This window comes from Rhyacophila brunnea, unplaced genomic scaffold, assembly GCF_057557595.1.
Source record: "Rhyacophila brunnea isolate RB1 unplaced genomic scaffold, BYU_Rbru_1.0 scaffold_10, whole genome shotgun sequence".
Taxonomy (NCBI): Eukaryota; Metazoa; Arthropoda; class Insecta; order Trichoptera; family Rhyacophilidae; genus Rhyacophila; species Rhyacophila brunnea.
The window spans coordinates 11222175-11366353 of record NW_028232752.1 but is presented as its reverse complement, the minus strand read 5'-3'; the positions used below and the strand labels follow the sequence as shown (position 1 = coordinate 11366353).

Below are 144179 nucleotides of genomic sequence, written 5' to 3'. Positions count from 1 at the left end.
GAGCTTTTATTACTCGAGAATTCGAGATCGGTTTGTTGATTTCTCGAGAGGTATCTTTATACGCATCCAGTCTTAATTTTCTGCTAGGCGAATTTGTTTGATATCAAGCTTTTTTAAGCTTATTGAAAGAGATTTTTAGGCTTTTTATCAAAAAAAATACTGAAAAATTTCATGGAGTAGAGCATCTAAAAAAAAGAGATACCTAATAAATAAATCCAGGCGAATAAGATATTCCATTCTGATTGAAATACTAGTGTTTTTTTCTCCCGGGAATTTCAGAGTTTCCATTTCAGATAAATATGGACAGTTTTCGTTTTCGGTTTGCTGTTTTTTTTTTTAGTAATATTTCTTGAATTCTCATTGAGGATTTCTTGAGACATGAGTAATCTTGAAATTTTGAAAAAAAAATCATGATTCACATTTTCTTATTGATTATTATTATTTATTGACAATTCTCGAGATGAGATTGCATGATCACAATCTCTGGTCTAGTTAGTAATCGGCTAAAACTTATTTAATTTCTAAATCTTATGTAAATATATCAATGTGTTTTGAATCAATTAGAATTATTCACAGAATTTTAGACGTCTTCTAAACTCCGAACTGGAAAATAAAAGATCAATAATTATTTAATACTTTGATTTAATATAAATATCACACATAATTTTGAAAACACGTTTGAGAAAATATACTATAACATTGGTTATAAGAAGTAAGACACCCCGTAGGAATCGAACTTGCATCTCTTGTGTTTCGCGCTCATGTACTATAGGCGCCATACTTAATTGCGACAAATTTTAACTAATGGCTTTTAATACTCTCTGAAGAGCTTTCCAAATTGAATTACTATTGGCGATCGGCTTTTATACTTTAAATCAAAGTAAGTTTTTCCTTTAATTACTAACCGACGTCATGGATCACTCCAAGATTTTTTGTTGTAACTTGCTTGAACTTGCTAATTATTTTTAATTAACTATTTTTTTTATTCAACGAATGAGTTACAAGATTTAAGAATGAAACATTCTAATTATTTGTTATTATTAATTGTTTTCAAAATTATCTATTTTCAATCATTAAATCTTGTGAATTATTTGTTAAATAAAAAAATATTTAAATAATATAAAGATGGTTTCCATTATTCAATGACATTTAAAATGTAGTCAGTATTTAAAAATGTCTACAAAGAAGAATATACTTCAGTGAGTAGCTTATTAGTAATGCTTATTATTTATACAGTTGAACTAATTAGTAATGTATGTTCAATGAAAAACATATTATATATTATTAAGTAGTTCATATCGATTTAGTCAATTAGCTTAAGGCTATTATAACTCAGCTGAGGCATGGTCTAAAATGATCGTAACTAGGCGATGCGCGGATTGTGCAAATGACGCGAGCCGAACGAAATATAATTTGTCGTAAAAATCCAACATGCGTCCATTTAATGTTATGTTTATTGTTATATTACTAATAATAATAGTAAATTCATTGAAATGTTTTCTTTTTCAAGTACATGCGGAACGTTTTTTAATCATCTTTACACGATTTAAGAATATATTCCTCCGACGCCTTAACAAAACAAATTGACGTGCTCACAAGTCTACTGTCGCTCTCCGAATGGCAACGCGGCCGAAATTACGTCCCACATAGTTCTCTCTCTCTCTTACTCTTAATAAAGATTTCTCGTGAAATAAATAATTAGAGAGAGAAATAAGCTTCGGGATGTATTTAAGATCCATGTCGGATTGTTGAACTAATAATGACTATACATAGCACGGTCATAAATATTTACCATATAAACCTGTTAATCCAAGAATAAACCTACTTTAACTTAGGTTTCTAGAACTAATTCCTACGAATAGAATACTTCAATAACACGTCGCCAGAGCAAACTCTCGAATTGCAATCATCCAAGCTTAGGTATTATTTGCACCGGAGAGTGTCATGCTGTGTTGCATCACTTTACCAAGTAAAAGCACGTACATAGAATTGATAGTGATTCAGCAAACCATTATTTAGATACTTTCTTGGTTGTCGGAACAGCGTTTCTATAAATTCTACTCGGTAATTTCTCTGACATCTCGCGTGCTAGCTGAGAGAATATAATGCACATAAATATTTATTTAATTATAAGGGATGCTGTCTGGCATAGGGGGTAAAACAAAAAGTAACCTAAAAATAGTGAAAACATGAATTCTCATACTTGTGTAGATAGTAATATAAAGGTATTACGTATTTATGAACAAATAATAATGACAATATACATAATTTTGAAAACACTTCTGAGAAAATATATTATAACCAATAGAAAAAATCTTTTTGAAAAAAGTAAGACACTTTGCAGGAATCGAACCGGCATCTTTCGGGTATCACGCACACGCACATAGTCCACTATGCTAAAGAAGTCATATTTTATTACCACAAATTTTAACTATTGGTCTTTTTAAAACTCACTGAAGCGCTTCCCAAATTGAGCTACTATTTCGCGATCGGCTTTTGTATTTTAAATCAAAGTAGGTATTACTTTTATTACTAACCGACGTCACGGATAACTCCAAGATTTTTTGTTGGTAACTTACTTGAACTTGCTAATAATTTTTAATTAACTATTTTTTTTTATTCAACGAATAATTCACAAAATTTAAGAATGTAGCATTCTAATTTATTGAACATACATAATTTTGAAGACACTTCTGAGAAAATATATTCTCACCAACCAGGTTTGATTCCTGCGAGGAACTTACTTTTTTCAAAAAGATTTTTTCTATTGGTTATAATATATTTTCTCTGAAGTGTTTTCAAAATTATGTAAGTGCAATAATTAGAATGTAACATTCCTAAATCTTCTGAATTATTCGTTGAATAAAAAAAAATAGTTAATTACAAAATAATGACAATATATTTGACTGACAATATGAAATTGTGTATTTTAAATATTAAAATCTAAACACGTACACGTAATGTGTAATTTGAGACAATATCTAATGGAATTATATAACTTCCAGAACGCGCTAAAAGTATACGAAAGAAATGCAATGACTTATAGGAACCGCTTAATTAAACTGAGATAAATGAATGCCGTAATGTCCAATTTTATTGTAATGAAAGATTTATTGGGTAATAAAAATGGTAACACTGTTATAATTTGAAAATACAATGCGATGAAAAAAGTACCCTTAAAACCAACCACTTTAAATACAGAAACGTCGCTTACCATAAAATATAATAATTGTTAACATTATGGAATTGTCGATATTTGAAAATAGATTATTTAATATTAATATATCTCGTATTTCATTGTAGTAATTTTTTATAGCATATCACTCACCAAAACGAATTTTCTATCATTCGTTCACGATGAGAGCAACTATGAATAACAAACGATGTAATACTTATTCAATTTTTGACGTCCACAAATATAATGTCGAATATTCCTTGGAGAGAAAACAACAATGATATTCGTGTTCGCGGAGTGACAAGCTATGCTGTGGGTACTTTAATAATGGCGATTTACTTTGACGCGGATGATGCAATTGATTCATCAGAATTTTTAAAATGGGGCCTCGAAACCGTTGACACTAGTCATACAATAAAATTTAATAAATTATATCAATATCTTAAAATGATAAGTAATTCTCATAAATTGAACAGGTATAAAATATTACTCAAAGAATAACGTACAACTAACATCAAAAGAGCCCATAATATAACTACCCTAGTCAAATAGATATGCACTTATACAGAAAAAAACTAAGCCATTATTATTATTATTATAAGTCCATCATTGGCATTTTTTATTACAACGTTTTTATTATCTCGTATTCTTATTTGTCCGGTGGTTGTTTGTCCAGTACAAATCTTGCAATCGATTTTTAACTAACTTCCCGACTAGCAAGACATTCGAAACTTTTAAAATATATCAGAACACGATGCCAATGCATTCTTTTAATACGTTTAGCCATCTTTAAGTAGAATTGATGTCATTTCCCGTTAATTCTGTTTTGTATGACAAGTTATTTCGGAAGAAATCCGTTATCCAATCCACTATAATTGGTTGCTAGGGGGTAGTCCTAGCAACTAAATTATTAATATATGCATGCGTTACTATGGAAATCAAAATGACAGTATTCTATATTTGTTTGTTTGTTGCAAAATAGCAAAAAAAATATTTGTTGACAATTGCCTTTTTTGTCCTAAATTATTAATACATAGAATTGTAAAGTTTATATTATGATTCAACAGAAAATTTAAAAACGTGGTATGCAAATAGTTATTTTAATCTTGTAATTATTATTATTTTATTTAAATAGTGTGGTTCCAGGAAAGGGACGTATTGATAGTTTATTAGGTGTGTACCTGTATAAACGGGTTTGTAGCTATGTACATTGTTTTTGAACGCATTAAGACAAATCATATAAGATAGTTTATGGTTGATACTTCATTTTTTTATAATAAGTGGGCCTCATAGTTTGTCGGTGCTTCTCCGTGTCACCTCGTCCGAAAACCCGCCACTATATTGAATATTTGATTTAGCTTATTTATGGCAATTAGATAACATTTTTGTTTTCTCGGTTATTACTACATCACTAAAAACACGGTCTTCGTGAGAACTTCCAATTCCGTTACCGATCGACAATCGCGGACGCATAATTATTTTGCAATGCGAGGTTTTTCATCCTATACAGTAAATAATTATTTAGTAAAGAATAAACAACATTGCATTCCTTTTGGTTTATAATATGTATAAAATATATATAATCTCACAGATGTTTATCTGTTACTAATATTTTTGGTAACTTATACAGAACTGGAATAGAAAAGAATAAATTTTATCCAAACTAAGCCGCAAGTAGTTATTAAAGTTTGAGAAACTGTGCACTTGAGAGTATTGGAAATAAAATAGATTTCCTCCTAGCTTTGTCTCTGATTTCACAGTTGGGCGGTATGCTAAACTTCCACAGTGCTGTGGATGTAATAACTGTATTTCTATAAGTATACATATTGTTGTTTATGCGGGTATACTACAAGTGATTTTGGACTGCTTTATTTTATATTTATGAGTATTACGATTCAAGAATATTTCCGCGACAATTTTCTGCAATAATATACCCTGAACTATTTTCAAAGTTTTATCGAAAATCTTATTCAGTTTTCTTCTGCATATTTAAGAAAAATCGTAAATAAATAATATTTTCAGACCGTAGAAGACTGATAGAATGGCAACACTTTTTGAAAGTTTTATTATTATCTTTCTCCAATTTATTGAATATTTAATTGAAAAACGTTTTTGAAAAATTAATCACTTAGTTTCTTTATTCGTATTTCTACCGAAAGTTTCTTCAAAAACTAATATCCGTTACATAATAACAGTTCTTTGAAACAAATAAAAAAATGTAAACAGAAATACTCATTTTAAAAGCAATGTTAAGTATAACTTAGTCAAGGTAGGTACAGAAAATATTAAAAACAAAAATATTTGAAAAATTGACGGGCATATTACTTTATACATTATAGTCATTTAAAATTACAACGTAATGAGATTCTGTAAATATGACGTTAATAAAAAAAATATTAAGATCTTTGCAGCGTGGCATTAAGCAGATAATTAAGATAAAGAAACAAATACTCACATGAAAAAATGAAAACTGATAGACATTGAATCTGACATAACCGTTCCATGTATGTGAGATGAATCTAAGTGGACGTTGTTTCATAAATTCTCATTCTATCCAAACATAAGTACCTAAATTATGGACTTATGTTTGGATATGCAATTATGGATTTTTTTTTATAAATAACGGGTGAATGACAGTTTGAATAAAAAAATACTTGAAATTTGTACTGAAAATAATATATTTATTTTTAAATTTTCAAGTTAATCCAAATATATAATATCGGAAAATTTATGCGCGTTACTTTGCGTTATTATATAATATATATATATGTATATATGTATATTATAATATATTTCTCTTAATCCAAGTATATATTGATTATTCTTTCATTTTGTTATAATTCATCGCTTTTCTCTCAGCTATACAATATTATTTATACTGAAAAGTTGACGTACGATAGGTACTAGAATCTGGGATCCCGTTGAAACAGGTAAAATTAGCAGTAGTAGATTGTACTCATATATTTTTATTTTTCAGGCGTTGGAATGACTGAGACATCTCTCCATCGCGTGAACACCAACACCACATACATCAGCTTCAAGCATCGAGAAGCGAGGTGTTCCTGCTCCGCTACTAACCGTTGCGCCAATTCAGCATCATGCTCCCCGTCAAGGAGTACCTGCTCACCGTCAAGAAGTACCAGATCCCCAGCCATGAGCACCTGCTCATCAGCTCTAGGAATGTCTCCAATCAAGGCAAACATCTACTCGGCCGAACAGCCATGTTCTCATTCACCGGTTAGCTTCAGAAATCGAATCAATAAAAACGGTTTGTTGCAAGTTCAAGATGCCTATGTAAACGAGGACGGTCATCACCATGGAAGAGGATTTACTCAGGGTAGTATTAGATGTAGAGGAAGTATAGGAAGTCCAGCGAGGGCTGCTAGTTTACTGACGTCACAAGGGACTATTACTGCTAGCGACAGGCGGCATGTTTCTTACATGGAAGATCAAATTTAAGTCTATTATAAAAAAACTTATTTATTTTATTATGTACTTATATTTTTGCTATAATAGCATTGCTAAGGTTTGTTAATTTGTCAATCTATATTGTTAACTACATATTATTATAATGTTAAAAAAATTGTTATTTTGAATATTAATCAATTATTTAAAGACATTTTTTGTCACAGGAGCGTAGAACTATCTTTAATCACAGTAGGTACGTATTATTCTGTAAATATTTATACAGGTACATAATAAATAATTGAATTTATCTTCTAGTAAAATATGTGTCGCTACATTTCAAAATCAGCCAAGTCCACCTTTATGGATTTTGACTTATTTGTGAATTGCTGAAGAACTACTGCTTTCTTAACATTTCTGCATTATCAAAATGTGGAATTTATTAATTTTAAATATTCTATACTCGAAATAATATATACTTTCACCCTTGTGACTGTGTATTTGAGAAAACAAAAAAATGTTTTTCTCTTATTCATCTATTATGGACTTGGCTGATTTTGAAATCTAGCGACACATTATCATATTAATACTATCGGCCGAAGGTACTTGGTGGAATTTGAATTTAAATTCTAGTGGATTCATGCTCTGTACTATACCATTTAAGTCGTTTTTTGCAACCCGGGTTTCGCCTTTCGGCATTTTCAGGCGTCGTGTACACTCACCAAAGGTAAACACACACTGGCGACGAACACTATTAACTCTACCTTATAAAGTAAATCAATACAATAAAGTAGGTAAAAACTCCATTACCTACCTATCTAGTCAGAGGTCACAAAAAATGCAATAAAAAAATGGTGGTTATGTAACTGGACCGTATTTTTTTGAAAACGAAAATGGCGATGCAGTTACTGTCAATATGATTACTGATTTTTTCTGCCATAAATAAGATGATTTTTATCTGGACAACAGCTCGCAACACAATCAACACTCCTTTTTTTGAATTATTAATAACCATGTCCTTGTTTTTTCGTACAAGGTGGTTGTTAGTAATTTTGAACAATCACAAACACCCAGGCTTTAAGAAAAACACATAAATATTGTGTCCTGACCGGGAATCGAATCCAAAACTCTCGGGTGGAAGGAAAGCACCTTCGCACTGCACCACGAGAGCCTCCAATCAATTAACACTTATTGAGATATATCTCTAAAATATATATCTCTTATTTGATAATCGTTTAGTTATTTATAAGACCATAATACCTCCAATTTACTTAGTTTGCATATTTAAACTATTATAATAATTAAACAACGATAACAAATCTCTACTCCCTGTTATTTAAATAAATAAAGTTATTCATTGACTTAAAAATAATAGAAAGTCTACGTCTTTCATTTATGGTAAAATTTCATTTTTGTCACATCGGTCGTTTTAACAGCTCAACGACGATAATACTACGTAATGCTATGTAATCTAAGATAGTTCTGCAATGATTACTTCTTTTAATTGATATTATTTGACATAATGCTTTGATAAATTTGATTATGTAATGATAAAAACATTATTTACTTCTATCAGCTTCCACCATCTTTCCATCGTCAGGGATACATACTTACTGACATTTAACTATGTAGGTATTGAAAAATAAATCTTATTATTGATTGATATATTATGAAAATACTTACATCCAGGGACGTCATATCAAAAAAAAATATTGATGTCGAAATGTCGGAGTATTGGTCAAAAATAAAATCAAGTTATGCTTGTCCGGGAGGGATTTATTTAACATACATAATTTAAAACATCTCATGCATATACCCACAAGAGAAAAAACCATTTAAGAAAAAATATGACACCCGACATTTTCATGTCAGAACTACTAGTTAAAATTGTCGTAATTAAGTAGGATTCCCGTAGCTTAATTGGAAAAAGCAAACTGCTGCGAATCTATCGGTTCTTAAATGGATCTTTACTAGTGAATATATCCATGAGATATTTTCAAATTATGTATGTTCAATATATAGAATGTTACATTCTCACATTTTGTGTCTCAGTTGTTGAATTTTTTGAAAGGGTTTTTTTTCTCAAAATCAGAATTGCTACCGAAAGAAAGTATCAATACTTTTTTAACATATTCTCTATTTTAATCTTGTTGACCGTTTCTCAAAAGATTCCGCAAGGGTTGCTTTTTTATTTTTCTTTTTCTTTAACAGATTAAAAAAAAAATTCGACTATGTCCGATCATATGGGCTTCCACAAAGTAGAGGTTTGTATTAACAGATTTTGTTTTTTACGAGAAATGGATGTCAGCCACTTGCTCAACCTATAAGCTCCATACCCTGACTCACACACAAATTGAAAAACGATATGTGTACTTGCCAGAGCCAGGATTAGAACCTGGGACCCACGGAGTTATAGTCCAACCATTGATATACTACTAGATGAGCAGTTCCCATACAAGTGTCATTTTAAAAATGTACCACAAACGAATATCGTCTTATAATATTTCCTTGTAGGTATAATGCGTTAAGACCGTTAACATGGATTCCCGAATTTTACCCGTATTGCCCTGGCTGTAAAACTAAATTTGCGTTCTTGGAATAGTGAACCTAAGGGTAGCTGCAACGCAAAACAGACAGAGCAAGTCGTCATGCGCTGACTATTAGTTAGAGTAAGATGCAAGCTAGACCGGGCTTACTCAGTAAGTTTTAACAAAGGCCGACTCGCTGAAAATCGGGCGTCATTTTAAGAAGCATATGATTGATCCAGTAGTATATCAATAAGTCCCACGCTTAAACCACGCGGTCACCGTGGGCGTTACATTAATAGCTAAACATATTTCCATGATAACAATAATATGTACTTAAAATTATTGTCGGTTCAGATTATCATTTTATAAATATTATGTAAAATCACGATAATTTTAAACTATATGTAGAATAGTGTCAAATTCTTGTGGTAGTGAAAGCAACTCATTTTGGTTTATCGTTACTTTCAAATGACACTAACACCTTTCCAAAGTGATTTCATCGTGGCCGCAATACCACAAGAATCTATCTTTCTTCTACCTATGTAAATTGTGAAGATATGGGTAACCACCACTGAGCCGTTATTATACATTACATTAAATATTTAGGTTCATACTTAATTAAATGAAGTATATTTATCAATATCAGAAAAAACGTAAACTTAATATTTATTACAAGAAATAAAACTTTTTCACCGTCTAATAAGTTTCAATTGTGGATTTCTGTGGACACTTTCTTACACTTTTTTTTCTTGAATTATAAAAATATAAACAATCGACTGCGGCGCATTTTTTATGTCTTAGTGACGAAGCCCACCAGAAGCGGCGCTCGGGGTGCTCACTGCGCAGTAGGCCCCCTCCCACCCGCGTTCTAGTAGTTCAAGTAATTCATATTCACGATGACATAATTCTACCAGCAAAATATCGGACACCCAGCAACTAAACAATGAGTTCACTGTTATTAAATAATGCCTACTCGCTCGTCTATCAACAACTCGTCCAAAAGCGGATAAAATAAAACAGCGCGCGCCCTTTTTGCTTGCCGTGTTCAATGGGCTTTGACATATTTGACAACGTAGTATTTTCGTTAATTCGTCCCGCTGAGAAGCCAAACAACGCGTGAATCATGGGGCGGGCGGGCACAGTGCTTCGTCAAAACCAGTGTGCTCTTCCATATTTGATCACGTTGTATTTGTCTGGCGCCTTACCCTAAAATAATTAAGAGATCTTGTTATATTGATTAAAAAATGAAAGGTTCCCTGTTTACATTATTTTAATTATGAAACGTATTCCTTGCTCTAAAAGATAGTAACTGAGTATTCAAGGTTTTTGGTTAGCATTTAACGTGTATAATGATTTTCTTTATAATTCAAAATATAAAAAAAAAACATTAAAACAATTTATAGTCTGTGTACAGTATCAAAAATTCTTTACTAAACTACTGGATTGGTTTGAGTTTTTTTTTTTCATTTTTACTTTCAAATTCATCTGCTATCGCATCTGAGAACATTTTTTTGGTTGTCCCCATATTAAACTAGGCCTCAGTTAATCGACTATTCTTCTATAATTATACTACAAATAAATAAAATAAATACGGCTGGTATATAACTATTTAATTTAAACTATATACTATTATCGTAAATACCTGTAGATAGATACAATCATTTGCGAAGACTAAATATAATTTTAATAGTAAATGAAATCTTACGAATTTCAGACAGTATTAATTTTATTTTATTGACAGATGTGATGTTGATTTTAATAAAACGTTTGTTCGTCATTTCACATTTTTGTATTGAATATCGAAAAAACTTTACTTTACTCAATTTATGAAATTTAATTTCCTGTCGTATTTTGTTTAATTTCACATTGATCATAGATACCATTAAGTAATTGTCAAATCAATTGAAAATTTCAAAAAGAACTTAAATTAAGCTCTTCGTTTCCGGTCGGAGCTTTCATTTAGGACGGAAAAGTCGACAGTACTGAGAATTTTTTGATGGAACGGGTAAAAAATATCAAGCTCGATTCAGGGCTGAAAGATTACGGTTATAAACATGTGTATATAGCCGCGATATTTCAGTGAGCTTACGCACAAAATAATATATGTTATAGGCAACAATTCAATTTCACTGAAACGTTTAGTAATAACCATCAGATAATTATTGTTGTTTTTATTTGATAAAACGCAATTTTTTATAGTACTTATTCCACTTTAATATTAAAGTGGAATAAGTACTATAAAAAATTGCGTTTTATTAAATAAAAACAACAATACAATGCAGTTTCACCATGAATTGACAGTTAATAAAATAAAAGAAATCAGATAATTACTAAGAATATCTACCAAGACTAAAGCTACACATTTTTTGTGGAAAATACTTGCATGTTTATATACATACTTAAATGTCTTAGTTTTTTTGTTGTAAGTATATTATTAAAACTGTATTTTTACATAGGAAAATAGAAGGTGCTGTCTACACATTTTCGGCCTATATATAGCCGATATATGTGTCAGATTAGTGGATATTAAAAAAAAAGACAGATAATGCTGTAATTTTTGGGGTCGTAAACGAGGAAAATGGCACGTGGCGAAGAAGGTAAAACCTCAAACTATACGCATTAAATATAATTATGATGATCCTACCAATGTCTTATGCGTGAAAATATGTGACTTCATTCAACAGCCTATATTGTTTCTCTGACCTGGTTGCCATAAAGACATTCTTTTTTGCATTTAAAAAATTGCAACTTCATACTGTCAACGCGAAGATCTTTTCACTTATTTTTTTCATCAGTTTTATGTTACTTATTACAAATGTTATGCTACTCGCTCCTGTAGGCACAGTTAAAACACACTTGAACATGGTGATCAGTTTTGAGCAACTGTTCTTGAGACGTGTCCAGTTATTTAAAATAAAAACTAAAAAAGGCTTCACACGATCGAAGGGTCCCGTGATACACCCGATTGAGTGCGGATGTATATTGGTGGACCCATTAACTTTACTGTAATTGGCCATGATTTAAGGATAGAAGACAATCAACTACCCAAAAAGGTTTACGATATATACGTATACCGTATACCAGAAGGGCAAAAGAAGGTCGAGAGATCTAGACATATCTAGGTACAGCATGAGGATATGGGAATGGGACGACTGGACTCCGGACAATTGGATGCTGCACTGTCGTAGACACGTATACGGAACGTAGACGAGGTATTTTAATCAGGTTCTATCTACTACTTAGTAGTTTTATTTCATTTTACTCTTAACATAATGTATTCTTTATTACGGATTGAGAATTACCATGCCTAAGGCTTTATGTAAAATAAAAAACTCTTTTTTCGTTGGAACTTCAACATATGCACGATTAAATCATTAATTACGTCTGCATATTTACATTCCCACCAACAATTAAATCATAATATAATCATGTAAATATAAATAATAATATCAAATATTTTTTAAGTACATATAAGTACCTAACGTCTATTTATTTTTGAATTCCGTGGCGTCCAGTTGTCCGGTGCCAAATCGTCCTAGACCCTATTCATAAAACAAAAGCACTTCGCAAATTAATTTAATATTAGAAATCAGCTTTTGAAGTTTGAATTATTATGCTACCAATAATAAATTATTGCCTTGCGTACTTGCACTTGCTGATAATTTAATTAACTATTTTTTTTTAATCTCAATCTTAAATAGTTTATTGTTTGTCTAGTATTATTTCTTACGTTTTACTTTTAATGAATGACGTCAATGGAATGAAAATACAACTCGGAAAACTCCCCCATAATACCGCATACGACCTTGTCGTCAGACGTAGGTAATTGGCAGCGTTATTGGTTTTCCTTTTTTATCGCTATTACTCTTTTATTATTTCGCATCGATGATGCAGATACATAGATAAGACAAGGAAGAACAAAAATTTGCCATGTTAAATTACGACCATGCTTATTTATAAAAAAAAAAAACATCCTACATATTTTATATAGCAGACACGGTTTTTACAGACTCTGTCGTGAAAATAATGTCGGGTAACAGATCAAGCGATAAGTGGGTCGAAAATACAACTGTATACGAATGCAAAACCTTAACTTTGTCGATGTTATTTTGTTGACATTTACAAAACAAAGCAGATATAATTTAATATATGTATTATTATGTTTGGAGGAAGGTAGCAAATCCAATAATAAATTATTTAAAGTGTGGAGTTATTTTTTTTAAAAATAAAAATAACAACGTAGTAAATTAATTATAAATGCAGCCAGAAAACCGTTTTCCAACTGACACGTTACCTGCGAGTCTCATGTAAGAATATTCATCGCTCTCTCCGTTGCCTTTTCTTTTACTTGAAGCCGTCGCTGGCTGAGGTTCCATGTGATCTAAAAATTTTGGTAAGCTAACATTCGACTGAACGAGGAATATTTGTTTTTACAATGCTTAAAGCTAATTAAATTTGTACATTGGCTTTTAGGTAATTTTTGTCGATAAAATTAAAAGTTATACCCACTTGCTTGTCGGTTATTTAGACAACTTACTTATTTAAAGGACCCGCACCGGAGCATAATAGCGCCTCTACACGCGTATGGATTTACTTGCAGCAATAATGTGTATTTTAATCTATCGCGTAATAACTGTTTACACATAAAAGTGCTGACTGTCTCGCCAATCTCATTCTTCAAGAATCAACGAGACGCAATATTGTAATTTTGCAATACTACATATTTGATAGTTTGTGAAAATCAGTTAACCTCAAAATGACTATCGTTCTACTATACAGGCGTAGATATCGAACAATCCCAACTGTCGCGTGAAAATTCAGAAGCTTCCGAACTTTTTTCATTCATGCATGCAATCTTTCAACTTGCATGATAATACATGTTTACACGTACATTTTCTTGTTATGGTCACTATAATACGTATTGTCAGCAGTAAATCCACGGATACAAGACTAACGCAAGATCGCGCCACTTCTTTCGGTCCATCACCATGTCTTTGAGAAATTTCGTGAATTTGACATCGAACGGTAAAATTTCTTTTGAATATTAATTAAATATTTCAATGATACTGTACTAATTTTCAATATTTGTAATTTGTAATTTCAGGTTCGGAAAAAAACTTTCACTTCCATTTATTAAATTCATTTTTTTGACCATATTCGATCCCAACAAGATCATATGGGCATCCACGGAGTGGAGGTTTGAATTAACAGATTTTTGTTTTTACGATAAATAGATGTTAGCCACTCGCTTAATCTATTTGGTTCATACTCTGACTCTAAACACAAATTGAAAAATGTTTGCAAACCCAGGATTTATACTTCAGACCCACCAAATTGTAAGCCGCTCGGTCATCGTGGGCGCAATTAAACTACTATTTTATTATTTAATACAAGTATTTATAAGAATTAAAAATATTAAATTATTCTTATTAAAAATTCATGATAAGTACACAATAAAAAATATCGCAGAGTGACTGATTGCTTAAGGGTCAGAGAAGTCACCAAAACAATGAAAATATGTGAGGTTCGAATCCCACTTGGTTTAACCTTTTTTCCATGATTTTTTTCTAATAACAATGCTTTCCAAGGTATTTCAAAATTCAATAAGTTATTTTCCGGGATTTCATAATCACTTGTTGTAACGTTCTGATAACATAAGTAACTTATGTTGTGTTGAATGTTATGTCTTATCTTGGTATAATATAACAACGTTACACGTCGATAAACATGGAACAAAACACAGTCAGTATCTACTATATTCATTGGCACATTGTAAACAGCTTTATTCCAGCCAATAAATTATTCTTTATTCTGTTTTCATTGTTTCCTTATAATCATTTTATTGGCTTACGTTTTGGCTTGGAATTGCCCACAAAAACAATCTTCATTGTAATATAAAATAACGACTTTAATCCTTTGACTATTAAGCAACATATATACCTAATTTAATTACCTACAATTATTTAATGAATCCCAGAGTAACTATCTGAGCTAGGAAACTACATTAAAATATTATACAAATCCGTAGACGGGTTTTATATATAATTTATTTTACTATCATGGTGTATGTTTTTGGGAATATTTTAAATGTTGATGACGTCAAAAGCATTCTTTTTATAATAATTTCGGCAGTCTTTTTAATATTTCACTATTAAAATCACCGTAAAATCATCAGCGAAAAAATAATCTTTGATGAAAAGTAACGTTATATTTTAAGTAGAGAAGTATTTTTTATTTTATGGTTTCTATAACGATTTAGGAATAACGTGGAGTTACTGTCAAAAGTTGGTAAGTCTCGAAACTAAGTCATGGAGTAATTTTATTGCAATTTGAAAGTTTTACATTCACTCTAATTTCGTTGTGCTTTATGTGCATGTTCTATATATCGGAAGACTTTCAATTTTTTTCTAACATACATATTTATATATACCTATACACATAATCCGTAGTTAACTCTATATACTCTAATACATAAATTCGAGTGCCTAAAGTCAGACAACGTTATCTACAAAAAAGTGTTTTTTTTTTTTTTTGAGATAACGTTATTTTACATTTACGGCTACATAATAGTCAAACAACGTTATGTCAATCTTTTCTAATTTCTTATTAAATTGTCAGTAAAGTTTAACGCTGACTACATAAGTTACCCTTGTTTTCATATTTTTTTTAAAACTATCCCTATACATTTTAACATCATCATAAGCAAGATAAATGTACAATACACAATAAATTATAAAATATTAACATTAAGTTTTAAATAAACATTTCTCTTGTTGAGTTACAAGAATCTAAAATAACGATTTTTGGCTCTCCTGTAAAGTTTCACTTTTGTAGATAGTGTTGTTTGACACTAAGCCCTCGAATTATAGACTTACTAACTAACTAAAAATAAAAATATACATTTAATTGACTGTGAACTCTAATTGAATAGTTGGAAGTCTATAGGGTCTAAGTGCCAAACAATTTAAATTGAGATATAACAAAAAGAAGAATAAAACCATACATATATGAAAACTTACATTTTTATTTTTACAAATTTACAGAAGAACATCAGTACAATAATATGATAAGTTTACATAATTCTAAAGATAAAATAAACAAAGGAAGAGTAAAATATTTAAACATGGACAATGTTGAAACGTTCTATGAAGAGGGGTATCTAGGGGCACATAGACCCCGCCCATATTTCAATATATTTGTGTGACAAAGGTTGTAGAGTTAAGAACTTAGACCATACAGACTATCATTAAGCGTGGCATATACTCGTAGATTGTATTGAAGTAAAAAACTTATTATAGAATTTTTGGCACTTAGACCCTATAGACTTTCAACCCTTCAATTATTGAAACTTATAAAGTATTTTAATATAATATCCATTATTAATTTTCTTCAATATTGCAGTCAAATTGAGGTGATAGCTATTTGAATAATCCAGCCAGCCAGAAGTCAAAAGCCAGCAATTATCCAGGTACGGTAAAATACGATATCAAGTTGTACAGAATTCGATACGACAGATGCTTAATTGCGTAAATATTATATATTAATAGTCTCTATACATTCTATAACAGCGAAGACAAACTTTTTATACTTTATTGCCAACTGAGAATATTTAAGAAAAAATATAAATTATGAACAACATTTTGTATTTACGTGCCAACAGTATTCATGTATTATTATGAATCAAGTTAGTATAAAAGAGATCAACTTCACTGCACTAGAGTAAAACTTGCTCGCATAGTGGGAGGTAATCAATTACAGTGACTAGTCACCTCGAAATGTGTTGACGTTTTTATTGGGAATAAAGCCTCCCTACATGATAAGTAAATACGTCTCAAATATCAGAGACGCATTTCAACAGAGGCAGCAAGGATATATTATGAGATTTTTTACACTGTTTTTACAGTTTCCGCTCGTGAAATATCTCACTGTTGTATTTTTAATTTTTCTTGTCTGCTTTACTAAATAAAACTAAATCTTTTGGCTAATTTTTTAAATAGAAAAGAAATAAACACGAAATACCGTACCGTTTTTTTTACTGTTACACTTATTCGTTTGCAATGGTTATTTGTGATTACTATTCTGGGATCCCATTCAATTTCTCAAAAATACATTGGTGGCGCTTTTTGCAGTGGACTGTCATTTGATGTTTTGTAGGTTACGGATCATGGAGGGATTAATAGGATGCCAGACACTGACATTTTATGTTGGAGGGCTAGCATGCGCTGGAGCCGGTTCGGTTTTCATGCATTCTCGCACTGGTAAACAGATGGTTCGGAATGTTACTCTCACGGTTTCTTGTTTGGTTTTGGGATGAATGATGATGACAAGTTCAGGATGGATGATAGACGCAACGTTCACTCAAAGCGTATCGGATTTAGCACAACGAAGGTCAAATAAATGTATTTTGTCTGAGTCACTGTGTGGTTAACGACGGTGTCTTGATGTAACTAAATTTATCTTGCAATCACGGTCCACTTATGACCCGCAACTGCTGGTCGCCCTAGTCTTGCGATAATAATAAATACGGATTTGAGGTAGGTGGAGAAATAAGGAATGATGGCCACCATAATTGGCTCAAACAGGTATGTCTAGGTTGGCTAAAAAAATCGGTACTGTTCGGTTATACGGAATACAGCGGAAAACACATTTTGAAAATAGCCGATAAACTGGAACAGTACCAAAAATTCTTATTCGAAAAAAGTGGCTGATTTATAAACACGTCATCATATTCAACTGACAGAAAAAAATGATTTATAGAAACCCTTACACTGCATTATAGAATCGGTAATAAACAGAAAATATTCAGAATTAATAAACATCGTATAACCCACGTAACATGTTGACTTCTAATATTGTGGTTACAGGGTTTGAATTCCGGGTCTGGCAAATGAACATTTTGTTTTTCAATGTGTATTTAAACCCAGAATATAAACCTTATTGGTTAGGGAATTAGTAAACATTTATTTCTCATTAAAAAAAATCTGGTAATTCAATCTCCACTCTGTGGAGTGGATCGAACAAAGTGATGTAACGTAATGTAATTATATAATGCTGTCATTCGGATAGCAGGATAGATAGACTAATACTATGTTTACACGTGCATGGATTTACTACTGACAGTACGTATTATCGCGGCCATGACAAGAAAATGCACGTGTAAACGCGTATTATCGTGCAAGTTGCAAGATTTCATGCATGTATTAAAAAAATTTAGAAGCTTCTGAAGTTTCACGCAATATTTAGTACTTACATTGCGGTGCGCATGCGCAGTAGAACGATAGTGGCGGACCTGCCAGAAGAAATACGAACTACACCGCACAGAATATTTTGACATCTACCAATTAGCTATGAACTTGTCCGAACCTGTCAGAACCTGTCAAATAACACCATACGATGAGGTTGGGGAAACAGTCAATACTTTTACGTGTAAGCAGTTATTGGTACAAGTAAATCCATGTACGTATACAGGCGCTATAATATTATACTTGTTGAAAATTTAATCTTTTCGATATTATAAGAAAATACGACAATAATAATTTTCAAAATTAAATCTATAATTTTTTAATGATTTCTACAAAATTTAATTAAAATTAGTTTTTGAATCCGTTAAATAATTTGCTTCTAAGCTCACCTAAATGGCTTAAACATTTTCAAAATGGCTAATTTTCTTTAGGAATTGTTGAATAAATGTTTTTATTTTATAATTGTTCGGTAAAAGCCAAAGGCAAACCACTAATAATTAATTAGAAGTCGTAATTTTCTTTTGTAGCAGTTAACTTTAAATAAATTAAATTTCTGATTAATTATAATAACTCATACTTAATGCTATAGGCTTTTAAAGATTAAACGATACATTTCATGCGGGACAATTATTATTTTAAAGCTTGTGTTATTATAAACCGTGTTATGATCGCTAATGATATAGTCTTTAATAAATAAAATATCTAATAAATTTAAATAATACATCAGTATAATACTGAAAAAGTTATAATTTGTTCTTATTGCACGCTCTGTAGGAGGTCTCTAATGTAATTATGCAATACTCAGATAATGGGTTAACACATAACAGCTATCAACAAAACATTAAAATAAACAAATGAGTTTGTTTCCTAATTCAAAATACTCTGTATATATTAAGTTTATATTTACTATATAGAGATGTCCAAAAACAACAAAATTTAATTAGCCACTATATATAAAGTTTTAATGTGTGTGCGGAGTGACCAATGATCAATTTATAAATTTATAACTCACTTTGAATTTTCAACAACTTTATGCATGCAAATTTTATATTAGAATTTATTTATTGAAAGGAACATAATTTTCATTCACTTAAATTTCCGGGAAACATTTTTTATAATATTTTCTATTGTAGTTACTCTTAAAATGATATAATGATTCTTATTATAATAAACTTGTCTGTACATATTCTTTGTATTGTAAGTGGTTTTTATTATTATTATTATTATATACTGAAAAGTACACATATATTAACCGTAAATATAGACTTCTGGTGTTAATTTTATCAATTTCAAGATAATATACTTAATTAATATTTCATAAACAAAAAAAAACTAAAAAGGATATTAACACATTGACTGCTGACTAGATAATTACTTTTTAATTACCATATTTAAATAGCATTCTAATTACATCGAATGGCCACATGATCGTTACGCGCTATGCGTCTTTAGCGTCCAATGTAATCTTATAGTTGTTTATCGTATCACTTTCCGTCAGGATCACCATTTGTAGTTGTTTGATATTTTAATTTTGGTATGATGTCCAACTAGTTGGACGAAAGTTGAAGTTTATATGGATACATATTTTATTAATAAAATAATACAGAACTATTTTAATATATGTTTATTGTCTCTTTTAATATTATATGGGACAAACACACTAGTATGCGAGAAACGATTATTCAATTGAGAAATTATTTGTGAACTGCTTGATTGAAAGGTGTGATATCGACTAATCATTATATTATTTAATACAATTTAATATGATGTTGATACGTTTGAGTGACGACTACTTAATTATCGTCTGAGATCTTTAGTTCTATTTTATGTTGATAGATGTAACTAGAAACGTAGATATTTAATTCAAGGTTTTTTAATAAACTTTTCTTTGACAGTAAAAATAATATTTCAAAATAAATCAGTAAAATTAATTTTCAATAAAGATTGTTTCTAGGAAATTCCAAAAACTTCTGCAAAGTTTTTCGACAAATCTGTCACAATAGAAAATTTTAAAATACGTGTAGGGACTTGAATCATTTAAAAAATGAACAAAATTAGAGAAGTTACGAGGGTGGGTCAATAATTCCTTAGAAAAAAGCATTAAAACAGTTTTTATTTTTGTATTTTTTTTTATTTCTCAACATAATCTCCTTGGAGCTCAATAAACTTGGTTGGACGTTTATCAATATTTTTTAAACCGTCAGAAAAATTAGTTTTCGGAAGGTCCTCAAAATAAGCATTTGTCCGATCGATGACTTCTTCATTTGAAAAAAAACGTTGTCCACTTAGCCATTTTCTTAAGTTTGGGAAAAGGAAAAAGTCACTGGGGGCTAAAGCTGGCGAATACGGTGGGTGGTCGACCAATTCGAACTTCAATTCTTCAATTTTAGCCATTGATCGTAAACATGTGTGAACACGGGCATTGTCCTGATGAAAGAGGATTTTTTTCCTGTTTAAATGAGGCCGTTTTTCTTCAATTTTGTTTTTTAGCTGGTCCAATAAAGATGCATAATAATCCCCTGTTATTGTTTTTCCTTTTTCAAAATAGTCAACGAAAATATTTTCACGTGCATCCCAAAATACAGTAGCCATAACCTTACCAGCTGATTTTACTGTTTTCGCCTTCTTTGGACATGGTTTGCCTTCGCAATTCACTGCTTTGACTGTTCTTTCGTCTCGGGAGTATAGTGGTGTATCCATGTTTCATCTACAGTCACAAAGCGACGAAAAAATTCATCCGGATTGCGTTGCATGAGTGACAACAGGGCTTTAGAGGCCACCACCCTATTGCGTTTATTGTCGACTGTGAGCAAACGCGGCACCCATCTTGCAGAAATATTTTTCATGCCCAATTTGTCATGTAAAATAGAAATGACGCTACCTTTTGAGATCCCTGTAACCTCAATTATCTCACTCAACCTTAATCTTCGGTCACTTAACACCATATCGTGGATTTTATTGATCATTTCTGGTGTAGTCACCTCTACAGGACGTCCTGAGCGTGGTTCATCCTTTGTTGATGTACGACCACGTTTAAATTCATTTAACCAGTTATAAATAGTTGCAAGTGAAGGAGCAGATATGCCGTGAACTAAATCCAACTCATTTTTTATTTCCTTTGCTGTTAACCCTTTTATATTAAAATGTTTAATAACAGTTTTTCTCCATTTTCCATTTTCCACAAGCAAATTTTTTTTTTAATGTACGAGAAACACACAACAACCCGACCAATCTGATTGAAACTTCGCAGCATACTGAATCGGTAGTGCCGCTGCATGAAAACAAACCGCTTACAGTACTAGTAGCGCCACCTGTCGGCTTTTCTAAGGACTTATTGACCCACCCTCGTATTAAAGACTGGTTTTCATATAAATATTACTAAACAAAAACATTTTGTGATCAAAACAAAATTGGGGAAGGTTAACAAAGTTGTTTGTTAAAAAAAAGCGTTTACTTTATGGTGGTTTAATACAACCAGTTCCTAATAAATTTATTTGCGGTTTGCTCAAATGGGTATTTCCGGTCAAATTATTTTATATATAAAAACTCTATATATTAAACTTGGAACTTAGTAAGCAATAAAACTGTGTACGTATTTATATACTTATCAAAATCTATGTATTACTTTTGGGTATCAAAGTACAAGGTTGCGCCACTTTCCTAGGCTTGTCGCCAATTTTCACGATTCCCATCATGCGAGACATTCACCGCGTAGATCGCTTTTGTAGCACTACTGCAAGATGAAGAAGAGGCCACCACGGTAATGGAGCTCTTGAGGTTATACCACAAGGGTAATCATAGTATATATTGATATCCAAAGAAGTAAACACATTCAATATAATGTATAGCGTACCTACTGCATTATTATACTTTCGCATAAACAATACTTCTTTTAATGTTTTCGTGTATATTACATAATTTTACTTGTTTACTGAGTAATTTGAGAAATAAAATATACATTCAGGTACGTTTTCTTTTTCCAACATTATCGCAAATTAAATTTCACACCAGAGCATAAGAGTTAAATCATTTTCTCTGAATATTGCAGTAAAATTCAAACTGTGGACCGAAACTAACAAGTATAAAAAGCTTTCGACTTAAACAAACCGAAAAATACGAAAGATTTTTTGGGAGCAAAACAATTTCGTTTACAATATAATCTTTTTTAACGCAGACTTGATCCAACGTCTGTTTCTATCAAACTACAAAACAGTCATGGTCATTTCTTTAAATTTTCAAAAAGAATGGTTAAATTGTGAAATTGCACGTTGCACTATTAGAAGATAACTTTTTTTTGTCCAGTTTTTCTTACTAACTCACTTTTCATCCATATATACGATAGATAAGATAACAGGTTTTCTAAGTAATCAATTATAATCATTCCTTGGGAACTCCAAAAAGTGATTATTATATTTTTAGCTAATAAACGATGTTTGAAATCGGGTTTATAATTATAGTGCTATAATTATATATTTATATATATATATATTTTATCAACAGTCACGAATTGGCTTAAAGAATTTTTCAGATACCGATTAAATACCACCAAACAGTGGCGAAAGGTAGAGGTAGGCTGTTAACACATTGACTGTTGACTAGATAATTACTAATACATACTACAATCACTGCTAACATTTTAATTACCTTTTAATTAACACATTTAAATATCACGTTAATTATATCTAATGGCCAACGACTCCAAACGCGCCAGTCACGCTGTTAGCACTAAATGAGTTCAACCCTATCTAAACCAAACCATAATATATATATGTATAAATTGGGCGATGCGATTAAATTTGCATACTTTTTCATTCATGCTTATTTATTTTCATTGGATTAAGAATACATATTGCACATATTGTTGGTTCATTTTTTTTTTAAATTCATTTAACCCTGCCTAAACCAAACCATAATAGATAAAAAATATTATTCCATTCATAAAATATCCAAAATTATCTATAATTTAATTCCATAATTTTAAATACATGTTTTATAGATAGACGAGTATTATTTGACTATTATTATATGGGATGGTTTTGCAGATTTGAATTTAATTTTAAAAATTAACCAACACCGTCTGTACAGTGTACTCTTATTTCAATGAAAACAAATACGTATTACTGATAAAGTTTAGTGTGCACTATTTATGGCGGATCTTAACAACCTACCTCCACCCTTCGACACAGCTACCAAATACTCCGATATACAGAAATTCCCTTTTTATTCTGTTTTTGATTGATTGTCAACAATAGCACCACCCATCACGCAGACAGATTTTTTTATGCATAATATCTCGTGTTTTTAATCTCACAATCTTGTGCACTCGACGGTCATTCATTACAATACTATAGATTTTTCAATAATTTTTTCCGTGGTGCAAAGACCTCAATCCAACTTGGCTTTGATTTACTCGATCATTAAATAAATGAAATAAAAATATTTTATGATGGCATGGATTTCGTTTTTTTTTCAATTATTATTGCTGCAAATGCAAAAGTGTACGATTCAAATGACGTTTGAAGAATAATATTTTTATTTTATGAATTGTGGCACTATCTCATAAATTTAACAACGTTTTCAAACCACACTAATATTGTGGAGTTTTTGGGAATTTGGGGCGCCGTGAAAGAATTGTTACACACTAAAGGCGCCGTGAACTGAAAAAGTTTAAATACCGTTGGGATAGTACGAAACCATAATATTTCTTTATTTTCAGATAAGTTTCGTTCTTTCATGTAAGTAATGGGTTCTTTAAATAACGTTTGTTTTCTAAATCTCACCGGAATACTATAAAACCTGTATACATTTAAATGCCTACCAAGTACTGTAAAGTATTTAAATTAATAATTCTGATCATTTACTTTACAAGGTACACCTATGAGGATTCTGTATATAAAATAAATTTACGTTACAGTGTTCATGATCCTTTGTATTTTAAATATTTTATTACTTATTTCGTTTTGAAAAAAAATAACAAAAGGTTTCAAAAATAGTTTTGTTAAATGTATTACCATTAAACATACATAATTTTGAAAATACTTCTGAGAAAATAATAATATATGATAACCAATAGAAAAAATCTTTTTAAAAAAAGTAAGACACCTAACAGGAATCAGACCTGTATCTCTAGAGTTTCGCGCCCAAGCACATAGACCACTATGCTATAGGCGTCATACTTAATTGTGACAAATTTTATCTGATGGCTCTTAATACTCTATGAAGCGCTTTCCAAATTGAGACCCGAGAGATGCAAACTCTATTTCTGCTGGGTGTCTTACTTTTTTCAAAAAGTTTTTTCAATCAATATTTATTTTTAGATATTTTAAAACTTAATGATAATATTTAATTGACTATTTTTTTATTCAACGAATAATTTACAAGGTTTAAGAATGTGACATTCTAATTATTAAACATACATAATTTTGAAAACACTTCTGAAAAAATATATTATAACCAATAGAAAAAATCTTTTTTATATATTTTCTTAAAGTGTTTTCAAAATTATGTATTTTCAACAATTAAATGGATGCATCTTTAAATCTTGTGAATTATTCGTTGAATAAAAAAATGGTTAATTAAATATTATCATTAAGTTTTAAAATATTTATAATAAATATTGCTTGAAATTTTCACAGTTTTTTATTTATATATCGGGTGTAATAAACTCTGCATCGTGTATTTTATGGTCTTCTTATATATGACTTTTCCAAATGTTTTAGCTCGAGAATGTTATTTCTGCATCTCAGAGGTAGTGTCATATTTAACCAACATTTTCAGTATAGACGAAAAATAACAAACACTATACTGTTGTTTTCTTTTATCAATCTTCTTTTATTTTTAAATGAATATCAGTCCAAAATAATGATATACTCACTTCCAATAATAGTCTTTTCATTTTGAATTCTTCATGGTAAAATCTATTGTTTTTGTTTGTTCTTAATATTTTTTAAATATCTGCTATGGAAAATCGTCAATTCCTTTGTGTTTTTGTGTAAACAAAAAATATTCGACAAACTACCCTTATTTTATACAAATCTATTTTGTTTAAGATTTATTTGTTTATTTATTAAACACGGTAACGAGTCAGAAAACTCAACTACAGTAATTAAACTAATCACACAAACATCCAGACTTTAGAAATTCATATTATAATATATGATATAATATGTATAGTATACATGTATAACCGCGATGGCCGATGTCCCAGGTTCGAATCTTGGATCTGGAAAATAAACATATTATTTTTCCATTTGTTTTTGGTGTAATGAGTATGGAACTGAAAGGTTGAGCAAGTATCTCACGTCTATTTCTCGTAAAAACAAAAATTTGCTATAAAAAAAACCTCCACCTCGTGGGGGGCCATATTATCCTATTCGGATCGGTCATGGTCAAAAGAAAATACTATGAAAATACTATGGTATACAAAATCTTATCAGTCGTTCGAATAATAATTATGTACAGACCTACAAACTTATCTGAAGAATGGGGTGGGGGAGCTACTATCGAAAACTACCCAATCAAGACTCGTAACTGGACAAAATCTGACATTTGAATGAAATTTTGAAAATGGCGTCCAATTAATAGTAGTAGTTCGTAGTAGAGGTGAGTTGGAAACACTGTCACCAGATTGTGTACTCATGTTTCAGATGAAACTACCCATACTAAGTATTTGTGGCCCAATAAACTTATTCCAAAAAACTTGTGATGATACCATCGCGAGTCGCTTTATGTGCACTCACCAGTTGGTAGACTTTCAACACTATTGACATTAAATGCGCACGAACGAAATAGCACTTAAATATAGGTATATTTTAATTTATTAGTCTATTGCGTTCGAATGTATGAATAATAGGTCATAAACTTTGTGTCGCAGCACAGTGGTGAGATGACGCACAGGCTTGTTATATACCGCTCAAAACATGTTTAAAATTTTTAAAATATCACTGTTATTCATTTTTGTTAACAATAATATTGTAACCTAACAGAAAAACAACTCGTAAATTAAAAAATTTATAATAAATGGGACTTTTCGACAAGCGAAGCTCAGCATATTTTTAGAGATTATATTGAAGCCAATACACAGTCTGAGTTCCCTGAGCCGATACGTATTTCAAAATACTAATAATATGGAGTTGGTTTTAGTTTCAGTTGAGTATGAATCTTTTGTCGCATACGCACGCCAAACGATCTATATAGTATTCGAAATACTAGTAAGTATTTTGGTACAAGTTTATATACTAAGTATTTTTTTATACTGGTAGTAAGTATACTTAGTCTTCAAAATCGACCAGTTTTCCCATCTCTAGTTCGTATTTCCATTTTGTTAATTTATTTTGATAATTTTGTAGGTCTGTACGTAATACGTATGTATGAAGACCAATGACCATAAACAAGTACTCTGTTTAGTCTCAGAACCTAAGCTTTGTACGAGTATGTTATTTATTATAAATATGTTTAGGTATTGATAATATTTTAATATTATATATAATTAAGAAACCCTGATGATAAAATAAATAAAACTTAAAAATCCAAATTTGTCTTAGACGACACTTTACCTTTGACATTCAGATATTATATATTATATACATACCTCTGTATCAGGCTTGTTTTTAACTACCTAACTCTAAGCTTAGGTTACGTTTCACTTATTATAATTTTAATGGCTTAGTATGTATACTTTGTAAATATGATCTAACATTTTAATGACTGATTTAAAATGTTAAGTATACATTTACGAAATGTAATATTGCATCACTGTATTAAAATAAATGCGAAATATAATACAATAATTATTATAATATATGGTAATTCTTTAGATACTTTTAGGTTAATGCATAAATTCTTGCCATTTTTTTAACAATAAAAGACGTCTTTATTTTTTTTAAGAAACAACGTTTATTCATTCCAATAAAATATAATGCCATTTGTTAAATGTTAATATAAATACTATCTACCATTTATATTAATCAATTTATTTATTCCATCTTTATAAAAAAAATGGATGTTAGGGCAAAAAAACTCATCAAGGGATGTTTCGACCTCTTCTTTTGAACTATTTTTTTACTAAACTATTCATTTTATTCAATGAATATTGAACATACATAATTTGAAAACATTTCTTGCATATAGGTACACACTAAAAAAATCTTTTTGTAGAAAAAATTACGACACTTGACGGGATTTGAACCTTTATGCTGTGATTATATTATGACGCACGTCGCGCACTATCACGTGAAGTAACAATAAGCTGCCGCTACGAGAAAAAGTGTGTAAAGCCGTTTTTCTTATGTTATCAGACTAATGCTCTCATCCAGTAGCATGCTTTGAACCTTTAAATGAACATTGCCAGCAAAATCTGCCGAAATCACCAGAACAGTGAGGTCACCGTACCGCACTGCATCGACACCCGCATGACTCAATGAACGTTTTTTTATCATTTTCAACATACCTACACATTGTCGACTCATGTCAAAATCGCTTGTTTTATATTTATAGCGGTGGGCACTATGCATTTTCTATAAGAATGTCTATTATTTATGCTCTGCAGATTGGGTTCTGTTCAAAATATTATCTATGGATATAACATCACTAATAATTTTAACGTATGCACACGTAGATACTGTTAAAATGAATTGAAGTTAGCATGAATAATGAAAAATAATTCAAAACACTAATACATTAGAGTTCGTACTCTCCATCATTGAATTTATAGAGATAGCTATCGTTCAAAATATTCTATGGGATGATGTAGCCATAGACTAAATTTATCGCCGTGACAGCATGCGTGAAATGGTAATAACTTATGAATTAATCTGAAAAAATAAAAATCGTCAGTCGAACTATTATTTAAAAAATATTCTTCAATATTGTTTTTCTAATATTAATATTATTTTATTTTACCATTGGTATACAATATGCAACGACTTTCAAATTCTTTAATACATAATTCACTTACTCACAATGAGTAATTGCCACTATTTTTTAACTTGCATTAATTACATTCAAAGGTATTATTATTATGATGAAAAAGTATGTTAATTTTAAATTATAAATTATCTATATAATTGTGGTATGTAAATATCTACCTAAATGTAATGTAACTCGTAAGTAGGTTTATGAAATTGAATTATTAACATTATCGACTGATGGTGCTTAATGTAAATATTTATATTTATTACATAACAAAAAAAATCTAAAGTCATATATTCTTATAAAATTGCTTTTAGCTATCCAACATTTCATACGCAGCGAATATTATCGCGCGGCGTAAGAGTAAAATAAATACCTTTGTATTCTTCTTGTTATAAACCATAACTCCAAGTTATTACGCAGCAGATATACCAGCTCTCGTGGTGCAGTGGATAAGGCGCTGGCCTTCCACCCGAGAGTTCCGGGATCGATTCCCGGTCATGACAAAAACATTTATGTGTTTTTCTCAAAGCCTGGGTGTTTGTGATTGTTCAAAATTACTAACAAACCACCTTGTACGAAAAAGCAAGGACATGGTTTTAATTATTTCAAAAAAAAAAAAAAATGTGTAAAAGCTTTCATACTATGTACACTTTTTACGACGCGGAAATCGGTTGTCGGTAGCAACCCGCCGCGTGTACGTTGTGAATATACTGAGATGCACGTCTGGTACTGTCACAGTAAGCTACGGAAAAAAGTGTGTATTGTCGTTTTTTTTGTGTTTAAAATGTTAACAGACTGATGCTCCCATCCCGTAGCACATTTTATACCTTTAAATAAACATTGTCAGTTAGTTAAATCTGCCGAAATCACCAGAACAACAATGAGGTCACCTCACGTTGTACCGCACTGAATCGACACCTTCATGATTCAATGAACGTTTTTTATCATTTTCAACATGCCTACACATTTTCGGTTCATGTCAAAATCGCGTGTTTTTTTGTTTTAGCGGTTGACACTATGTATTTTCTATAAGAATGTTGTCTATTATCTATGGTCTGCAGATTGAATTCTGTTCAAAATTTTATAATCTATGGATATAGTATCACAAGTAATTTTAACGTACGCACACGTATAAACTGTTTTGAAATTAGCATGAATGATCCATAATGAATAATAATTCAAAATATTAAAACATTAGAGTTGGCGCTCTCCATCATTGAATTTATAGAGGTTTTGATCATTCATGCAAAATGACGAAACCATCGACTAAATTTGTCGCCGTAACAGCGTGACAGTACGCAACGTGCATCTCAATATAATCACAACTTTTGTAGCCAAGTGTTCACTGTCGAGGTCTCGGTATCTGTGACCTAACTTTCAGTCATAGCTAATATTACTTCAGTTCCCATATAACTAAGTTCTGATTCGTTTACGATTGTATATTATATATTGTTTATTTCATTTACAAGTTTTTATTTTTTACCCTGACAATACTAATTATATTCGCTTAAAGTGAAACCGTTTAATCCACATAAGTTGACGAACAATAATTGCACGTTAATATTAGATGCGTATGAAATGGGGAGGGCTAATTGTAATTCAGATTTTTGAAAATATGACTGCCGTCTTTTGAAAAGTAGCCAAGGGTGGGGGAGAAGCAGATCTTTTTTATTTTATAATAAAAATAAAATTGTGTCTATTCTTTTTATTCTGTGGCTTCTGTGTCACAATGTAAGGGATTCTAGTTCGCAGATTTCTTGACTGTTTGACTTACTTGACTTACTCTGACTTGACTTCATTTTTCATGCTTTCTAAAGGGTTTATCTTTGATACATTTGAATGACCTTGCAACATATAAAATTAAATTTTAACCTTGTTCTATCTCCGATAACATCTTATGTCATAATCTTTTGATATATTGGTGCAATGCTCTAAATTCTTGAATCTTTCTATTTTCAAACAATATTGTGTATATATATATATATATATATATAGGGATGACTGCAGCAGCTATATACAAATGTAAACCACATAATTTTAATTATATATATAATATTCGTTTTATTAAATGAAAAAAGAAAACTGTATATTCTGTTACTATTATAAAGTTTAAATTGTATTAATTAACATTTCGACGTAGGAATTTTTTTATTGATCACTGTATTTTAACAAAATATTATTATATTGATAATTTCTTATCAATTTAATTAAAAACATATTTATTTTTTATAATAAATTAACTCTTTAATATTTTTACTATTAAAAGCAAGACTTCGCTTTGAGGATATAACGTCTCTGTTCTGGTAGAACACACTAACTGGAGAATACTAGTTTTGAGTAATTTGACTTTGAAGTTGTTAAAATGTTTGAATAATAATGGTCTATCATGTGAGTTTATTAAGTAATCGTAAAAAGGAAGACTTTAAAATAAAGACTGTTTATTTATTAAGAAGGTTTCCAGACGGTAAAGTTTGAAATAAGGAACATTTTGGTACTAACTCAATATGTCATTTTTTCGAATTAGTGTTTTCTGCCAGAACAGTGACATTAATAATATGTATAAAGGTATATATTATTATTACTTATGTAAATACTTTTATAATAAATTTAATATATGTAAATAATAATCTTATAAACACAATACTATATATAAAATTATGATTCAATAAATGTGATGTTTATTAATTAATCTGTGTTTTTCTGCATTTTATTAAAAAAAAAAACTTCATTCATATTCATTAAGTATTATCCATTGGATATCCAGATATTTCGATCCTGAGAACCCTCTTCTTTAAGGACGGTGGCGGAGATTTCTCACCGGTTACCTAACAAAACAGGTGAGTGCCGTTCAAGTAAGACAATGAATAAGCATAAAAATCTGTATAGGTAATTCGGTCACTGCTTTAGGTACGTTATATATAAGGACATGAGTTTACCCATTATTCGACATTTCAACATATTGTCACAAAATAAAAATATAATTATGTTTATTAACATTTAAATTAAACAATATTAATATTATTATATTTCATGATGTATTCTTCTTCTTATTGTGCCATCCCCTAGCGGAGGTCGGCCACCATCAAGGCGATCTTATCTTTGACGTTTGCTACCCGGAACAGTTCGGTGGAGCTGCACTCGTACTAATCACGGAGGTTTTTAAGCATTTTTAGGTTTATCATGATGTATAACATTTTTAAAAGATTGAATATGTGTCTCTACACATTAAAAATCAACCAAGTCCACCTTTAGGTATTTTTTAATTATTTGTGAATTGCTGAAGAACTACTGCTTTCTAATATTTCTGCATTATCAAAATGTGGAATTTATTCATTTTAAATATTCTATACTCGGAATAATTTATACTTTCACCCTTGTGACTGTGTATTTGAGAAAACAAAAAACTGTTTTTCTCCTATTCATCTATTATGGACTTGCCTGATTTTGAAATCTAGCGACACATATATCCTTATTCTGAGCCAGTCATATAAGACCACTAACGTTTTAAAAGTTCTGTAGCTTGTCGATTCTCTTTTTACCCACGCTCCCTCATTATAAGTAAATCGTATATCTCATTGCGGAAAGGATAGTCAAAGTATGCAACTTTTCTACATTTAATGGTAGCTATGAGTCCGTATGGCTTGTTGGTCTGTTACTTGAAGATGAATGCTCAGCCGACCAGTGAGTGGCATCTAGTGGTAGAATAGCAATCAATCAATTTAATACATTTATTGATATTTTATATTTTTAAGTAGATTAATTAATTAACATGTATTTTAAAGTATTTAAAATGCACCTATACGTTTATATGGTGTGTTCTTAAAAGTGATTTTTGAATAATTCTCAAAAATATAATATATTTTTTAGATGCGTATAGCTTCATATTATTTTTATTTATATTAAACTGAGCTACAATATGGGTGATATAATTGACTCAAACAATTTCCATTTTCTACCAATAAAACTCTAAAATATATATTTAAAATTCATCTGGTTGTTCATAAAGTCTACATGAGTCAAAACCTCTACGGAAAGGCTACGGCGTAGACCAAAACAGAGTATAATTATATTTTATTTATTTATTATTACATATATAATCCTAATAGGATCATAATATGAGCCTCCACAGAGTGGAGGTTTGTATTAACAGATTTTATTTTTACGAAAAATGGATGTCAGCCACTTGCTCAACCTATTAGGTCCATACTCTGACTCATACATAAATTGAAAAACAATATGTGTACTTTCCAAACCCAGGATTCGAACCTGGAACCCTCGACACTACAGACCGGCGCTTAAGCCACGTGGCCATCGTGGGTGTAATTTAATAGTATAATTATATTCAAGTAGGTACTCGTACTATATTGAGTCGTATAATGAGAAATTTCTAATGAAAAAACGTAATACCAAGATAATTTAAAAAGGAAAACGTTTTAGTAATATATGTCATACACAATTTAGCATAACGAACAAATTAAGTTAAATTACGTATATTATATCCTAATATACGTATTCGTTTCGATAGATTATAATTATGAAAGTATGGCATAAATTATCTCATTTCATTAAATTTATTTCAATTAAAAATGGAGAAATGTATTTTAATTTGAAACTTTAGTCAGGAAGATTTTTTTATTCTGACAGCAGCTCAAAGTCGTGTCGCTCTCGCAAAACTTTTTTTTTTTTATTTCACACCAATAAAAAAGTTTTCTTCGCTAAAATGTTTTTTTCTGTAACAAAACATACGATCTTTTTATAGCTGTCATTGGGTTTCTAAGAAATTTTGTAAATTGTTTTGGGGGAAGATTTTATGTATTTAGACTACATTAAAATATTTTTTATATCTCTTGTCTCCACTTTCTCAAATATATATACTTCCATTGCAGTTAATTAATGTTATAAATCTTCATTGATTCTATAATACAATTTTATCCATTCAACTATAAAATTTAAATTAAATTAATTTAACAATAATTGAAGGCACCCCCGAACAAAGATAAGCGACACATATTTCGCATATTGAGTTAAGTATAGAACAATCATAAGTAGATCTTTGTGAACGTTTTAATGTATCGAAAAGGTTTATCCTTCATTTCTAGATAGTACTGTATGGTTTCGAAAACTGTTTTATCCAAGAACAATGAAAAGTAGAACAAAGATGCTGTGTGAGCTTGTCATCTAATGGGATAAATCAATTATTAAATAAAGGCTGAAAAGGTAAGATTATCATCGAGAAATTGGAGCGATGTCAAGGAAAAAACTGAAAGATGCCGTTTAACCACGTTTTTTTTCAAAAGGGGAGCCTCAATTTTAGGGAAACAAGAGCTGAAGTGAATAGAACAATGATAAAGGTATTTTGACAAAATGTTGGATTAAATTTTTTTTTCATTCCTCAAATTTATTGAAAAGTGCCTCTTAAGGTTCAAATACATTATTATGCACAGCGCGTACTATCACATACTGTTACGGCGACAAATTTAGTCTATGGTTTCGTCATTCCGCGCAATATTTTTAACGATCACTATCTCTATAAATTCAATGATGGAGAGTGCCAACTTTAATGTATTAGTATTTTGAATCATTGTTCATTATTTATGATAATTTCAATTAATTTAACAGTTTCTACGCGTGCGTACGTTAAAAATACTTACGATACCGCATTTATAGATAATATATTGAACAGAACCCAACCTGCAGACTATAGATAAGCGACAACATTTTTATATAAAATACGTAGTGAAAACCACTAAGAACAAAAATCACGTAATTTTGAGTCGAAATGTGTAGGCATGTAGAAAATGATAAAAAAACGTTAATTGAGTCATTTGGGTGTCGATGCACCGCGGTACGCGTCAGGTGACCTCATTGTTGTCCTGGTGATTTCGGCAGATTTTGCTAACTGGCAGTGTCCGTTTAAAGGTTAAAAATGTGCTACGGGATGGGAGCATCAGTCTGGTAACATTTAAAATACCAATGAAAACGACATTACGCACTTTTCCCATAGCAGCAGCTTACTATGACAGCACGTGACAGAAGTGTAACAGAAGTGAAAGTTTTTGTGTTTTTCTCTTTTTTAATAATTATCAACATCCCTGTCATCAATTTATGGCCACTGCATATAATTCTCATCATCACTGGAGTTCACCCCAAATTTTTAATTTTTTTTAATATTCTCCGTATACTTATTAAGTTTCTAAATATTATTTTTAATATCCTGTAGAGGAAAATCTTAACTCAATTTATGAGATTCAGTGTCATCAACAAAGTGTAAAAAATATTATCGGGCCAAGATGTATCCTTGAAGAACACCTAAAAGAGTTTGAATAACGTCAGTTATATACTATTAGCATACATACTCTATAACAGACATGTCCAACGCGTCGATTGCGGAATGGAATTCATTCGTGAAAAATGTAAATTCAGTTGTAATATATATAATTTCACTGAGATTTTTAAGGGGGACTGTTGACGATCCTTTTTGTCATTTCATTGACTTTAAAATTAATCATGACGAAACCTGCGCAAATTTGTCATATTACTTGATTCATATTGCACCACTCATGACCTGCCGCAAGAGTGAGATGAGATTTCCTGCTATTTAAATTGATGTATAATTTCCCGTACAGTGTAAGTTCTTTATATATTACTAGAAAGGTTTGTCGGTGATTGCAATGAGTTCCCTAAATAAGACTAAAACTTATCATCATTTCATGATGAATGGTAAATTGAGTATTTCTTTGTGACGTTGAAAGAAAAATGTTATCCTCAGTCAAATAATAATCGTATCCGGAAATTTTTACGTAAACAGTTCACCGCAGGACACGTCTTATTCGTGCGCCGCAGTACATGAAACGACGTGACGAGTTCTTTGTTGAACATTTCACCGTGGAATATATTTGTACGTATGCTACAACATGTGAAGATGTATTTTCTAGGTTAGGTTAGGTTCTTCTTTTTCCACCCTGTCACGTCCCAACATTGGGGTATAGGGCAAGCACAAGTTGCCGCCACTTCCCTCGGTCCATCGCCAACTCTTGCGTCTCCCGCCAAGTCAAACTTGCAGCACGTAGATCGCTCTTGTAGCACCGCTGTAGAGTAAGGGAGGGCCGGCCACGGCGACGGAACCTTTGAGGCTGTGCCACAAGGGTACGAAGTGCCGCACTCTTTGGCGGCATCCGTAATACGTATCCCAGCTACGTAAAGCGTCTCTTCGTGATAACTTCAATCACCGAAGGCTGTTGTGTCTGCTTACAAACTTGGGTGTTTGTAACGCAGTCGTATCAATGTACCCATAAGATTCGGCGGTTAGATTAGTTATTCTTAGGTTAGGTTAGGGTTAATCTAATTGGAAGAGTACTATTTGCAAACTATCGCCGCATTTTGTAAGATACGTACAAATGTATTCCACTGTGAAATGTTCAACGAAGAACTCGTCATTTGATAAAATGTTATACGAACTCATGTTTCACGTACTGCGGCGCATGAATAAGTGTCCCATGATGAACTGCATACGTACAACTTACATGTAACCAAATATAATACGTTTGTTCAAATTGAAGGATAACAATTAGAAAGTGCGGTGATTACTTTCAATATTTTTACTGGATAGTCGATCAACGCCTACTTGAATTTGGGCATGCCTTTTCAGTTTTCTATAATATTATATTGACAGTGACGCGATGAATAAGATTTGAAACAATGAAAAAAATAATGAATCGGTTTACTGCACTAATTCATTTGGGAGAATATCGTGATTTACCCGATCAAAAAATCCTTTTGACGTATCCGTATAAATAGTGCCCACTTGACAGCCTCCATCTAATGAACGCGATATAGTACTCAGTATAATATCCTATAAGGGAGGGGGGCAAACTACAGCCCGCGGGCCGCATGTGGCCCGCCGGGTATTTTTTTGCGGCCCGCCATCATTAATTGTACTACTGATTACGAATAACTTCCTTCGTACGTCTTCCTTGCGTCTCGTCTCATACTATGTAACCACTATTTTCTACGTTGAACATCGTGACACATTTAAATACTTTTAACTCCGCGTTGCAAGGAAAAAAATATATGCCCATGATATGGTAAAAAGATTGAATGGATTTCAATTAAAACTCAAGTTATTCCTTCGACAAATGTCGAATAACAACGCGGACCACTTTCCAACTTTGAAGTTGCTGAATATATCAGAATATAAATTTGAAGAATATGGTAAAATTATTAAAGCTCTGAATGACGATTTTTCACAAAGATTTAGTGACTTCCGAAAATTTGAGACTAGTTTAGCAATAGTACGCGATCTATTTTCAATAGATTGATAGTGTACCGATAGAGCTACAACTTGAGATTATTGATCTGAAGTGTGACACTGATTTAAGAAAATTGCATCGTCGTGAAGAAATCTCCAAATTTTACAATGCCCTTAATTCAGACAAATTCGACCAACTTAAAGATTATGCAAGAAAAATGTTCGTTATTTTTGGATCAACCTATATATTTTATGTGAACAAACATTTTCGATCATGAACCTCAATAAAAATTCTTTACGATCAAATATCTCCGATGCCCATGTACAAGCAGTTTTGAAAATATCAACTACAAAATTAACACCTGAATTTAAAAAAATGTTAAAAACAGTTTCATTCTTCTCATTTTTTTGTAATGTTTGTTTTTCGTGATAAAAAATAGTGTATGTCTGAAAATGGTATTTTACTTGCGGCCCACCACTCATTTTGAATTCTTGAATTTGTCCCTCCATCCAAAAAGTTTGCCCCCCCCTGCATAAGGCTTGCAACTTACCAATGGCTGAGTATGTATATGGTATATTACGTTGCCTGTTAAAATGCTTCGAAACTTAATGACAACGAGATATAAACGATATTTAATAATCTATTTAATTTAATATAATTTAAGCTTTGTCGTAATTAATAACAAATTTAATTACATAATATTATTTAAACTTCCCGTTGGGTATTATATAGGTAATTATTGGAAGACCTACATAGAAATTGCAATCATGTAGTCACGTTGCCATGCTGGTGCACTCTGATTCAAAGCAATTAAAATCGTCCTTGTAATGTTAATGTAAAACATTGAATTCTATGTATATCATATCCATGTGTTATATATCATGTAATCAATTTTAAAAAACATATAATCATATTTTTATATACATAGTATTGTTATTACGATAAACATTTTTATCAAACGTATAATTCATATCTTTTCAATTCCTTTTTTTTCATTCAGCGACAATTCATTACACCTTAGCTCATATTCTTATTTGTCTGGTAGTTCTTTGTCCGGTATAAATCTTGCAATCGATTTTTAACTAACTTCCCGACTAGCTAGACATTTGAAACTTTTAGAATATATCAGAACACGATGCCAATGCATTTTGTTAATACTTTTAGCAATCTTTAAGTAGAATTGAATTCATTTTCAGTTAATTCTTTTTTGTATGAAAAGTTATTTCGGCAGAAATCCGTAATCCAATCCACTATTATTGGTTGCTAAGTGGGTGGTCCTGGCAACTAAATTATTAATATAAACGTGCGTTACTATGAAAATCAAAATGACATTTCAGTATTTTATATGTGACAGTTAATTCTGTTTAGTATAAAAAGTTATTTCGACACCATTATTGATTGCTAGAGGTCTGTGGTCCTAGCAACTAAATTATTAATATATACGTGCGTTCTTATGGAAATCAATATGACATGTCAAAATGACATTTCAGTATTATTTCTATCAAGTACAATTTTTTTTGATAGTTTAAGTTAGTCAAGTCAAGTTTATATGATTCAACAGAAAATTTAAATACGTTGTATTTAAAAAGTTCTTTTTATCTTGTAATTATTTACACATTAACTCAAAAAAATAACATTAATAAAAAAACCACAACTTACTTTATTTAGTCGACACAGAACGAAACAATAAACAAATTTATCATCTAATGACGAATTCGCATTTTTTCTATTACATGATGTTTCTCAATCTTGATTTCACTTAAACACTGTAATCGTATCTGTAAATTCAACGATCAAAAAAAAATATTATATCTTTTATTTCTTTCTACGCGTGAAATTTATTATATAATTTAATCATATCCTATTGTTTCTAAGTCTAATATTTAAAACATGTTTTATTACAGATATTAAAAAATATTGGACTAAATATGATTTTATCGAGATATTAATAATATTATTAACGTGTAGGTATGTAATATCCCATAACATATTACATGGCTGAATTTTTGCCATTACCTCACTGCGTTTGCAAAAAATAAATTTGCTTTAGGAGGAGCGATCTCATGGTCTTATACATTACGTATTTAAGAATGTATTCATTCGTTTAACGGTAGGGTGATAACGACAGTGCACTTACAAAAAATCATATTCTCAAGAAATAGTTTTCGCAATAGAAACGCCGTAAAATCCATATTATATTTGGTGGACTGAGGTCTCAAATATATGCTCAATAGTTTTGACTTATCCGTACTCACACACAAGGGAGGAAGGTTTAACTCTAATTATACAATGTATATACACATCTATAGTGTCAGTAGTATATGCGACATTTGATATATTTGTGGGTCACTTGGATACCTATAATCCATTACCGATGATTATATTAATTTGGCTACGTACATTTTATTAACTGTCTAAGAAACCGATATCATCAATTGTTTGTTCTTCTTATGTGTATCTTACCATTGGAGATACCAATTGGGAGAAAAATACTATACTACAAATTTTCAAATAGTGTTGGTTAGTTTTTAAAATTAAATTAAACTCTGCCAAATCTTACTTAGCTTGAAGAGAAAGGTTATTGTCCGGATATACAAAGCTGTTTTCCCTCAATTATATTATTATAACTTACCTATAAAAAAACTTATTGCTTCTCAGTAAAGGCTACCAAATTTAAACATAATACAATTAACCATATCGTCACTGTTCTGGCAGAAGACACTAATTCGAAAAAATGACATATTGAGTTATTTATACCAAAATGTTCCTTATTTCAAACTTTACCGTCTGAAAACCTTTTTAATAAATAAACAGTCTTTATTTTAAAGTCATTATTTTTACGATTACTTAATAACTCACACGATAGACCATTTCAAACATTTTAACAACTTGAAAGTCAAATTACCCAAAACTAGTATTCTCCAGTTAGTGTGTTGTGTCAGAACAGAGACGATATTTTCTACTAAATTAACTAAAAATATTGACGACTATTTTTATATTTGCATAAAAAAATACATATTTCAATAACACCTACTCCCGGTTTTGCCCTAAGCACATAAGTTAAACCAATATTTACCGGCTTCACTTCTAGCTTCACAAAGTTGATTATTCATTCATATGTCTAATATTATCTAACTTTAACGCATATTGGAAAGATTATACGCGTTCCGAATATTTTCTCACTCGTACTTGTGGTAATTTTTGTAAATGCCTTATTTTAAGTAATATACTATTTCCCAAGACGTCAGACTTCTCCAGGTCTCATATTCCTTTAAATTAATTTCTCCCTCCCCTACCACCAAGACTTTCTTGATATTAACTGGCTAGTCAAAAAAATATTATTAGCTTTTACTATGTTTGCTATTAACTATCGCTCAAATGAGAGGAGTGCTGTAATACTAATTAACGTACGAGTTAATACGAGTTAAACTAAGTGAACCGTATGGCGTTTGGTTTTCATTTCACTGCATAAGGAATCAATCCAATTGGCCAGCGCCAGTGCATCGAAAGCCTAAACCATGGATATGTAGCCAATTATTAGGCGATAATATAAGCACTCGAAAATATTTGCGAATTCAATATTAATTCTAGTGCTGATTTTCAAATTTCGATTAAATTTGACTTCATACCGGTTTGACTCGTGCGGTGATAAGCCGTGATAATAGACTGGTCAGGAACTACGTCACTATAGTTAACTGTACAATCTTGTATAAATCTAGGCTGCCTCTAGAATATTGCCCACGCCTGCCTATTCTAAGATATCATTCTCCAGTTTCAATTTCAAATTTATTGATTTAACATATTATTATAATGAACAAGAGAAATTTAAAATTTAAAGCGTTCACGACATGATATAAAATCAATATGTACTTAAATAAAAATTAGAGTAAAACAAAATAAAAATAATTACAAGATAAAAAGAACTTTTTATATAAACATTTTTAAATTTTCTGTTGAATTATATAAACTTGACTTGACTAGCTTAAACGATCAAAAAAATTTGTACTCGATAGAAATAATACTGAAATGTCATTTTGACATGTCATATTGATTTACATAGTAACGCACGTATATATTAATAATTTAGTTGCTAGAACCCCAGACTCCTAGCAACCAATAATGGTGTCGAAATAACTTTTCATACAAAACAGAAATAACTGAAAATTAATTCAATTCTACTTAAATATGGCTAAAAGCATTAAAAAATGCATTGGCATCGTGTTCTTCGTCTTTCAAATGTCTAGCTAGTCGGGAAGTTAGTTAAACATCGATTGCAAGATTTGTACTGCATAAAGAACCACCGGACAAACAAGAATACGAGCTAAAAAAACGTGGTAATAAAACTACATGTAAGCATGCCGAGTGAACTAAGTGGACCTTATCTTAAAAGCTTGTTAAACAGCATCTACCTGAACTCACCTAACGTAAATGGAATAATATTAATACTATCGACCGAAGGTACTTGATGAAATTTGAATTTAAATTCTAATGGATTTTAGTTTTCGTAAATAGAATATATTAATATATAAATCGATTTTATTGAATAGTTTTGCCCTCCCCATCGGCATTACCAATGGCAGAATAGTTCTGCACCATGAGAGAACAAACAACAGATGCTCCCGATTTCTAAGATAATTATCGTACACACTAATAACTTGCGGCACTTTTTATAGTAGACTGTAATTTGGAATGATTGTAGGCGTGGATGCTGGGGGAGGGCGGTTTAAACGGGAGTCGATCCATGCACTAACCTTGATGCTTTTCGGCTGTCTGGCTGGAGCAGGTCCCGGGTCATGCACTCACCCATTATAACATATTCAAATAGTTATGTGTATCACTCGCACAGTATACTGGGATTTACGGTTAATGATGATACTCGAAAGGACACTCGTTTGATGAGTCACCCTGTATGCGTTTACGGTTGCTAAATTACAAGATCCGGTTCATAATTATTGCTTGGACGACGGTCACACTGTATCGATTTGATCCGGTCGTGGTCTATGAATAACTAACTGTTTATCAATCACGGTCGACTGATGACCCATAACTGCTGGACGTGCGACAATAATTTTATTTATATGTAGGGTGGAAATATTGATATGAGGACGACCATAATAATTGCCCCAACAATGTATAATTTAATTATTCTCTTAGAATCAAGTGCAGCTTTTTTTTATCTCACGAGGGATAGAAATAATGTTTGGCAAACACTAACATCGTATTTTTCTCAATTACTTCAAATTATTAACATCGCGTGTTTATAGTCTGACTTCGTTACACTCGTGAAGCGAATCAATCAAAGTTAATCCAGTTAGTCCGAAAGTTTTCAAGGCTCCCACTTAGCAAGACATTCGACATAATTGTTTTTTTCGTATACAACCCTAAGGCTATTAAGTTTTTGGTATTGAAAAAACATATATGTAAGTATTTCATTGTCTATCATTAGATACTGGTATTATAAAGATAATAATATATTCGTAACCGTACCAAAAAGTTTAATTTACTTAAGAGGATAGTTACGTGAGTGACGTGGTACTTTATCTTAATAATGTAAGTTTTCATCCCTTTGAACATTTAGGTACTTCAATATTCACATTATAATATACGAACTAATGAATTTTATTATATAATATATTAAAATGACTTATTTAAAATATGTAACATACTTTACTATCTACGATTAGTTATCTAATACACCATGAAATAAGCATATTTAATTAGATGGTTCCTTATGAAACTCTTTATAATAATTCTTTAACAGTTTATATTAATTTATTAACAGAATCATTTAATTATGAAAAAATATTAACCGTAAAATGTAATTAATAGTAAATAAAAAATGTATGCTCATTTAATTATGCAGTGATATCTGTTTAACTATATTTTAATTCTTAACAAATACATCGGTGGCGTCATAAATATAATTCCGATTTGCTATGATGAAAACAGGCTATAAACGAAAAGCTTACCGCATACAAGAAAAATAAAACTGTACGTTTTTTTTTAATTATATTTTTACGGCAGTAATAGTCTGATACTGAGTCCAGCGGAGGTTTTATTTTTCTGTTGTAAACGTTTTCCTTTCTGCAGTTAATAAAACATAATTAATTTAGTATATTATTATATTATTATTAGTAAATGAAAAATGCTGTATTATTATTTATTGCAACATTATACTGGTACAATATTACATTGGTACATCATTACATTACAACTGTGCATTGGTGTTTATTTATTTATTAATCAATAAAATGGTGATGAAGCGAAATTCATCTATATTCCGTATGACTGTGTGAATGGGAATTTTTATAGATTACCAACCAACAGGCACTTTTTGCCACTGGTATGAGTATATCCCTCTCTTTTTGCACATTTTTTAGTAGGTAAAGATCATTTACGTAGTCATGACTAAAACCTTCATAGTCCTCTACTTCTCTTAGGTCAGAATGAAGATAGCCTCTATTAAAATCCTCTATTTCTTATTTCCCAATACACTGACACTCGTTTTCTACTTTGTTTTCCATGAAGGGTACCAAAAATCACAAACCTTTCCAAAGTATCCAGTCCACGATAAATAATATGACTGAAAAAATTTACAATACATTTTCAACGTAGTATTATTTATAACAGTTCCATTATTTTGAATGTCTAGATGACTGCTTAGAATTATTTAAATCATACTATCCTCTTTCCAAGCCATTAAAAGCATTTGGCGCCAAAATCACATTTATAAAAACATCGTATTGCCTTGCAACATATTACTTTGAAAATACACGACTAATCATTCTTCAAAAGCATAGCTATAATTTTCGTGGTAATAAAAATTTCTTAATGTTGTCATATAGTTGTAAGACGGTTCATCATTTTTTTCAAATATATCTAATAAATCGCACCCCCGAACTAAACTGCCACAATCCAAAAAACGTCAAACAGAGAAAATCAACTTTGAAGTTTTTACCTCTCGCATTTTTGTACTGTGTTTTTTAAATATATATAGATATTGAATGATTTTTTGACTTCAATTTGATGACTTAGAGATAGTATTTTGGTACATATACTATGAAAGATAGCCAATGAAACGTAGTAATTAACTCAAAACACGTAAATTTGGACGTATGGCGGTTTAGTTTCGGGCATACGAAATATCCATAAAATAAACTGTGCAATATAAATATTTAAATCTTCAAAAACACATGTCGATTTTTAAACAAGGCCTATATAATCTTGATTACCTTTCTTTATTAATTACAATGAAACTTTTTTTTGGTTTAAACAATTTATTTTCCCTGTAATTTTGGCAGTAAAGTAGGAAACGTAAAAAGCGATTTGGTATAATTCGTCTTCTCAAAGGTATGGCATACCAGGCCGACATTTATATATTACCATACAATTTATTAACCACTTGTGCCGTGAAATAATCTGTATATAATATTATGTTGTTTACATAATTGTTGTTTTTATTTAATAAAAACAACAATACAATGCAGTTCCACCATGAATTGACAGTTAACAAAATAAAAGAAATTGTTTACATAAGATATTTCTAAGTTCTAAAATACCCCGTGTATACTTGCAATATAATACAGTGGTTTTAGTTACCGTAAAATGGTGTTTGATTGGTCATACAGACTTACTGTATTTATTAAAATTAAGAAATACCAGTGAATTCATATTAAAATAATATGTAAGTGGAATAACATTTATTAAAATACAAAAATGTATTATTTTCAGCAGTGGTGAAGAGCGGAGGTAGGCTGTTAAGATCCGCCAAAAATAGTGCACACTAAACTTTGTCAGTCAAACTTAATTGTTATCATTGAACTAAGACTACAATTTTCCAGTGATAGTGTTGATTAGTTTTAAAAATTCAATTAAAACCTGCGAAATCCAAACCATAATAGATATTAGACAAAAAATATCTATCTATAAAATATCTAAAATATTCCATTAAATTATACATAATTTTGGATATTTTAGAGGTAGAATAATAATTTTATATTTATTATAGTTTGGTTTAGACAGGGTTTAATGAATTTAAAAAAATAACTAACATATTGTGGAATGTGTATTTCTAATTCCACGAAAACAAAATAATTATGAATGAAAAAGTGTGCACAATTTTTTCGGAGCGCTCAAAATACACCAAAACTATTATGGTTTGGTTTCATTCATTCCGACCATGTCCGATCCTAATAGGATCATATGGGCCTCCACAGAGTAGAGGTTTGTATTAACAAATTTTGTTTTTTACGAGAAATGGATGTCAGCCACTTGCTCAACCTATTAGGTCCATACCCTGACTCACACACAAATTTAAAAACAATATGTGTACTTGCCAGACCCAGAATTCGAACCTGGGACCCACGGCGTGATAGTCCAACGCTTAAGCCGTGCGGCCAACGTGTGTGTATAGTTTGGCTTAAGAATGGTTTAATTGATTTTTTAAAACTAACTAACACCATCTGTAAATCGTAGTCTTAGTTCAATAAAAACATATAGAAATACTAACAAAGTTTAATGCGCACTATTTATTTAAGATCTTAATAGCCTACCTCCATCTTTCACCGCTGGGTTATAGTGACGATGATGTGAATTTTTCTTCTATTCTATTATACTCAGGATAGCTTATAAAATGAGTTTATCACTTAGCATTCACCACATACAAAAATTATTACTTTACGACACGTGTTTCGTTGACGTGGAAATAACGATTATTTTTGAGTTTATGATCAGTGGAACATCATTACTTACAAACAAAATGACGCAGGTATGTCAAATGAATGCTGCGTATTTTTAAAAATCGAACAAAAATTATTACTGATTCGAAAAAGTGCTAATCGTTTAAAAAAATCTATTCCACTTGAATACTTTTCTACCATTTTAAAATCTCCTTGATGGTTTTTGCCAATCTTAATTATACAAACGATGTGTATGGACAAAAACTACCTGTATTTATTTTATAAAATTTGAACACAGCAGAGTAAATATTTATATTCTAAGTATAATATATTATTGTAATAAAATTATTTTTCATAAAAATATTCATGCCGAAAAGACTTTGGAAAAGGATTACGATGCCTTTTAAATATACATCAAACAGAATGATCTCAGTTCATTTAAAACTTACTTCTACCGAAGTTAATATCACCATTCAAATCTTTGAAAAGGTCACCCCGCTTTAATATCGAAAAGGAAATTAAAAAAACAAAGTATACGTAGTATAGGTTTTGCCTCCACAAAAAGTACTTACACAAAAAAAAATTAGAAGTTTACACTTACTCCATTAGTAATTTTTCCGAAGTCATGTTGAAGCATTTTTATTATTTATTCGACCATGTCCGATCCTAATATGATCATATGGGCCTCCACAGAGTAGAGGTTTGTATTAACAGATTTTGTTTTTTACGAGAAATGGATGTCAGCCACTTGCTCAACATATTATGTTGAGCAAGTGGCTGACATCCATTTCTCGTTATTAGGTCCACACCCTGACTTGCACACAAATTGAAAAACAATATGTGTACTTGCCAGACCCAGGATTTGAACCTGGGACCAACGCATGTAAGCATTTTACTGAGTTTAAAGGTTCAAATATACTACGAGTATTATGATTCACTTCGCGCACTGTCACGTTTCAGCTACATGAAAAAAGTGTGTAATGTCGTTTTTTTTGGTGTTTAAAATGTTATCAGACTGATGCTCCCATCCCGTAGCATATTTTAAAGCTTTAAACGAACATTGCCAGTTAGCTAAATCTGTCGTAATCACCAGAACAACAAAGAGGTCACCTCACGCGTACCGCACTGCATCGACACCAGCATGGCTCAATGAACCTTATTTATCATTTTCTACATACCTACATATTTTTGACACATGTAAAATCGCGTGGTTTTTTATTTTTAGTGGTTGGTGCGTACATTAAAATTACTTGCGATATTGCATCCATAGCTGATAATATTTTGAACAAAACCCATCCTGCAGACCAAAGACAATAGACAACATTCTAATAGAAAATACATATTACCAACAACAAAAAACAAAAATCACACGATTTTGACATGAGTCAAAAATGTGTAGGCATGTATAAAATGATAAAAACATACATTGAGTCATGCGGGTGTAGATGCAGTGTAGTACGCGTGAGGTGACATCATTGTTTTTCTGGTGATTTCGGCAGATTTTGCTAACTGAAAAATATTCGTTTAAAGATTCAAAATGTGCTACGGGATGGGAGCATCAGTCTGATAACTTTTTAAACAACAATAAAAACGACATTACACCCTTTTTCCCGTAGATGCAGCTTACTGTGACGTCATGTGATAGTACGCGACTTGCATCTTATTAATATAATCACAACTTTAATGTTCATATCGGAATGTTTATTCATTTCCATGGTTACTGAGTCAAAGTGGTGTATTTTACAACGTTTTTATTAGCTCGTATTCTTATTTGTCCGGTGGTTGTTTATACAGTACAAATCTTGCAATCGATTTTTAACTAACTTCCCGTCTAGTTAGACATTTGAAACTTTTAGAATATATCAGAACACAATGCCAATGCATTATTTTAATACTTTTAGCCATCTTTAATTATAATTGAATACATTTTCAGTTAATTCTGTTTTGTATGAAGAGTTATTTTGGAAGAAATCCGTAATCCAATCCACTATTATTGGTTGCTAAGTGTGTGGTCCTAGCAACTAAATTATTAATATATACGTGCGTTACTATGGAAATCAAAATGACATTTCAGTATTCTATATTTTGTTTGTTTTTTATTTACTTCATATCAAGTACAAGTTTGAGCATATTGAGCATAATAATTCAACAGAAAATTTAAAAACGTATATAAAAAGTTCTTTTTATCTTGTAATTATTTGACATTACTTCTGAGTACGGACTCGTACGTACTCGGACTTCTTTGAATGATAAATATCATTTCGGTTCCTAGTGTTATTTCCCCGACATAAACTTTTACATGAAAATGGAAATGGACAGGAAATCGAAGGACTGCTATAAAAAAACTATTTACTTCAAAAGAAAATTATACCAAACTTACAGATGTACATATTTGTAGGGTCTAGGACGATTTGGCACCGCGAACTGGCCTCCGCCGATTGGCCTCCGGTAATTGGCCGCCGGTACAATCGGACGCCGGCCCAATTGGACGCCGACCCAATTCGACACCGACCCAATTGGCCTCCGGGAGGATTGGACGCCGCACAGTTGAATTAAATGCGCAAAGGAATAGACGTACGTTACGATTTGTTGGAGTAAGTAAGCAAGTCAGTTTAATATGCTTCTATCTTCTCAGTAGTTGTACCTTATACATTTCGCACTTGACACATTTTTAATAGGCCGAAATCCCGAATGCTGAAATCCCGAATGGCCGAAATCCCGAAAGCCTAAATCTCGAAAGCCGAAATCCCGAATACCGAAATCCCGAACGCTGAAATCCCAAATGGCCGGAATCCCGAAGGCCGAAATCCCGAAAAATAAAAATAATACAAACATCAATAATTGCGCAATTTTTGCAAGAGACACAAACACCCATTTTTTGTGGAAATATAAAAAAAAATGTAAAATACAAACATCAATAATTGCGCAATCGCAAATTGCGCAATTTTTCCAAGAGACACAAAATCTATTCGTTCTATAAAATGATCTCTCCTGAAAAAAAATTGCGCAATCGGAAAACCCATTTTCCGCAAAAATGAGATTTGTCTCTCTTACAAAAATTGCGCGCGCGATTGCGCAATTATTGATGTGTGTGTATTTTACATTTTTTTTTATATTTCCACAAAAAATGGGTTTTTGTCTTTCTTGCAAAAATTGCGCAATTATTGATGTTTGTATTTTTTTATTTTTCGGGATTTCGGCCATTCGGGATTTCAGCATTCGGGATTTCGGCCTTCGGGATTTCGTCCAGCACCCAGTACCTAAGTAGTTTATCAATCAAACTACTGAAACATTTATACTTAGCAGATAACTTACTTAATATTTTGTTTTTAATTTCATACTATCTTAAAATACGCATTTATGCATAATAATATACATGTTTAAGCTTTATTATAATATTAAGTCGATAAAACGCTGAAATATAATGTAATTTTCATTCTAACATCTAACATTATTTTTAATATTTGTTGTAAATATAAATAAGTACCCGTGTATAGACAATAAATTAATTGATTATGCACATCTTTAAGTTTTAGCGAGGGAAGACTTATTTTCTTTTAATAAACATCATAAGGCATAATAATTATTCTCAATCTATATTAAAAATGTGTCAAGCGCAAAATGTATAAGGTACAACTACTGAGAAGATAGAAGCATATTAAACTGACTTGCTTACTTACTCCAACAAATCGTAACGTACGTCTATTCCTTTGCGCATTTAATTCAACTATGCGGCGTCCAATCCTCCCGGAGGCCAATTGGGTCGGCGTCGAATTGGGTCGGCGTCGAATTGGGTCGGCGTCCAATTGGGCCGGCGTCCGATTGTACCGGCGGCCAATTACCGGAGGCCAATCGGCGGAGGCCAGTTCGCGGTGTCAAATCGTCCCATTCCCATATTTGTATGACTATGGCTTTCGGCGACTACCTAACCTACAAATAATATTGGGCTTAGTCTTGCGTACTTCCGGGGACTTTTCGGATACCACGATAATAAAAATCCTTTATAACTCTTTGGTTAGAAGCCAGCTTGAGAGTGGGTCGATTGTCTAGGCCTTGCATCAGTTAGAATACGACCTTACGGTGGAGTGAGTTCAAAAGATTTTTTGAGACTCCTATAATTGAGGTTGTATGGATACTATCCGTATTTTATCCAACTTAATTTCTCTTAGATATGTTTAGTATAAACACTATACGATATTTATATTTAGCCGTATTTAAGTAAGTAAGTATTTTTGTCCGACTTATACGCGACGTAAATGAGAATTATGTCATTATGACTTATACGCGACGTAAATGAGAATTATGTCATTATGACTTATACGCGACGTAAATGAGAATTATGTCATTATGACTTATACGCGACGTAAATGAGAATTATGTCATTATGACTTATACGCGACGTAAATGAGAATTATGTCATTATTGGTGGTATTGACCTGTGTGTCCCTGATAATTATTTAATTGGGAGCACCAGATGTCTGTTCTCCCAAGGTGTAGAACTAACATGCTATTGTAATGCCAATTGGGAGGGCAATAACTCTGTTCAACCAAATCACATCAGATTTTGACATAATATATCACGTACGTGAGTAAGAGGGTGGGCATTGTTTTATAAATTCTTAAAATAGGGTCTACTTAGCTCATTCGGTGTACTTCCTTGTATATAATTTTTGCATTTACTATTTTTACTGTTTCTTTGTGATTATTTCAAAGATTATTGCTCTGAATGTGGAAGCTTTGACGATACAAAGTTGTCAATTTTAGTTAGACATTTTTTTTATTATTTGAGCGCTGTTAAGGCAAATATATCTAACATACATAATTTTTGAAAAACACTTTTTGAGAAAATATATTATAACCAATAGAAAAAATCCTTTTGAAAAAAGTAAGCCACCCCGGCAGGGCAAGTTTTTCAAAATTATGTATGTTCAATAATCAGAATGGTACATTCTTAAATCTTGTGAATTATTCGTTGAAAAAAATAAATAGTTAATCATAAATTATCAGCAAGTTCAAGTAAGTCACATCATAAATAATATTGGAGAAATCCACGACGCTGGTTAGTAATAGGTATCTACTTTGAATAAATAAAATAAAAACCGTTTGCCAAGGTAGCTTGGTTTAGAAGAACGCTGATGAGTAGGTATTAAAAAGGCCAATAGTTAAAATTTGTCGCAATTAGTATGTCACTGCGTAGCATAGAGGTAAATGTGACGGACGGGGCGTAATCCCAAGAGATGCAGGATTCGATTCCCTGCCGGGGTGGCTTACTTTTTTCAAAGGGATTTTTTCTTTTGGTTTTAATATATTTTCTCAGAAAGTGTTTTTCAAAATTATGTATGTTCAATAATCAGAATGGTATATTCTTAAATCTTGTGAATTGTTCGTTGAATAAAAGAAATAGTTAATTGGAAATATATCTGTTAAGCTTCCTTTTGCCACTTAATTGAGTACATCCAACAGCAAGCTTTTTCCATAAACATGAGGCATACTGTCGTTACATCCATAAGCTTTATTGGGTTTTGTTCAGGCGCGCACACAAAAAAACGGTATGGCGCCCTAATAATTTATAATTATTTTTTTAACACGACGAGAGGTGTTAACAAAATCACACAGGTGCCACTGACTTCCGCATTTACCTCGGACACTTAACCTGCAGTTATAACGATGGGTGCTAAATTACGAGTTATCGCTACCTGTCTCATCCACAAGTGGTTATCGAATGCGAGTAGCCTAACGGTCATAATTATTAGGATCATTAGTGTCCATTTGTGTCATCTGCGCCGTCTTGTTTTTAGACATACCGCATCGGAATGTTGAAGAAAACATTAAATTCCCCAAAAAGTTGCAACAATTCATGAGTGTCATAGGTCTTCAACTGACAAAGGGGGCTTGCATGTCATAAAATATGGAATATAAAGGAGAGCGGCCAATTATTTGAGGAGGCTTTAAAAATCATAATCCTCAATAATATTTGTATTGTTTTATTTTTGGGGTGGTTCAGGACCTGAAACCTTCCATTGTGTATTCGCTTGGTTTTGTTTAAACATTGTCTTTGTTAAATCATGACGATGAGTATTTTGTACCTTAAAACTTACAACCAAGTTTTGTTAAATTGTTTGACAATTTCCCACTAGAAATGAGTCGTAAAAGTTGATTAAAACTCACCACCGATCATATGAAAGTAATCACATCACGTCAATTAGTTAATATGTACTTACTTTGGTTACTTTCACACTTAATTCCACTATTTTTAAAATAAAATCAACCATTCAACATGATAGACTCATTCGCATTACAAATTATACAGTAATATAGGTAGGTACCTACACATTTTTTAAATTAAAAAAATGTTCAATGAAAGCATAATATAATAGTGTTCGAAAATTAAAATACTTCTGACAGAAATAATATCAAACAAAAGAAAACGTATTTCAAATCAAAACCAAAATATGCAAACATTATCTTAATCTGTTGTAAATATTAGAATTTGGAGAAACGGACAAGCAAACTCATTGCTTTATACGCTTTTCATAGATAATATATTTAAATTATTAAATTCCTCCCTTTATCAAGACTATATGAGTAAACTATTGTATATTTAAAAATATAATATGAAGTGTCCCATTTATTCAAAATAATACTGAAACAACATGTTAAACATAATAATATATTAAACTTACAAACAGTAATTATTGAAAATATAATAGTAGTAGGTATTCTGTAAACCGTTTTATATAATTAACTCTAAAATGCATTAATATTATTTGACAAGAATTTGTGGAATTTCGATCCTTCACTAAATATTCCTTATTTGTAAAATTACTCAAATAAACTTATAATCAAAATTAGCAAGCTGGATTTGCTTTGTTATAATTATTGTGAATTCCATAATAACTTTATTATAATTTTATTAAATTGTTAGTTTTTATTCAACACTGAATATACACAAGCTTAGATTCGTATTATTAAAAGTACGTATTTTTAATTAAGAAGACAATATTTCTCTTTCCTTGGTAGAATTTAAAATATATCAAATAACGTAATTATTGGAATTAATAAGCCTGAGTTATAGATAGATCTATATTATCTAAAATTATAAAATCTTAAAGATTAAAGTTCCACAGATACGACTATGTTAACATATTCTCAGATAGCCAATTCAGACTGGTAGCTCTCCAAAATCCATCATCCACACACCCACTAGTAAAAGACGTTTTAACACTATCAACACAGCTTCGAATGATAGGAACAAACCCTAGATTCTTCTGGATAAAAAGTCACACAGGGATAGCCGGAAACGAGGAAGCTGATAAATACGCTAAATAAGCCACAACAGATAAAATACCTTTAACCTACACACACTTCCCTCTAAGTTACGCAAAACAAAAACTAAACGAAGACACAATAAAGGTATGGAACCACAGATACACAACATCCGCCACAGGATCAATAACGCAGAAATTTATTCCAAACATAAACTTTGCCATCACTCTTGCCAGGAACTTAAAAATATCACATGAACTCACATAGATACTAACAGGCCACGGAGCGGTGCGAGCTTATCTAAAAAGATTTAAATTGAGGGATGATGACTTCTGTCTATGTGACAGCAACACATCTCAAACTGTGTGGTATGTCATCAACGACTGCCCTATACTAGAAAGGGAGCGATGGACTTTCAGGACTCGATGTAGATAGCATAATCATAAAATTGACCTCCAAAAGCCTCACGAAGAACTAAGCAATAGAACAACACAAGAACACTACACGAAATATTTAATCCTGGCCATAAAGAAAATTAAAGATATAAATGGAGGAACCTAATTAGCCCCACATCAATGCAACTAACCCACTCAACCACCTTGTACGAAAAAGCAAGAATCACTCAAATGAACAGTGAAAAGTGTAAATTCAAATTAGTTCACTTACCTTTTTCGCTAGGTATGTCACAAAAGTTTATCAATAATATGTATTTGATAATTGTGATATATACGTTACGTCATGAACGTTTTATATTTTATCTTTCATAATCTTAAGTTAGGTATACAAATAAGAGATCTTTTGAAACTCGATAAGATTTCATCCCTCACTGGCATATACGAATACAGGTAACATGCACTCGTTGAACAGACGGCATTTGGTCCTCACAGCTTTGAAAGTTTCTAAAGTCACGACTTTTAAACTTTAAGAATTGAATTCTCTGTTCTTGTTCTAACACTCGAGTTTGTGAGTGGACACGGCAGCACTTGGTGACTGAAATAATCACAAACGAGACGATTCACGTGGCAAGGACATTATATATAATTTTATTCATCAACAGTTAAATTATGATGTATACATTTATTTATATAAATAATAAATAATTGAAGCAGGTTGTTTCTAAGAATCCCCTTCTCAAAAAATTCTAATTTGAGTTAGAATAGTTCTGCATTCAGCTGACGATGTGTTCTGGATACCGCCAGAGAGTGCGACACTCCTTACCCTTGTGACACAACCCTCCCTCAACCTAGAGCAATGCTACAAAAGCTATATAAGTTCTGATCAAATTAAGGTGCATGTCACGTCACTGCCATGCTGTCACGGCAACAAATTTAGTCTATGGTTTCATCATTTTGTAGAATATTTTGAACGATCACCATCTCTGTAAATTCACTGAAGAATGCCAACTATAATGTATTAGTAATTTGAATTATTATTAATTATTCATGCCAATTTCAAATAATTTTCACAGTTTCTACGTGTGCGTACATTAAAATTACTTGCAACATGACATCCATAGATAATATTAACAGAACCCAACCTGCAGACCATAGATAATAGACAACATTCTTATAGAAAATACATAGTGTCAACTGCTAAAAACAAAAAAAAACGTGATTTTGACATGACAGTGTAGGCATGTAGAAGATGATAAAAACGTTCATTGAGTCATGCAGGTGTTGATGCAGTGCATTACAACGTGAGGTGATCTCATTGTTGTTCTGGTGATTTCGGCAGATTTTGCCAACTGACAATGTTAGTTTAAAGGTTCAAAATGTGCTACGGGATGGGAGCATCAGTATGATCATTTTAAACGCCAAGAAAAACGACATTACATACTTTTTTCCCGTAGCGGCAGCTTACTGTGACGTCACGTGATAGTAGGCGACATGCAACTCAATTTGATCAGAACTATATGCGCTGCAGGTCTCACATGGCGAGGGAAGTGACGTGACCTTGTGCTTGTTATATGCAACATCACTGCGGCGTTACAGGGTGAAGTTAGTAAGTATGTATTTAAATTAATTCAATTTATTGTCTTTCCGCCGGTTTTCTTTTATATTTTAGGAACTGTTGACAGTTCATTTACATGTTTCATCCAATGTGAAATTATTACTCAAAATAAGTTCATGGCACGTCTAGATAATATTATATATGACGCATATTATAATATAATAAAGTATATTTTGGTGAAATTCTGTTAAGAATAATGCTATTATAATATATTTGGTTCATTATTGCGCGCGATCAGTAAGTTGTTGACACCATTAACGTTGACAAGGGCCTCGAGGGTTTATTGTGAGAAATCGGTATATTATGTAAATGTGTATACCTAATTATTATGTCAAGACGAGGCGAAAAGCAAAAGTTTGATCGCAGCGGAAATCATTTCCTTCAGATTAAACTTGAATGGCTTTCGTGTTTCAGACTGTAAACGTCATGATTTTTTTTTACACAATAAAAATACATTGGGCAATTCATAAGAAAATTTATATAAAACCATATAATGGCCCATCCACAAATAGATGTCACACATTTTGGATAATTTTGTAACACAAATTATATTTTGTAACAAAATAGAGCTTATTTGAGTCGTCGAGTTGTTATCGTGGGCGCAAAGGCAGAAGTCACTAACTCCAGTTTTGGCGAAATTGAGATTTTAATGTCATTATATAGAAAAAGTAATGCTGTTTGACTAGCAGAAGTCACGATTTAAGATTATTGAACATAAAAAAAAGAAAAGTAATGAATAACTCAAAAAATAAAGATTTTCCAACCATTTTAAGAATACTAAAAACACAAAACATTGATTATCTCAGAACTGTGTACTAGGAGTTAGTGACTTTTTCCTGTACGCCTACATTATGTCCCTCAGGAATTAAGGTAAAGGAATCATGTGGCTTGGGCTGACAGGAACCTGGCGTGGTATGATGATGTTATCCTTCCTTCGTCTCCTTACCAAAGACTGGACTTCTGTGCAACTCCTGAGTAGTATTCACAGCTGTTACGTTTAAAGAATGTTGTTTTGAAGGTAATCGTCAGGTAATTTACCTTCAAATATATGTTTAGACTAGACGGCGAGAAGATTATCGGGAAACAATAAGCGCTTTTTACGAAAGTTAAAACATTAAATTTCATTCAACAGAAATGTAAGTCAATATACAGTAGACAAGATATACCCGTTACAAAGAGTTAAATATAATAGACGAAGAGCGCGAGGTGCATGTCCCTTTTTATATATTTTGATGATATCATTTTAATTAGTTTATTATGTATGATGTCCGGCACGGGTCCATAGTGCTACGACCGTCTGATGCCCCACACTTGTATTTATCATGTTCGAATAAAATTAATCTGTAGGCATTGCATCGTATTACATGGTTATTGTTTATTAAGCCTTATTAACTTGTTATGTTTGGTAGGTATAACATACTCTGAAATTTGGGAGGTTGTATGACAGAGTCACAAATCCGCTCTGGTGACTTTTTCTACTTAATAAAAATCACAAAAAAAATGTTTTCACTTCATACCTACTACGTCAATACAAATAATCATATTACTGACATAAAACGGTGATGACAAATATACTAAATCGCAAAGAAATGTGTTATTTATAATTAAAATGTTCAGAGAGGATTTGCAAACTGTCCAGAATGGGTTTTGCGACACGACAAATCATATTATATTATGTTGTAAGTGATGGAAAACTACAGAATGCAGACCACATCCTGTAGAAATGTCCAAGAATATCCGTCGAAGGGGAAGAGATGCTAAAGGAATGCGTATTTTAATTATTTTATCTTGTCATCTTACAGAAGAACTTAAATTTACTCAACGTAACGCTTCATAATTGCAATCATACCCTTAAAAATTATAAATACTCAAATATTATGTTTGAACCTAGCTTACTCAAAACTAACCAGAATGGACTTGGTTCACTTGGTTTATGAACCACTCAATTGTACTCTAACACTAACGATTATAATGTCGATTATTCTTAATGTTAGTAAAGATTTGCAATACTGATAAATATTATCTACCACATCTAACCTTGAAAGTTAAGCCAAAGTAGGTGTGAAAATGATGGCTTCAAAATAAAACTTGAAAAGCCAACAACCGGTCTACAAACCATTTTGGCGCCAAGTTTTTCACATCGGCGTACAATTTCAACATTTCAATCCGGCCAGAAATAAAAATAATATTTCAAAAACTCTTTTTATAAAATTATTTTTTATTTAATTAATACAATTAAAATAAAGTTTCAATAATATACTCATCATATTTATAACGCTATTATGTTTTTTAGTACTATACTTCTTCTTAAGTTCTATACTATTTATAATACGTAAATATTTTTAAAATATTGCAGAGCTATCACTCTACAATACCAGACACATTTTATTTCATCGGCATTCCGCAAATATTTAATTAAGAAGTTACAAAAACTTGAGTGGATAGATAGTACAATCATAGTAAATAGTGGGTATATAAGTTTGTATTTTTTCAACACCATCCCTATGATCAAAATTCACCGCACGCCACTACTCTACAGCATAAGAATTACTTTGAATTTTAATTATTAATTTGTTTTTCACTGAATAAGTGTCATTAGAGAAGGTAATTAAATACCTACTGGTTGGGCCATTTATGTTCCCATTCTACTACCTATCTGCTCACCCACCTCCTAATCCCCAGTGTTATTGTCACCAGACAATCAATAAGCAATTACGGGTCATGAGAGACGGTGTTACAAAGAACATTCAGTTGAATCTCGATAGCGGGCGTGAGCGGGCTTCTAATAGCTTTCCGTCGCTTAAGTGATTGACTCAATAGGTACAGACTTATTCAGAGTCTATCATCATCATCCATACACCCTCATATATAATCCAGAAAACTGTGTCACATAGTGCGTGAGTGTACGAACCGGGTGACCCAAAACAACATTACCGCGCGAGCGAAAGTTGAAACCAGACCACGGAGCCATCATACATCATCACAAAGGTCGGTGTCTGGCATTCTGTTCCATCGCCCCCACCCCTAGATCAGACCTCCTCATCTTCCCTTAAAATAAGTACAGTCCACTTAAAAAGCTCAACCACCTACTATTATTAATAATAATAATTATCGATATACCTAGATATAATGGATTTGAATTTGATTCTTTTGAGAATCTGTCTTCCGAATTTCTGTTAGTGATAATAATTAGTTGTTTAGAGCATCAGTTGTTTATTCTCCCAAGGTGCAGAAGCAACCTGCCACTGGTAATGCAAATTTGTTAGGGCAATAACTATGTTCAACCAAATTCCTTCGGGTGTTGATATATTCCACTTCCGAGAGGGTGAGTTTAGGTGGACACTATTTTATAAATTCTTAAAATAGGACCTCCTTATAGAAACTTGGTCTACTTCTTTGAACTTCTATAGATGTATAATTGTATTATCAGTATATTATCACTGCTTTTGTATGTTTATATTATGTTCTCTTTTTATATTTTCATTTTTATCGCTTTTGTTTTGTCTTAAACTTATAATTTGTAATGTCCACAATATGCTTAAAATAAATTAATTAAATAGAATTGAATTGATGTAAAATAAAATTAAAGACAAATTTAAATTTTCTACACCACTGACATTATTCTTGCAAAATCTTTTATTAAAAGCTTCTTTGAGCCTAAAGCACAAAAATGAGAGGCACCACCTTGAAAATTACTTTTCGTCTCGATCTACGGCTTTTATTTTCCCATTACGATAATATTTACATATCTATTTTTTACTAGTTTCTTTGACTTGCGTGTGTGTTTTTCTTCCATGTAAGTATTTTATATTGATGTTTAAAAAAAGATATTATGAAATTGAAAGCTTCAGTCACATCACATATTTTTTTACATTCTAGACCAGGGATGACACTTCTTTTTGCTTGGATACCAAAAAACCAAAAAATATTTGTAAAAACAAGTGGCGTGTCAAAGAAGCTTTTTGGGTAGGTACCTATATTTACTAAAAAAATCTATCCTAAAAGTCGAGGTCTTTTTTAGTTTTATTTTCGCAAAAAAATACGCACGAAAAACTCTTCTTGGCCATCCCGGAAGCCGAAAGCGTTTTTTGTCAGCTTTTCTTCCCAAAAACTTTCATTCAGAACCAAAAGCTTACTTTCCGAAAAGTTTTTACGCATCTCATCAGCTTTTTCACCGAAAATAATACCCAATCTAAATTATAGTCAATTTCCCATACAGACATAGACCCTTCCAAGCCAATCCGCTCCGCATCATGCCCGGTCTTAATCGGGCATATAACGAGGCCTTACCTCGGGATGTGAAGAATCACCAGTTGTTTATGCTTGGTAGTATGCGTGGCGTGGCCGGCCTTCCCTCACTCTGCAGCGGTGCTACAAAAGTGATCTACGCGCTGCAGGTTTGGAATGGCGGGAGACGCAAGAGTTGGCGATAGATCGAGGGAAAGTGGCGCGAACTTGTGCTTGCCCTATGCCTCAATGCTGGGTCGTAACAGGGTGAAAGACGAAGAAGTATCTCAGGATCAGTTACCCAATTATTTGGTATTGCCACGTACTCGAGTGTGCTTTAACTAAGTTTAAATGACTTCAGGTGAAGAGTACTAATAGGAGATATTAACACGGACAAAAGACGAAAATTAATAATAAAATATAAATCAAACACTAATATAACTGCCAAATCATCTAAGTGAAAAAACCTTCACGTTTGCAGTATGACGCCGCATTTTTTAAAGCAATAAAATTGGCCTTTGTAGCGACCAGCTCGGATGGGCTGATGGGCCCAACAGCTGGTTGAACCAACTTAAACATCTCTTCTCTCTTGAAACACATTCTCTGATATTACCAAAAGATGTGGTTTGCATAATGTGTTAATTCTCCGTCACATGGATATGTCGGTCGTGTGATAAGTCCAAACTTAAAGAGCTTAGCAGAAAATCCACCGTGACCAGTCAAAAATTTACTGATGCAGTGATCAGCAGTTAATGTAGTTATCTCTATTCGCCATTTAATATTAGGAAAAAAATATATAAGTGTGTGCCCGCTTTTGGTGGAGGCATTTTTCCGTCAAGTCTTCATAGACAAAGAGTCCATTTCTGCATGAATAGTTTCAAACTGTCAAGGCGGAAGGCGGTGTAACATGAAAATCAGTTACATCCGCCTCCTCTCCATTCAGAAGCATCGTAGATGCACCGCATACCTGTATATCCAGATCAATAAAGATGACCCAACTAGACAGGGAGCGCGTCTGTTGAAGTTGTACGATAGGCCTTTGTGATGCTTAAGGGCAGAAAACAGTCCAGACATACTCCGGATTAAATAAATATTAAATTTGCGTAGAAACAAGTCGTAGCCAATAACAAAGAACTGAAGTATAGTGAGAGCTTGAGAAGGCCTTTATCTAAAAGTCTATTGAAATAGACTGATGATAATGATTTAAATATAAGATACTCGTAGATCTAAAGTTCTAACCATTCGCTTAATTAAAAATATACTACATGATTTAGTTAGACTGCATTATTCACAAGTTAGTCAAGAATTTTCATTATGATAATTGGGAACAGACTTTTTAGAGATAATAATATATAATAGCTATCTAAAAATACTGAGTATTCCAAAAGTTTTTTTATAATTTTATTTTAACCTAATATAACAAAGCAAAATTTACCAAAGTTGCAAGCAATGAAAAGTAAGTTGATCTTTATAAACCTTGTTAAAATGGTATCCACCTTTTCAGTCTACTGCACATCAAGTTTTTATACTTTTTTGTATTTCACACGGCGTAACGATCAATCAAAATAATTGTGCATATTATGGGTTTCCCGGATGAGTTTTATTGTGAATTACATGAAATATAGAGTAAGATTTTTTTGTTACAGTTAAGCCTATATCAGAGAAGTCTTCTTTATCCCTTTTTCTTGTACTTCTATAGATGTATAATTGTATTTTTACTGCTTTTGTATGTTTATTTAAGTTTCTCTTTTTATATTTTCATTTTTATCGCTTTTCTTATTTTTTTTTCTTCTTTATAATAATGTTTTATGTCATGGTGTGAACGTTTTAAACTTATAATTCCATAATGTCCACAATATGTTTAAAAAAAAATTTAATTGAAATTGAAATTCTTATTTGTAAAAAAAAACTATTTAGATCTGTACTACTTGTAAAGATACTGAAACTGCATAAAATCAGAATTAATTCCAATTTTTAATATATATTATTGATGATGTGATATTGTGAACTTCCAGTACAGAATATTTAATTTTCTTTGTCCTGATTTGGAATTCTGATCATGATTATCAAGAAACTTTAGCCAATCCTCCGAAGTCTTCAAAACTGCTGTGGAATTTTATATGTTAATGTTTTTGAAACTTAAAGCAGCATTTTAGTTACTAAAGATAACTCGAAACTTTATTTAATCTTTGAATACATTCCAATATACATTATTTTATTAGTGAATGTTAAAAAAAAGTTTATAGATAAATTGCTAAGGCAGTTTTTGTTCCAGTGAAACAATACGAACTGCAAGTCAAATATTTTCCAATAGCAAATCTCTTAAGATAACATTTTTTTATCATACATAATTTGAAAATATGTCATGCCTACCTAGCTAACCCACTAGAAAAAAATCCATTTTACCCGTCGGGTATCGTCTTTTTTTCTAAAATGATTTTTTTCTAGTGGGTATTATGCATGAGATGTTTTCAAATTATTGTATAATATGTCCAATATAATAAAGAATATTACATTCTCCATTGTTGTGTCTTATTTGTTGAATACGAGGAATGGATTTTTATTCTACGTATTTTTAAGAGGTACATTTTTGAGGCTAGTAAAAATTATTTAGCTGTAACTAAGTTAGAGCTATTTTTTGTATACGTATTTGATAAAACAAATTCATATGATGACACTAAAATCTGGTTCAGACTACGTTGGTAGTTAGTCGAGTGGCGAGTGATTTACTTACCACTAAATGTTTTAGTAACTGAACCGTGTCCGAACGCAGAACATTAGTGAGTACCATGTCAATTAAGACGGTACATCAGTGAAACGGCAAATAATTTTTAACTATAGGTGCGACGAAATTTTGGACTCGCTGGCAATCGGAGAGCGAACGTCGAGCTGTGAACACTTCAATTTGTTTCGTGATGGCGACGGAGGTATTATTTCTTAAATCGTATAAAGATGACTAAAAAACGTTACCCATTTACTCGAAAAAGAAAACATGTCAATTAATATATTGTTATTTTTACTAATAGAACAATAAACAGAACATTAACTGGACGCAAGTTGGATTTATATGACAAATTATATTTCGTTCGGCACGCGTCATTTGCACAATCCACGCATCGCCTAGCCACGATCTTTTTAGACAATGCCTCAACTGAGGTATAGCATTAACAGAGTTCAACGTAAAGTAAAAATTAATGGCTTTATTAAAAGAAGTGCAGGTAGACAAGATAAAATAAAAGTTAATGTGTTGAAGAAAATAGATGAATAAGAAAGATGCACTAGTAGTTACAATAATTAATATTCTTCTCACTGAATTAGAATTATGTATCTAGTCTAGATGTATCTATAGTCTAAGATTCAACATTAACAATGACAGAGAGTTATTTTAATTAGCTGATAACAAAAATGCATATAAGTATTATTAATTGTTTAACTAATATAATTTTTTCTTCTTTTAAAGCCTGACATTTTTACCAATTATAGATTATTAATATCCATTGTTATTTCTAATTAGTAAACTCCATTAAATTTCCAATACGTTACCCATCGCTATTGTTTTCTCAGTAATAGACTATTTGTACGCCTCATTGAATGTAGGTATTATTAGTGATTAGTTACCTAATGATCTATTATGATGAAAGGTTTTGACGATGTATACGCCCATTGAATGTGTTATTGCTATTAGTGATTACTGTCTAATTATCTATTAATTAGAGTTTTTTTACAAACACTTCAACTATTAATATTTTTTTTGTATATTTTGTATATTATATATTATTCGTATATTTTTCTTAGGGTCATAAAGTTTTTACTTACATTATTGTGTTCATTAATTATCTAAGTTAGAATTAACTATATTCGTTGTCAGTGTGTATTTATCATTAGTGAGTGCATATGTGCATTAAGATGCCAAAAGACGAAATCCGAGTTGAAAAATACTACTCAAAAGGAATAGAATAAAATTAAAATCCATTAGTATTCAAATTCCACCAAGTACTCTTGATCCCGATAAATTCCCGATAAATAACTCTATAACCGACAGAATTAGGAAGAAACATAATATATCTAACTAACCTAACCGGAAAAATCATTTTTTTTAAAACGGTACATGTTTAAACACGCGCGTTAATATGATCTTATTTCCTGCTGCATTTATCGTTTGTCAATTTATGGATACGGCCGTATGTTGTAGCTTAACCACTGAGAAATGCTAATAGAAATGGCGTATTTCAAAAAATACTACCTTCTTCTTAGGTCAATAATTATTATAAAACAATCATTATTCGTAAGATGTTAAACACATTTTTGAATGGTCAAAAACATAGCTTATACTCAATATCTTTAGAATTATTTTCAAATGTGTTAATCGTGCCCATTTTTGAATAATAAAATGCCTAATTCTTGTCAAATTTGGGATCAAAAAGATTATAAAATATAATTTTGTATCGTAAATATTTCATGTTAAGATTAATTTTACTAATGGTTTTATAAATGCGTTTAAAAATTAATAAACCCAAAATTTAAAATTTAAAAGAATACTATTTTATGTAATAAAAATATTTTATGCAGTCATCAAATGTTTAAAATAAATATAAAGGATAATAAGGTTTCAAAATTATATAAATAAAGTATCTACAACGTTTAAGGAATGTCCAGGATTATATTCTGAAAATACCATAAAAGCTCCATTTTGACCTACGTGGCGCACGTGGGCCGTTAAGTATTTATATCACCATCTTTGTCATCATGAAATATGGTCGGTTCAAAACTTACTTTTTTAATAGAATTTAATACCTACGGTAGGTCTTCCGGGGATGAAATCTACATTTTTCTTGAATGGAAATTTTCACGGCATCCTACATAAAGTCGAGATAGGGACTTTTTTATGAGCATCGGCAAAAACTTGCGTTTTAAATTTATGCGAAAACGCTTGGTCAGTGAAAAAAATAGTTATTTTTACTTTAACGTGAGCTAGTCGCGATATTAAAAACCTAGATTTAATGTCACTTTCCAGTTTCGATTTTTTCAACCTTGATGATTACTGAAAAATGATAAATCCGGCAAGAAAAGTGCCAAGTTGTCAACATAGAAAATACAACATTTCAATGTCACATTTTCAAAATGCCATATTCGATCTTTAGCTTGAGCATATCGAGACCATGCGGCACTTCAAGAATCCCTGTCAGTAGCCAGTCTTCATGCGTCATTTCAAGTCACGTAGGACAGAACAGCATCGAGTAGTTCTGCCGTAATAAATAGTATTTAGCGGCTTTCTAGGACGCCGGAATCCGATTGGCTTGAATAACAGGCAACCAGGTTGAGATTCTCTTTTCGTATCCACAGCACATGGCCCTTTACAGGACAACTTTTTTTTAAAGATATGTGCTTAATTATTTTTTTTATGTATTCTATATTCATTTTGATGAACAGAAAAAATATTTTTTTTTTTAAATGTATATAGTTTTTTCGTAATTATCGATTTCCTAGCGGTCAGTTTTCTGACCGGTGTCCATTTAGGTAAAAAAAATATTTGTTCACAAAATTTTTTTTAATATTTTTTTTTAGGAAAAAATTATAATTTCATTTATTTCTGTAACAATAATAATTACTTTATCAATTTTATAGAAATTTCTCAAAATAATAAACATTTCTAAGGCCTTGTTGGCTTTTTCTTTTGTTCAGATAATTGATACGGCATAAAACACGGTATGCAAAGGGATACTTTGCAATTTGTTACTGAGCTTCGTATCACTTTCAGCATAGTGCTGCAATAACCACATCTACGTAGTGTACATTTATCTGGATAATGATTTGAATTGATATCGTCAGGAAATGGAGGTCGACCAACCCTTTTTCGTGAAGTAAAAGATCCTATCAGCTGATCAGCCAACTTGTTTCTAAAGTGAAGATGTGTAATAGGTTTTTTTTTCATTATCCAACACACATTGGCATTCTGTTTTTCCTTCAAATAATCTCAGGGATGCGTCTTTACCCATGTCTTCAAGGTCTTTCGCACTAAAACCTCCGCTTCTCCCAAAATCCATCCTCAGACAATAAAAACAAATTTTTGTTCGGCAATATAGGCTTCTACTTATACATATAACATTCCATAACTATTTTATTTCATTCTGAGATATGTATTTCAAAAAATTATTACAGTTTGAATGAAAACAAAAACAATTATTTTTACCCGCGATTTTTATGGAAAACATTTTTTCAAAGAATGACACATATCATCAAATAACTCAATAGCGACTAATTATCCACAAAAACTAACTAGTAATTGTAAAAGTTCACTATATTGTTATATGAAATTAGATGTATTGTGGTTTAGAAATTATTTTTAGTGTTTATATTATGTAAATCAAAAAGGATCCAAATTATACAATTTGAGGTTAGATTTTCGACATGCCACTCAATAATTTGATATTATTTTACTATAACACATACAATTTATAGGTGAAATACAAAAAACTATATATTTGTATGTATAGTATAAATGTGCATACTTTGTTTTCAGTAAACAAGTCACAATTTTCAAAAAACAAGAACTTAAATTGATAATTCTATAAAAACTTACGAATTAACGAAAATATTGTTTTAAAACAATTATAATTAAGTTCTACCATATTATCGCAAGATCAATTATAATAATCGATTCTTTTTATTATTTTTTTATTTAAATAAATACCTATATATATAAAAAAAAGTATTAGTAGTTTTCATAACCATGTTAATTATATAGTGGAAACCTTTTTACTAAAACGGGCACTCCAAATGCCTTGCTTGCGAATAAAAAATGGTATTATGTTTTAATCTTATTTTATTCTAGATGAGAGAATTGTGAGCTTGAGGTAAAATAAAAAGACATTTATTTAATCGGAAACATATTGTACTTACGTATTTATATTTTTAAACATAAATGTGACAGTTTAGTGGTTTTAATGTGAATCAATTAGCCATAATTGTTACGTGGATTTTAAATGAAAAAACGTGTTCAAATGCATGTATATTAATGCACAGTAAAGGAATTGAGCCCATTTTCTCAATGAAACTACTCGTAACAATTTTTGATATATTTTAGTATTGACCGGAGTGCTGATATGATATTATGATAACTTGTCTTTTCCCATTTAGAAATGAGCTTCAAAAACAGATCCTTGCCAAGAATTTGAGGACTTCAAAAGAATCGAATACCAGTAGCCTCTTTTTACATATTATAGAGACAACGTTAAAACTGACTCGGCTAAATGCTTCGGATGGCTCAGGAGAGTTTCAGCCTGGTGTGCATATTGGTCAACTGTATACGGCATCTAGGAATATCACCCACAGAAGATATACGACGTAACTACGGGATACTGGCATGATCTCGGAAGACTGGTGAGTAACAAGGGATTTTTGGATGCGCCACGTGATAACCATTTGCTTTTGTTAACGAGTGGAGATAGATAAACAAAAAAGTAGTTTTTTACAAATGCTAAAAATTAAAAAACCGAAAATAGAAACAGACAACTAATACAATGTCTTACATTGTTCAAATTTTTGACTGATTTATCAATCGACAGTGAATAAATTTCGCTCTATCTCCAAAGAAACATTATTCTGTGTTGTGTTCCATTGTGTTTTAAAGCCAGCTTAACTACTTACATACTTACAGAAAACATTTATGCTTAGAAATTCAATTTTATTCTCTCACGTGAGAATACAGTAAATAAGCATACAACGGATTGTATTTATAGTACTCAAAGGAGCTTTGAATTTCGAACTAAAACACGAATTTTGCATTTCTAAAATGACTACTAAAAACATAATGTTTTTTAGCTTTTAACTTATACCATTAATACCTAATTACTTTAGTTTTTTTTCAGTAAACATAAAAAAATATATATAAAACATTATTGCTACACATGTGTATGTTGTCTGCCTTTGTGTAAAATATAAAACGAAATATCAAAAATCTAATTCCAATTTTTTCAGTGTAATTATATTTAAAGCATGTCACTGATTTTAAAATTATACAAAAAAATGATCGTAACTACGCAAAAATGCACGTATAATCTCAGCATTGTTAGTTTTTTTTATTAATTGTATTCAGGTAGACAAATACATTATTAATAATACCTAATAATTATTAAAGTATGAAAATATTAGACGAAGGTCTTAACATTATTTAAATACCATATCCAATTACGAGTATTATAATAATGTATACATCGCATTTTTAAATGAGTTACCTAATCTAATTGTGTCGGTATAATCACAATATTTAGGTTCGATTGTATATAAATAAAAAGGATTTTAAGTAATACACATTGTTTTAAATTTAAATCGATGTTTTTTTTCTAACATAATATTTTTATATAACCCTAATAAACAAAATTTTAATGATAAACATATCATAAAATAATGGTTTTAGGACGATTAGGCGCCGGGACAACTTGGCGCCATGAAATTTAATGAAATTCAAAAATAAATAGACCAAAATGAATTATAGGTACCTACTTTTAAAATGTATATTTAATATTATTATTTATATTTAAACTATTATATTATTATTTAATTTTGGTGATAATTTATTTAAGAAAAACACGTAAATAATGATTTAATTGTGCATATGTTTAAGTTCCAACAAGAAGAGAGTTATTTTATTTTTATATAAAGCCTCAGGCATGATATTGTGTAATGTTAAGAGCAAAATGAATTAAAACTACTAAGCAGAAGATAGAAACTGATGAAAATTCCTTGTCTAATTTCTGTGTAAAACCATAACGAACGTCTATTTATTTTATTTGACAGTGCGTCGCCCAGTTGTCCCATTCCTAAAATAATATATAATAAATCGATATGATCCTACTGAATTCACGTGTTATAACTTTTTTTATTGTAAGTAAATCTTTTAAAATGTTTTTTATAAACCCACGCATTTACAGATTAAAACACTTTAAAATGTAAATATCAATAAATTGTATAAAATTTCAAGTTTTATAACAATTGTCCGAGATGTGCCTCTAGCAGGCAGAGCATTCACCTTAATTGAAAACAATAACGTTTTTCTTATGGAATATAAGTACATGGATAACCTGGGTAACTATTAACAAATATTTAATATGAATTAATGCTCAATTTATTCCAAGTGGGATATTAAAATTGTATATGAATGCTTGATAGTTGACGGAATTTTAATTCTAAATTACTTAAGTATTGTTCCATTCAATCTGAGTCATTATTAATATTTTATCGACATGCCTTATTACCTAATTTCATTGCTTATATAAATAATGGCATTTTAATAGGCTTCCTAAATATACAACTATGTATAAGATGTTTTTTTAGAGGCATAGAACCTTAAAATTAAATAAAACATCTACAAATCGTAGTAATGGCCATAGTATTGGCAAGATAATTTTATGCCATCAGTGCTTAAATATGATTTCGGGCATATGGGCTGGCTCGAAGAAAACGCAATCTGGAAGTCAAATTTTCTACCATTTTTTGGAGCAGCTGGGCCCATATATCGGCAATAACGCGGCGAATGTTGGCTTCCAAGTCGTCTATCGGCACAGACTAGTGACTTTACATATTCCCACAGAATAACCCAAAGGTGTTAAATCACACGATCTTGGAGGCCAGTTTACAGGTCCATAACGCGGAATTATGCGCTAATCGAATGTTTATTTCAATGAACTGAACTGAACCACGATATTCGAAATAATTTTGTACCATTCTCAAGCGTTATTCTGGTGTAAGTCTATTCATGGTGAACTGGCAAACCAAACTGAGCACAAATCAGCTGTCAGCTCGCGACCCGAGAACTACAGGGTTCTTAGTGAACAACTGCAGCAAAAAAGTTATGGGCTGTTGAAGTTTTGAACGCTTTTATTTTGTTAATTGTGAATGTTTTCAATTATTTTTTTGATTAAATATATCAATGATGGTACTGCTATGTTGTAACTATCAATAAAACTACGTTAAAACTAGTTTTTAATGGTTAATTTTATATATCATAAATTCAGTTAGAATTTTGTTCACCTGAAACTCAAACAACTCGCCTTTACATCCTGGTGATTCAGGACACATGGTTTCGCTTTTCATGTTAAAATAAATAAAATTCTTGAAATTTATCTAATATAATATTTTTTCCGGAGAAAATGTATGAAAATTGTTGGGGAAATGGGAAATTCGGTAAAACTTAAATATTTTTTTGTAAATTTTGTTTTCTTTTGTAAATGTCGCGAGCTGTGAAAATAGCTGTCGGTGGAAAAAGTGTTACCGATTCTAAAAAAACAACCTTAATATAAACTACAACCACTTAAAATGTCTTTTAATCATCAATTAACCACTTAAACACTTCAAGTTTCCTACTCATTTATTTACTTAACAATAATGTTTTCATGATAGTTAATTTAATTAATTAATTTTGGTATATGAACGAGTACTAACAACATTCTATACCAGTATACATTTTTCAATGGAACCTGAAGATGCCGAAAGCCGAAAACCTATTTAAACTTAGGTACCTATTATTCAAATTCGTACAAATTACCGTGTTGTCTTGAATTATTTTCTGCTTTTCGTGAATCGGTTAAATTTTGTTCGTATAAGTAATTCGTAGATACAAATTACGCCTATTCGATACATACTACATCGTAACTATATATTAGTGCGACAAACACTAAAAAATATGGCGTATCAATAAAAGAATTGAAATTGGGCGATATAAAATAATATTACAATAATATTTAACACTAAAAAGTTCTGTTTCGCCCTATCCTTGTATCTAACGAAAACACTCGATATTTTATCTCTCAGATAAAATCATTACCACGTCATTGTTGCATACCGCTAAGTATTAAACTTTGCAGTTAACTTTTATTTTTATTTAACATTTCCGCGTACTTCAGCGAAAGCTTTATTCGCCGTAAACTTTTATGAACTATAAAGAAGAAAACCTACAAAGGAAATAGATGTGAGATTTTATAGGCGGAAATATAAAACCAATCAATTTATATCTAACAGATTGCAAATTACAGTGAATTGCAGTTTCTGAGTATTCGTGTCATTAAAATAATGCTTCAAATAGGATTTTAACTTATTACGCTATTCGTTTTAAACTATGTCATAAGATTGTAAATTATTACACATTCAGTAAAAGATAATAAATTTAGATTTACATTTACATTAAGGCTATACTTAAAGCTGAGGCATGGTCTAAAAAGATCGTGACTAGGCGATGCGCGGATTGTGCAAATGACGCGAACCGAACGACATATAATTTGTCATAAAAATTTAACATGCGTCCTTTTAATATTATATATATTATTATATTCGTAATAATAATAGTATATTCATTGACATGTTTACTTTTTCAAGTACATGCGGAACGTTTTTTAGTCATCTTTACACGATTTAAGAATATATTCCTCCGACGCCATCATAAAATAAATTGACGTGCTCACACCTCGACTGTCAGTCTCCAATTGGCGACGACTGCGAAATTTCGTTCCACATACTGTTGAAAATTATTTGCCGTTTCACTTATGTACGCTCTTAATTACAATATAAAAATAATGTATATTAATATATTCTTTTTAACATTACAACAGGACTAGAGGCCCAATGACAGTAGTGTATTTAGTAGTTTATTTATGTATTTATTTAATTTATTTAGAAAAAGAGTATTACGGCATTACAGCGATTGGCCAATGCGCCATAATACATAATAAATACAAATTTGTAAAAATATCTGAATTACAAATAACAACTAATATAACATGAAAGTAGAAAAGACAGCATGTGTTTATGTAAATATTAAAGAAACATGATAATATATACAATTATAAATTTAACCTATTTAACACGTCCACAAACATTATATAATTATTAAAAAATAAATCAACCTTTATGGTGCCATCAAATAAGTTAATCGCACGATACACAGCATCATGAAACATAACATCTGTCCTGCGACGAGGTATCTTGAAGACCGTAGAAGTAAAACAATCACAAATACCCAGGCTTTGAGAAAATCACGTAAATATATTGTGTCCTCTCGGTCGTGATAATTCTCAATCCGCAATAAAAAAAACATCATGTTAAGAGCAAAATGAATTAAAACTACCAAGTAGTAGATAGAAACTGATTAAAATTCCTCGTTTACTTTCTGTATAAAATCGTAACGAACGTAGGTATACTTATTTCATTCAACAGAGCGCCGTCCAATTGCTCTGGCGCCCAGTTGTCCCATTTCTTTGAAAATACACCCCTCATACACACTTAAATTTTATTATTAGAATACACTATTATAAAGAAAAATTTTGTACCAAAGAACTATTAAATATTGTCAAAATATCCATTACACCTTACAGCTCATATAATAAATCATAACATGATATATCTGACCCTGTATATTTATTTTAAAGCTTAGATAGGCTCCAAATATTTGCATAAACACTTTTTTGGGTAGCATCTATTATATTTTGGAGACCGTTCTTTTGTCTGCTTATCTTAAAAAATGAACAGGTCTGTAATAAAAACTTGTTTTCTTCTTGTTATTATTGCTTATATATTACCATATTATATAAATATCACCTGTTTCAACATCGATAAATATTCTAATGGATTTAGGTTTTGTACTATTCTACTTGAGTCGTTTTTTTCGACCCAGGTTTCGCCTATCGGCATCTTCAGGCACTAACCAAAAGGCAAATATACACTGACAACGAATACAGTTATCTCTAACTTATATAACAAATTAATGCAATAAACTAGGTAATAACTTTATCACATACCTATTAAGTCAAGGATCACAATAAAAAGTATAACAAACAAATTATGAATAGTTGAAGTGTTTTTAAATTATCAATAATAATATACTCGATAAGTAAATAAATCGTCAAAACCTAATAATAGATCATTTTTTTCGACCATGTCCGATCCTAATAGGATCATATGGACCTCCACAGAGTAGAGGTTTGTATTAACAGATTTTGTTTTTTACGAGAAATGGATGTCAGCCACTTGCTCAACCTATTAGGTCCATACCCTGACTCACACGCAAATTGAAAAACAATATCTGTACGTGCCAGACTCAGGATTCTAACTTGAGACCCACGGCGTGATAGTCCAACGCTTAAGCTGCGCGGCCACCGTGGGTGTTAGATCATTAGTAATTATAAACAATACAAATACAACACTCAAGACGTCTAAAATCGTCCATTCTTGGAACAATGGTAACGTATTGGGAATTGAATGGAGTTAATTCTAATCTTTAATATTGGAGGAAGACGAAACCGGGGTCGCAAAAAAACTTCTCAAATGGAATAGTACAAAACTTAAATCCGTTAGAAATTAAATTCAAATTCCATCAAATACCTTCGGTTTGTAGTATTAATATCGGTAGATATTATAGGTATTATAATAGAGGTATTACCATAAAAACTGACTTTCTTCAATAATAAGTAAAGTAAAGTAAAGAAATTTGATATGAATTGTGTTTTTTATCTATTGTAACACTGATGTATGAGAATTATGTACAGTATAATATAACATTGTTCAAATAACCGTCTCGGTTAATATGATCATTATTTTGTTTATATTTTCCATGACTTTTTCCCATTAATCTGGCTTTATTTCGTCGATGACACGTCAGATATTATGTTTGAGATCTGGACTCATTTCTGGCTTATTAGTGATGACTTTAATTTAAAATGAAAACTTGAAATGAAGAAATGAAGAAATCTGTCAATACCTGTCGAAACCATCCTGTTGAAACCATATATTTTTGAATTGGTCCATTCCGTCAAATTCATACAAACCAAACTATTGTAATCATGTTACAGTAATGCTTACGAGCCACCATCAGCGCAATTCCAATCGCATTTTCTTAAAATAAGTACGGCCCGATGACACCTTCTGCCAAAAAATCACACCAAGCCGTATTTTACAGGTATTACAGGTAAAAGAAATCTGCCGGATATCTATCAAATTGTATTTTGAACATAATTATATTTTAATTATATGAAATATTGATGATAATAGGAATAGCTGAAATATTATGAAGATGACGTAATACATATTAAATACATATTATCTGAAATATTTGTTATTTAATGAGCTGGCTAACTTAAGGCAGCGATTTCCAAACTGGGGGGCGCGCCTCGGACTGTTGCAAATGGAGGCGCGAAAAGTTTAACACAATAATGAAGCCACAGGTTTGCAGTTTGCAAGTGCATAGTTCATAAAACGGCAGCTAGTTATAAACTACATAAAAAAACAGTCCTATATAAGTTAGGTTGTTTGCAAACCTGTATGAAGATATGGAGACTAAATTTATTATACCTAGGTACTTCATTTCTATACTAATGTGCATGGCCCTCACAAGAGGGGGGATAGGGCTCCAGCCTGGAGGCCCAGCGTCGCGGGATCGACCAGTTAAGTTAAATAAAAACACACCATAAATTCGTTATATTTGTAAAAAAAAGTCTAATTATTAATATTCTATAATATATGTGCCTGTGTGATACAATTTGTTGTGATTGTATGATGTGTGAGGTTGAAGATAATTCGCAAGTAGAATTTTATTTTATAATTATTTGTAGTGTATTTCTTGACTAAGAAAAGTCGCTATATGGAAACGAAAACCTCTGTTCAATTGTGGTTGAATCGAACTGAAGAATAATATAATACTTTGTATAAGAAAAGCAATACAAGTAAGTACTGTTACCATTCGTAATATCATATTTATGCGAAACTGAATTTTCTGCATTAAATGCAATGAAATACATAATAATATATCAAGCCCGTTTAGTAGAAAAAATCACTTTGTGTAAAAATGTATTTGAAATAAAGGGGGGAAGCACCAAGACTAGATGTTTTTTAAAGGGAGGCGTAGTAACGTAAAGTTTGGAAGCCACTGACCTAAGTTAACATTACCATTACAGTAATAATAAAATAACAAAAAAAACGAAAATGAAAATGAAAACGTCAAATCAATCACAATGTTAAGCAACAACGTAAAAAAAAATTAATCATATTAGTATAGAAATCGCGTTTCATGAGTGTTTTAATTATTGTAATCCAACGAATAAATTATAAGAATTTAGGCACGCGATTCGTATGGTTTATTATTTCAACGCTCGTCATCATCATTATTTTTAGAACTTTTAAAATATTTTCGACTACAATAATTTATTTTTTTCCCAGACAGAACAGACCCTAAAACAATTTATGGAATATTTGTAACGTAGTATATAATATTGTCGATTCAGTGGCGCATTTAGTGACTTTAAGGCCCGATTCGCTGACTGATTTTGAGGCCCCCTACACTTTTTTTTTAAGAATTATTAATAACCATGTCCTTGCTTTTTCGTACAAGGTGGTTGTTAGTAATTTTGAACAATCACAAACACCCAGGCTTTGAGAAAACACATAAATATTTTTGTCATGACCGGGAATCGAACCCAGAACTCTCGGGTGGAAGGCCAGCGCCTTACCCACTGCACCACGAGAGCCACCTACATTAAATAATAAAATTAATATCATAAATTCCAAATACCAAAGTACCAAGTAAAACTATCAAATTATTATTATAATCTTAGTGGTTTATCCGAGTAGTTATGTTATGGCCCTTTTGATGTTAGTTGCAGGGATTTTGTTATGCTTTAGGTAATATTATTTATACCTACTCAGTTTGTGAGAAATATGCATTTTTTAGTATTTTGGTATATTTTGTATGACTGGTTTGAACTGTTTCGTGGCCTCCTTTTAAATCTTCTGGGGAATCGATTGCGTCATAATATGCAGTAAAGAAAATAGCCGATGAGTAGGTTAATATATTTAATTATATTTTAAGCCGACACTTTTCGATATTCGGCAGTGTTCGCGTCAATCTCGTCAGGTAACCAGATTGACTCCAGACCATTGGACTTTTCAGTCATTAACCGAACACGGTGGTTTTGCCTCCAAGCTCTGTCAGCTTGGCCTAATAGAATCCGACCTGCTTATGTGGCGAATTGCTGGATGCCGATCACATCCTCTGGGAGTGTCCCCGTATGTCGGTTGAAAGGGAAGAGCTTCTCAAGTCGGTCCGACCCTCAGTTGGAGCGGTCGGCCATTGCGACTAGCTATCTACGAGGGAAAATTTCTCAGCCATTAAAAATTTTGCGACATTTTACGGCGAGAGAGAAGGTCTTTTCTCAACGAGAATTGACCGTAATACATTAAATCGAAGTAGGTATCACACATTCACACACACTCTAGTGCACGCCAACCAAGGTCTTGGGAAGTTGCTCCTGGGAATTTGAAGATTGCCTAACGTTCGTTACGCCACTATATATACCTGGATAACGAGTGTGGAGACGTGGCGCGTTCGAACGGAAGTGCTCGCGTCAAAGGCTACTGCGATGTACTGATTTCTGCGATGTACTGATTGAAGTAGGGTTTGTAGCTGTAGTCGGCATAGGTGACGTTGAAATGCGATCGCCAAATCCTAAATCATTCTAGGCGCAAAAATTACCTCAGCCTTTGTCTCTTATAAGTAGAGTATACGCTTCATAATTTTGCACTCCAGCTCCATGATAAAAATGATGTAATATAAACTAAAAATATTTTTTTACATATATTATCTATATATTAATACACGTGAATATCATTCGATCTAATTTTATCTGAGGTAATCAGGCAAAGAGGTATACTCTAGGGCAGGGATGGCAAATAGGATTTGATCAGCATTCCAAAATAAGCCGATTTTTTTAATTCTTGGCGCGTGCCACTCCTTTTTAGGTGTAGGTACACATGATATAATCTAAATCATAATTATTGAATATAAAAAAAAACAATTAGGTACATTGGTAACTTTATTGTTTATTAAATAGACTTAACGCGCGTGTTTGAACATGTACCGTTAAAAAAAAAAACGATTAGGTACACGTTCAAACACGCGCGTTAACATCATTTTACTCCCCACTTCAATTATAGTTTGTAAATTTATGGCTACGGCCGTATGTTGTATTTTAACCACTGGGGAATGCCAAAACAAATGGCGTATTTCAATAAAACACTACCTTATTCTTAGGTCAATGATTATTATAAAGCAATCATTATTCGTAGGATGCTTATCAAAATTGAATGGTCAAAGACATAGCTTATAATTAGTATCTTTAGAATTATCTTCAAATGTGTTAATTTTGCCCATTTTTTAAATAATAAAATGCCTAATTCTTGTCAAATTTGGGATCACAGAGATTATGAATATATTTTTTTCTCGTAAATATTTCACTATAATAATGTCGATATAAATTATACTGATGGTTTTATAAATGCGTTTAAAAATTAATAAATGTAAAAAATCTTAACACCACTGCACATTTATGTACTGAAATATGACTATATTCTAAAACATCAGAGCGAGAGGTTTAAAAGAATACTATTTTATGTAATAAAAATACTTTATGCAGTCATCAAATGTTTAAAATAAATATAACGGATAATAAGGCTTCAAAATTATGTAAATAGATTATCTACAACATTTAAGGTATGTCCAGTATCATGCTTTGAAAATAGAAAAAAAGCTCCATTTTGACCCACGCTAAGCACGTCCGCCCTTAATAACACACTAAGTTGGTTTGAGAGAGACTTTTTTATACCAGGTTGGTATGTCATTGATTGCAAATTAATACATGTTGTTGAATCTTCCTTTGTCAACCGATTGAATGTCCATGATTCAAAATAGAAAAAAATACTTTCAAATGAGTAGGTACGTGGAAGAAAAATGGTCAACAAACATATTACTAGTTTTTTAACAGATATAAAAGTATCAGGCATACTTTTCCATGTGTTGCCACAATATACATATACCTACATCAACATGATTTTGCTTTGATTTTATATTTTTCCGCTATAAACGTTTTGAATATTAAAAAATAAAAGGAATTATTTTTTTGGCGTGCGTCGAAAACTTTTAGCGTGCCAAGTTGAGAACGAGTCCCACGTATTTGCCATCGCTGCTCTAGGGCTTGGCAATCGACCCAGAGCCAGCAGATAAGAAACGAGTGCCTTACGCATTTGACTACGAGAACCGCATTATATATTATATATTCCACGTGAAGCTTTGCATACTTTTAGTACTACGAGTACTAAAATATCTATTTAAGTCTATCAAACCGACGAATAAATTTTATTTTTCACAATGTATTTTTGGGAATGTGACAACGACATAGATAAAGGAAATGCGATATTTCCCCTAGAGAGAGATTTTATATGTACAGTCTGAGAGCTTGAGTGTAAAATTGGATAGGTTTCTAGCGTAGCCGCGTAATATAATATTTCACTTGGCAGTCTCTGTGGATAAAATGATTCACGCGACTAATAATAACATTGTCGCAATTTGAGGGAGAGGAAAAATCGGAAAATCCGGAAAATAATACCCACAGGCGCCGGCTTAAACAAACATCGATTATCGAAAACACTGCATAAAAATATCGATTGTCTAGTCACAGTGGTATTCAAAATATGCGCCGCGAACAATATACAGACTCTATTACAGGGTCCAGAATAGGGATTCGAATCCCGGGATTCCGAGCTATTTTCGATACTTATGAATCCCGGGATTGGTAAACATAAACCCGAAAATTTCGGGATTGATTTTTTATCAATTTTTATGGAAAATAAAGTAGAAACGAAAATATAACAAAAATGCTTTTAATAACAAATAACTACATTATAAATAAAGTGAGTTTGAATAAAGTTTGATTTATTACCCATGTGTAAGTTGCCGATTCATTTTATTTTTTCACATAAATTGATAAAAATGAGAATGATTGGGGAAAAACAATGCTTCGCACTTTTAACAAAGTAATTCCACATGATCTCATGCGTTTTACGGCAGTTTCATATTTGGCAGACTAATTAGATTTATGAAGCGAAAAGGCCAGGCCATACGCCACGATTTGCTTTACTATTTTAAATCTCGCTAACCCATTCATTAGGTTTTTACTATCAGAAACAGCAATTTCATATTAAATTCACATTATTATTTATATTACAATATTATTTACTCCATTAAACTTATGTATTTTCAAGATTGAACGTACACAATATTAACAATAAAAATGTTTTAAATAGTATAAATTATACTAGATTTATTTTTGACCGATTTTATCAATGTTATTTGTAAATATAAAAAAATTATATTAACTATGAAAAAAATGCCAATCCCGGGACCAGTCCCGGGATCCCGGAATTGTCAAATTGTAATCCCGAAATCTCGGGATCAGAATTTTGGCTTGGGATTGGATTCCCTAGTCCAGAGGGTTAGTAGCACAGAACAGGAGGGCTCTGGTTTCATAACTCACAATCTCCGTCAATGCTTGTTTTTGGCAAATTGAAAAAAAAAACAATTTTCTCCATATAATTTAAAATAAACAGCATTATCGATAAAGAAATGGGCTGTAATAAAAAAATGTTAACTTTTGCTAGAAATACAAAATTTCAATTATTTAAACATGAATGTTAATTTTGCTATGAGTCTATGGAGATTGTAATTTTAGAACCGTGGAACAGACGTTTACACCATCAGAGATAAACAGTTCAATGTTGCACTCTTATTAGCTGGAATGGAGGTTGTTAGTTTAGAAAATAACAAGTATTTGGAGAATGGAAGTTTTGAATATTTTCACATTTGTTTTAAATAGGAGTTTGTATGTTTAGAATGTTACGGCATACTTTCAATGGAACGTATTAATATAAAGAACATTGCTGCATCCATAGCTTATTTATGTATGGTCACAATATTGAAGCTCGATTTGATATTAATAAAACGAATTTCAAGTTATACACATTTATATTTTTATAAATTAAAATTAACATAAAAAAAATTAAAACTATGAATTAGTCAAAAATCTCTACAAAGAAAATTGAAAACTTAATAAACTAAATTTTAATAATAAATATCACCATAAAATATATGTTATAATATTATGATGGGGACGTAAACAAAATTCACATTTTATAACATTTTTTTAAATTGTAGGTTTATCTTTGACTTAAAATAAAAAAAAATCTTTTTAATGTTTTCAGATACATATGTATTAATTAATACAGTTAAAATTGTAAATTATCAAAAAAATGTCTCAAATTGCAAGCTTCGTATTTTTCCGCTAGGTGCCTCTTTAAAAAGGGCTCAGTAAAGGCTTCACCTTAATAATGATTTTTATACATATACCTACCCATGTATATAATATACACATCATAATATTGTGTGTACGTCATTTAAACCAATTTACCGAAAACTAGTATTAACGTGATTATCCTCTTTTTCTAGAGAAGGGCTAAATTACAGTATTTGTATTCAAATTTTGGTCCACATTCTATTTACGATAGTACGTCGAAAGTACTAGGCATTTGTTTTGTTGTACCTACTAGTATACTAATTGGTGGAAATAGGTAATCAAAAAGTAAAATGATTAAAATTATATTGCCCATAGAATTGCTATATTTTTAGCGGTAACCAGACAAAACAGAACAGTGACAAAACAGAACATGGCAAAACAGAAAACGACAAAACAGAACAATCAGGGGAAAAATGAAACATTAATTTTCGTGGAATCTATTTAGGTTAGGTTAGGTTTGGTCATTATTTCGTTGTACCTAGTCACCCAATCATTTTGAACATATTATATTCATTACGATGAGATATCCTAAACTTGCCGGCAAAGTCCCATTTATTTGAGGCTTTCTAACGATTTGGAATGCAGAAATTAGGTAAATAATTTGATTTATTATGGCATATTGAAAATCTGTGCTATTAAAAATCTATCAACATTATTTCAATATTAAATTTATATTTTTTCTGAAAGGTCATAGTTATATTTATCGTTGTTCAGTTTTGTCACTGTTCTGTTTTGTCATGGAACCATTTTTAGCAAAAGTATTATTATGTAGGGCGCCACGAACAAAATCATAGATTGAAGGACGCCATGAAATGAAAAGTTTCAAAACCACTGGCTAGATAAGAATGTGCTCTGTCAAATGTGTAATTAATTAATAAGTATCGACATAAGCCTACTAACTCTTCAATTCGAAATAATTGTGTCCAGTTTCCTGCCATTCCCTACAAAGTTATCACACTACATAATATAATGGAAAAGTGCTTAGATAACCAGAATCAAGAAAAATATCAAAATAAAATATAGAAATAACCGACTTTGAAACCAATAGCTTCAAATATTAATTATATATATAGGTACCTACCAACTTACTTAAAATCTAATTAAAAAAAAAACTTAATAATAATTATTGTAAAATAAATCGGTGGCTAGTGTTAGCCAGTACCTAGATAATTATTTATTATATTAATCTCTGGTTGGACTGCTATGATTATTATTTGTATAACAATGTAATATTAAAATTTTGAATAAAGTATTGTAGCTTCAAAACATATTCCTGCCATCTATTGGCGAAGAACCGCAACTCTTTACGTTTTTTTATCTAATAAACTTACCTAATCAGTAATAACAGGAAACTGTAAATCTCGATTCTCAAATACCAGGAACTGTGAACGAGAAAAATCCAGAATGCTGAAGTATGTATTACATTTATGGAAAATATGAAAATGAATATGAAAACATCGAATGTTTGAGATTTTCACAGTTGTTTATTTTCGTAGGTACTTTATAGATTTAGATATCACTGTGTGCTCTTTCTCCCTTTCTCCTCGATGTTTTGGGCTAGTTGCAGAGGCCATTCTCAAGAGAAAATGTATTGAAAACTGCTTGTTACAATAAAAACAGCTAATTACACAGTAATTAATCAGTCACACTTGCAATGTCAGTCAGTCGAGAGAATAGCTTATGACTGTATTGGGAAAATTGTGGACCAATGACCCACCAGTTATTTGCTCAGGTTTGAATGAGGCTGATGCGTCGTTTAAACATAATAAATATATAATAATATAATATATGATACGGATGTGATATTTCATGATGCTGTGTATCATGCGATTAACCTGTTTGATGATAAAGACCATAAAAATTGTATTTTTTTGAGCTTAGTATATACATCTATATATATATATATATATAAATTAATGTTTGTTTGTATGTATTATGGCGCATTGGCCAATAATGCCATAATACTATTCTTTCTCAATAAATAAATATCTACCACAAAATCTGGGACTACGATTGATACAGTATTTGCTGGATATTTATAACACCCAAAAGCTGGTAAGTCTCAAAATCATGTTATGGAGTAATTATTGCAATCTGAAATTTGATACCTATGCTCCTTAAAATCAGGCATACCATTTTCTTTGTATTTCATGTGGTGGTATATCATATATTATATCAGATGACCTTGAATTTTTTTCTACCATACATATTTATATGATATAGACACATAATCCGTTGTTAACTCTGAATACCTAAATTATCGACTTACCTACTTTTGGCAGCAATCTTACGATATTTTGGTTGTTGGTGTGATAATTTCATTAGCAATGGATGCTTCTTAATATAATTTAATTTTCGAATAGATATTCAAACTATTCTTTATGGCATGATGCCCTACACCACAGAATGAGTGCAGTTCCACCGTATTGTTTCTGGTATCAGACGGCACAGTAAAGATCACTATGATCATGGCAGATCTACGATAGTGGATGACACAATAAGAAGAATATGATTAAAAAAAATAATAAAAAGGAATCTCTTACTATATGTTTCTTTATTTGTAATGTGTAAAAAGAATATTCATGTCGATGCTTCAAGCATCAAAAAATATAGTAACAGTACGTGTGGTTGACATTAGGAATAGTCTTATTATTATAGTCGTAAAATGATCACAAATAATACCTCTTAAAAATATATTAAAAAAACATATCTATACACGTAAAACTTTGGCACATTTTAATATTACGAAACATACTCCATAAACTTTTTATCTTCCACAGTTATCATTCTTAAATAATTATCGAGCCACTTCTCAATGACGGGCAGATTATCATCACTCCACTTTGTTTCTTCTCGTATGTTCTTGAGAGACTTCTCTATGATGTGTTCGGCGCTGCCGAATTCGCCTTGTCGTTCTACGTACAGCTTGGTCACCATATCAAGACCTTCTTGTGTTGTAAACACACTGGTCGATGAGGAAATCAAACTGTCCCAGAGATTCGTCTTGTTTTCAAATCTGTAAGAACAAAATAAAAGAAGAAATGGTAAGTGTAAATATTTAAAGAATTCTATAAGAAGTAGAAATAACAATAATTTATATACACACATGTCATGAATTTATAGGTAAAATTCACTAAGTAGGTACCATACGACATCACTGTTCAGGTAAAAGTCACTATCGGCAAAAATGAGAGTTTCACAAATCAAAGTGAAAATTAATTTTTTACACACCTTTAAACATGCCTATCTATCTGCTGATAGTGATATTTGCCTGAATAGTGACAATACTGATGTATTATTTAATATCACAGTTCAGACAAAAATCAATATATTATCTGCAGATATTGACTTTTGCCTGATTGGTTTAAATATACTAGTAAATTCAGAAATTGATCCTGACCTATCAGTGAACAAACATAAACTTCACTTATAAACTTTCAAAGAAAAAAAACCTACACTTTACTATCAAAACTATGTTTCCGTATGTAGTAACTTTTGCCAGAATGACAATAAAATTATGAAGTCCAGACCAAGAATATTGTGAGCAATGTTTTCGATCCACAACAGAATACAAAAATCCACGGTGAATTGTAACAGAACGTATTAAATATTTGTAAATGTACATAAATATACTGATTAAAACATTCATCAACATTTTTTATAGAAGTAACTTTCAAACAGTTTATATTCAATGTTTATTTGTTCATGAACCGATGCATCTCTTAGTCTGGACTAAAATCCAACAAATTTTGCACTTTTATATGAAAGCGTGAACTTCGGCATGATATAAGGATAATTTTTAAGATATTGAGCTATTAGATATTGGGATATTTAGCTAGAAGTCTTTAAATTTCAAAATATCGGATAAAAATTCAATTTTCTATAATTACTATCGAATTCTATTGATAGTATTTCACAAGTTTGCCATCTAATGATATTTCATGGGTTTCTAATTGCAAAACATCAAGTTTAACTTTCAATTATTATTGAGCACTATAAAATACATATTTAAAATGAAAAACAATCAATTCAGACGGTAAAAAGTATATGGTACAGTTACCCAAGTATATTTTCACCTTATTTTAATAGTATCCCAGTTCTCCTGCAGGAAATCAAACAGAGTCGTGTATCCCCGAGATCCGCCAGTCAACATGATAAATATCAAATAGATATCATTGTCAGTGAAGTTGCGGTTCTCTTCCAGGATACTGATGTTGAGAAGCTTCTGGATCTTAAATGCGGTAATCGGACAGCCGGCAAGGGTCTTCAACAGGTATGTCCGTTCGCTGGCCTTCCTTGTCTTCGGGAAGTTGATGATCCTTTGAAGGCCAAAGTCCCACTCCTCTTGTGAGCCCCATTTAAAAACTGGACAGATGTATTGATTCGGAACACTGAAGGAATTGAAAAGTACATTCAATTATCTATCTCCAAGAAATTATGATAAATGATAATCTTATTTTATCGAATGTAGATAATAGTAGATTTTTTTTTTAATTTATTTTTTATACCAATTTCTTATTTTTTTATTAACTACGAGGGTGGGTCAATAATTCCTTAGAAAAAAGCATTAAAACAGTTTTTATTTTTGTATTTTTTTTTTATTTCTCAACATAATCTCCTTGGAGCTCAATACACTTGGTTAGACGTTTCTCAATTTTTTTTAAACCGTTAGAAAAATAAGTTTTCGGAAGGTCCTCAAAATAAGCATTTGTCCGATCGATGACTTCTTCATTTGAAAAAAAACGTTGTCCACTTAGCCATTTTTTTAAGTTTGGGAAAAGGAAAAAGTCAGGCTAAGTCTGGCGAATACAATTCGAACTTCAATTCTTCAATTTTAGCCATTGATCGTAAACATGTGTGAACACGGGCATTGTCCTGATGAAAGAGGATTTTTTTCCTGTTTAAATGAGGCCGTTTTTCTTCAATTTTGTTTTTTAGCTGATCCAATAAAGATGCATAATAATCTCCTGTTATTGTTTTTCCTTTTTCCAAATAGTCAACGAAAATAATTCCACGTGCATCCCAAAATACAGTAGCCATAACCTTACCAGCTGATTTTACGGTTTTCGCCTTCTTTGGACATGGTTCATCCTTTGTTGATGTACGACCACGTTTAAATTCATTTAACCAGTTATAAATAGTTGCAAGTGAAGGAGCAGATATGCCGTGAACTAAATCCAACTCATTTTTTATTTCCTTTGCTGTTGACCCTTTTATATTAAAATGTTTAATAACAGCTCTAAACTCAATTTTCTCCATTTTCCATTTTTCCATTTTCCACAAGCATTTTTTTTTTTTAATGTACAAGAAACACACAACAACCCGACCAATCTGATTGAAACTTCGCAGCATACTGAATCGGTAGTGCCGCTGCATGAAAACAAGCCGCTTACAGTACTAGTTGCGCCACCTGTCGGCTTTTCTAAGGACTTATTGACCCACCCTCGTATTATATTTCTCAGCAAATTTTATTATCTTAAATTGCATGCCACTTAATTTTATCCATAGATATCAGTAGTCAGTATTATGCTAAAAATTATTGCTAACCAATGTTATTAGTCTAAAAATCTCTTTTAATTTAGAAGGATTGCTAGATCAGAGAAATAGATTATGTAAATAAAAATATATTAAATATGTGAAAATTCCTACGGGTTTCCATCATCAGGGTTCTCAGCATCCATCCACTTCTTGAAGGCGTGCTGTGCCTCTTCAATGCATGGTCTGTAGCCTGCTCTGCACAGGAACGTCTTGGATAGACTTCTCAGGTTCACCTTCCAGCTCTCATCGTCTTCACTGACTGCTCCCAACTCTTCATAAAGTGGGGTTAGAAGCATTCGAACGTAGGTCTGAAATATATGCAAATGTAAACAATAGTTATTATTTAAACAATATTAGATAAGTTTCTTCAAGATATTTATATAAATATCTTTGGATAAAAACATACCATAGTCTGAAAATACCTTCATTGACCGAATTATAAATTTTACAAAAAGCTTCGAGGTGATTCTTCACAGATGGCATTCTCAACTAAATTTTAATAAAAAAGAAGGTTGATACTATTTTATTTCAGGCCTTTATTTAACGACATTTATTTGCTTCATGACTTTTCTCTCCTTATGATTAATTTAGCATTATATTCCACTATTTTTTTAGACTTACAACCCTTTTCCTATGACACACCAAATGTTGTTGCAAATAATAACTACATTTCCATTTTAGCAATAAGTCTAAATTTTGTAATCCGTCTTGGAGCGAGCATATTGCGTATCAAAATAATACCAACCTCAAATTTCTTGTGAACATCTGATGAATCAATATGGCGGCCGATGTGGTCAATCATTGTGAAGACGGGATCCCATACGAGGTGTCCCCTTTCATCTCTCAGGAACAGAGTCATGTTAAGCGCAGTCGCAAAGCTCAAGTCTCCAGCATACGCCAGATTCCAGGCGTCATGAAGAAGTTTAGCTCTCGTATTGACAGGAATGTTTTCACGACCCGGCGACATCAAGTATTTGGCCAGCATGTTCCAGTTTGCGATATCGTAGTTGACTGGGAATGGACCTAGTAAGATGCGAATATATATATGTCAATTTACAATTTACAAATTTACAAATATCTCTGCCATAGATTAAGTCACATAAACAGATGTAGTACTTATATACAAAAATACTACACAGTATTTTTCAAGAGAATTTCAACCAAAGATATTTGGCATTGTCTGCAATAATAATATCTGACGGCGTTGCTACAGTTATGAATCATTCGCATGACATTGTCAAAATGATATGAATGATCATGCACCGGCAAAGTGAATCAAATTTGGTGGACCAGAAAGAAAATGTAGTGCGAAGAGACCACGACATTGGCGACTGTGGCGACTAACGAGTGCAAGTAGTCATCAGCTTGAGAAGGAAAGCATGAGATCGAACTCCACCCCGGGCTACAAAAGCATGTGTCATAAGTTAATAGATTGTGGTGTTTGTACGCACATCATATCACAGCCCGTGGTGGAGTAGGGGCTCATGGATTCAAAGCTAACATTTAGCAAAATTCACTTTTCAATATATCGCACCATGAGTGTAAAACCAAGGCATCTGCAAAAGACATATTTTGGATATATTAGGGTTTGAAGTCTTCGTTTTGTTAGGAGAAATAGAGTTTCTAAAAAAAAACCTAATATTTGGTTTATATCTACATTATATTGCATGTTCTTTGAGTTACTTCACTTCTACATTATCAAGTTCACAATTTTTGCAGTTGTTTTGCATTTAATATCGAAATTTAAAAATTTGCAGATGCCTTGGTCTTACACTCATGGTGCGATATATTTGATCTACAGCAGTGTTCCGCAACCTTTTCGGTAACTTGGACCCCTTCCAATGTGTATGAAGTTTGACGGATCCATTCCCTATGATAAAAATGGGTTATTAAGGGTGATGCTTCTACCTACTAGAGGCACCTAGCAGAAAAATACTAAGCTTGCAATTTGAGACATTTTTTTGATAATTTACAATTTCAACTGTAGTAATTAATAAATATGTATCTGAAAACATTAAAAAATATATTTTATGTTTTAAGTCAAAAATTGTAAAAAAATGTGTATTTGTCACAGGACCGCATCTTATTATTACATTATATTGTATGATTATATTTATTATTAAAATTTAGTTTATTAAGTAATTAATTTTTCCTCGTTAAGATTTTTAACTAATTCATAGGTTTAATATTTTTTATATTTATTTTAAAAAACATCGATTTTTATAAAAATATAAATGTTTATAACTTCTTTTTTATATAATCTTTTTTATTTATATAGAATCTTATTTAGGTATGGTCCCAATATTTAAGCTCGATCACACTACACATCTTGGTTACATAGCTCCGGTAGTTAGGATCTGTACAACTATTAAGCACATGAGAAAATAATAAAACTCCAAAGGGCGAATAGTAATTAAATTACCTATTTCCTCGGGATTTACAATGATAAACTGATCGTTGGCCGGCATGTCGGTAATTTCCAGCTCCCTAACGTTCCTCATCCACTTATTGGGCAAAGTGTTGGAGAAATTGAGGTTTCCTTCTTTGACAATCACTAGGGGAATCCACCAAAGCAGCTTCTCTTGTCCGGGGACATCATGAGGACGTTCGCGGAGATACACCCTCTGAAAACGATAAAAAGTATTTAAATGATTTGCTAAATGTGACACTGTGTGATTCGGGATAGAATTGGTAAATATGTATGGGTTTATGATACTAAGAGATCAGGATAGGTAAGGTAACTGCGTCATATTTAAACATGGCTGAACTGGACAACAAAATAACAAATACTCATTGAAGAGTGAAATTTTAAAGATCTGAGCCCATTTGCGAAAGTCTAAGGCCGCATTTAGACCAAGCGAGTGAATGTTTATTCTTCCCCCACTCCAGCATAATTGAAAACACATTGAAAAACAATATGTGTATTTGTCAGACCCAGGATTCGAACCTGGGACAAACGAGATTATAATCCGATACGTTAGCTGCTCGGCCATCGTGTAACTATACATATATATCGTGGGCCAATACAGTAAAACCCCGATTCTACGGTTTTCAAGGGGTAAATGCGGGATTCATTTTTCTCCTGGATTTTTTTCGACGTCTTGAATTATTTTCAGTTTCTCAGCTAGTATTCTAGTTTACTTCATGGGGGGCATTTTAGTTGCAACTTATAAAAATTCGTGATACGAGATGCGAGGCAAGCCTGAACGCCGACCATCCTGTGTAAACAAAGCGACGTGACTGAAAGGTCTGTATGTATCATAAACAATTCTACGAAAGCGAAATGAAAATATTCAACAAGAACGGTCAATCGGGATAATATTTGTGACGGGACCATAATATTTAGACGATAGATCGAGGAAAACGATAAATCGGGGAACGGTTAATACTGGATTATTTAACATTGTTCTTATGGGTGTTTGGCGGGACTTTCAAAAATGGACGATCCGTGTGGGAAAACGATTTAAGCGAGAACGGTAGATCGGGATTCCACTGTACACAAATAAACCACAAATATTATTATGTATCATCACTGTCATTCTTTATAGTAATTAATTTTGAAATTTAAATTAAAACACTGAAATGTCAAAGAATGTCTAGCTGTCATTGCAGCGACTCTATCATCGACCTTATTTATAAGCCCGGTAGGCTCATTTTGTTTTTTTTCTTCTTCGCAGTAGGTTATAACACAACTTATAATCCTCCTGCTACCACTTTTCAACACTGTTTGCATTATTATTTTATACGAACATGCAACATCCCCAAATAGTGAACGTCAAATGATTGCACGGCGAGGGGAATGAAGAGGAAAGGAATAGGGAGGATTGGAGTTTTCGGAACGGCCACGCTTCACGATATACATTCTGCAGTCTAAGGTTATATTAATATAATAACTATCTACCTGTTTAGCAAGTGCAGTTTTGGATTTATAATTCCTGTCAAAATTGATGACAGGTAGACGATCTTTTGTAATCCACGATGACGCAATATCTGTAACGCACATATCTTTCGAGATTGAGTTTTCTTCAAGAGCAATGTTGTTCAGCGCTTTCCAAATGTCATCACCGGTGAATGTCTCATATTTCCTGAAACATAAAAATTAAAATCAAAATTCCATGAAATAGGAATGTTATCTATTTTTCCTCAGACCAAATTTAATATTAAATTAGACTCTAGTTAAAGTTATAAAAATACAGATGTATTTGTGTAAGTAGGAATGGGTCCATCTATGCCAGTTGTAGTCAATTGACATGAGTACAAGTTGATTTAAGGCAATACACTTACTAGCCGAAAATTAATTCAAAATCAACCGGCGCCCAAAACATGTATGAGTACGATACAACAACAGTCGCGAATGAAGGGTGGAAGTGCATACCGCCAAACTTGTAAAAGGTAACAAGCACCATCTGTAATGTGTATTCATAATTCAACGAAAACAAATAAGTATGACTGAAAAAGTGTCCAGTATTTTTATCCGATGTCCACAGCATACCTAAACTATTATGGTAGGGCTTAAGAAGGTTTAATTTAATTTTAAAAACTGTCCAACACCATCTACAATATTTTGTATTATTAGTTCAATATAAACAAAAAAGGATGTCTGACAAAGTTTAGTGTGCACTATTTATGTTGAATCTCCACAGCCTACCTCCACCCTTCGTTACTGCAATATAGTATAATCCTTAAGTACTGAATTTAAAGTAAGCAATGTTTTTTTCATTATTTTTGAACCGGAACAAATATTCATTAGAATGCTTTCTTTTTCGAGTGTAAGCATAGAGTTTTTAAGCCATGTTTTGTAAATGGTCTATTCCAATTCAAATCAAATGCATGAAAAATGGTTGAAGCAAATTGACGTTCGGTGTCCCTACTGCTACCGAAAATGGGCGGAGCTTTGTGACTAAATACCCTATAGTAAATAGTTCCTGAATATTACAATAATACAATCCAATCAAAAAATAGTATAACTATATAAATATCAATAGTTATAATATTATTATGGTATATTTATTAGGTAAAAAAAGATGACTTTAGTGCTTTGATAATTCACTGTAACTTTTTAATATTTTGTTCACGATGGGCTATAAAATAACCTCTGACGATTGTGTATATAAACAAATTTAATATCGGATTTAGTCGGATATCTTACTTTTCGCTGATGAACTTCTGCAGTCCTTTCATGAAGGTCTTTTCTCCAAGAGTATAGTTCAACATCCTGAACAGCAGCTCAATCTTGCTGCAAGTTGTTTCCTGCTTCATGCCTGTAATTCTGGAATGAGGATACCTTTTGCTGAACTCGTAGTAGAGTGAGTACAAAATTGTCATTGGCCATTTGCCGTCCATTTCAGAACCGTTGTCAATCTAAAACACAATGGATAAGATTAATTATCTGGAATATAAGAAATAATCATGGTGATATGAGAGACTAGTGAGCTATGAAGAGAATGTTTTAGATGAATATTAAGGGGGGACGTGCGCCGCGCAGGTCATTCCTTAAACGTTGTAGATAATCTATTTATATAATTTTGAAGCCTTATTATCCTTTATATTTATTTTAAACATTTGATGACTGCATAAAGTATTTTTATTACATAAAATAGTATTCTTTTAAACCTCTCACTCTAATTTTTTAGAATATAGTCATATTTCAGTACATGAATGTGCAGCGGTGTTAAGATTTTTTACATTTATTAATTTTTAAACGCATTTATAAAACCATTAGTAAAATTTATGTTGACATTATTATAGTGAAATATTTACGATAAAAAATTATATTCATATTTTCTGTGATCCCAAATTTGACAGGAATTAGGCATTTTATTATTCAAAAAATGGGCAAGATTAACACATTTGAAGATAATTCTAAAGACACTGATTATAATGGTCTTTGGCCATTCAAGTATGATAAACATCCGACGAATGATGATTGTTTTATAATAATTATTAAACTAAGAATAAGGTAGTATTTTTTTGAACGCTATTTCTTTTGGCATTTCCCAGTGGTTAAGCTACAACATACGGCCGTAGCCATAAATTGACAAACTATAACTGAAGTAAGGAGTAAAATCATGTTAACGTGCGTGTTTGAACATGTACCTAACCGAAAAAAAATCTTTTTTTTTAAACGGTCGGCCGTTAAAGCAGGACCCTTTATAGGACAGTAATGTGACTATGGTTTGAATCAATCTAAAACATCCGGAGACATGGCGAATTTACTGGAGGCATCTTAGGACAAAATACGAAAGTTTGTTGTAATTAAGACAATACTGTATTTTCAATTTTAAAAAACTGTGTAAGGTATATGACCTTCATCTTATTATAGTATTATTTTTTTTTTTTAACAGTTACATATTTAGATAGATATAGATTCCTGAATAATTCTTAGTTTTTATGTATTTTTGTTTTTTTCAATACTGGTTCTTACCTTGATGGCGGTGGCTGCTGATAAATAGCCTACCAGGGCTTTGTTAATGTGCGCATCACTCCACCATGCTGGAGTTACGAGACCTCCTAACCATTGATAAGTCAATTCCTGGGATAGTTGGTAATATCCGCGAGCTGCCAGTTCACTTTCTCTATAAACAAGGAATGATTATTATTTATGTGTTGTAATGAAATTGTCAAGAAAAAACAGGCATAGTAATATTAAAGACAATTTATTATTATTCCTGATAGTATGACTAGACAACCGTTTCAATTAATAAACCATTCAAAAGTTATCTGATGAAGGAATATAAGTTCTGGTTGTGAATGGACAACCATCCATTGATGCCATCTGATAAGATAAAAAAAATGCCAGCATCAAAACTTGTGGAATGCAAAAATTTTCAGGTTCTAAAGAAAATTCTGGAGTCAATAATGGAGAATTCTTTTAAGAAATGCTGCATCACTTTGATACCAGATAAAGGTCTTCCACAGGAGACCACCTCAAAGGGCGGACCGAACCATCAACTTTCACAAAACACCATAGCCTACGTCCACTCTTCGCAGCTCTCGTGACTCTCAAGTAGTGGAGCCTACCTCCACTGAAATTTCATAACTTTAAATTCGTCTGCGCCTCCGTCAAACAGACTTGACACAAAGAGACACGAAACAAAGAAATCCATCGGAAAAACAGAGAGGTTCGCGACCGAGACCAACGACGCCGCGGATCCCAGACTTTTGATGCGCGCGGAATGTGTCTTCTGGCCTCGGACGTCCTACAGCCAACATCTCTCTCGCGTACCACAGTACAAAGCTCCATACCGCTACGTCCGCGATTTTTGATGATTCGCGCATCACCCTCGAGCCAGCGGCGTACCTACAATCTGGCCAAGCCATACACCTACTACCGTGGCCACCAGCATCATTGACTTCCTTAATTGCTTGACTTAGAACTTATAATAAACCAGCATCAACAGCCTACACCGTGCGTTTCTATCCCCCACACCCGCTTTTTGGCCATGACATTATCACGGTCTGCCATCTCCGCCTAAGCGCGAAGAAGGCCGGTGATAAATTACACCCTCGGTGGCACAGAAGATGATATTTTATTGGAAAAAGCAGAAATTAATGACAAAATCTGATTTAGAATAATCAGTAACTGATTTTTAAGGTACCTAAATAGTACATGATGACATCCATCCTGAGAGAAATAAGTCTGTGAAGAATGCGTAAACAATTTGTGTCAGTCATTGTTTAGTCTATGTAGGGATATCGCATTCTACATTCAACAAAATCTCATGAGTGTCAAAATGTATCTTTCTCCCATGATTTCACCAAATTGATTCTTTCATATCTAAACTTTGTTATAATTAATGTCAACTTTTCCTCATGTCTTTCAGTGTAAATTGCAAAGATCAGTAAAAATATAGTTAAACTAATACAAAATTAACGTATATTATGTCCTTAGAAATACAGGAACCCCCAAGAGTTATATCGTGGGAAATACGTTTTAAACACGGTCATGATAAGTGAAATTTAGTGATCATCAGACGATTTGAAATACAAAACAATTTCAAATATTATGAAAACACTTTCTTAATAAACTAAACTAAATTAATAACAAAACAAACAATATTATATAAAATAAAAGTAATAATTTATAACTTTGCAATAAACTGAAAAAACCTGTTGCAAAAAAGAATTTACATAGTCTACCCTGCTTTATTTTATATGTCTGTACCTATTCAATAGGTACAGACATATAAAATTTATCGATAACTGTCAAATAATCTGATTCCACTCATTATGACAATTTCTGTCACATGCACATGTAGAATTAAAAAAATAGAATTCACACTCGCTGGAGTCAAAATGAACTTGTTCATAATGTTCATAATGATACCTGTAGTTTAAAATAATGAATACATACTTGAACACAATCAGACCCCAGTTGTCAGCAGGTTTCACTCCTTGGTAGTTAGGTAAAGCAACTAAATCAAGCTTCTTCAGTGGCAGAGATAGTTTCCAGAACTCGGTAATTTCTTTAAATGTCTTTTCTACTTTATCAATGACTCCTTCCAAAGCTGGTGCAAAGTCAGGGCGGCACCAGATAGTGATCTCTGCAAATGATAACATACGCTTACTATTAAATTTGACATTTAAAACACAATATTATAATATTATGTAATGGGATATGGGCATTTTCGCCAAAGTTTGTACATGTTTGAAATTTGGGTAATATTATTTTTTCACTCAAATTAACCATTTTTATATAGCTAGCAGATTCCTTGTTCTATTGCTGAATTGGTGATAGCAATTTTTCAGCAAAATATTGATTAATACAATATTTATATCATTTTTATTATGAAATTGGGCATAATAAGTTTCCGTTCCGTGACTACGAAACTAAGCTTTTAAAACATGAATGAGACACTTTTTATCACTTAAAAGAGCTCTATTAGATTAAAAAAACCATACACTTCAAAATAAAACTACAAATAGTCAAAAAATATTATTGAATTTTAATTCTTGGGCACATTTCGTTCCCATCCGTTACCCTATGTCTATAATGGCAGAGCATTTTTCCTTTAGTATTTGAAAAAACCAATCAATGTTCGTTCTGCTATTTTTTTAAAGACAATAATCACTTTTACTAAATTTTATTGGAAAAATAAATAAGTTTCGTTATTTAATAATCAAATGAAAAATAGTTAACGTTCAACTTTTTTGGGGACATTTTCGGAATGGAACGAAATGGTAACGGAGTGTAATTTGTAAAGCTAAAGTTACATGTTACCATAAAAACAAATTTTTGTTTTATGAAATTTATTTGAATTTTTTGATAGACAGATATATATTCAACGTGCGTCAAAATAACAAAACAAATCAAACTTAATCACTAAAATAGACATATTTTATAATAAATTTCACAATACTTGTAAAATAAGGTAGGTAATAATTTTGACACACTATACATTACCATAACTTTTATTTGGCATTTATATTATTTGTAACTCAGATAAAAAATATTTTTAAGCAAATTAACAATATATGAAAAAAAAAATCAGCAAGGGATTCAGTGGGTCTATTCTATGCTTATCGACCGCTAAAGTGATAAAGTGATAAATATTATCAAACTTAGGGTAGGTTTGTATCAACATATTACACTTATTGTAACAATTACACGAAGTTGGTTTTTATTGTTGCAATAAGTGCTATATTTTAACAGCACCTATCTTGCTGCTGTTAAAATATCGCACTTATTGCAACAATAAAAACCAGCTTCGTGTAATTGTTACAATAAGTGCTAATATTTTGATACAAACCTACCCTAAGTTTGATACTATTTATCAATTTAGTGTTCGATAAGTTTAGTATAGAATAGACCCACAGACGCGAGTTCCTAGCGCGGCACGGAGTATATAACTTTTACGAAAATAATTACAGTCGAACTCGGTTATTACGATCTCGGACATAGCGAGATCTCGGATGTAATAACGAAACATTTGTTGACATTTGGTTTATGATTATCGCCATACATTTAATTTTTTCACTGTTATAACGAGCAACTTATCGGATATACCGAGCTAAAATACTGTTAATGTGTCGATCGTTTTAAAACATTTCGACCCTAAGCAATAAAATCCGATTGGACAGGATGCCGCCGGGGTCGGATTACGTTTATGACACTAGTAAAGTGTCTAAGTACCTACCTTATTGGTGTTTCGCCGACAATAATAAAAAAGTATCCACGCATATGGTTGAAAAATCCAAGGTTTGTGAAGTCCGTAGGTACCTACCAGCGTTAATTACAGTAAACAACTTCTTTTGTAGTTTATGAATGCCATGCTCGTTTCGGGGATTTTTACGATGGTTTCCAATTTTTTTATTTTCGACTTTTTGTGTAATGTGACATGCTCATTTAAAAATACCTATTCTCTGATATAACGAGTAACGCTTATAACAAGCAAATTCAGTCGGTCCCATCTTCCTCGTAATAACCAAGTTCGACTGTATGTTGTCTTGAAATTTAATTGTATTCATCAACATAAAATGTAGCTATACAGGTTGATTGTAATCAAGACGTACTTTTCTGACATTTCGTGAATACCTACAGTTCTAGGTATTAAATCTAATCGAGTACACATTTCTGTTAAACGTGACAAAAAAATACTTTTTCATACATTTTTATAAATTTCAATGCCTAAAATGTATGGAGAAGTTTTAAAATTTTGGTGGCGTATAACAGAAAGAGTATGACAGAGCCATTGCCTGTCTCGCAATTATTTCAGTCTGGTGTTTTTTCTTTTCCTTCTGTTGTTTTTTTTTATCTCCATACTTTTATGTGCGCCATTTTTGGGTATTCAGACATATCACATACTTTTTTAATCTTTATTATATTATTATATTATAGTCAGGTTATTTTCTATATTTTTTAATGAAAATATTTTTGTTTTTCATACGAACAGATAAAATAAAACTTTTTATAATCTATGAAGAACTAAACACACACTGTAAACCCAACTTTATGCATGCCATTTCGTTACTTTTACATTCCACATATACGTTACCACCAATATAGTTTCGGAATGGAAGTAACGGATTCTGTTTCAGAAGTGTTTGAAGCCAAAATTTAGCTTAGTTTTATTGTTAAACCTGCGATATGTTTTAGTATATCTGTAGTATGAAAGATAAGCTCCATATGTATAGTATGTGAAATAGAAATATGTGATTTCTTACCTTATAAATCGTGGTAACAGTAGTGGAACTTCTTAAATGACCAACCCAGAAAGCAACCTGTTCCGATAGCGATACCGACACACACCAACAATTTAAATTGTACATGGCGATCAGTGTTATACAAAAATGTTGCTACATTAAAAAAAAACATATTTATTGTGAAAATTTTTCGCCTTCATGCTAAAATCGTGGTAACGGAATGTGGAGTTCCACTTTTTCAAATATCCTGGGACACACTTTAAACGTGATTTTTTTCAATATTGGTACAAATTTACGAAAAAACTATATATTTTCCAAAAATATATAATGTAAGCTGTTGAAAACACTACGAAATTAATTTTACACACTCAAAATTAATGACGAAATCAGACTTTGTTTATTTGAATTTAGGGGTGGGACATGGTAAAAACACACTACCTTTCGATCTAAATAATCAATTAAAAATATATACAGGTCAGATAGTTGTATTTAACTGACTGAATAGAGTAAATTAATAAATTTGCATGTTAAAAATACATAACTTTCCAATATTTTATAATATAATAACTATGAAAAAATCAATCAAAGTCATGGGACATGCCAAAAACGCAATGTACAAACTTTGGCGAAAATGCCCATATACCTTTATTATTTCTAATCTGATTTGAACAGAAGAATACAGAAGATCTCGTAGAGATCTTGGCTAGGTCATTATTTGCACCATATAAAATGACAATGGACCTACAAAGAGAGTAATTTCGAGCAATCTAATAGAATGCAGAAAAAGAGGCAGGCCAATAAATCGCTAGTTAGATGGCGCAGTCAAAGGGTACAGCTGTGCGAAAAATAATTTCATCCTAAGTAAAAAATTAATTGTCTACTAACAAAAATATCTTATTCATTTATCAATGGCACATGGGAGCTTAAAGCCAGATTTACACACTCAGAAACATTAGTATATCAAACCTCAGTCATAGTCAAATATCTGAAGTTTAAGATCAATCTAAGTAGTTCATCATTCATTGAAATGATTCATTAGTAATGATCGTAAATTACCAATTAATATATCTTCGCACACTTCAATAGTTAAAATTTTGTTTATATTTAGACTAGGTACCTATATATTATATACATACCTCACAGGTGAAGGGTGAAGGTAGACTAGATATCCGACAAAAGTAATGCAGACTAAACTTTGTCAGTCTTTCATTGAGCTGAAACTACAAATTGCAGATGGTGCTGATTAATTTTTTTAATTCAACAAAACCCTGCCTAAACCAATTCATAATAGATATTAGATAAAAAATGTTCTTCTTTCTATCTATTATGATTTGGTTTAGGCAGGGTTACATAGAATTTAAAAAACTATTCAACACCATCTGCAGTTTGTTGTTTTAGTTCAATAAAAACAAACAAGTATGACTGACAATGTTTTATGTGCTCTATTTTTGTCAGATATCCCCAGCCTACCTCCACCTTTCACCGCTGAATATTATGGAGGCGGATTCGCAAAAGGTAAAAGATTATCTTAAAAATATAACATTATTTTAAGACTTCATATTCACTTTTGAACACATAATTGTTGATAGGAACTTATCTGAAATTATTGAGCCTTTGTAGTGTACTGAATTGGAAAGTAGCCGCTTTAGATAGGGACAGGTAGAGATAGTTATTGGAGGTAGATAGAATGATTGTACTATAATAAGTAACTTGAGGAATTATTACCAATAGTATGTCCGTAGATGGTAACCTTTCTCGTGTTCTTGACAGCCAAGCTGGAGATGACAATTCCCAGTGTGAATGTTGACATGGGAGGAGTGGTTTCAAAATGGTCCCATACCATTGCTTTATCTCCTTGCCTAAAAAGTGTGTAAACACATATACTTAATTAAATAATTTTACAAAATAAATCATTAATTATGTCTATGAAAGAACTCCCACTTCTTAATATTATATTCATTACTAATTAAAATATTAGAGCCATGTAAAATTCACATTGTGTTCATAAATGAAGTGTTTGATATAAGACAAGATACAGTTTTTACAGACTGACTTATTTCATTCCATGTAACGTAACATGGTACAATTCAAGTCAGTGCTGCGAGGTGAGCGTCGCATGTTCTATTAGCTGTCAGTTTTTTCGCAAATCCCTTTATGTCTTACATTAGAAGTCATTACAGGTCCATGCTTTCGACTGAAAATGGACCACGATCAAACAGAGTACTCAAAGTGAGCATTCGCCGAGTCGCAGAAAGCTTGCCGCAAATGACACATTACAGGAAAATGATGCACATCAGTCGCCAGCTTTTGTATCTAATCTTTGTCATATGACTTAATAATAATACAAAAGATCTCATTACACAACAAATCTATTACAACAATTCTTAATAACAATTTAGTAACATCCTAACGTTTGACAGCTTATTTTGTGGTTTATCTGAATAATTGTGATTTTAGTACCAAGTTCGACCAACAGATGGCACTATTTTTCAACAGTTTATAAAAATGATATTATTAGAAAGTACCTACACTAAATTACATAGGCAATACTTACACATCTTCTGAGCATAAAACTGGCATGTTTGACAAAGCTGTCATATTTTTTGGTCTGAGGATGCTAATTGCAAATGGCGTCTTGTAAGCTGGTTCATCAAAGCATGGGAACACTCTTCTGGCGTTGTTTGGCCTCAGTTGAGTTGCTATCACGTGACTAGAAAAACAAATAAACATTCATTTTATTATAAGTACTGACAACACCTCCTAGCGGGATCGAGTGTGAGGATGCTCAGGGAGTCCTTCATCTACGATTAGACTGAAGGGGGGCTTTTGTAGGGGTTTGAATCATACAGTTATTCACCAGTGAAGAAAACATAGGACTTGATATCCGATACCTCTGCGCAGAGTTGGTTTTATTATTATTAACACAATAACATGAGTGATAGATAGATCTATTTCATTCTCGCTCTGCTCCATATGTGCGTCTCTGTTTAACCTCATCCCTAGCAACAATAAAAACATTTGTGACAGCCGATTCGACAATAAATTGTTATAATATTTCACCGTGTCACTATTAATATTATTATGGTGATATTACTAATCGTCAATTCACACTACGTACAAATGAATAAATGGACAAACGACAGGGTATTGGAGCTTATTAATGTGGTTTATTTACGTCCGGAGCTATGGAACATCGAATCCAAACTATAATGATCCTAATATGAAAAGGCCAACTACAAAGCTGCACAAACATCAAATTTCACTGAATGTCAAATTTTGACATTCTTTTAAAGCTTTTAAATACATAATTATCAATAACTAATTCCTGGTTTATATTACTTATTGTTTCACTTTGTTTAAAAATAGGACACGATCCAAATCCTTCTTTCATTTTGGATTAATTTATTTAGGTAAGTGATTATTTTTTATATGGTGCAGAAACTTCATTGCCGGCCGTTGTTGTCACGTGTACGCACAAAATACATCAGCCTCACTTGCCCGACACTGATGACGGGTCATACATTATCCCAGGGCTCGAAATGGACCGGAACTCACCGGAGCGCCGTTCCGATTAATAAAATCTCGTAGGAAAATAAATTGACCGTCTGAGCTAGATCGGCCATAAAACAAAAAAACCTAACACTTATTTTTATAAAATACTCAAAATACTAAAATACTAAATAATTTAGATAACTATGTTAATATTTTCGTAAAATCATCGAGCGCTCCGGTTCGTAAAATTTTCCATTTCGAGCGCTCCATTACCCAGCAACTGGGAAATAGTTGCATAATTTTTTTTGTCAATTGTATCGGCAATCTGCTTTTTTTGATGCACATTGTCTAGGTATTGATTTTTTTAACTGACCGGCACTTCAGACAACTGAAATCGAAGGGACACAATAGTTCATTTGTTATACTGGACCTATAAAGGTCTAAAAATTTATGAATAAAAACTATGTTATTCATATTTCATGTGTAAACATTTTAACCATAAATAAATTGTTTTGCAGTAACCTCTCCATGGAATAATTGCATAAAAACAGTGACAACACTGAATAACCTATGTCATACGTGTACTCGAGTAAAGGTACCATTTCATACTGTCACTGCATTAATTTTAATAGACGTCATAATTATTAACTTTGTTGTTGTTCTACATTGAGCTATCATGAGCAATATAATAACTTTACATATTCTACATAATCATAACATACATGTCGTTATGTTTACACATAACCATAGAGTGCTAATAATCGAACATACAATGTTTCTTTTAAGTTATTCACCATACCTACATATAAAAAAAAATATTTTAAACTATATGCCACGTCTTTATCTAAAGATCAGATATTATCAATAATATGAGTGCACTGCGGCTCTCGTGGTGCAGTGGTTAAAGCGCTGGCCTTCCACCCGAGAGTTCTGGGTTCGATTCCCGGTCATGACTAAAACATTTATGTGTTTTTCTCAAAGCCTGGGTGTTCAAAATTACTAACAACCACCTTGTAAGAAAAAACAAGGACATGGCTATTAATAATTCTAAAAAAAAATATGAGTGCACTAAATATGTGTTTAAGGTTAAAAATTTAAGGTTGCATGATAAAAAATCTTAAATCGATATAAAAAAATAAGTTATATTTTTTGTCAATTATTACCTGGCCCCTTCGGTGGTGTCATATTTCGTTCTGAAGAGTGCTTCCGTTGATTCCACTTCCAATTTCCCTTCAAATGTCATAACAATTTCACCTGTGGTTCCTACTGGAATCTCCTTCGCCAGGTGAATTACATAAATTGGCTTCTTAGGATTCCTATCGGCCCTCTCAACTGTTATGGTGGTTAACTCGTCGCTGCTGGAAAATATATTATTTATAATAAATTTGAATGTGATATTTTTCATTAAAATTGACATTGCTATAAGTACTATTATTATTGAATTTTACCAGATCGAGTCAGGATATCTCTGAATTTTAATTTTGAAATCTTTGCACATTTTTATAAACATTTTTTTTTCGACCATGTCAGATCAGATCCTGATAAGATCATATATTTTTACGAAAAACGGATGTCAGCCACCTGCTCAACCTATTAGATGCATACTCTGACTCATACACAAATTGAAAAACAATATGTGTACTTGCCAGACCCATGATTCGAGCCTGGGACGCACGACGCTATAGTCAGACACTGACGCCGCGCGACCATCGTGGATAGTATAAAAAAAATATAGTATATATATTTACCAACTTTGATTCAAAGATGGCGTCAGGACTTTTTCGTATTTAATTTTTGACGTTCTAGCACTTCTTATGATTTACTATTGTCAATAAACATTACTATATTGTTTGATTCATAGATGGCGTTAAAATCTCTCATGAATAAAAAAATTCAATTAAAAACTTATTTTCCTTTGCATTAAATTTAGACGGAAATTTATTAGGATTATACATACTTAGATTAAATATGAATTTCCGATTTCCCGAAAAAAAGTCTTGAATCAACGTGTCAGACGTGTTAGTGTCATTTGAAAGCAGTGACGTCCCGTGGGGGTAGGCAGATTGAGTGTCGCTTGGGGGCGGCAGTTACCCAAAGGGCGACAAATCGATGAGAATCATTTGGTATATATAAAAATATCTACGTAGTAATAACGGTAGTAATAAATTTTGTATCATGTCTTCATCGACTTCAAACAAGCTTTTGACAGTATCAACAGAGAAAAAATGTTGCATGCACTAAAATTACTAGGAATCCCCTCAAAGCTTGGAAGACTGATACATGTCTTCCTAACTAAATCAAAGGCCGTCATAAACATACAAAATGAGCTAACGGACCATAATGTGATTGAGTCTGGTGTAAGGCAGGGTGACGCACTCTCCACCATGATGTTCAACCTGGTTCTCGAGGCCATAGCCCGTAAGGTTGACATAAGGGGTTGTGTTAGCTCTAACACATAGTCATAGACATAGTCATAACTAGCCGATCCAAACAAAGACTGATCGACCATGCCACAACATTGAAAAAGGAAGCGGAAAAGCTTGGATTAGAAATCAATGCCTGCAAAACAAAATACATGGTATCCACGCGAGAGCAGGGTCCACCTCGAAATATCTGTGTGGAGCAGCAGGTATGGAAAGAGGTTCAGAGCTTCACGTACCTGGGCTCTAACCTATACACACTCAATAAAATAACAGAAGAGGTGAACATACGACTCATAGCTGCTAATAAGTGCTTCTACGCCTGTAAGGGTCTACTGAGTTCGAAAATCCTAAGCAAGAATAGCAAACTGCTTATCTATAAAACAGTTATTCGACCAGTAGCTACCTATGGCTGTGAGATATGGTGCCTCATTCAAAGGGAAGAACATAAACTGGCCATATTCGAAAGAAAGATCCTCAGGAGAATTTTCGGGTCCAAATTGGAAAATGGAAGTTACAGGATAAAAATGAACCACGAGTTAGAAGAGTTAATAAAACATGAAACGGTGGTGAAATTTTGTCGATCTCAAAGACTAAGGTGGGTTGGACACGTTGAGAGAATGCCTGAGCACAGGACGCCAAAATTCATGACGAAGTGGATCCCACAGTGGAAACGGTCTAGGGGCAGACCAAAGAAGAGGTGGGCTGACTGTATCGAAGAGGACTGGAGAAAGATGGGGAGGGCTGGAGACTGGAGAGGAGCAGCCAGGGAAAGGAGCGTGTGGAGGACAATTGTAGAGGAGGCCAAGTCCCGCCCCGGGATGTAGTGCCGAGAAAGAAGAAGAAGAAGAAGAATAACGGAAATATCTTTCCATTAAAAATTTAACCTCACTGGTTGGAAACAAAAAGTGTAGGTACTATAAAAGTTTTAACAGGACTTTATTTTTTTGTCGGTTTTGCGATGTCTAGTTTCTTCCGCTGTCCTTGGACGTCACGTTCTTCGTGAACAGCAATGACATGTGCATACCTAATTTAAAATTTATCCAAATATGCCACTCGCGAGTTTATGAACTTGTCAGGTGTATTTTTAAATGTACCAATCTGAAGCCGCAGACTCGCAATATTGTCTTTTGAAGCAGAGATGGCATTTAAATTAGATTTAGTGGTATATTATATCTTGTTAGTAATGTATACATACAACACATTTCTTAGATATTGGAGTCATGAAAGGATGATAAAAATTACTGTATAAAAAAAATGTGGCGGCATTTTGTCTCGGAACGTCACAGTTTGAAAGTAACGATACCAACACCTAAATGAGTCGCCTATACTGGCAGAAGAATCTAACACCATTCTACCTAAGAATTTATTTCCTCTATGATTACAGGATCGACATTGTTTTTTATATAACAATCTCTAAATGGAATTTTTAAACCTTTTTGGTGGGAAAAAATGGAAAACTATAATAAAATTTTCTTCCTAGAAAAATGCCTGGATTGAAAATAAATCATGAATACTGATCATTAATTCCTGGAATTGAAAATAGTATTAACTGTGATTGTAATCTCTGGTTACGTTTCAACAAGAATGTTTCAGAGACATGCCTTTCAGTGTTTGTTTGATAGCTCATTGTTAACTACCAAGTTGGATTCTTACTTAGGACTTTTGCTGACTCTGGCCTTCACGTCTGTATCAAGGATTTGCAGATCTTGATGAGCGTGCAGAGATATCTCATCACTGATCTTGGCCCAAGTGATGTTGATAACAACTTTTCCTTGGAAGGTCCCATCTTCTAAATTGGGCTGGATACTTAGGTTATAACCTGTTGGGACCACTTCTCCGTCAAGTCTTGGCTCGTTTATAAGGGCGTGGGCTGCGCTGAGATCAATGCTTCGGGGGGAGCGGATGATCGTAGGCTAAAATAAATAGATGTCACGGTCATCATTTAATTTTTCACCTGTTCCAAAACGGCAATAATTTCTTTAAACTTTAAAAAAAAAAATACCTACTTATATTTGATATTGTAGTAGAAAATATATGAAACGTTGATGAATTAATTTTATTCTAATGATGTTTTTATCAATAAAATTTATGCAAGTATATTGAATTATTTAGGTTTTAAGATAAAACGAGGTAAGTGAAGGATCGACATATTATATAACTGCTAAATAATCAATAGTTTCAATAATTGGGTTGCTGCCAAAAGTTGGTAAATCGAAATAAAAAATCTGATATGTAGAACTTGCACAGCACAAAGAAATTAGCATTTTGCCTAATTCTAGAGGGCATGTCAAACTTCAAATTGCAATTATTCCATAACATGATTTCAAGACTTACCAACTTTTGGCAATAATCCTACGACATGGGGCTACTGCCAAAAGTTGGTAAGTCTCAAAATCATGTTATGGAGTAATTGCAATTTTGCAATTGATGATAGTGTTGTAAATTTTCTTACCTTAGCTTTGAGTACACTGGCAGAGACGCACGCCAGTGCAGCAGCCCCAAATAGTAAGGCACGGAGTGCCGTCATTCTTGAAAAAAAATCTCTTTATCTGAAAAAAAAACTAAATTTGAGCTTTCATAGAACTCGGTAAGTTTTTACGACTTTCGTTAGGAGGTACACTAACGAGATCTGAAAAAAAATGAGCACACTAAATTAATAATTAATTGTCAGTCACACTTACAGGACTTAAGAGTACGTATAATAAAAATAATTTCACTCTATTGACCGGTGACAATTAACTGACGACACAACCATTGAACTTAGAATAATTATATTATTACGACAATAGATGGCATTAGTTAGTTAGTTATTTTTTTTAATTCATTTTATTTCTTCATGTAAACTGCAAGAGATATTTTTTTTTATTTTATAGGTATGATTTTTATTATATAAAAAAACATATTTGTTTAAAGCCAATATAAAAGCCTCTCATAACAATATATAACAAACAAATCGATGATCTACTTCCATAAGCTCTGCTAGATGGCATGTAATTATTCTAGGCAAAATGAATACGTGTATTAATTAAGGCGCTAAGTACCAAAAAAATTAAAACTGACATTTTTATAGAAAAATGTTCTACATACCAACGACAATAACTTCAACTATGGTCTAAGTGCCTCAAGCAAGTCAAAAAAATACAGCAAAATATTTAAACCTGTCGACGTTGTAAGTCCGTTAGCGTGTTATATTTATAATGGTGTAAGTACCACTGCAGTGGTCAACGGCATTCAATATAAAATGGCTGACCATGGTGTGTTGACACTTGCGAATTCTTAATACTTAAAATTATAGAAGCTGCCGTGATTGCTTCACACTGTGAAACCACATTTTTCAAAAGGTCTGCTTCATGCAATTTTATTGCAATGACTCGGTATTTTGTAACTACAGGCAATACTACTTTTTGGTACTTAGAGCCTTAATTAATACACGGATTCAAATTATGATCGAAGTTATATGTACAGATTAGTACAACCTTTGAACGCCAAAGTATTCATGCAACATTACTTCAATAACTATCAAATAAAATTATATTACACATAATTTTATTAGTTTCTAACTGATGTAATATAAAAATGTCAACTTCGCCACTGGCACGTTGAAAACAAAATTAGTATGTAATTATTTAAGTGTTGTTTTTTTCTAATATTAGGTCCATACTTTGACTCCAAAATACACATTGAAAAGATGCGAATATGCCAGATCCAGGATTCAAACCAGGGACCTACGATTTATTATGAAAGAATAAAAACATATGGAATGATTCTGGCAGACTAATCTTCACGACAGTTTTGTAGAAATTTAATTGTAATTGTAAGTAAATTAACAATAATAATATTATGTCCTAGCAATCTGGGGGTCTATTCTATACACAAGGTGGCTGTCGGCAGCTATCGACGGTAGTTTATCATATGTATGTATCGAGGTATTATAATTATTATAATAAGTTAGCTCTCTAAACTGTCTAAACACTGTAAACTGTCATAACTGTCTATCTCACTCTAAAAGTTAACACAGCCAAGAGAGGAGCTATTAAAACATAGCACTTTTTGACAGTTTAGAGACAGTTAACTTATTGTAAAAATTTTAGGGAAGTAACTTTACTTTATAAAATTTATAAAGCAGAGTGAGTTACAGCAAGTTAAAGAATACAATAATAATTATTTACCAAGTCAGACTTTCGCTAAGTTTGGCAGAATAAATCTATATAAAACAACTTAAGGTAGATAAATCTATCTTTTAATTTATACTTTGCATACATAGAAGCATGAAGTCTGATGAAATTTAGCCCCTAAATTAAAACCCCTGCCGCCCACAATGAAAGCTGGAACGCCCGCTAGTGGGCGGTAGGGACCAGTTTGACTACCCCTGGCTTAGACGGTTAACTTATTGTAACAATTAACCTCTTCAATACATTAATATGATAAACTACCGTCGATAGCCACCTTGTGTATATAGAATAGACCCACTGAAACTATTACCTACCAATACGTCATAAATATATTTTATAAGCGACCCAAAATAAATTCTCGAAGTTATTAAGTATCTATGCTCTATTTAGTCTATTCTGATAAATTCAGAATATTGTATGTCATTTACAAAAAGTTGTAATATATTTTCTTATCGTAGATATATAGTAACTACTTATATATATATAATTATAATACAATATAGAAATATATGTTTATATACATATTGCGTAGTGGCAAATATTATGTACTTATTGTATTAAAATAATGAAGTGGTTCGGTATCTATCGTGGGTATCTACTTGAACGAGTAATGCGGCCTGCCGAATTATTCTCTGTTAAAAGCTTTATGCAGATATGAGTTCAGTGGAAGTGTGTTACTTTTAATGTTCTGTTTGTTTGATGATTTGCCGAAGCCATTGAGCAAGTTAGCGCCGACTAGTTAATTATTTTGATAACATCTGTAATAATGTCTGTATTATGATAGAATAGAAAAAGTTTATTAATTTACTAGTTAGGTACATTTATTAAATCTATTTCCTCTTATCACGTAAGTTATTTATAAATATTTAAATAAGGATATGAATAAAAATTAATTATGTGTGAGAAAGTAAAATATGTAGAGCAAAAATAAAATTTGGACAACTTTATATATTAATTATTTAAATTTTTGTTTCTCTATGAAATTTACTACATCAGCTATATTGATTCGACTCGTACATTTTCTTCTTTACACAATACAATATGCATAAATGATTAGAGCTTGTTATGTCTCGACATTTTTCATTTCTTAAATTATTCCCGAATTCAATAATAATATTTGTTTTCTCGAGAATTATAGATTAGTTTATCGTTTTCTCGAGAAATCAATGTTATAACGAAAATATAAAAATTCAATTCAAAATGATATTCAAGGATTTTTTATGCTTTTCTTGTGTGAATATGTTTTACGAGCTAAATTCAAAAAAATCCGGTTGCAGTTGGCAGCTAAATTTAGTAATGATTTTTCAAATTTTCGAGAATCTCTTTGATGATTTCTCGAGAAACGAGAATTCTCGAATTTTCTGAAAAATATTAATTTCTCGAGATTCAAGATTCACATTCTCTGATTATTTCTCGTGAATCTCGAGGCTAGATATTCAACTCATGTATTTTTTTAGACTTATAAAATAAAATTCTACACGAGAATTATCATTTAATTTTATCACTCATATTATTATCACGTCATCAAAATTGCAATGCATTTTTCACTATTTTTACATTTTTGATTTTTTGACAGGTGACGTTATTTTATTTTCCAACGTTTTTATTAGCTTGTATTCTTATTTGTTCGGTGCATTTTTATCCGGTACAAATCTTACAATCGATTTTTAACTAACTTCCCGACTAGCTAGACATTTAAAACTTTTAAAATATATCAGAACACGATGCCAATGCATTCTTTTAATACTTTTACCCATCTTTAAATAGAATTGAATTCATTTTCAGTTAATTTTGTTTTGTATGAAAAGTTATTTTGGAAGAAATCCGTAATCCAATCCACTATTATTGGTTGCTGGGGTGGTCCTAGCAACAAAATTATTAATATATACATTCGTTACTATGGAAATCAAAATGACATTTCAGTATTCTATGTTTGTTTGTTTGTTTGTTTGTTTTTTATTTACTTCATATCAAGTACAAGTTTGAGCATATTGAGCATAATAATTCAACAGAAAATTTAAAAACGTTGTATATAAAAAGTTATTTTTATCTTGTAATTACTTTTCTATTAAAGCAAATTTGTGATGTATGTTTATATGATTTAACTGGGCGACCCACGTGTGGATTTTGAATTAGATTTTTGCAAATCTGAATGACACACAAGATTCAGGAAAATAATATTTTTTTTATTTAACTAATTCGTAATAAAAAAAAACATTTATAGATAGAACATTTAAGTATTAATATTTTTCTTTCATTCATAAATATTACATTGGGTTCGTGTAAAATTTAATTCAATTCATGTTCGATCTGTGTACCTAGATTAAACCACTGAACAATGAATGCCACTTGAAATGGCTTCCAAAATAATATCGAATAGGCATTGGACAATCACGGCAGCTACTGTGACGTCACCGGATAAAGTAACAACATCCTGCGAAATTGATACGGTCCTTGCTTTGTGACAGTTGTAACTGCGCAACAAAAAATGACTGCCTATTATTATATTATCACTTTACCAATAAAGACATTATAAAAAGAGGCGACATTATTTTCAAATAATAATCCATCGACAATAACACGAACTATAATAATTACAAGATAAAAAGAACTTTTTATATACTTACCACGTTTTTAAATTTTCTATTGAATCATATAAACTTGACAATTCTATGTATTAATAATTTAGGACAAATTAGGCAATTGCCAACAAATCATTTTTTTGCTATTTTGCAACAAACAAACAAAATGTAAAATACTGAAATGTCATTTTGATTTCCATAGTAACGCACGCATATATTAATAATTTAGTTGCTAGGACCACCCCCTTAGCAACCAATAATAGTGGATTGGATTACGGATTTTTTGCGAAATAACTTTTCATACAAAACAGAATTAACTGAAAATGACTTCAATTCTACTTAAACATGGCTAAAAGTATTAAAAGAATGCATTGGCATCGTGTTCTGATATATTCTAAAAGTTTCAAATGTCTATCTAGTCGGGAAGTTAGTTAAAAATCGATTACAAGATTTGTACTGGATAAACAACCACCGGACAAACAAGAATACGAGCTAAGAAAAACGTGCTAAAATAATCATAATAGATAATAAATGGAATTTTTTATCTTCAAAAAATTTAATGTCAAAAATGCGCGCGGATCTTTTGCACAGTTCCTTTTTTAAATACATTTTCAAAAATTAAGTCGAAGACAGATGACAAAAAAAGCAAAAGAAAACAGGGTTGTTATAATAATATTAGATACTTATAAACTAAGAAAAAAATACTACTTATTAAATTGTAAGTACGTGGATATTATATATTGCGGTGGTTCCTTAAAATAATGAGGAATATATTCTCTCGATGCATGAAAAATTTTATTGATAGATTTTAGAAGACATTCTGGTCATTCGAATAACTTCATCAATTATTGTGAAAAAAATACTTTCACATACCTACGCAAGAGATTTTTCTTGGCTGTGGTTAAAGAAATAGGGTAGGCACTTGAGTTATACATATTGCTTACAATATTATTTTTCAAATAATTACAAGATAAAAATAACTTTTTATATACAACGTTTTTAAATTTTCTGTTGAATCATATCTTAAACGATCAAAAAAATTTGTACTTGATAGAAATAATACTGAAATGTCATTTTGATTTCCATAGTAACGCACGCATTTATTAATAATTTAGGATACGGATTTCTTCCAAAATAACTTTTCACACAAAACAGAATTAACTGAAAATGAATTCAATTCTACTTAAAGATGGCTAAAAGTATTTAAAAAATGCATTGGCATCGTGTTCTGATATATTCTAAAAGTTTCAAATGAGGGAAGTTAGTTAAAAATCGATTGCAAGATTTGTACTGGATAAACAACCACCAGACAAACAAGAAAACGACGTAATAAAAACGTTGTAAAAAGTGGTACGGTCCACACAATCTAATACAAGAAAAATATATTGGCAATTTTTGACAAATGTTGACATTCTCAATCGAATGGGAAAAGACCGAAAAGTTCTGCATAGTATCAAAACCAGAGAATTACAGTGCCTCGTCCACATCATGAGGAGACAAAAGTACAGCATTCTCTAACATGATACCCAAGATCGACGGTAAGCGTAGCAGAGGACGACGCCGCATTTCGTGGCTTGAGAAACTCCGCGGTCGGTACGAGTGCAGCTCCGCCGGACTGTTTCGGGTAGCAGATGATAAATCAAAGATCGCCCTGATGATGGTTGACAACCGTTAGGGAATAACACGATAAGAAGAAGGTCGCCTCAGATGCATATTGTTAGGAAATTTCGGCGTTATTAGTATTGCACCGATTGTTTAATTTATAAAGCACATAGCCCGGAATGTGATGGATGCGGATTCAAGTAGCCTTACTCGGTGCAAATATGTATCTAAAAAAATAATAAGTAGATGTGTTTTTAGGGTATTAAATATTATGTAGAATCGGAAATTAAATAAATTTAAATCGACCAAAATTTATAAAAAGTATTTGACGTCATCGATATGGGCTGCATGGCCTCGGCGGGCGATGATATGCAAACAATATTAAACCCTATCAAAACATGCCAGTTTTGATTAGACAATGTTTATTGTATGGACAGTAGTATGTACGTAGTCAATTGAGGTGGTAGACACATTATTTTTTTCACAATAACTAACAATACACCTGATAATAGTATTAACCGGAACTATTGACTCTGCTAATGGAAAACAGTTTTACCCAGGTTTCTCAATTATGATTTTTTATTATTTTACTTTGAATGATATTATAATATTTACCCACAACCATTTGCCCGACTCATAATCATGACAATAATTCATTCATAAATTACAGTTACCTACACACTATTAAATTTATAGCTAAATCTGTTAAGATCCAACGTAAATAGTGCATACTAAACTTTTTCAGGCATACGCATGTGTTTTCATTAAAATAATACTATAATGTACAGATGGTGCTGGTTAGTTTTTAAAATTCAATTAAAAACCAAACCAAGCCGTAATAAATAATATTCAAAAAATACTCGTCTATCTATAAAATATTTTAAATTATGCAATTAAATCATACATAATTTTAGATATTGTATAGTTATAGCGGCATGCACGGTCTAAGATTTCGATCCTAAGGATAAGTCGCCGAAAATGATGACTTAACTATAGACTATACTGAGTATAGAGTTAACGAATCCTTAACCATAGACAACTTTTGTTATGAACACGCCCCTTTCCGTATTACAATTTTACCACTGATAGCTGCTGTCAAAATAAATTCGCGTGCTTTAAAACAGTCCATACACTCATATTCATTTAACAATTTATCTCAATATGGATATTGATAGTGTTAATTCGTTTGGCATGTACTTGCCGAATATTATTTTACTTTTATACGCCAGTCCGCAGAAAAAAAAGATGCCAGATGATAGAATGACACTTGACGCTGGTGTTACCATGTTAAAAAATATCTTGCGGTGCCTGTGGAATCACGTATAATGACTTATAACGGAAACATAAGAGTATTATAATTAAATATTAATATGTATTTATAGTTATTGCATTTATATAATGCAGTTGTCATATTTTTGCCATCGTTAAACAATTATAAAATAATTTACCTAAACTATAGGAAAGAAAATTTTTAAATATGGTATTATTTTCAATAGAAATGATCTTAACTAAGGACAATGTTTCTGCATAGTGTTTTCTGCTAAGGAAATTTTAGTTATGACAAATGTTTCTGCATTCCGCTCATAGAATAGTATATTTTATCTATTGTAGTTTGGTTTAGGAAGGGCTTAATGAATTTTAAAAGAAATAAATCAACAATATGTGTAATATGTATTCTCAATCCAACGAAAACAAATAAGTAGGAACGAAATAGTGTGCACAATTTTGATCAAAAAACTTCGATTTCATAAATCATCCTTTAGGTTTTATATCTATTCAGGCGACTTGACTGGGAAAATAGACCAATCCCAATTACGGCAATATGCGACATACTAAATGGTTTCTCTAAATAATTGCAAAAATAGGTTTTTGATAAACTATGGGGTATAAAAATACAATTTAATTTGACAAGATTTTAATATCGAAGGTTTTAACAGCTTAAGTTTACGCGCTCTACAAATCCGTGCAACAAAGCCGGCCATATAAAATGAGCATGTATACACGCTGAACTTTACACTCACTACACTCTAGCCCCGAACGGTTGTTTTAAATTTGTAGCTGTAGTATAATAGCGATCAAATATCTATTGTTTAATGTATCAAATTATTCTGCAATAATATATTCCCAGCGAATCAATTTCCAGCAAACAACTCCAACAACAAGCTAGATCAGCAAGTTGATTGGCGATATTAGATACGGTATATCATTACATCATATCACAGCACATTATATCATTACGGTATATTAGCCGAATAATCATTTTTCATGGTATCATATTTTCTAACGACTGTAATAATAAATAATATTTCACAAGCTACTCGATTTAAAACGCTGACTCTATAATTAGTCCAATATGATTATGTACCAGAATTTAATGTTAATGTATTACTTTTTATTGTATAAATAACGAAGAATAATTTATCTAAATGTCACTTGAATCCAAGTACCTAGCTCGTAACTATCTCAGTAGATTATATGTACTATCATTGTATAATATACTATTGTATCGATACGCTGCTAATAAATCTCACCCTGCTACATCGTAGACTTCATTATCATCATCCTCAACCCACACGTCGAATACCACAGGAGTAGGGAATCCAATCCCGAGCCAAAATTCTGATCCCGGGATTTCGGGATTACAATTTGACAATCTCGGGATCCCGGGACTGGTCCCGGGATTGGCATTTTTTTCCATTGTTTGTATAAAATTTTTATATTTACAAATAACATTGATAAAATCGATCAAAAATAAATCTAGTAAAATTCATTCTATTTAAAACATTTATTGTTAATATTGTATACGTTCAATCTTGGAAATACACAAGTTTAATGGAGTATTTGGAGACATTTTTAATAATTTATGTGAAAAAATAAAATAAATCGGCTACCTACACATGGGTATAAATCAAACTTCATTCAAACTCAGTTTATTTCTAATGTAGTCATTTTTTATTAAAAGTATTTTTTCTGTTATATTTTTGCTTTTATTTTATTTTCCATACAAAATTGATAATCCCGAAATCCCGGGATTATGTTTATCAATCCCGAGATTCATATGTATCGAAAATAGCTCGGGATCCCGGGATCCCGGGATTCGGGATCCCGGGATTGGAATCCCTACACAAAAGTGACCCAACAAATAAATTAATATATTATACACAATATACTGATTCCTCTTGTATTCATGGTGACATTCTAACTGATATACAAGTATTTATGATATACTTTTAATATATTTCTAAATAATGATATTTCTAAGGGCTTATTTTTTCATAGAAATTCGTGGCCCACCGGGCACTACCATTATAATACATCCCAGCATTTAAAGGGTTGATGAAATCCATCATTCAAAAGATTTATAATTGAACATACTTACATAATTTTGTAAACACTTTTAGCAACAATAGAAAAAAAATTTGAAAAAAGTAAGACACCCAGAAGGAATCGAACCTGCATCTCTCGGGTATTGCACCCACGCACATTGACCACATTGCTAAAGGAATCACACTTAATTACGACAAATTTTAACTAATGGCTTTTCATACTAATATAAAGATTTGTTATATTGTTAATTATTTTCTATTTTCTAATTTTTTTAAGAGTTTTCAAAATTATGTATGTTCAATAATTAGAATGTTACATTCTTAAATCTTGTGAATTATTCGTTTAATAAAAAATAGTTAATAAAAGATTTATAATTATTTTGGGTACTGTTCGGTTAAAGCGGATACAGCGGAAAACACATTTTGAAAATAGCCGATAAACTGGATTATTTGTTAGTTTGGGTTAGTTTAGGTTAGTTTAGGTTAGGTTGGGTTAGGTTAGGTTAGGTTAGGTTAGGTTAACCTAACAAATAATCCAGTTTATCAGCTATTTTCAAAATGCGTTTTCCGCTGTATCCGCTTTAACCGAACAGTACCTTATTTTGTTTTATTCATAATGTCAAAAAATGTCTTGAAAATCGGCATTTTTTTTTTATATTTCACTGATGTTTCTACTTTTAAGAAAATCTAGGATAATTTAATATACATTTTGAAAACCACAGGGAAACGCAGCAGAATTAGGTACATTACGTAGGTACAATAAAGCAGGTCTGTTGGATAATGTAATAAAATAATGTAAACATTTTTCAGAGATTCCTTATCTCTATACTGAAGAGATGAGATATCTCCACTACCATTTTTTGATTGTAACATCACAATATAGAACATCATTGACAACAGGCGGCTACTAACAAGTGGAGTGTATTTTCGGTTTAATTTATCTAACTATTGTTATTCAAACAAAAACTCTGTGTGTTGTTGATTTAACTTTAACATGATAGTTTTGTTCAATTAATATGAATTTATTGGCATAGTGGTAATATTACTAACCGACTGACGCAAAGGGATACTTACTTAATAGTGTGCGCATGATTTGCAGGTAATTAACCATTATCAAAATATCACTAACTAAATAATAATCGCGGAACTCTGCAACATATTATATGCTTTCAGCCATAAACCAGACCGAACTGTGAATTACTTTGACAATTTTATTCAAATACTTTTAAAACCCTTTATTTTACGAAACATTGATACGACGTATAAATCCGTGGTCTCAAGGTAAAGGGAGACAAGTCAAAACATTAAATTGATACGTGTACGTGTGATATTTAAAAATTATTTTTATCGAGATATATTAAGAAAATAGACAAATACACTACTGATTCTTAGTTGTTTCCTGATAATAACATTAAATTATAGTCAGTACCTATGCATTGAGCAGTTTTGTTCACATTCTAACGACATCTCTCCTTTTTTCTAAAAACTACATAAAGTAGACAGTTGTAATATTCAATATTTCAAGCATTATATATCTATATTTTCTTAGTTTTTTATTGTAGATGTCAAAAAAAAAATACCATCACTGCATTACATTTAAATTATGGGAAAGCTAATATTTAGAGTTTTTTTTATTAATTCCGTCATTTTATTTAATATAATATTAATAACGAAAAAAATAACCTGGTGGCGGTGCCACCTGTCAACATTCTTGAACGTGAGTTAGTTCTGCAAACATAAATTATTTTGATTAAAATCACATTTAGACTTTAAAATCATCTCTTTCAAACTTTTATGAGAGTATCTTTTAATTTGTTTTATTTCACGACCCGATTAAAATAAACGGTTCCTTTATTTTCGTGTCCAGTTTATTTTTAAAATTTAAAATTTGCGTTTACGTCTATCTTTTCTTTCACCTTACCACATTTAATACGTCATCACTCTGTCTCACATTTACATAGGTATTATGTTTTCTTTCATGTGTTACAGATAGATCAAGACAAATATATTATATAAGGTAATATAATAATATACACTACATTTGGTGTTTGCAATCCTGTTCGGTTTCTCAATATCGAAACCCCGGGATTGAAAATACTGAAAAACCAGGATATCATTTTTTTGTAAAAAATAAAATACTTATGTATTATTTAGTGAATTAAAGAATATTACTAAAAAAATAAAATAAACTTCAATAAACCTACGATAATAAGTCGCCCAGTGTTCGAATTTAGAACTAAGCCACATCGCAATATAAAAAGTATCGAATGATATTCGACCGTGTTTAGTAAAAAGGGTGTAACCCTCACAAAATAAATTTTACAGGAGAGGCAAAAAACGTTTTTTGAGAGATTTTAGTTTAATATTTTTTTTAAATAGGCACAGACATTGGGTGCATGATGATTGATGATTTGGTGTAATATATTTTCGATTTAATAATAATTTAAGAAGTTATGACAGAAAAATCATTAAAATTGAGGATAAATGCTTTTTCCATAAATTAAAAATTAGATAATCTTAATAAAAACCTCAATTTAGATAATAATTCGGCATTTGCGGCTTACTTCCTTTTTATAGAACGTGTATTTAGTTGTATACATTGTTAATATCTAATAAAAGTACTTTTCGAAAATTCGAGGGTTACGCCCTTTTTCCTAAACACAGTCGAATGTAAAAATATGTTAGCACGTGGCGCCCTCACTCACCAGACAACTCATACTGATGGATCTAGAAATAGTTTTTATTTTAAAAAATATTTTAATCTATAGAAATCATCGAGCTTATGTAATAGTCAAGAGTTTTATTTAACATTATTAATTATAATTATGATTGCAATAATTGGGATTGCATAATATTGAAATTGTTTTTAAAAAGAAGTCTTGAATTAAGTACCTACCAACAAATGTATTTATTTTCTAAAGATTACGCGATCACTATGTTTTACCCAACTATACATTATGTTCCCTTACTACTCAATGACTTCTTAGGTCAATAATTATTATAAAGCAATCATTATTCATAAGATGTTTATCACACTTGAATGGTCAAAGACATAGCTTATAATAAGTATCTTTAGAATTATCTTCAAATGTGTTAATCTTGCCGATTTTTTGAATAATAAAATGCCTAATTCTTGTCAAATTTGGGATCACAGAGATTATCAATATAATTTTTTATCGTGAATATTTTACAAAAATTATCTCATCATAAATTATACTAATGGTTTTATAAATGCGTTTAAAAATTAACAAATGTAAAAAAATTTAACACCACTGCACAGTTATGTACCGAAATATGACTATATTCTAAAACATTAGAGCGAGAGGTTTAAAAGAATACTATTTTATGTAACAAAAATACTTTATGCAGTCATCAAATGTATAAAATAACTATAAAGGATAATAAGGCTTCAAAATTATATAAATAGATTATCTACAACGTTTAAGGAGTGTCCAGGATCATGGTTTGAAAATACAGTAAAAACTCAATTTTGACCTTCGACGAGCATGTCCCCCCTTAATAAAAAAAAATCTTTCCAGAATTTCAACCCCTAGTACTAACCTACCTGCTAGCTACCAAATCTCTGACAGTTGTAAGTTATCTCTCTCCATTCAATTAATTTATCAGTCCTTCTATTGGTGTATTGCCCTTATGGGTAAAGGTTTGATCTGTTTAACCCTTTCGCAGTTTAACTAATATCATTAAACATACATAATTTAAAAACATCTCATGGATGTACACACTGAAAAAAATCTTTTTGAATACGAAAAAAATACGACACCCGACGGGACTTAAACCTGTATCCTCTGTCAGTATATAAGTATTTTTAGGCAACGAGTTTTGGCGCATTTTTTGACTTTGGGAAAGTGCGCGATATTTAGGGAATGGTAGGAACTTAATAATATGAACAATATCCGTCTTTCAAGCAGTAGGTGCTGATTCGATAATGTGTCTGGAATTATTTTTTCATGTAAGTACATAATTATAATGTTTCACCCAATCAACCTACTTAATTTTTTCCGACCATGTCCGATCCTAATAGGATCATATGGGCCTCCACACAGTAGAGGGTTGTATTAAAAGATTTTGTTTTTTACAAGAAATGGATGTCAGCCACTTGCTCAACCTATTAGGACCATACCCTGACTTACACACAAATTGAAAAACAATATGTGTACTTGTCAGACCCAGGATTCGAACCTGATACCCACGGCGTGATAGTCCAGTACTTAAGCCACGCGGCCACCGTGGGTGCACAATAAATCACCCAATGGCTTATAACCATTCCAATAAAAAATAATGTTAATGTAGCTTCTACTCATTGGATGTCCAAATTAATGCGCTGTGGTTCTCATGTGCGGTCACCAGAGAATTTTGCTGCGGCCACCGACATCATTTTCAGTATTTAATTTAATTAACTGGGCCAACGTGAAATACACTTTATTGGAAATGAGTCATGACCAAGTACCTACTTAAAAATAATTTTAATAATACCACGGTTTAAAAATTTTTGGTCGAAGTTATACGTTGACCAAAAATCAAGTCAGTTCAAAGAATTGGCAACAATTACTTTATTAATATTGTCGATTTTTCGTACAACTGTATACTGTGAAAGAGAATTCAGTGTAATGCACTTCATAAAAAATAAATATCGAAGCCAGTTGACAGATGCAAACTTAGAAGCAGCCATGCGGCTCGCAATAGAAAAAAGGAGTATTGAGGAATTTCCATTTGCATTGTTTTTAAATAAATAGACATGTACTAAAATGTTCAAAAAATGTCTTTATTAAACGGACTTGTCTATAAATAAATTGATCAATTTTTTATGTAAATAAAATTTAGCTTTAATTTTTTCAATCACAACAAAAATGAAATTTGGTGCGGCTACCAGACGTTTCCGTAGAACTATCAATGTCAATTGTGCGGCCACAGTTAAATTTCACATGAAAACCACTGCCTAGCGGCATAGCTAAAAAATGTGCATTTTTGTATAATAGAACCTTGAACTTTGGCATGATAAATAGGCATATCTACAGAACAGATTAATAAGAGAGAAATGTGCAAGCCGGTTGTCCTGAAACAAGACTTTGAAACCGGGATATTTTTATTATTTCATGATCCAACCCAAAGAACACAGAGCTCACCGACGTTATGATTCAGACGTAACTATTGAAAATAATTATATTCTTTAACGGCCCACATGCTCAGCGTACGTCAAAATGGAGATTTTATGCTATTTTCAAAGCATGATCCTGGACATTCCTTAAAGTTGTAGATAAACTATTTAAATAATTTTAAAGCCTTATTATCCCTTATATTAATTTTAAACATTTGATGACTGCATAAAGTATTTTTATTACATAAAATAGTATTCTTTTAAACCTCTCGCTCTAATGTTTTAGAATATAGTCATATTTCAGTACGTCCATGTGAAGTGGTGTTAAGATTTTTTATATTTATTAATTTTTTAAAGCATTTATGAAACCATTAGTAAAATTTATGTCGACATTATTATAGTGAAATATTTTCAATAAAAAATTATATTGATAATCTCTGTGATCCCAAATTTGACAAGAATTAGGCATTCAAAAAATGGGCAAGATTAACACATTTGAAGATAATTCTAAAGAAAGTGATTATAATGGTCTTTGACCATTCAAGTATGATAAACATCCGACGAATGATGATTGTTTTATATTAATTATTAAACTAAGAATAAGGTAGTATTTTTTTGAAATACGCCATTTCTATTGGCATTTCCCTCTGGCTAAGCTACAACATACGGCCGTAGTCATAAATTGATAAACGATAAATGAAGTAGGGAGTAAGATCATGTTAACGCGCGTGTTTGAACATGTACCTAACCGATGTTTTTTATCCCCTTAACAGTATTTAAGTGTCTCCCATATTTCTTCACATTCGAGATCTGAGGTCTGTTATACCACATCTGGTAGAATAAGCCAGTTCCCATTAATTTTCAAAATTTGCACAAGCACAAGAAAACCACTAAGAGCGGCATGCACAATCTAAGATTTCGATCCTAAGGATAAGTCGTCGAAAAGCATGACTTAACTATAGTCAATCCTGAGTATAGAGTTAAGGAATCCTTAACCATAGACTACTTTTGTTATGAACGCCTCCTTCTATATTACGATTTACCACTGACAGCTGCAAATAAATTCGCATGTCTATAAAGCAGTCCATACACTCAAATTCATTTAAAAATGTATCTCAATATGGATATTGATAGTGTTAATTCGTTTGGCATGTACTTGCAGAATATTATTTTACTTTTATACGCCAGCCCGCAGAAATACAAGATGCCAGATGATAGAATGACACTTGACGCTAGTGTTATCATGTTAAAAAAATATCTTGCGGTGCCTGTGGAATCACGTATAATAACGTATAACGGAAACATAAGAGTATTATAATTAAATATTAATATGTATTTATAGTTATTGCATTTATAAAATGCAGTTGTCACATTTTTGTCATTGTTTAGCAATTATAAAATAATTTACCTAAACTATAGGAAAAAGAATTTTGAAATATGGTATTATTTTCAATAGAAATGATCTTAACTAAGGACAATGTTTCTGCATAGTGTTTTCTGCTAAGGAAATTTTAGTTATGACAAATGTTTCTGCATTCTGCTCTTAGTTAGCAAAGCTGCCTCCCTATAGGTACAATACATTAACACTCCCGTTGCCACGATGGTCTCGCAGTTTAGAAATGACCTTAAATCATAGATACCCCACTTATTATTATGTATATAAACGTCTACTTTTAGCTATTTGTAGATAAAATATTTAGGCATAAAAAGAAAAATATATAGGTGGTTGAATTGAATGTTTTATATGTAAAATTAATCATTTTTCGAAAGTCTAATCAATATTTTGATAAGACAGTGATAGGGCTATCTAGAAAGATATACGTTACAGAAACGCGCATAATAGTAATGTTAACATGAGACACTATTTTAAAATGTCATTTGTTAGTCAGAGATAGAAATGTATGTCTTTGTTCAACATAATTCTGTGAATAATGCAATCAGTTATAGCCTCCCATAATATATCGAACCTTGAAGTACGAGGGTGGGTCAATAATTCCTTAGAAAAAAGCATTAAAACAGTTTTTATTTTTGTATTTTTTTTTATTTCTCAACATAATATCCTTGGAGCTCAATACACTTGGTTAGACGTTTCTCAATTTTTTTTAAACCGTCAGAAAAATAAGTTTTCGGAAGGTCCTCAAAATAAGCATTTGTCCGATCGATGACTTCTTCATTTGAAAAAAAACGTTGTCCACTTAGCCATTTTTTTAAGTTTGGGAAAAGGAAAAAGTCACTGGGGGCTAAATCTGGCGAATACGGTGGGTGGTCGACCAATTCGAACTTCAATTCTTCAATTTTAGCCATTGATCGTAAACATGTGTGAACACGGGCATTGCCCTGATGAAAGAGGATTTTTTTCCTGTTTAAATGAGGCCGTTTTTCTTCAATTTCGTTTTTTAGCTGGTCCAATAAAGATGCATAATAATCCCCTGTTATTGTTTTTCCTTTTTCCAAATAGTCAACGAAAATAATTCCACGTGCATCCCAAAATACTGTAGCCATAACCTTACCAGCTGATTTTACGGTTTTCGCCTTCTTTGGACATGGTTCGCCTTTCGCAAACCACTGCTTTGACTGTTCTTTCGTCTCGGGAGTATAGTGGTGTATCCATGTTTCATCTACAGTCACAAAGCGACGAAAAAATTCATCCGGATTGCGTTGCATGAGCGACAACAGGGCTTTAGAGGCCACCACCCTATTGCGTTTATTGTCGACTGTGAGCAAACGCGGCACCCATCTTGCAGAAACTTTTTTCATGCCCAATTTGTCATGTAAAATAGAAATGACGCTACCTTTTGAGATCCCTGTAACCTCAATTATCTCACTCAACTTTAATCTTCGGTCACTTAACACCATATCGTGGATTTTATTGATCATTTCTGGTGTAGTCACCTCTACAGGACGTCCTGAGCGTGGTTCATCCTTTGTTGATGTACGACCACGTTTAAATTCATTTAACCAGTTATAAATAGTTGCAAGTGAAGGAGCAGATATGCCGTGAACTAAATCCAACTCATTTTTTATTTCCTTTGCTGTTAACCCTTTTATATTAAAATGTTTAATAACAGCTCTAAACTCAATTTTCTCCATTTTTGTAAACAAGTAAATTTTTTTTTAAATGTACGAAAATAAAAAACAACAACCCGACCAATCTGATTGAAACTTCGCAGCATACTGAATCGGTAGTGCCGCTGCATGAAAACAAACCGCTTACAGTACTAGTCGCGCCACCTGTCGGCTTTTCTAAGGACTTATTGACCCACCCTCGTATACATTGTTCAAATACATCTGACGATAAACGCCAAAGCAACCCTTAACGCAATGTTATTAGTGTTCATTTTACCGTGTTAACTTCGCTACATGTGGCGTTTATTCATAAACAATTAACGAAAAGGATCCAATGCTATTGACCATTGTCTAGTCAAGTCATAAAACCTTTTTTCCCGGATTTAGAATACAGACCCTTGCTACAAGGTTTGTAAAGATTACATCAGTTTGTGGGACATAGGCAATTGAAAAAAATTCTCGAGCGGGCTAAATAAAAACAGCTCAGCATGTGGCGTGGCGTATTCACATGTTCTACATGTTTATACTATTATCATATTAGGCAATGCAATATGTTAAATATTGGCAAGGGTAATATTATTTCATTCTGTTTTAGAATTTTAGGAAAATAATACAATGCGATAAATTTCATAATATTGATGTACCTACCCATTCAAATGTTGTATTCAAACCCAAATATTAAACCCGTTTAAATAAATACCCTGCATTGAAATCAGACAGCTACAGAAAATGTAGGTATGTTCTAATGACTAGCATCAATAATAATATATTTGTATCTATAGTTAACTGTAGCTTTGTAAATTGCGGTGCGGTGCGGTTAATACGATATTCTAAAATATCATTTTTTTGACGATATTACTAATACCTACCTATATTAGTTTTTTTTAATTATAAAAGATTATAAATGAGACATTATTTTGTTGGTCCATGGTTGAACCGTAATAAATTGTATTGTCGTCGTAAATCACTAATAATAGCTTTCATCCGAAAATAATAATGAGTCAGCAAATGCAATTTAAGTGCAACTAGGTAGTACACGTGGAGTTTCTTTTGTTTATGAAGTAGACACACAGTTGCAAAAAATATTTTATAGTGTTTGCAGCATTTTTATTTTTTAATTTTACAAGTACCAATAATAAAATTATAAAGTAGGTACCTACTTACATACCTAATATGTAAATAAATAATCATAGTGAACCTGTTGTGTTTACATGATATTGTGTTATAATATTATATATTATTATTAACTATATATAATAATATGTCCATAATATCGGTGGATTGTATGTAGGTACAAGAAATTCATATTAAGATTACTGAATCATTCTAATTTCATAAATACTTACCAAATAATATTATTATATAAATAAATATTATCATACTCAATCTGATGTAGGTATATACATAATAATATACTATTATATTATTTCTCAGTGGTGAAGTGTGGAGGTAGACTGTTAAGATCCGACATAAATAGTGCATTGTGAGTCATACGTACCTATTTGTTTTTATTGAACTAATACTACAATAATTTACATAATATGGTGTTATATAGTTTTTAAAAATCAGATAAACCCAGGCCGAAATAAAACCATAATAGTTTCGGTACGCTTTGGGCAATCCTACAATTTTGTGCACACTTTTTCATTCATACTTCTCTTTTCGTTAAATATAAAATACATATTATTATTACACGTCATGTTGTTGGTATTTTTTAACTCTTCAAGTGAAGCGCCTAGTTTCAGAAGCCCTAAAAAGGTTTTCATAAAATTTTGAGTTTGATATATATTTAGATATATGTTTTTGTCCACTATATATTGGACAAAATGTAAGCAATAAAACTTAATGTGTTCATTAAAATATATCGAAGCCAATATTATTTCATAATATACTAGGTATCTATTATTTTATGTGGCGAACGTAATAACGAACGCCTGCACACGTGTTATTCTACCTTACAACACCCTCGTCCGCTTCGGATGAATTAGCCATCCCCACTCTCCGTGAAATGACAGCGTGTGTTCGTTGTTCCATTTAAAACAGATCGAGACACACCGTGGTTTGGTTATGACGTACATTTATCGATGTCCGATTATTATACACGATTATAAGATAATTGCATGTGATATACACAGAATAACATGTTAAACGATGACTAAATAGTATTTAAAAACATACTTTACCTTTTGAAGCAATCAATTAGCTTTTAAAATGCCTTAAAATGCCAAATTTATAGCGGGACACTGAGTGGACGGCATGGGAACGGGCGTAATTTTTTTACCATGGTAAGGGAAAGGTTAAAAACATGTTTCAACACTTAACTATATAATATTATGTTATACTATATTATAGTGGAAAATATGAAATTATATTAGTTTTTTTTATAATTGAATGTAAATATTTCAAACAAGATAAAAATAATAAAATTCACACAGAGAATTATCATCGATTCACGCATATTTATAAAATAACTCATCACAAGACACGTTAAAACAATTACTTAGAAGAAAATGAAGCCTTCTAAGTTTTCCAATTGGAATAAATTGACAGAAGGTTTTATTGCAGTTCCACAATCACGATGGCCGCGATAGTACAGTTCAGATTGATTTTTTTAGCTAATGAATTTAAAACAAACGATTAAAAATTGCTCTGGTTCATTCATATGATACAAGGTGATTATTTAATATTTTTCACTAATACAAATCGTATGTTTTACTACAATATTTTTTTCGTCTTTTAGTTAAGATGAGTGAGTTTTGTGATATTGAAATTATTCTTCGTAGTCGCGAAGTAGTTAAATAGGTTTTGAAAGCAGTGGCTTGCATAGTGAACATACAAAACGGAAAATGTTTCAATATTTTACAATGCAAAATTACCTACGAGGCAACTGCGTCCAATGAAAATGTTTTCCGAATTAATTTCACGATATAATGTTATTGCCGTATATAATATATATATATATATATTTGTTTTGATTTATCTGTAACTCATGAGAGAAAATATGGTACTGTTCAGTTATCAGGAATACAGCGGAAAACACATTTTGAAAATAGCCGATAAACTGGGTTATTTGTTAGGTTAACCTTACCTAACCTAACCTAAACTAACCCAAACTAACAAATAATCCAGTATATCGGCTATTTTCAAAATGTCTTTTCCGCTGTATTCCTGATAACCGAACAGTACCGAAAATATATGTAAATGTGTAGAAAAAAAGCAAGACGTATTAAAAAATATAATTTGAAAGAAAAAATACACGTAAACACAAATCCTACAAATGAGTCGTATCAAATTGCTAAGTGTTCCGATGGATTCGATACCATATTTCAATAGGGAAACAACTCAAAAAACCTTGTTCTAAAATAATTGCGTTTTATTTTTTTTACAAAAATTCTCATTTTAATTTTATGTCTTGATTTTGAGGAAAATTTATGTTTTTTTTTAAATATTATTTACTATAGTGGAATTCAACAAAGCACAATGAAATTTTACAATATTATAAGGAAGTAATCCAAAAATTCCAGTATATAACTGAATTAATAATTAATCTCAGAAAGAGTTTTTAGATTATATTACACATGTTTGAGTTTGACTATTTTTACTGAATTATAAAGAGAAGACCATTGGTTCTACATTGAATGGCATTATTAAATCAAAATCTTTAAATTTTGAGTTGTTTCCTTATTAAAATGGGGAATCGATATATTGAATTAATCTAGATAACCATTAAAACAAACATTAAACTCGCAAGCTCATTTTAACTGCGTTGATTGATACGAAGTTATTTACGATGAATTTTATTTTTTCACAGTTTTCATATATATTCACCCAATTTTATAATAGGTAGTTAATTTAGGGGTATTTATATTCTTCTTCTTCTTTCTCGGCACTACATCCCGGGGCGGGATTTGGCCTCCTTTACAATTGTCCTCCACACGCTCCTTTCCCTGGCTGCTCCTCTCCAGTCTCCAGCCCTCCCCATCTTTCTCCAGTCCTCTTCGATACAGTCAGCCCACCTCTTATTTGGTCTGCCCCTAGACCGTTTCCACTGTGGGATCCACTTGGTCATGATTTTTGGCATCCTGTGCTCAGGCATTCTCTCAACGTGTCCAGCCCACCTTAGTCTTTGGGATCGACAGAATTTCACCACCGTTTCATGTTTTATTAACTCTTCTAACTCGTGGTTAATTTTTATCCTGTAACTTCCATTTTCCAATGTGGGCCCGAAAATTCTCCTGAGGATCTTTCATTCGAGTATGGCCAGTTGATGTTCTTCCCTTTGAGTGAGACACCATGTCTCACAGCCATAGGTAGCTACTGGTCGAATAACTGTTTTGTAGATAAGCAGTTTGCTATTCTTGCTTAGGATTTTCGAACTCAGTAGACCCTTACAGGCGTAGAAGCACTTATTATGAGTCGTATGTTCACCTCTTCTGTTGTTTTATTGAGTGTGTTTAGGTTAGAGCCCAGGTACGTGAAGCTCTGAACCTCTTCCCATACCTGCTGCTCCACACAGATATTTCGAGGTGGACCCTGCTCTCGCGTGGATACCATGTATTTTGTTTTGCAGGCATTGATTTCTAATCCAAGCTTTTCCGCTTCCTTTTTCAATGTTGTGGCATGGTCGATCAGTCTTTGTTTGGATCGGCTAGTTATGACTATGTCGTCAGCATAGGCGCACATCTGGGATGTGTTAGAGTTAACACAACCCCTTATGTCAACCTTACTGGCTATGGCCTCGATAACCAGGTTGAACATCATGGTGGAGAGTGCGTCACCCTGCCTTACACCAGAATCAATCACATTATGGTCCGTTAGCTCATTTTGTACATTTATCAGTCTTCCAAGCTTTGAGGGGATTCCTAGTAATTTTAGTGCATGCAACATTTTTTCTCTGTTGATACTGTCAAAAGCTTGTTTGAAGTCGATGAAGACATGGTACAAAATCATATTAGGGGTATTTATATAGGTACACATTATGTTCTGAAACACGCATGGTGACGATAATGTGAAAAGCTTATATCATTAAGTCGAGGTTGAAAAGATTATATAATTATTTACATATTCCCAATCTGGTAAGTCAACTAAAAAGTAAGATTTTGCAGTAATCCTATCGGCAAATTAACGAATTAAGCTAATCAAATATCCAGACGATAATAAGTATATTATTGTGTTACGCATGATACCCGTAATGTATTTTTATCTTGCATATTGTATTATTCGGCGAATAAAGCATTGCAGTTTCGAGAATGAAATCTATATTAAGGAGGGACATGCTCAGCGTACGTAAAAATGGAGCTTTTATGGTATTTTCAAAGCATGACCCTGGACATTCCTTAAACGTTGTAGATAATCTATTTATATAATTTTATAACGTTACTATCCTTTATATTGATTTTAAACATTTGATGACTGCATTAAGTATTTTTATTACATAAAATAGTATTCTTTTAAACCTCTCACTCTAATGTTTTAGAATATAGTCATATTTCAGTACGTCCATGTGAAGTGGTGTTAAGATTTTTATATTTATTAATTTTTAAAAGCATTTGTAAAACCATTAGTAAAATATATGTCGACATTGTTATAGTGAAATATTTACAATAAAAAATTATATTGATAATCTCTGTGATCCCAAATTTTACAAGAATTAGGCATTTTATTACAGATTTACACATTTAAAGATACTTTTAAAGATATTGATTATAAGCTATGTTTTTGACCATTCAAATGTGATAAACATTCTACGAATAATGTTAGCTTTATAATAATTATTGACCTAAGAATAAGGTAGTATTTTTTTGAAATACGCCATTTCTATTGGCATTTCTTAGTGGCTAAGCTGCAACATACGGCCGTAGTCATAAATTGACAAACGATAAATAAAGTAGGGAGTAAGATCATGGTAACGCACGCGTTTGAACATGTACCGTTTAAAAAAAATCTTAAAATGTGTAAATCTTGCCCATTTTTTGAATAATAAAATGCCTAATTCTTGTCAAATTTGGGATCACAGAGATTATCAATATAATTTTTTATTGTAAATATTTCACTGTAATACCTAATGTCGATATAAATTTTACTAATTGTTTTATAAATGCTTTTAAAAATTAATAAATAAAAAAATCTTAACATCACTTTACATGGACGTACTGAAATATGACTATATTCTAAAACATTACAGCGATAGGTTTAAAAGAATACTATGTTATGTAATAAAAATACTTCATGCAGTCACCAAATGTTTAAAATAAATATAAAGGATAATAAGGCTCCAAAATTATGTAAATAGATTATCTACGACGTTTAAGGAATGCCCAGGATCATGCTTTGAAAATAGCATGAAAACTCCATTTTGACGTACGCTGAGCATGTGGGCCGTTAAAAGTCATTATTTAGTATATAAAAAAAATATACAAAATTCTTAAGGTATAAACACAGAACGGATAATAAATAGAATTCCGATATGCTATACACCAATACGGTAAATTTTGACGCACGGTTTTGAATGTGTGATTGTCCTACGAAAATTAACGACGCATTATAGATGTGCAATAGTGTGTGTATTACACCAATATTGAATGAGCGAAAATGCATAAACCGAGAGCAGTTGTCAGTATTCGCCGTGTGACGTATTCTTGACACGTGTTTAAATTTATCCCGTATTCTTCCTTACTCAAGATCGGTTGCCTGCTTCTCCTTACCCGTTAGGTATTTCAGTTCGCATTATTTCTGAGTTCCCTGAGTATAAACAAGTGGCATGAGATGACTTTTCGTCAACTGAATGTAGAAATATTCCAACTCACATTTAAAATATTTTAGAAGGGAGTTCTTTGAAAGAACCTACTTAAATTGTGTATTACTTGTATAGGTAAATATATTCATCATATCTTAGTAGGACTATTGATGACAATAATGATGCATACATGTGTCTATATAAATAATAAATAATTTAAATATGACGTTTCAAAAAACACCCCTGTATAATAAGTTAGAATACTCGTAGTAAGTTCTGGATTCATCTGACGTTTTGCTTGCAGGGTTGCTATGCTGTCAATATGAACGTTTATAATAATATATAATACCCATGGCTCCAACAAGGGTAGCTGACAGGTATCTAGCCTGGGGGCCCGGCGTGGCGATTCAGCAAAATAAGTGAAATAAACAAATATGTATCACAAATTTACTCTAATAATAAAAAAAATCGCTTACGGCCTTAGACTATAGATACATCTAGACGCCACCTATTGCATTGCTAAATGAAGCTGCGTGAAATGCGTTTGGTTTGCAAACGCATTCGTATTCAAATGTTCGAGACCATAGACCATTTCGCTAGTGCTCGCCTAAAGTTCTCGCACTAGACGCTCAGAATTAAAATATAATTTTCTATTTTTTTACGTTATATAGTATTTTTAAGCGGTCAAAATGCAACCATAGGTAAAGATATTCATAATTTTAGTTATTTTAAAGAAATACTAGGTCACTGATATTAAATATATAATAATATACAAATAAATTATCACGAACATGTATCAACTTACCTATTAAACGTAATACCATTTTGTTGCTTATCAGTACGACTACCACATTTTAATACAACACACAAAACCATCTTTTCTACTTAATTATATAAAAATATTTACCACTGACTTTATATTTAACACAAAAAATATCAATTTTAGCAACACGCGCTCGCAGGTTATCGACGCTTAGTTAAGCAACAAACTAAGATTTGGCAGCGATACCACAGAAAATCATCTCACACATCTGTAAACCTTTTATCTTACTCTAGCGCATGTCGCAGAGATTATAAGGGTGCCGAATACTTTCTCAATCGCACTTATGCATCGTTTTTGTTCAGGCCTTGCTTACGGCGCTATTTTACTTCATGAATAAAAATATTAAAAAATATATTGTTGCGCGATACAAATGATGGTTGATATACGTGGATAATTTTATTTTAAAATTATTTTTACCAAAATCACTGGTCCTCCAGGTTACCCGGTCCGCGCCTAACAAAATATCCAAAAGTCTGCAGAGAGTAACTATACCTACACAGAATGTATAGGGTGGGTATACCGACCTACATACAACTTTTTTAATCATTAAATTCCTCAACAAATCAGTGACAAATGTTTTATAAATATCTACCAATGATGGCATTATGTTTATAAAATATTTTTTGCCAAGATCGGTGGTGAAATAATAATATTGTAATCTGTTTACCTTTCTAATGCATGGCAACATTGTACGTAGATTATTCGCACCAATGATAAAACAACTATTTTACTTATCTAACCTAATCTTATTTGCATTTTCTCGTTTTTTTTCAGAAATGTTGCTCGCTATTCGACTGGCTGTTTATTTGCAGCTGATATGTTTCCAATTGGCGATTGCATCCGATGATAAAAAGGTATTTATTGCATTTTAAAAATATATTTAACAGTATATTTATTATAACTACATAAGTAAAAACAAACGTTTCCTACACATGACGAGGAGACTGATGCCGACCCACTGGACCAGTCAATTCATGACTGGCCATGGAAACTTTGCGGCCAAACTACAGGGGTTTGGTTTGGCAAGACATGGGTCGGCTTGCTCTTGTGGACACGACCAGCAGGACGCAGAAGACGTCCTGTGGGACTGACCCCGAACGAGCAGAGTTGTTTGCCCGGGTCCGACCCCATTCGGGCTCAATAGGACACGCGGACATGGTTGCAACCGAGGCCAATTTTGCGGCTTTTACTAAATTCACCAGAGCGTACGGGGAGCGTGACACTCCCGACTTTCCTTGCGACTCTTCAAATTAAAGTCACTCTGATAGTTGCCATATAAATTAACATCATGCATTCGCACTTCGGTGCAAGGTTGCATCACCAGTCTCGTGCGGCTCTGCTCGGGACAAAATGAGGGCTCAAATTCTTTAATCTGGCATACGTAAGGGTTATGTTAGGCGGCCGCGTACGACGTGGCTTCATATCCATAACGGGTGCGGAGGTGGGAGTTTTACACACTTCATTCTGTAGACGTTTCCTTAATGAGTTCCGTGTGGAAAAAAATGAAGGATTCCACTATGGTTGTTGCTTTTTGTAAGATTATAGTACCTTAGAGCTAAAAGTCTGGAAGTCACGTCATATTCAATATTTTGCAGGAGTTTTAAGTCTTCTCAGTCAAATGAAACTTCCGCACTCTTGCTATAGATTAAGAGCCGGGCCACACCGGGCGACTCTGGTCTCGAGACCAGTCGCCGAGACCAGACCGATGTATGCAGTTATATGGACCATGCCACACCTGGTCGCCCAGTAGTCGCGCAAGCAAGCATACATCGCTCTGGTCTCGGCGACTGGTCTCGAGACCAGAGTCGCCCGATGTGGCCCGGCTCTAAAGCGAAAATGACCTAAATTGGACATCCACTCTTTCATTACTAAGTATAATTGGATTACCGTCGTTTTAGATATAAATACTTATTTTTAAAATCATGTGACATTAGACTCCCAAATTTTAAGCATCAACAGAACGTGAATACACATTAAAATCTGTACACTTACTTCAAAAACGATTAAAATCTGACTTCCGCATTTTCAGCTCTAAGGTACAGATTAAATTTTGACAAATAATTGAAGAAGAATAACTAGAAATATTTCAATCACATTTAAAGCTTATAGACAAATCGGACGAGATTATTAATAATAATTGTACAACCATGAGTCACGATAATGTAAAAGAAGACGGATAAATGGGTAGTCCGGATTCTATCATCGTATTCGAAAATTCATAAGTATGCAGTTGGCCGTACCTATTACAGTTTATCGTGAGCTATTCCGCAGGGTTTCCCAATTTTTTTCTGCAATGGAACACTTCGCAAACCCGGAAATTTTAATGGAACACTTAGTTTATTTTGTGGGTTATTTATTAGCGCAGCTAACCGTTCTGCCAATTTTGGCAACTGTCGTAACTCATTCGCTGCTGACTATATAATGATTTTTTTAATTAGCACCTTTAAAATGCACATTAATTACATCGATTGGCCACCTGGCCATTACGCGCTAGGTGCGTCTTCAGCGTCCAAAGTATTAAACTAATAAAGACTTGTCAGCCGGTCAGTTAAAAACGATATACCCCATCTTTTTCATGCGCACGGTGTGACAAAAGATGGTCCTCCGTCTGTACCTAGATCGTGGCCCCCACATCCCGAAGCGAGCCCCCAGGCTAGAATCTTTGGCGGGGTCCCTACTTAACGCTAAGGTTAAAGGCAATGTGACGATCTACAGTTGCATATTCCAAATGGTGTTGGAGGTAAAATTAAGGGTATTTTTAGCGATATTTTGTATTTTTAATACATCCACTTTTATGTTGATATGCACAATTATGGACATGTCAAATATCGACAATAATCAAAAATTGTAAGTATGGCAAAACCACATACTATTAAATGTTAGTACGCTTGAAGTGAAACAGCACCACAGGCGACATTTTTTTACTATTAGTGCATGTTTGGGATGTGTTTATCTCACTTGGCTGGTCGATCTCTCACGCCCCCAGGCTAGAGGTCTGTCAGTCCCCCCCCCCCCCCGCTTTGTGGGAGCCATTACCTATCTAGATACTTGACGTCATAAATATCAGTCGAGATTGATCATCACTCGCCTTGCAATATGAAGTAGATTCTTTAATTATTTTAGTTTTACTTATTTTACTTCTACTTGGTAGAAGATCTTTAAATGTGTTGCAGTTACACTGGTGTTCCGCGGAATATAGTTTGGGAAACCCTGCGCTATAGTATCGTAAATATATAGCCGTGTAGTTTTGAGATCAAATTCGTGTCTAAATCTAACACTTAATTCAAAAATATGCAATAAAACCCACCGTAATGCAAGGGAAAGACAGAAAAAAAATAGATTGGTAAGTAAATTGGAAATACAATCATATCGTACAATCTATATACAATTTTTTTTGACGTGTCCGATCCTAATAAAGTCATATTATGGGCCTCTATGGAGTAGAGGTTTTGTATTGACAGATTTTTGTTTTTACCAGAAATGGATGTTAGCCACTTGCTCAATCTATTAGGCCCATACTCTGACTCCAAACGCAAATTGAAAATCAATATGTGTATTCGCCAGACCCATTATTCGAACCTGGGACCGACGACAATATAAACCGACGCGGAAGCAGCTCAGCCATCGTAGGTGTTATCAATATCTGTGGGTTTATTCTATACAAAAGGCTGTTATCGTCGGCTATAGACGGTAGTTTATCATATTTATCTATTGAGGTATTATAATTGTTACAATAAGTTAGCTATCTAAACTGTTATAACTACTTATATATCTCGCTCTAAAAGTTAACACAGTCAAGAGAGGGGCTGTTAAAAGATAGCATTTCTTGAGAGTTTAGACAGTTAACTTATTGGAAAAATTAACCGTTGATAGTCGCCAATAGCCGCACTTTGTATAAAATATACCCACTGATAATAATGACAGCGCTAATATCAAAATATTTGATACCAATCAATATCAAATTAATGTTTTGAATATAATAAAATTGGAACATTACTGTCTGCAATATACCTACTCCACAAACAACGCGTATTTTTATCTCAATGCTAAACGGCCGTCTATTTCTGTAAGACATCTCACAGTGAAATTTGCTACGGCGAAATGTAATACGTATCCCGTATCCCGAGGTAATTTTTTCATTAGAATGTTTCACCTGTGGGAAGAGTAAGGTATATTTTCTAGATAATAAATTTCTATTAACATGCATCGCATATCTTGCTGAGATATTCACAAAATTAAATGAAGTATCTATGTTAATCATTATTTATTTAGGAAAAACGTAATCATTTTTAATGCTAGAAATAAGTATTGATTTACTGTCGCGTATATTTGCCATTTTGGATCTCAGCTGTGGAACAAAATAAGACTCATTTTAACCATTAATAATATGATACACCATTCCATATAAATCTGAACACAAAAATACTGTGTACTTTTTTCAGACAAGGTTATATACTTCTGACAAAAATCTATAAAAATCGTCCTCTATTTCAAGTTTTTAGAACCTAAACACATTATCGTGCAATATATTTCATTTATAAGATGCACATCTAACGGTATACAAATTAAAAAACATAATTAACGACGTAGGTATAAAAATTAAAACAGTTTGAAAATTAACAATCTAGGTAGAGCTTATTTTTCTGTGACTAATCCGTATTTATATTGTTATCACGACAGAATAGCATGTGTATGAGATGATTCTGGCAAACCTTTAATGTTTCCAAGACTCGATGATTTTCAAGAAGAAGAAATTCGCAGTGAAAATAATGGTGATGGGGTAGTGTAATGTCGTATAAATTAAAATCGGGTTCCATGACTTAAATTAATTGGGAAATGCTGGGATAGATTACAATATTAAAAATTACTGAAATGACAACTTGTACTCTATATCAGCGATTTCCAAACTGGGGGGCGCGGACTGTTGCAAAGGGAGGCACGAAAAGTTTACCACAATAATGTAGCCACAAAATTGCAGTTTACAAGTGCATAGTTTATAAAACGGCAGCTAGTTATAAACTACATAAAAAACAGTCCTATAAAAGTTAGGTTGTTTGCAAACCTGTATGAAGATATGGAGACTAATTTTATTATACCTCATTTCTATACATTGTTGCATGGCCCCCATAAAAGAAGGGTTGACAGGGCGCAGCCTGAGGGCTCGGCGTTGCAAATCGACTAGTTAAGTGAGATAAACACACACCACAAATTCGTTATATTAGTAAAAAAAAGTCGCCTGCAGCGCTGTTTCAGTTACAGTATATTAACATTCTATAATATATGTGTCTGTGTGATACAATTTAATGTGATTATGTGGTGTATATAATTCACACGTAGAATTTTATTTTATAATTATTTGTAGTGTATTTCCTGACTAATAGAAATGGCTATATGGAAACAAAAACCTTTGTTCAATTTTGGTTGAATCGAACTGAACAAAAAATCACTTTGTGTAAACATGTATTTAATGAAATGAAGGGGGGAGGCGCCAAGATTAGATTGTTTTAAAAGGGAGCCGTAGTAACGTAAAGTTTGGAAACCAATGCCCTATATAACTAAGTTTCGTTAATTTTAGATTTTTTTTATTTATTATTATCGACTGTAGAAAGGAAAAAGGGCGTAATCCAATTTAACAGGAGGAATAAATCAAATTTTACAGAAGGCACAAAAACGTTTTTGTTATGGTTTTCGGTCAAAGTTAAAATACAAAATAGACATAACCTAAAAGTGCATGATAATTAATATTTTGTTTTTTATATCCTTAATCTGATATTAATTATTGAGTTAAGTAATTAAAAAAAACAATAAAATGATGGTTAAGTCATTTTTCCCACGTCATTTCCTTCTTTTTTTTTAAATAAATAGCTAAATCTACATAATAAATCGACATTTACAGTTTACATCCTTTGGACACATCGTGTATTTAGTTGTGTACAACATTATTATGCAATAAAACCTAGTTTTGAAAAAAAACTGAGAGTTAATCCCTTTTTCCTTTCTACAGTCTACTATCCTACTAGTCGACAGTCAACTATAATATATATTTTAGTAGGTATAAATTATCTATATGTGTTTGCATGTATGTTATTTAATTTTTAATTTTATATTTCAGTATTGCATGGAAGAATCAACGAATGAAAAACTTCCCGTAACCTGGCCAAACTCTTTCACGACAAATCGTAAAATCGTTTCAGATCCACTCTGTTTAACCGAAAAGAAAGAACTCATTACAAGAAATTGCAACGAGGCGGGCTGGGTACCAAAGAGTGAGGTTGTACCAAAATGCAATGTTACCCGTTCACGTCCTTTGATGGAACTTTGTCCCCCTAATTTCATGAGCCTATTAGATGACGACAAGAAAATTAAATATTGTTATAATTTAACATCGGCCGACAGTTGGAATGATCCATGTTCACAATCCGGCTCGACAATAACAGTTCTGGATCTGGACGAAAAATATTTAACTTCCTTGATGAACAACTTGAAATTTGCTGATAGAAAACTTGTATGGTTACCAGCAAAACGGATCATGCCGTATGGACCAGTTGTGTGGACATTACTTGGAGAAAGATATGGTAAAAGTGTAAAATTTGACAAAAAGATGCCATTTACTCGTCTATCTATTGTACAAAATTGTTTGTTACTAGACTTAGATAAGATGTCAGTAAAAACGGACAACTGTTCTTACCAATATCCGTCTCTTTGTATAACAAAAAATAAACACCTAGCCGAGTTACACTGTCCACCAGGTTATTACGCCTCGAGATATGGATTGAATGATGGAAGATGCTATGGTATGGAAATTGCAGATAATGAAACCACATGGAAGGAATTTCAAGAAACACGTTGTCCTCAACCTATGACTATAGAAAACCAAATAGAAAACGGTCTGTTTCGAGAATTGGCGAAAGAAAAAGACTATGATCTTGAAAAAAATATGTGCTGGATAGGTCTTACAAGAATTAAAAAAGAGTTTTTTTGGTACCCCAAAAAAACTGTAGACTATATCAATTGGGATTCTCAGACGGATTTTACAAAAAATGGTACTTTAAAAGGGGCAATTAATGAAAAATATAGATGGTTACTTTTGGATGAAAATGATAAACTAAAGTGTATGGTCTGTCAGGTGGAATCTAGTAAAATAGACGTTGAAATGTCTCTTAGTCTTACAACTGATTCTAAGAGACTTCATCTAACAATTTACCATCCTGATGGCCTTTGGAAGACTGACAAAGATGACGCTGGAGTACAATGTTTCTCCAACGTTAAAGGATTTATGACAACTGTGGACGTTGATGACGATCCTTACAAAAAAGTGAAATACTTTTTCCGCGATATGATTCCGCATACCCTGAATAACGTAGGCATGGTTTCTGAGATAGGAAAAAGTGTGTACGAAGTATCGCGAGAAAGCGAGGAATCTGGAGAATATTGGTGCTTCGGTCATAACTCTAGGAATTTCAGTCTAATAAAAACACCCATTTTTCTGGTCGCATCCAAAAAAGAAGATGAACACATGTTTGTTTTGAAACTCCACGTATACAATATCTGTACTGATCCTACACTTTGTAACCCTGATTGGTACGTCGAAGCGAATCATATTAAAAGCATATTAAACGCTAAAACTGTGCGAATAATGGAAATCTCACCGATTGGACCTGATGGGTCGGCTGATATTTTATACCACGTTAGTGTTGAGTTAAATTCTTGTGAATCATGCAAAACAAAAAACTGCTTGGTTTTAAAGACATTTTACAATTTACTGGAACAATCCACTTCAGTGTTTCTGCCGAATAAAAATCAATTTATTTTTTTGTCACTGAAGAGTACAATGTATTGTATGCCAATTGAAAATGATGATGAATATTCATTGCATTGGGAAATGGCATCGATTGGAGATAATATTGCACCTAAAGAATTTTGCATGCAAAGTAATGGACTACCTGTGACCAGAATGTGCGGTGGGTCATTTTTAGCAGGCGGAAAATGGGACACTGTTCTTGGAACTTGCAGTGAAAACTTTGAAGCTACAAATAGAACTTCATTTCTTTACAGTTTAGCTAAAGGAAAAACTGATATGAATACGACGAGTAGTTTTCTTTCTCATGATTTAATATCAATTTTAAATGATAAAGAAGACATAATTCCTGCAGATATATATTTTTTAGCCATGTCTATGAAACTGATTCTTCACATATCAGAAACGAACACTTCAGTTATTGAAGTTGGTGATACTGTCAATATCGCTACAGCTATTGACAGTATAATGAATATTGAAGAAGCGTATTTGAATCTGGCACAGACAATGAATTCATCAAACGTTTTGCTCGAGTCATTGGATTTAATTTTTATCAAAATTTCAAGCGCTCGAAGAAAGATGGCATATTTTAAAGACGAAGACAAAAATGGTATAGATATAGCAGTGACTCCTCAGTTTATTATTCAAATATCTGACCCATCTATTAATAATATAACAGGATTAGCTTTAGTCCGTAGAGAAGGTGTAAATTCAACTCTTTTTACGGATTTAGAAATAATTCATTTAACGGCAAACATGACTGTTTTTGATATAATGGCAATTAAGGGGTTAGAGATTGCTACGTGGCTTACACAAGAAATACTAGATACTATACTACATTCAAATCAGACAGGTAATGTAACCGAAGAATACTTGGTTGCACCCAAAATTATAATTGACATGTTTTATAGCGATGTAGTATTTCAAGAGACAAAAACAGAAAAGGACGTCGTCAACAGTCGAGTTATTAGTGTCACGATTCCTGGACATGAATCTGACCTGTCGCATCCGCTACCTCTTATCTACAGACGATTTGATAAAAATTCTTCTTCAGATCGCGCGTGTGCTTATTGGGATTTTGCGACCAATAAACATCTCTCCATGGGGCAATGGTCTAAGGAAGGTTGTTATCACGTAGCTAGTCACGAAGAATTGGATGTCTGTGTTTGTTTCCATTTAACTCATTTCGCACAATTAGTTTTGGGATATCGCGGGAACAATAATGGACCAACGGACCAACAAATACAGACGTATCACGGACGAGCATTAAACGCGATCACTCTGGTTGGCTGTTCCCTGTCACTCATTGGAGTCGCAGGAATTGGAGCCACAGCAATACTATTTCGATCGTGGAGACAAAAGCCAGGAACAAAAGTTCTTCTACAGTTATCTACAGCAATCGCTTTACAATCTTTCATGATAGTATCACAGGACATTTCTCATGGTAGCGATGTACAATGCATCGCTCTGGGCGCTTTACTTCACTATTCAGTATTAGCAGCATTCACTTGGATGCTTTTGACTGCACTTTTACAATTTGCTCGCTATGTAAAGGTATTAGGAACCCAACGCCCTGCTAGATTCATGATGAAATTTTCTGTAGTCGGCTGGGGATTACCGATTTTACCAGTAGCAATTTTGTTACTTGTAGACAGTTCAGCTTATCTTCCTCCTCCAGTTATTGTAATGGAACGATCTGTAGCAATAAATGCTCATGATCCTCTTGCTATTTGTTATCCTCAGGGTCTTTCACTTTATTTGACAGTACTTTTACCAATATGCTGTATAGTTCTGACGAATTTGACAGTATTTGTTCTTGTCTTGCTATCAATAATGCGTGGTCCAGATGGAAAACTCCGCTTTACAGATTCAGAGATGGTCTACTCTCAGCTTAGATTGTCAGTACTTCTATTTTTCTTGCTTGGATTGTCTTGGATCTTTGGTTTGCTGGCTATTACAGGAGGAGAAATTCTGTTTTCGTATCTATTCTGTTTGACTGCTACTCTTCAAGGGTTTGTTCTTTTTGTCTACTTTGTGGTTTGCGATCCCGCTACACGAGTCCTTTGGGTGTCTTTTGTTAGAGAACGGTCCCGTTCTTTGTCAAAAGAACTCAGTGGATAAAATGCGATTTTTACAAACATATTAAAATAATATCACTCACACAAAATAAGGGTGGGAATTCATAAAAGTAACGAAAGTGATTAAATACCTGAGAGTATGGATTCGCAGCGGCAGTATCAGCGGTGGCTGGTGACCTAGTGATGAAGCAGTGTTCTCATATAAACGATTCTAATTTGCATATTCCGTTCAATCAGTGCCTCCTATATACAGTGATGTCAAAATATGTCTATCCATATATTATAATATAATTTAATAAATAAAAATATTCTTAAGTATATCTATTATAATATAAAAAAAATGATGTGACCAATAAATACTCCATTTATTCATCTTTTAATCCAAAATAACAATAGTATAATATTATTACTTAATACATTTCACACGTCATATAGTTGTTTTTGTGAATCAATAGATATTTCGCACCCTCGCAACTAAACGCCACAAGTCAAAATTTACGTGTTTTGAGTTAATTATTACGTTTCATTGTACATCGTTCATAGTATATGTACCGAAAATTTCATATCTCAAAGTCATCAAATTCAAGTCAAAACTTCATTCAATATCTAAACATATTTCAAAAACACAGTACAAAAATACTAAAGGTAAAAAATTCAAAGCTGATTTTCTCTGTTTGAGGTTTTTTGGATTGTGGCAGTTTAGTTGCGATGGTGCGATTTGTGTTATAACAGCATTATCATTATTATAATAAGATATATGCCGTTATTTATTTACTGCTTGATAAATTCTTACCAAGCTTATTATTTTTTAAGATAAAATAATAATATGAATACATATTATATCCAGATAGAACAGACGTGTTTCTTTTTGTATGAGATATATTTTATATTTGAGAATAATGGTATACGTCGATAATTTAGGTATTTAGAGTTAATAACGGATTATATGTCTATATATAAATATGTATGCTTAAAAAAATCATGAACATCCGATATATAGAACATCCACATAAAGCACAAATCAATTAGCATTTTGCCTGATTTTAGATGACGAACTTCTAATTGAAATTACTTCATAAGATGATTTCGAGACTTACCAACTTTTGCCAGTAACCTCATACTTTGATGAATTGTTTATTGACATCTCCTTGATAATGGCATTACAACCGAAGTTTCTATCAACGAAAGAAACATTTTGTAAATTTTAATATTATTAAAAAATCCACAAAAATTATTTTACTCTATGTAGTCAATTTTACGTCAATTGTTAACCAATTAAATTAATATATATATATTTGTCACAGTCGATTTATGAATGTATGAAGTATGTATTTATAATTTAAAAAAAAAACAATGTATAGTACTTATAAAAATAATATACTTAATACATTTTCATTTATGGAAGTATCTACCATAATTTTACAATTAAGTTTATATTAATATGTAGTATAATAAATACGTCTTAACAAGGCATTCATCTACAAACAGTAATATAAATGTTATGAAAATGTGTTTAAGTATTTTAGACTAATTTTTATTTAATCTACCTCAATGGTACATGAGATTGTATAATTTAAACATATAAGTAGTCATAATTTATAAGTTAAATACATAATTAATAATAGTTATCAATGTTATTGTATTTTATATTTTATTCCTGTACCTATTTCCTTTAATTTCAGACGAATAACATTTTTATTATAACTACTGTTTTTATAAATAAATAAAATTATTATAAATTAAAATAAAATAACGTAGGTACAGTAAAACGTGGTGAATAGGAACGTTTTGAGATTTCATATACAATTTAAATCTTATATGCTGGATTACTGAAAAGCTAAATTCGCTTGCCAAAAGTTGTATTTGGTGAATGGAAATACTCATTATTCACTCGCTATAGATAGTTTCCAAAAATTATTATGGTCTGTTCCTATTAACCAGCGAAATGCATGGTGAATGGGAACATCAAATAAAAAAAATGCAAATTTGAATTAAAAACATCATTAAATTTAATAAAGAAACATAATTTTTCATACATATTGTAGCATTTTGGCAATTGTAACACTCTGATTTTTTTTCGGGAACTGTTCCTATCTCCACGTCATTCCTATTCACCCCGTTTTACAGTACATATTTAACCATTCATTATATCACATATATTAATCCCATGATGTATTTTACCAACACAATTTTATTTTTAAGTACGTGGAAACAACATTCGGTAATATTGAACATTTTTCCGATTTTATATTATATAGTGGCAATTGATAGTTTTGTCATTACTATAATATAGGGAAAAGTAAGAACTACCTGAAGAGATATGTGAAAATCTTACTGGCGTATGCACATAACAGCAAACTGCATTCAAGCTATTTAATGCAAATTTGCATGCATAAACCTAAATAGAGACCGTTAAATAGTGACGTCACGTTGCTTACGTAATACGCGTCATACCGTGACTAATGTTGCCAACTTTTAAATTTTGATTCCCTCCCCGATAATTAATTTAAAATTTTCAAATTGTGAATAGGTGTAAAAATGTACAAACGGTACCATATAAATTTAATAATTATAAATTAATAATTATCATGAGCTAAATAATTTGTCATATTTATTTTATACTTTAATGCACAAAAGTATAAAGTATACCCAGTAAACATTTCCATAATATGGCAATACAGCTTCGCGGGCTCGTTGACAATATTGACATTTCCATCGATCCTCGATATGTGTATACATTTTTATAATTTTAGCATGTTTACCATTTCGAACCCTGTAAATTAATTTTTAATGTTGTACAATTTCAGGAAGACAAAATATAATTAAATATGAGTTTGTATACAATAATATTATATAAAATTATATATTCTGTTCACCATGTTTGTAAATATTACAGATTCGCATCTCGTTAAAAATTATACTCTTCATAAAATTGAGGCAATCATTTAATCAGGGATAGGTAGCCAGTTTGTTTGTTTGGCAGGATCGAATGAGAGCAGAGGGTAACAGCTAAGCCAGAGAAGGAAAGAGGAGTCAAGAGTTGAACAATAGCGCATCCATTGAGAGGACGGATGGTCGTGATGCGTCAATTCATCGCCAACAATGACCGGGGATAGCAGGGTAAATCGGATTCAAGTACGCAAAAGCTCAACTATATTATAATATCATAAAGAAATAATAATAATATAATCCTCAATTTTACCCTGATAAGCGATAGACCTTAATGAGGCGGCTGAGTAAGTTCCGATTCTGACTTTAAAATTTTAAAAAAAATTGTAAGAAAGTTTTCTATTTATTGTCACCTATATAGTTCTATATATTGACATCTACGTCATGGCGCTGTATGCGATCACAGGATTACGTCACGTGCATTTTGCATGTTTTGCAATAGCAACGGTTTTAGTTCCAGAAACGGTTGCAGTGACGTGTACGTCTCGTTATAGAGACGGAGTCAACACCTATGTCATGTAGGTATCAATGAAATACGTCGTAACGGCCGGTGGGTGTAGGTGTAGACTGTAGAGCGTGTGATTTCTCGACTTTTTTTCATTTCTCGAAATCAAGAATGTTTGTTTTCTCGATAATTAACATTATTACAAAATTACCTCTTCCTGCCAAAATTCCATTCAGTTTATCTTTAAATTCCGGTTGTGGTTGGCAACTTAGCCTAGAAGTGACAACGTCTCGAAAGTTTTATTGATGATTTCTCGAGAAATAATAATTTACTTTGTCGACCTTTTCTGGTTATTTCTCGATAATTCCTGAGATCTCTAGGTAGGTGAGCTTAGCCCAGTAATCCTTTCTTCTCCGTGTATCTTCACGCATACCTTAACTCACCTTATTACTTCCGCAGCAGTACCACCGCTTTTTTCTATACCCAGATAGTACCTATACACCCACCAACCTTTGATACGTGTTGCAACGTCTAGCTGCCGTATTGGGCGCAAGCTCTTTATGGATAGTAACTAATGTTAAAATATCATTATCTACTTAAGTTTGTTAAATATAACTGTACAAGTCTGTCCTATTCCATCAGCTGGAAACCCAAATACCGATCATGTACATATATAAAATTATCAATACTGATCGTAGTTTGAATCCCGCATATTATGGCATGTTGTTTTTCAGTGATTATAACCAGAGCATCGATCAAAATCTTCTCCAAATAGGAGTGAGGTGGTAAGTAAAAAGATTGAATTGAGAGAACTAAGTATCTAAAAATATTTCAATCAAATTATTTAGGTACCTACATAAAATCGAGCATACTATAAATCTCACAAAAATCAGCCATAGAACTATAAACACATTATTATCACGTCACGTGAGTTTGCGGCAAACTCTAAGCAAACTACGGGAAAAGTGTGCAATGTCGTTTTTACTTAGTATTTAAATTGATCAGAACCACACTGAAGAAACCTCACGCGGCTAAGCATCTAAAGTGAAAATGTAGGTATAGATTGTAATCCTAAGATAGAATATTGGTAATATGGGTATATTTTAAGATGGCCGCTATAAAACACAAGATGGCCACTAGGGGAAGTGATTCCTACCAAAAATTAAAAACTATGGCCCTAAATACTAACACTAAGTGCTTTTATCTGGTATGTTACCATCACAAAACAGATTAATAAATATAATTCCGATAGGCTATATCCCAATACACTACATTTTGACCCAGGGTTTTGAATGCGTGAGTGTCCTACTAAAATGAACCACACATTATAGACGTACAATAGTGTGCATTTAAACCTTCAAATACACCAATATTGAATGAGCATCACTGCATAAAACGAGAGCAGTTGTCAGAACAAAACACAAGCGTATTCTTGACACGAGTTTAAGTTTATCCCATATTCTTCCACACTCGAAATCGGTCGCCTGTTTCTCCACACCGGTTAGGTATTTCAGTTCCTATTATTTCTGAGTTCACTGGTTCTATATCATTACTCTGAGACTGGTTCCAAGACCTGAACGAAAACGAACCATAAGTGCGAGTGTGAAAGCATTCGGCATGCTTATATCTCCGCTCTATGCGTTAGAGTAAGATAGAATTTCTACGGCTGAATTTAAAAAAATTGAAAACGTCGCCGGAAAAAAATGATTTGACTGATTACATGCATTTAAAAACTGCAAGCAAGTCGTGTTGCTGAAATTTATTGTTTTTATGTTAAATATAAAGTTAGTGGTAATTATGTTTAGCTATTTTAATAGAACATAATATAATGGTTAACTATGTTGTGTTTAAATTTGGTAGTCGTACTGAGAAGCATCAAAAATAAACGAGGCAAAACCTAAATACATGCCTGTCTATGTCACACCACGAGAAGGCGCACCAAAGTTAGATATTGGTGCATACAAGTTTGATACGGTCTACAGTTTCATATACCTTGGATCTCTTTTAACTCGACATTATGATATTACAGAAGAG

General features: G+C 32.0%; 2 protein-coding genes across 3 annotated transcripts; one reads left to right on the top strand and one right to left on the bottom strand.

The window, feature by feature from the left end:
* Positions 1-81394: 81394 nt before the first annotated feature.
* Positions 81395-138933, bottom strand: LOC147078888 (aminopeptidase N). 2 transcript variants are annotated; one of them, XM_085951131.1, is made up of 15 exons: positions 138883-138933; positions 103905-104001; positions 103106-103365; positions 100193-100387; positions 98092-98247; positions 97263-97396; positions 92749-92938; positions 90820-90970; positions 89545-89756; positions 88297-88480; positions 86818-87019; positions 85141-85418; positions 84507-84703; positions 82934-83248; positions 81395-81873 (listed from the first exon to the last, which is right to left on the bottom strand). In XM_085951131.1, exons 2-15 carry the CDS (start codon positions 103977-103979, stop codon positions 81600-81602), a joined length of 2823 nt encoding a protein of 940 aa, XP_085807257.1. In that variant the 5' UTR covers positions 103980-104001; positions 138883-138933; the 3' UTR covers positions 81395-81599. The 2 variants fall into 2 exon arrangements, with proteins under 2 accessions (XP_085807257.1, XP_085807267.1); XM_085951141.1 differs by having other exon boundaries at positions 100193-100384.
* LOC147078889 (uncharacterized) lies at positions 114009-138871 on the top strand. Its single transcript, XM_085951119.1, has 3 exons — positions 114009-114233; positions 129650-129729; positions 134988-138871. Exons 2-3 carry the CDS (start codon positions 129652-129654, stop codon positions 138792-138794), a joined length of 3885 nt encoding a protein of 1294 aa, XP_085807245.1. The 5' UTR covers positions 114009-114233; positions 129650-129651; the 3' UTR covers positions 138795-138871.
* Positions 138934-144179: the final 5246 nt, after the last annotated feature.

Coding starts and splice junctions, on each gene's coding strand:
- LOC147078889 (XM_085951119.1), top strand. CDS start 129,652: ATGTTGCTCGCTATTCGACTGGCTGTTTATTTGCAGCTGATATGTTTC. Junction 129,730..134,987: donor TTGCATCCGATGATAAAAAG/GTATTTATTGCA, acceptor TTTATATTTCAG/TATTGCATGGAAGAATCAAC.
- LOC147078888 (XM_085951131.1), bottom strand. CDS start 103,979: ATGACGGCACTCCGTGCCTTACTATTTGGGGCTGCTGCACTGGCGTGC. Junction 98,248..100,192: donor GACACCACCGAAGGGGCCAG/GTAATAATTGAC, acceptor TTGTTTTTCTAG/TCACGTGATAGCAACTCAAC. Junction 85,419..86,817: donor TGTAAATCCCGAGGAAATAG/GTAATTTAATTA, acceptor GCATCTTACTAG/GTCCATTCCCAGTCAACTAC.